At 34.9% G+C, this 142,589-nt stretch overlaps 16 protein-coding genes, 1 long non-coding RNA gene, 2 other non-coding genes and 2 pseudogenes across 24 annotated transcripts; 10 read left to right on the top strand and 11 right to left on the bottom strand.

The window, feature by feature from the left end:
* Positions 1–5,125: 5,125 nt before the first annotated feature.
* Positions 5,126–9,158, bottom strand: LOC110684148 (putative respiratory burst oxidase homolog protein H). The gene is made up of 7 exons (XM_021860559.1): positions 7,986–9,158; positions 7,389–7,551; positions 7,235–7,283; positions 7,042–7,155; positions 5,685–5,794; positions 5,418–5,574; positions 5,126–5,335 (listed from the first exon to the last, which is right to left on the bottom strand). The coding sequence occupies exons 1-7, from the start codon at positions 8,176–8,178 to the stop codon at positions 5,144–5,146; spliced, it is 978 nt and encodes a 325-aa protein (XP_021716251.1). The 5' UTR covers positions 8,179–9,158; the 3' UTR covers positions 5,126–5,143.
* Positions 9,159–9,264: 106 nt separating this feature from the next.
* On the bottom strand, positions 9,265–10,561 carry LOC110684149 (putative respiratory burst oxidase homolog protein H). Of its 2 annotated transcripts, XM_021860560.1 has the most exons (4): positions 10,456–10,561; positions 10,187–10,283; positions 10,008–10,086; positions 9,265–9,876 (listed from the first exon to the last, which is right to left on the bottom strand). In XM_021860560.1, the coding sequence occupies exons 1-4, from the start codon at positions 10,488–10,490 to the stop codon at positions 9,773–9,775; spliced, it is 315 nt and encodes a 104-aa protein (XP_021716252.1). In that variant the 5' UTR covers positions 10,491–10,561; the 3' UTR covers positions 9,265–9,772. The 2 variants fall into 2 exon arrangements, 1 of the variants encoding a protein (XP_021716252.1); XR_002503740.1 differs by having other exon boundaries at positions 9,265–10,086; positions 10,187–10,315.
* Positions 10,562–13,868: 3,307 nt separating this feature from the next.
* On the bottom strand, positions 13,869–19,446 carry LOC110684147. Its single transcript, XM_021860558.1, has 3 exons — positions 18,782–19,446; positions 14,416–18,590; positions 13,869–14,180 (listed from the first exon to the last, which is right to left on the bottom strand). Exon 2 carries the CDS (start codon positions 18,452–18,454, stop codon positions 14,474–14,476), a length of 3,981 nt encoding a protein of 1,326 aa, XP_021716250.1. The 5' UTR covers positions 18,455–18,590; positions 18,782–19,446; the 3' UTR covers positions 13,869–14,180; positions 14,416–14,473.
* Positions 19,447–20,300: 854 nt separating this feature from the next.
* LOC110684146 (kinesin-like protein KIN-5D) lies at positions 20,301–26,893 on the bottom strand. Its single transcript, XM_021860557.1, has 23 exons — positions 26,734–26,893; positions 26,151–26,398; positions 25,916–26,045; positions 25,633–25,788; positions 25,047–25,523; positions 24,796–24,893; positions 24,549–24,705; positions 24,370–24,439; positions 24,159–24,235; positions 24,012–24,065; positions 23,817–23,897; positions 23,590–23,701; positions 23,319–23,405; positions 23,054–23,229; positions 22,804–22,965; positions 22,617–22,724; positions 22,359–22,517; positions 22,196–22,279; positions 21,787–21,992; positions 21,592–21,693; positions 21,384–21,493; positions 21,150–21,301; positions 20,301–20,772 (listed from the first exon to the last, which is right to left on the bottom strand). The coding sequence occupies exons 2-23, from the start codon at positions 26,330–26,332 to the stop codon at positions 20,551–20,553; spliced, it is 3,162 nt and encodes a 1,053-aa protein (XP_021716249.1). The 5' UTR covers positions 26,333–26,398; positions 26,734–26,893; the 3' UTR covers positions 20,301–20,550.
* Positions 26,894–35,196: 8,303 nt separating this feature from the next.
* Positions 35,197–36,377, top strand: LOC110684145 (chitinase 2-like). Its single transcript, XM_021860556.1, has one exon. The coding sequence runs from the start codon at positions 35,278–35,280 to the stop codon at positions 36,169–36,171; it is 894 nt and encodes a 297-aa protein (XP_021716248.1). The 5' UTR covers positions 35,197–35,277; the 3' UTR covers positions 36,172–36,377.
* Positions 36,378–39,142: 2,765 nt separating this feature from the next.
* Positions 39,143–40,326, top strand: LOC110684144 (chitinase 2-like). Its single transcript, XM_021860555.1, has one exon. It carries the CDS (start codon positions 39,227–39,229, stop codon positions 40,118–40,120), a length of 894 nt encoding a protein of 297 aa, XP_021716247.1. The 5' UTR covers positions 39,143–39,226; the 3' UTR covers positions 40,121–40,326.
* A 21,773-nt stretch (positions 40,327–62,099) lies between these two features.
* Positions 62,100–72,868, bottom strand: LOC110684142. 5 transcript variants are annotated; one of them, XM_021860550.1, is made up of 10 exons: positions 72,177–72,868; positions 72,006–72,083; positions 71,843–71,923; positions 71,245–71,399; positions 69,886–71,081; positions 65,852–69,210; positions 65,568–65,722; positions 65,162–65,213; positions 62,620–62,773; positions 62,100–62,433 (listed from the first exon to the last, which is right to left on the bottom strand). In XM_021860550.1, the coding sequence occupies exons 1-6, from the start codon at positions 72,303–72,305 to the stop codon at positions 69,089–69,091; spliced, it is 1,761 nt and encodes a 586-aa protein (XP_021716242.1). In that variant the 5' UTR covers positions 72,306–72,868; the 3' UTR covers positions 62,100–62,433; positions 62,620–62,773; positions 65,162–65,213; positions 65,568–65,722; positions 65,852–69,088. The 5 variants fall into 5 exon arrangements, with proteins under 5 accessions (XP_021716242.1, XP_021716243.1, XP_021716244.1 ...); XM_021860551.1 differs by having other exon boundaries at positions 65,568–65,704; XM_021860552.1 differs by having other exon boundaries at positions 65,568–65,704; positions 69,099–69,210.
* On the top strand, positions 62,176–63,836 carry LOC110684465 (two-component response regulator-like PRR95). The gene is made up of 3 exons (XM_021860921.1): positions 62,176–62,484; positions 62,671–62,847; positions 63,258–63,836. Exons 1-3 carry the CDS (start codon positions 62,176–62,178, stop codon positions 63,447–63,449), a joined length of 678 nt encoding a protein of 225 aa, XP_021716613.1. The 3' UTR covers positions 63,450–63,836.
* An 879-nt stretch (positions 72,869–73,747) lies between the features above and the next one.
* On the bottom strand, positions 73,748–83,897 carry LOC110684141 (E3 UFM1-protein ligase 1 homolog). Its single transcript, XM_021860548.1, has 20 exons — positions 83,616–83,897; positions 82,635–82,946; positions 82,253–82,519; positions 82,086–82,133; positions 81,670–81,735; positions 81,480–81,583; positions 81,112–81,205; positions 80,973–81,029; positions 80,308–80,725; positions 80,074–80,228; positions 79,831–79,896; positions 79,667–79,735; positions 79,476–79,568; positions 79,293–79,358; positions 76,529–76,575; positions 76,310–76,373; positions 75,376–75,453; positions 75,218–75,280; positions 74,560–74,652; positions 73,748–74,131 (listed from the first exon to the last, which is right to left on the bottom strand). Exons 1-20 carry the CDS (start codon positions 83,787–83,789, stop codon positions 74,015–74,017), a joined length of 2,451 nt encoding a protein of 816 aa, XP_021716240.1. The 5' UTR covers positions 83,790–83,897; the 3' UTR covers positions 73,748–74,014.
* A 496-nt stretch (positions 83,898–84,393) lies between these two features.
* LOC110684140 (ankyrin repeat-containing protein At5g02620-like) lies at positions 84,394–87,956 on the bottom strand. Its single transcript, XM_021860547.1, has 4 exons — positions 87,448–87,956; positions 86,739–87,212; positions 86,217–86,626; positions 84,394–85,628 (listed from the first exon to the last, which is right to left on the bottom strand). Exons 2-4 carry the CDS (start codon positions 87,058–87,060, stop codon positions 84,753–84,755), a joined length of 1,608 nt encoding a protein of 535 aa, XP_021716239.1. The 5' UTR covers positions 87,061–87,212; positions 87,448–87,956; the 3' UTR covers positions 84,394–84,752.
* A 4,099-nt stretch (positions 87,957–92,055) lies between these two features.
* LOC110684139 (nudix hydrolase 9-like) lies at positions 92,056–96,175 on the bottom strand. The gene is made up of 9 exons (XM_021860546.1): positions 95,896–96,175; positions 95,663–95,737; positions 95,435–95,491; positions 95,174–95,262; positions 94,485–94,543; positions 93,812–93,960; positions 93,238–93,369; positions 92,705–92,863; positions 92,056–92,496 (listed from the first exon to the last, which is right to left on the bottom strand). The coding sequence occupies exons 1-9, from the start codon at positions 96,061–96,063 to the stop codon at positions 92,410–92,412; spliced, it is 975 nt and encodes a 324-aa protein (XP_021716238.1). The 5' UTR covers positions 96,064–96,175; the 3' UTR covers positions 92,056–92,409.
* An 876-nt stretch (positions 96,176–97,051) lies between these two features.
* LOC110684138 lies at positions 97,052–100,662 on the bottom strand (annotated as a pseudogene).
* A 2,357-nt stretch (positions 100,663–103,019) lies between these two features.
* On the top strand, positions 103,020–104,037 carry LOC110684464. Its single transcript, XM_021860920.1, has 2 exons — positions 103,020–103,731; positions 103,919–104,037. Exons 1-2 carry the CDS (start codon positions 103,020–103,022, stop codon positions 104,035–104,037), a joined length of 831 nt encoding a protein of 276 aa, XP_021716612.1.
* Positions 104,038–112,332: 8,295 nt separating this feature from the next.
* Positions 112,333–114,274, bottom strand: LOC110684137 (3-ketoacyl-CoA synthase 12-like). Its single transcript, XM_021860545.1, has one exon. It carries the CDS (start codon positions 113,792–113,794, stop codon positions 112,373–112,375), a length of 1,422 nt encoding a protein of 473 aa, XP_021716237.1. The 5' UTR covers positions 113,795–114,274; the 3' UTR covers positions 112,333–112,372.
* A 2,505-nt stretch (positions 114,275–116,779) lies between these two features.
* Positions 116,780–118,197, bottom strand: LOC110684462 (exocyst complex component EXO70H1-like). Its single transcript, XM_021860919.1, has one exon. It carries the CDS (start codon positions 118,195–118,197, stop codon positions 116,782–116,784), a length of 1,416 nt encoding a protein of 471 aa, XP_021716611.1. The 3' UTR covers positions 116,780–116,781.
* Positions 118,198–119,629: 1,432 nt separating this feature from the next.
* On the top strand, positions 119,630–119,702 carry TRNAA-AGC. Its single transcript has one exon. It is a non-coding gene; the product is annotated as a tRNA-Ala (tRNA).
* A 77-nt stretch (positions 119,703–119,779) lies between these two features.
* Positions 119,780–119,853, top strand: TRNAR-UCG. Its single transcript has one exon. It is a non-coding gene; the product is annotated as a tRNA-Arg (tRNA).
* Positions 119,854–119,896: 43 nt separating this feature from the next.
* LOC110684136 lies at positions 119,897–122,098 on the top strand. The gene is made up of 3 exons (XR_002503739.1): positions 119,897–120,551; positions 120,856–121,096; positions 121,715–122,098. It is a non-coding gene; the product is annotated as an uncharacterized LOC110684136 (long non-coding RNA).
* A 226-nt stretch (positions 122,099–122,324) lies between these two features.
* On the top strand, positions 122,325–124,428 carry LOC110684461 (annotated as a pseudogene).
* A 6,480-nt stretch (positions 124,429–130,908) lies between these two features.
* Positions 130,909–131,855, top strand: LOC110684135. The gene has a single exon (XM_021860544.1). The coding sequence runs from the start codon at positions 131,366–131,368 to the stop codon at positions 131,768–131,770; it is 405 nt and encodes a 134-aa protein (XP_021716236.1). The 5' UTR covers positions 130,909–131,365; the 3' UTR covers positions 131,771–131,855.
* A 3,059-nt stretch (positions 131,856–134,914) lies between these two features.
* LOC110684134 lies at positions 134,915–137,353 on the top strand. The gene is made up of 3 exons (XM_021860543.1): positions 134,915–135,245; positions 135,357–135,751; positions 135,901–137,353. Exons 2-3 carry the CDS (start codon positions 135,373–135,375, stop codon positions 136,401–136,403), a joined length of 882 nt encoding a protein of 293 aa, XP_021716235.1. The 5' UTR covers positions 134,915–135,245; positions 135,357–135,372; the 3' UTR covers positions 136,404–137,353.
* The last annotated feature ends 5,236 nt before the right edge of the window (positions 137,354–142,589 follow it).

Below are 142,589 nucleotides of genomic sequence, written 5' to 3'. Positions count from 1 at the left end.
ATTAATTACTAAAACTGAACTGGTTTACTTGGTCTAATAATACTCACATTTGAATCATATTTGTAGAGAAATGATTTTTTTATCCTTGTTGTGCTGGCACTATGTGTGTGTTGGCATTATGTAATTTATTCTTGTTGGTATGATGTAATTGGTGTATGGACACTATATAAGTAAAAGGAAAATCCCATCTAGGGTGAGGACCCTAGGTGATTATTGTGGCTGCGCCGTCAAACAAATCCCAAATTCTCTGTTTTTACAGAAAAATGAAATAAAGCTTCAAACTTTTCACATGGTATCAGAGCAATCAGGTTCTGATCTTTTTTAAACCAAAGAAAATTTTTAAATCTTGAAACCTGTTAGAGAAAACAAGAAAGTTTTAATCTTTCTAAAATTCCCTCTCAAAATCTGTAAAGATTTCATCTTTACTTGAATCTGGAAAAAAAAAAAAAAAAAATTCAAGACATTGAGTCAGATTTTGGACTCAAGAATCTGTTCAGCATGAGCAAAGATACGATAATACCATATGCAGATCCTTACTACCTCGGAAGTTCGGATCACTCCAGCACTACCTTGGGAAGCATCATCTTCAATGGCAACAACTACTTGAACTGGAGCAGAAGCGTCAAAATGGCTTTAGGGGCCAAGAACAAGCTGGGATTTATCAATGGTAAGATCTCAAAACCTTCTCCTGATTCTGATGATTATGAAAAATGGATCAGAAATGACTACATGATAAGGTGTTGGTTATCAGCCTCTGTCTCACCTAGTATAGCACAACAACTACTACTTTGTGAGTCTTCTAAAGCTTTTTGGGATGAACTGTTAGAAATATATGGGGAAATTAATGCACCACAGTTATATTTGCTTAAGAAAGAACTAAATAACTTACAGCAAAATGATCTCTCTGTTGGTGATTACTATGCAAAATTGAGAAGTTATTGGGATGAAATAAACAATCTTGAACCTCTTCCTGAATGTAGTTGTGGTGCAATGAGTAAGTGTAGTTGTAATATGTTGAAGAAATTGTTTGAGAGAGATGCAAAGAACAAAGTGATAGACTTTCTTATGGGTCTAAATAGAGGGTAATAGGGTATGATAATATGAAAGGGAACATACTGGCAATGGATCCATTGCCAACTGTAAACAAGGCATTTCATATGATTCAACAATCTGAGAAGCAGAAAGAAATTTCTGTTGCTATGGAGATGGGAGCAGATGTGAGTGCCATGGCTGCAACGAAGCAAGGTGGGGGAAGTTTCCATCAGAATAATTGCAATACAGGGAAGGTCAACAACCAGAACAACAAAGGAGGTCAGATTTTTCAGAAAGAGAGTCTAAGGAAGAAAAGATGAGGAAGTACTTCTGTGATCATTGTAAAATGAAGGGGCATACGATGGAAGGATGCTTCAAGTTACATGGTTTCCCCGACTGGTTCAAGAACCCACCTAAACCCAAGGGAAAGAATTCCCAAGGTACAGGAACTAGTCATGCTGCAAATGCAATGAACACACAAGAAACTTGTGTGCAGGACACACCTGTGGATGACCTTGGTCAATCAGATGGTATAGTAAATGTTGTTGTGCAACAGGTTCTGAAAGTAATGAATGCAAAGAAACAAGAAGCTGCTGGAAGTTCTGGAACCAAGCAACATATCAGCAATTTTGCAGGTATTATTTCATCCTATAATGCTTGCTCATATTATGAAATGTTTGGAAAACAATCATGGTTGGTCGACTCAGGTGCATCTGACCATATGGCTAGCTGTGAATCAATGTTCAGTGAGCTCAGAACTATAAAGAAACCTGTGAGTGTCGGACTTCCAGATGGAACAATAAGATATGTAAAGAAAATAGGGACTATCAATTTAAGTCCTGAAATAACAATAAGGAATGTATTGCATATTCCTGAGTTCAAACATAATCTTCTTTCAGTGAGTAGACTGATGGAGCAGAACAGAGTGAAAGTAACTTTCACTGATGGTGAATGTTTGTTTCAGGACCGTTCTGATGAGAGAATAGTTGGAAGAGGAAGAAAGGTGGGAGGTTTATACAAACTCGAGCAAGGAAATGAGAAGCAAGTGATCAACCAAGGAGTAGAGTTGAATAAGCTAGGTGGATTTGTGAAATGTAATAGTACTGTATTAAATTCCAGAACAAGTCCTTGTTTGAACTTGATGCATCAAAGACTAGGACATGGTTCCTTGTCTAAGATGAAACATTTATCAGTATGTGACTGTAAGGGTTTGAATGAGTTTTTTTGTGATACTTGTTGTGTGGCTAAGCATCATAAATTACCTTTTCCTGTTAGTAACTCAATTGCTGAAAATGTATTTGATTTATTGCATATCGACCTTTGGGGTCCATACAGAAAAGTTGCTATAACAGGTGGAAGGTACTTCCTAACTATTCTCGATGACCATTTAAGAGTCACTTGAACTCATTTGCTACACAGCAAAGAGCAAGTGAAATATATCTTAGCTGATTTCTTAGCTTATATAGAGAACCATTTCCAAACTACTGTGAAAACAGTAAGAAGTGACAATGGTACAGAAATCTTTCAAGAAGAGTGCTCGGAGATGTTCAGGATGAAAGGGATCTTACATCAAAGAAGCGTTGCAGGGAATCCTCAACAAAACGGTCGTGTTGAAAGAAAGCACAGGCATCTCATTGAGACAGAAAGAGCAATGAAGATTCATGCAGGATTACCGAGCAAATTTTGGGCAGAATGCGTATTGGCTGCCACTCATATTATTAACATGCTTCCTAGTTCAGTGATTGGATGGGAAGTTCCTTTTGAAAGGCTTATGAAAAGAAAGCCAAATTACAATCACTTGAGGGTGATTGGATGTCTTTGTTATGCTTCAAACAGTCACACAAAAGGAGACAAATTTGCTCAGAAAGGAACGAGATGCATGTTACTTGGATATCCCGTTAATCAAAAGGGATACAGAGTATATAATCTTGAAACTAACAAGATATTTGTTTGCAGGAATGTGAGATTCGAAGAGAAGATTTTTCCTTTCAAACAAACTCAAGATGAGTATGAGCAGAATCCTGTTAGTTTGCCTGTGCAGATTGCAATAGAAGAAGATATGCTTCAGATGGAAGAAGGATTACAAAGTCCTCTTGAGAATGTTGATGCTCAACATGATGATAACAACAACCAGGAGGAATATGTAGAAGGATCAAATGAGGAAGTTGGGCATAAAATTGATGATCTCACCCAACAAAAAGAACCAGTTGACAATCAAGTTGAACCGGATCCAAAAAGGCCTGAAAGAGAAAGAAGACTTCCAGCCAAGTTCCATGATTTTGTCATGGATACAAAAAGACAGAGAAGCAGTGAAGAGGAAGGAGCAACTGCTAATTTAGTAATGTGCAGTTTGGAGAACCAGGAATATTATGAAGATGATTATGTAGTGTCCTTGAACAATGTTTTGAATGTTAAAGAGCCATTTACTTTTAAAGAAGCATGCCAACACCCGGGTTGGGTTCAAGCAATGAAAGAGGAGATAGAAGCTCTTGAGAAGAACGAAACTTGGGAAATTACTCACTTGCCATAAGGAAAACAGGCTATTGATAGCAAGTGGGTGTATAAAGTGAAGTTTGATAAAGATGGGAATGTTGAAAGACTGAAAGCAAGATTAGTAGCTAGAGGAGACAAGCAAATCAAAGGAAAAGACTACAAATCGACATTCTCACCTGTGGCCAAATTCGCCACGGTAAGGTTGCTAATTGCTTTAGCGACCTTGAGGGGATGGAACCTTCATCAACTTGATATAAATAATGCCTTTTTGCACGGCTTTCTGGATGAGGAAGTATACTTAAAGATGCCTCCAGGATATAAGACACATGAAGATGGAAATGTATGCAGATTAAGAAAGAGCTTGTATGGATTAAAACAAGCATCTAGACAATGGAATGTTGAATTGACAAAGTTTCTACTAGGAAACGGTTTCAAACAATGTGTGAGGGATTGCTCTGTCTTTCTTAAGAAGCAAAATGGAAAGATTTGTATCATTTTGGTATATGTGGACGATCTTTTGGTGACAGGAGATGATGAGGAAACAATAAAAAATATCAAGCAAAGACTTAATGAAGCTTTCACCACGAAGGAGTTGGGGCATATGAGATACTTTTTAGGGATTCAAGTTGCTAGAGGTGAACATGGAACCATGATAAACCAGAGAAAATACACCATCGACATTGTTAAAGACTCTGGGATGTCTGAATGCACGGCAGCAAGCTTCCCTTTCCCAAAGGGGGTAAAGTTATCATCTGAAGAAGGGGAGATTATGGAGGATCCAGAAAGCTACAGGAGATTAATTGGCAAATTGCTCTATTTGACTCTATCAAGACCTGATATAACTTACTCAGTTCAACAACTGAGTCAGTTTTTAAGCTGTCCTAGACAACCACACATGAAGGCTGCTTTACATGTTGTAAGATATCTTAGAGGAACCGTAGACATTGGGTTGTTCTATCCTAGGGCAGGAGATGAAATGCTCACAGCATTTTCTGATGCTGATTGGGGAATGTGTACTTATAGTGGAAGGTCTTTGACAGGATATTGTGTCTTCTATGGTAAATGCTTGATATCTTGGAAAACAAAGAAGCAAAAGGTTGTCTCCAAGTCATCATGTGAAGCAGAATTACGAAGCATGTCTCAAACTACAAGTGAAGTTGCTTGGGTGACTGGAATGTTTGAAGATCTTGAACAAGAATGCTTGCTGCCTGTCACACTCTTTTGTGACAACAAATCTGCTGAATATATTGCGCATAATTCAGCCTTTCATGAGCGTACAAAACATCTTAATCTCGATGCTTATTATGTTAGAGAAAAGATTCAAGAAGGATTGATTGTCACTCAGCATGTCAGATCATCTTTACAGGTTGCTGACATTATGACGAAGTCTCTGCCAGCACAACAACATTGGTTCTTAGCCTCCAAGTTGGGTCTTGGTCATTTATCCCAAGCTCAACTTGCGGGGGGAGTGTAGAGAAATGATTTTTTTATCCTTGTTGTGCTGGCACTATGTGTGTGTTGGCATTATGTAATTTATTCTTGTTGGTATGATGTAATTGGTGTATGGACACTATATAAGTAAAAGGAAAATCCCATCTAGGGTGAGGACCCCAGGTGATTATTGTGGCTGCGCCGTCAAACAAATCCCAAATTCTCTGTTTTTACAGGAAAAATGAAATAAAGCTTCAAACTTTTCACAATATTGCGCAATATCATCCACTACATCCTTGAACAAATTAGTAAAGGAGCCTTGTTCACTTGTAATCCAATATGAGTATGCCTTCTGAGGCCTCTTTCTAATCTTAACATCCTGCATTCATTTCAGAAACACCGTAATCACTCAATGACTCGAAAAAGATCCTAGGTGGTCTCAGAATGATGCTCATCAGTACCTGTGTGCTGCTTTCCTGTAAGTCATTTAAGAGATCCTTGAGGATACTATTGAAAAAAGTTGCTCCACCGTCGATTCCAATTAGTAAGAGAGTGTCATACTTTTTGTAACGCTTCTCTGGAGCGCCCCATAGGCCTTTGATGCTTGGATTGAGATAACTGTAAAAAAAAATTAAAAAAAAATAAAAACAGGATTATAAAGATTGGGTTCATCTTGCAGTGGAATGTAAAATGCAGAAATCATATTTCGGGTTTTAGCATCCTCTGACATTGTTGGACATCTTGGTGGAGGAAGCCTTTCGCTCCATTCGTGATGCTCAAGGATTCCGTGACCAGGTGAAGTCCACATTTTCACTAAAAATGCTTCAAGTTGCCACAACTGATATAAACAACAGTACCCAGTGGCGGAGCCAGGATTTTCAACTTGGGGGGACAAAATCGTACACCGAATCTTCCTCTAAGTATTGGACTCATTTTCGTTGGACCCATTTTTATTGAGTTTCGTTCTTTTAAACAAGAATTGTCGAAGATCGGGTTGTTTAGTTGCCTTGGATTTGTTTGAATTTGGTGAATCTTTTGACATTTCCTAATTAAATTGAAAATTATATATCAATTTCCACAATCCACATCATTACATAATAACAAAACCTAAGATTCTAATTTCTAAATTTCTAATTCAACTATACATTTCAATAATTTAAATTCTCAAAAACAGGGGAAAAAAATTAAATACCAATAATTCAGAGATTAAACAATTCAATTTTCAATAAGTTCAATACTTCAAAGTTCAAAACTTCAATACCCACAAATCAACAAATGACAAATCCACAATCATTCTCAATCGAAATTAAACAAGCTGATATATACAACAATTTCATCAATTAAACAAGTAACAAGTTGAAATTCGTCTTCAATACCCACAAATGACAAAATCGTCAAATCCACAATAATTCTCAATCGAAATTAAAAAAGACTAACAAGTAATAAGTTGATATATACAACAATTTCATCAATTAAACAAGTAATAAGTTGAAATTCAGATTTACATACCTCCATTGATTTGGGTGAATTGGGTCTAGCGAAGACCGGAAGACCGAAGACAGCAAGACACCCGCCACCAACACCGACACCGCACACCGGCGACACGAACTGTCGTCTGTCGAACTCCAAGTCGCGAACTGGTGATTTGGGTGAACAGAACCGGCGACGGGAGCAGGGGTGGAGCCAATAAAGGGCGGAAGACCGAAGACAGCAAGACACCCGACACCGCCACTGGACGGGAGAAGACGCGAACGAACCAACGAAGTGCCGCCGACGAGCCTGACTGCCTGAGAACTCTAAGTCTCCAACTTTCGAACTTCGAAGAGAGAGAAATTGAGAATTGTGAAAGTTAGGGTTTAGTTTTGCAATTTCTTTTCTTCTTCTTTTTGTCTCACTTCAGTTTTTTTTTTAATTTTTTTTCTTTAATTTTTTTTTTTTTTAAATTTTTTTTTTTTGAAAATGGGGGGACAAGTGTCCCCACATGTCCCCTTCTAGCTCCGCCCATGACAGTACCTCAGTATCAGAATTCAGAAACTAAATTAACAAAAGGGTGAAAAAAGCTACTTGTACAAAAGACTTAAAGACCTCTATATATCCTCGGTGATCAAAGTCCAGCTCTTCCATGATCAAAGCAGCATAGCTTTCTGCTTGTGACTTAACTTTATCGAATTGATTAGTCGAGGCACTTAACACTATTGCCTAATAATCAAATAAAGAGAAAGTCAGCTGTGAGCACGAAAGTTCATTGAAGATTCATTCGAGTTCATTACTTCATTACCTGACAAAACTCATCTTTTGATAACTTCCCATCTCCGTTCTTGTCACACCTACAAAGAACAAAATTCATCAAGCATTATCCAATTCTAGTGAGCAAATCAGAGAAGAAAACAGTTGAATAATACACAGATATGGACGTCAAATGATCAGCTTACATGTCAGAAAAAATCTGCAAGCGGGTATTAAGATTTTTAGTAGATAAATTTTTCCAAAACATTCTCATTTCATCAAGTGTTATCCCTTTTGAAGTATCTACATTCATTCTTCTTGCCATCGTATCATACAATTCTCCAGCAAATTCTTCTGAATCACTCATTTCTAAAACAAAAAAAATAGTTGTGGTAAGAAATATCACCAGCAAATTCTTCTAAATAACTCATATCTCAAACAGCAGGTTGATGAAAAAATTATTTATATGTACTCAGTCCAAAAATAGTTGTAGTGAGAAAATATGTTCACCCGAACTCTCTTGTTCTTTAGGGGGTAGTCTTTAATATCTAAGAAAAAAAAAAGTTTGGAGATGATATATATTGTGCATTTATACGAACTTTAGGTTGCTAATTTGCTTGCCAAATACTGTGTTATTGAAGGTCACTTTATAAAAATACTCTGTTAGTTATGAGTATGCAGATGCCATATTCTTTATTATGATTAAACTTTGTATAAAAAAATGAAAGATCCATTTTTTTCGAAGCTGTGTAAAATTTATAAGCAGAAATCTGAAAGTCAAATGAAAAAAAAAATATTCATACCTATGATAAGACAAAATTTATCTTTGAAGAGCTTGCCATCCACAGCATACTCATTGAACCTCTTCTCGGTGTCTGCCCAGGAACTGCCTTCGATAAATTTTGGAGCTGGGTCATAAATGATTGCCCGAAATCCTAAGTGGCCACATACATCTCTATGGTTTGATGAATCTCCTTTGCTCTTTTCGTTGGTCATTCTAGCTATCCCGACAATTAGATCACCTAGGAATGACAGGCTCTTAGGTTTGTACGGTTTGCGAAGCAGGTGGGTTGATACTTCAGAGAAAGACTCAAACAACACATCTAAAATAGAAGTATTGACATTGATATGCTAGCATGAATCCTTCTGCAGAAAAATGAGAGCCTGGTCAAAGAGTTAGTTCTTAGTCGGAGGCAACTGATGTCATGTAATAGACTGTTAATATTCACGCTAATAATAAAGGAGAAGGTTCAGAAATTTGATTAAAGATTAAGGGTTTCTTACAAATGGTAGTAGTAGGTTTAGCCTACAAAGCTCCTATTAGTGACTTGAGGTCACAACTCTCCTAATAGTGACTTAAGGTCACAACTCTCCTAAGGAATTAGTCCAAATTCTGCCTACCTATTTCCTTCCCTTCCCTCTCTATTTATACCAAGGACAATTAACCTAGTGAGCTAATATTAGTAGAATACCTATACTACCCCTCCTTAGGTTGATCTATTACATAACTTTTTTTCTTTTTTTTTTTTCTTTTTTTTTTTGACAGGAACTGATGTCAACTTAAAGTATAGTTATTGATTAGCAACGAAAAAAATAAGTATTAGTAACAAGTCAATGGTGAGCTGTAGTCTGTAGGAGTGTAGACCCGTTCAGGGTATTAGGAGTATGTAGCAAATTCACATATTCAAGATAGTGAAGTCATTGCAGAAAATTAATCATTCAAGGGGGCTCGGCCGTGCAGCAACCACAGCTGAAGACACTCTTGTCAGTTTCCTGTGATATCAACCAGATAGCAATTCCATCACAGACGGAAAACAGATAAGAGCATTTGTAAGGGATGAGCCCCACATCTGATCTGAGTTCCATCTCATGCCCACTTATGCTAACTAGCTAAGTAATGTTCTTGATAAGAGTACTCTTTGATGGAAGAGGAGGTAGGTAAAGATGAATCTCAGAAATGAAGCTGCTGGTTCATCCCCAACTCATCATGATCCTAGCATTCCATGTCAGCTAGCATATGTTTGCAAGAATATGTTCTGTTCGTTCAGACTGACTTGTTACAAGTACAAAGGATAATTTTACTGTCTGTATAGCACAACATCAAGAAAGCATGGCAATTTGAAACACTTGACATATGCAGAAGCAAGCATTAGAAAAGGAATATATGCTAAAATCAGACTACATTACTGGAAACAATAAAAGAATCTGTGATATAGAGACACACTTTGATGAAGATCCGTGTTTTATTTGTATACAAATGAAGGTTACATAGCATTAAACCAGAATTTTAACCATGGTAGTTGTTTCTGAAAAGAAATGCAAGAAGGTTCACTTTTCACACAAATCATCAGTAAATAACAGATGATTCCCCCCATAAAAATAAAAAAAAAATAAAAAAAATATTATGAAAACATTCATAAAATTAGTCTAACAGAAATTAGTTATTTGTTTTAGTTAACAAACCGAGCAAATTGGTACAGGGCCTTGAACATCATGAGAAGCTTGAAAGGGATGAATCTTGAATAATCAATTGGACAGGTTTGCATTCATTTGTAATTTCCCCTGCAGGATTTTCTGCTGTATCCGAACCCTAAAGGTTCTCCTTGTGGAAGTGGAAGGTAATGTTAAGGCCAACATATTTGCAAAACCTCCTCAGTAATTTTATCTCACTTTGATTTCCACAACAAAATACACCTACAATATAATGAAGATACAGATTTAAACATTCATCAGTCAAGGCGCTATGTCAAGTACAACAAAATCAAACATAACTAAATTACTGCCCCTTTCAGAATTCAGATACTTTGAAAAAAAAAAAAAATTACCTATTTTTTGTGATTTGTGTGTGGCAGCTAGTTTCTCACCTACCTTGTACCATTCAGGTTTTGCAAAATATGTTTTTATCTGTTCAAATTCTATGTTAGACTTGCCAAAGTGACAGCTGATAAAAGAGACCATGTAATATGGTAATCTATCTAACCGATTGGAGGAAAGTTTATTTTACCTGGCTTTCAGAAATCACGTCAACTCTGTTCCTAGCATACTGCAATGATTGTACCATTTGTATAAGTACAGATCGAGCATCACCTTCTTCATACACACTAGTCAAGTAGTAACAGATTTCTATCACATTCTGTTAATTGAAGTTCCGAAGTAAATAAAGGGACATTGGTTAATTGATCAATACTAAAACAAACAATAGACCAAGTACTGAAGTACATGACAAGTTAATTGCTAAAAATGAAATGAATTACTTGGTCTAGCAATACCCACATCTGAATCATATTGTGCAATATCATCCACGACATCCTTAAACAAATCAAAGGAGCCTTGTTCACTTGTAACCCAATAAAAGTACGCCTTCTCAGGCCTCTTTCTGCTCTCAATATCCTGCATTCATTTCAGAAAGTCCGTACTCACTCAATGACTCAAACAAGATCCTAGAAGATCTCAGAATGATCTTTAGAATTCACACTGAGAAGCATTCAGGTGCTAAGTTAGGTACCTGTGTGCTGATTTCCCTCGAGTTGTTTAAAAGATCCTTGAGGATGCTGGTGAAAAAAGTTGCTCCAGCACCGATTCCAATGAGTAAGAGAATTTCATACTCTTTGTAACTCTTCTCTGAAGTTCCACAGGCCTTTGATGTTTATATTTTGAAAACTGTAAAACAGCAGATTTATGAAAGTTAGGCTCATTTTTTGTCTTAGATTGATTTCTTGCAATGGAGAGTAAAATGCTGAAACCATATTACTCCTTATAATATGGTTTTGTTGTCTTCTCACATTGTTGGACATGCTGGTTGACGATCCAAGTCAATCCCATGGATTCGGTGATTGGTCGAAGTCCACATTTCCTCTAAAAATGCTTCAAGTTGCCACAACTGTATATTATCATTGGAACTTCAGACCTTCAGTATCAAAAGTTAAAAAAGGAAAGACGAATAAAGCTACAAGAGACCTCTATATATCCTTGGTAATCTAAATCCAGCTTTTCCATGATCAAAGATGCATAATTTTCTGCTTGTGACTTGACTTTCTCAAGTTGGTTAGCCGAGGCACTTAAAACTATTGCCTAATGTTCAAATAAAAGGGAGCTTCATGTTAGTTGTGAGTTTCACTGTAATCGAAAAGACGTACCATTGAAGAATCATTCGAATTCATTACCTTGCAAACCTCATCTTTCAATAACACCCCATCTCCATCTTTGTCACACCTACAAAGAACAAAATCCATCAAGACTTGACCATTTCTTGGGAGCAAATCAAGGGAAGAAAATAGTGGGAGATACACAAAAGTGGCCATCAAATAATCAGCTTACATGTCAAAGAAGATCTGCAAACGGATATCAAAATCTTGACTAGTCATATCTTCCCAAAACATTCTCATCTCATCAATTGTTATCCCTTTTGAAGTATCCAACTTCATTCGCCTTGCCAACATATCATACAATTCACCCGCAAATTCTTCTGAATCACTCATTTCTAAGAAAAGATTTTGAAGAAGGCTTTTGATAAGTGTTGGTGAAAAAATTCTATACACACTCTGTCCAAAAATAGTTGTCAGACTACACCAACTTCTCATAAACAAGAATCATATCGTCCTAATCAATGATATCATATCACTTAATTAATGTGTATTCATATCATATTCTTAACTAAAAAAGATATCAAACACTCGTAATTGGGAGATTCTATAAATGCTTAACGGCATGGGCTACAGAAAATTTGGATCTGCCCGTAGCTTAGTTGCAGTGGTAACGCGAGTATTGTGGTCATGGTCATGGTGGTGGAGGTTTAAGTGAGCGTGAAGATTAGGATGTGGTGGTGGGTGAGAAAGAAATTGATATTGCAGGCCTTGCAACTTGCACAAATACTCATTTGGTAAGTAATAATAAATCGTGTGATAAAATAAAATCAACATTCCCCAACACACTACTAATTTTCCCAAAGTATCTCTTTTTCTTCGCCTGGGAATGGCATTAAAAAAATGGAGATGATCTTGCATTGCTTTAAAACAGACTTTGATTACTCTGTTAAAGATGATAACTTCATAAAACATACAGTACTCTGTTATTTATTGAACAGTATACAGAAACCGATTCCTTTATTATGTTTAGTAGATAACATCGATTAAACTAGTAATTAGAAGATGAAAAAATTCCATTTTTTCCAAGTTGTATAGAACTAAAACCAGAAAACCCGAAGTCAAAAGAAAAGGTAAACAATTTTACCAATCACTAGACGAAATTTATCTTTGAAGAGGTTGCCACCCACAGCATTCGCTTTGAACCTCTTCTTGGTGTCTTCCCAGGAACTACCTTTGATAAATGTTAGTGTCGGGAATAATAGAGACCTTGCCAGAGCCCTGATTTGATCCAATACATCTCTATTGTTAAGCAGCATCTGGTTTGATGAATCTCCTCTGCTCTTCTTGTTGGTCATCTGAACTAACCCAACTATCAATCACGAAAATAACGGGTTCTTAGGTTTTCAAGGTCTGCGATGCGGGTGGGTTGATGCTTGAGAGAGAGACTCAAAACGACACAACCAAAATTAAAATATTAAGTTTAAATATATACTAGCATGAATGTTTCTGGAGAAAAGTGAGAGCCTGGTCAAGCAGGCAGTACTTAGTAGGGGGCAACTGATGTCAAACAAAGTACAGCAAGAAAATAAAGTATTTCAAGTAAGTCAAAGGTGAGCTGTAGCCTGTAGGAGTGTAGACCCGTTCTCTATTCCTGAGCTAAATACATTGCTAATTAAAAGGGTTTTTCCTTTTGAACAACATAAAATTGTAAAAAATCAATTTTTATGTATAAAATAAATAGGTACCAAATTCTACAAGTGTACCAAACTACCAATGGAAATTCCTCAATCATGCAAAATCTCATACCAATAATCCAGTAAAACATCAGAAATTGAAATACAAACATAAACTTGTAATTAGTTAATTCAACTAAATACTGATTTAAAAACCACAAGTAACTAATTTTAATAAAACTAAGCCTATAAAATATAGAAATTAAAAAGATATAATCTTATATCAATGTCACCACTCCAGTACCTGTGATAAATAGCATGGAGCCATCAGCCGTGGCGACAGGCAAAGAAAACATCAATACAAACACCAGCTGCCTTGCACTAATACATCAGCGAATTTGGCTCAATTCAATAGAACTAGAACTCTGATGCAAGGAGAAACAGGATCCCTGTGCATAGCGTATTCACATATTCAAGCTTTTAACTTGAACCATTAATGAAATTTCAACATTCAAGGGGTCACAGCCGTGCAGCAACCACAACTAAAGACACTCGTCAGTTTTCTGTAATATTAACCAGAAAGCACACACGGAAAACAGACAACAACATCTGTAAGAAACGAGCCCACATCTGAGTTCCCACTTAAGTTCTTGATGATTGTGCTCATCAATGGAAGAGGTAGATTTAAGTGGTCAAAGATGAATCTCAGAAATGAAGCCGCTGGTTCATCCCCAACTCATGGTCCTGTCCTGGCATTCCATGCCAGCTTTTGCAAGAATTTGTCTGTTCAGACTGATGTCACACAAGTATTATGGATAGTTTTATTGTCTGTATAGCACAACATCAAGAAGACATGGCAACATAAAGGTGAAATTTTTGGATCATCGTTCTTGATCTAGTAATTACTTGACATATGCAGAAGCAAGCATTAGATAAAGGATATATGCCAAACCAGACTAAATTAACAGAAACAATAAAAGAATCTGATATGGAGAGACTTTGATTTCGAAGTTATGATACTATTCAATTCAAATACATTATTTACCAAGCTGTAGACGTTGAAAAAAGCCTAACTATACTAGCTGTATTCACAAGACAACCAATTTTTGACCATTTTCTCCTCTACCTTTTGGATTAGCTTTAATATCAGTAATACACAAAAAAGAAATGTAGCACCTCGTAATATATATCATACATCGTCAAGACTTTGACAGGAAGGCCAACATACAAGAGCTTAATCCTGCAAAAAAAACAAAAAAAAAAAATTCACATGAGTTGTCCAGGAATTTTCAATTACAATGGTACTGAAAATGAGACCATGTATAACATAAATAACAACCAGGCCATATAAAGGGGTGCTCCAATTCAGTCCAAAGAGTACTCAACATTACTAAAATTACAACATATATTCATATTTTTATCCAACACACATACAAGAGAGAGAGTGAGAAAGAGAGAGTATACATATTTAATACCTGAGAAAACACCGCTTAGGAGAATGCTCCAACAAGTCCGACCCATCTCTATTTTCTTCTATGTTTCGTCAATAGATTCTTCTTTCGCTGAGACATCTTGGCACTGCAATCTACTTTCCAGCATTTGCTGGGAAGCAGCTTCATCAGGCATGTGAGTAGCTTTTGCATGGTCTTCTGTTCTTTGTCCTGTATCATCATGAATTACATCTGATGTTTTTTCACTATTTAAGCCTGTCGGCACAACATTGAGATCAGAGCTCAAATCAAATCCATTATTTTCTATGTTTCCCTGGCAAGCAACAGTAACTTGGTCATCTTGCTCAGTTACATCTTTCTTCTGCCTCTTCCATTTCTTGGTAGATGAGGTACCATCATCCTCAAAATCCTCTTCTTCCCGTTCTCTATGCAAGTAAACCCACAATTTCCTCTCTCCATCAAACTGTACACATGGATCACGCTCATAATGTAAACGATCCAGGGCCCCACTAACAATCTGATTAACCTGAGAATCAGTGACATCCTCCACAATATACTGAGAGTCTCTTATCAAAGTGCAAACATCAGCTCTGGTACCAATGCTCCCCGGTAATCTAGAAGCTGCATCTCTGACAAGGCAAAGGATGGTAACATGAGGAGGTCTATCACGTTTCAACAGGAAATGATCTCGAGCTTTTGAAGTCGGCTTACCACCACATCTTCTCAATGGAGCAACTATAGATTTCTTACCATCAGCAGCGGTATAAGAGAATGCTCTATCAGGAACTGAATACCTCAGTTGCTCTTCCTTGCGGAAATAATCCCTAACTTCATCAGAGCTTCGGGTAATGGTAGTTAGACTCTTCTGAGCTCTCAAGTCCCTAAACCTTTCTTTTTCATCAAAATTTAGCTGCATCAACTCCTGTGGTGGTGGAGGAAGGCTGCCAATTTGCTGCAGAGTCTCTTGACCACTTTTAAGCCAATTGGCATAAGAATCAACCAACTTTACAAGCATTTTACGAGAAATGTTCCAAGCCTCTGGGGAAGTCAACTCCTCAGAGGTTTCATGGTCTGTTGAACTCTGTGAAACTGGTCCAGTCCAAGACCAGCATTTGGCGGACTTCTCATAACATATCAGAGGCTTCCAACCCTTGGCTCCTAGGGGTGCTGTTTTGGATGAGAAAATCTTCAAAACTCCTCTAACTAGATCTTGAAGTGGCTCCTGAGTCTCAAGAATACAAGGATCCCCAGGACTAGATCTTACACGATTCACAATTTCCTGAACTGTTACAGATGGAACATTTGAGTTTTCAGGACATTGAATGTTCATATCTAACTGTTCCACAGAACCATTTCCACATTCTTGCTTCACGTTCTTATCTTCAGGTTCTGTTCCAGTGTTCTCATTATGCTTCTGGCCCTCCAAAGCACCATCAGGACTGGGAGTAATCAATGCCATGCGAACAGCTGAAAGAAGGTGAACAATGGAGAAAGAGAAACCAGTATGTACAGTAGGTGTTATTGGAACAAATGGCTTCTTTTGAGGTTTAATCTCTGGCTCTGGATCTGCAATCACTGCCTCTAGAACAGGAACTTCTGATGTACTGGCACCTGGGGAACCACATTCTGTCTCCAATCTTTTTTTGGCCCAATTCTTCAAGGGGATGGAATCAGAAAGCTGCTGATGAGACGTCATGTAATCAGATCCATCTTGCCCATTAATTTCTGCAAAAACTTCCTTTCTCTTCTTCTTCCTAGTGGATGAAGTGCAACCTACTAATGTAGTAGTATCCAAGTCCCTGGAACCTCTGCCCATTGGATTGCCGTCAAATATAACCCCATTCTCTTCGAGATTGTAACCTCTCATGTTCTTGGACTGCAAGGAAAATTCATAGCCAACATTTCCTTTCTGCCTTCTCTCCACAGATGAGGGCATATTCATGGACATAGGAGAGCTTCCAGCAACCTCAGATAGAACTTGGCCATTCCTTCCAAGTCTGTAAGTTGATTTCATATCACTTTCAAAACATGAGTTTCCAAAACCACCACCATAATAATAATCCTCTGCCACTCTTGTGGCAAAGTTTTGCCTTATTTTTGAGGGATAAGATTCTATCTCTGGCCTTGGAAAATGCCTTTCAAAATTAGCCATTGTACTAGAGTCAGGTAGCATCCTTTCACGAGTCAAAACACTTCCTTTAACACCCTTCTTATTCCGTTTCACCTTCTTCTCGTCCAAAATTGACCTGGACAAGGAAGACTGAGAAATATCCATACGCCCATGTTTTGCTCGCTTGGACATGATCAGAGAACTGTTATCCTGGTCTGCCTCATGTTGATCAGATGAGTCAGACTCTGTTTCTTCACCTCCATGAAACACTCTATCACCATTTAAGGGAAACATACTAGACCCTCCATTTCGCACTGCAGCCCCTCTAAAATTCTCTGAATAAAGCTTTGCTCGCTTCTCTGGATGAAAGGTTCTATCCTCTATCTGTTGGGAAGCTTGCAGAGATGTAAATCTATGATCAGGAAATTCTCTGCCCGCCTTTAGTTTCCTGGTCTCAACATCAATACCCTCATAATCAAACGAAGGATCAGTTAAGTATGCCTCTCCCTGTTGATTCTTCATCCAATATGGTTCCGAAGCATCTCCATAGCCAGCCAGATTCCTTTTCAAAGCAAGCTGTGAAGAACGGCCTTTAGCAGGTCTCATTTGTAGGTTGTATACAGGATCAATATACTTGGCCCTTCTGGAAGAATCCTGCAAACCTCTCACATTTGACGGCTTGGCAGTTAAGACTTTAATATCAGACAGCTGATTAATGTTCGAGTTCCTACCATGAGCAGCTAAATCAGGCTTTGAAGATTGATGCCGACTTACATAATTGTCACCATCACATTCATCATCTACAAAAGCTTCATGGTTTTTTGTTGACCTGACAGGCCTGCCCCTAACCATCATATTTCCATCCATACCATTCCAACATCTCTGGGTAGCAATGCCATACATCTCTTGCTCGTCATCCCCACTAGTTGTCATAATATCATGCATAGCAGCCTTGCCCATTCTAGAGGCAACCAAGTCTGAGCCATGGGCACCAGTGCTCATGTTCTGGTGGCCATAGACACGAGAATGGACACGTGATGATACTACATTCGGAGAAGGGTTTCTCATTCCAGCCACCTTCAACAATCCTTTTGGATTTTGCTGCCCATATTTGGTAACATCACCAGATCCTCCCCTTCCCCCAGAGAAATCAAAAGCATGACTGGCACCATATAGAGGATCATATCCTGCTTTCTTCCCAGCATTCCGTCTCTTTGACCTCAACAAAGCCTCACCTGACTCCCTTTCTGAAGACTCAGACCCCATGTACTCATTCCTTTCCCCCATCAAACTCTTTTGACTTTTTGCTATATTCCAAACACGCAGTTTCTCCTCAATGCTATAACCCTTGCATTTCTGCCAAGCTTCCTTCATGAGTAAGAAATTACTTACCATTGAATCCTGATACCTCCGCAATAAATGAGTGTGCTGGTGTATCTGAAAGAAATTCAGCCCCTGGCGATACAGAGCAACTCTCGGCTCACACAGCCCTCCCTTCAACATCTGATTTAACTTGGTTATAGGACTGCCAAAATGTAAATTTCCACCTCCAAACAGCTCCTTCAAGGTCATCATGAACATCTCCTGATCCATATCAGGCAGGTACTTTGTGAGGCCAAACCTCTCTTCCTCAGTCAAGCAATCATTCCAAACATCCAACGACAAAATCCCATGTAAATCAGGAAGATTATAAAGCTCAAAAGGGATGCAACAAGTCTGGTCCCCAACTTGGCAAAATTCAGACCCAGTTTCCCCTAAATCCAACAAATCAAAATCATCCGATCCTGCCCCAGAATCAGCATCATCAAATTCATCATCATCCTCAGAATCCCCGGAATTCCTCCTACGAAACTCATCATCATCACTTGACATACTCTCCCTACTCCTACTCCCCACAGAAAACTCGGAATCCAACCGCGACACCGCCTTAACGTTGTTCTTTTCAATAGCCATCAAACATAACCATTAAGCACACACTAACCTCCTCCCCAACTCAGCTCAACACTCTCGAATTCTTATCCCCTGGCTCGCAACTCAACCCCAAAACCAGACGACCTCAATTGATCAAATCGAAATTCCAATCAAAACCCTAGAAACAACCAATTCCAACAACAAAATTTTCAAAACTTAAAACCAAAACAACAAACTAGCGGGAAAAAACAACAAAAACAAAAAACAATCACACACCCCAAACAAAGAATAATCAATCAACAATGCCTCAAAAACAAATACAACCAACAAGAAACACAATTCAAAAATCAATTAGATCAAAAAAAATACCTAATTTGACGATTCGCAGAAACAGCAAATTAACGAGGAGTGAGCAGCCATGAAAGTACGAAATCGAAGAATGCCGTGAAAACAGCGAAACCCAGAAAACCCTAGAAAAAGTAGAGTGAAAGAGAAAGAGAAAGAGAGAGAAAAGAGGAGAAGCGGTTATATAAACATCGAAGGGAGGAAGAAGACGAAGCAGACGTGGAGGAATAATGGGCGTGTGATTAGTAGAAAATGACGAAAAAGGGCATGGAATGAATTGAGAAGAAGAAACGAGGAGAGAAGAAGAGGAGGAGAGAGAAAGTGAAAGAGGAAAGGTTTTTATTTTCAGAAGAGAGAGAAAACCAAGAAACAAAGAGAAAGGAAGACGAGAGAAAAGAGTTTTTTTGTTGTTGTTGTTAAGAGAGAGAGACGGAGACTCATACCAAGCCCAGACCGTTGCAGAGCCAGAGCCTATTCTTTTCTTAATGCAACGCTGCGTTTTACCCCTTTTTTTGGATAATTATTAATTTAGTAATATTATCATTTTTTTTTTTTTTTGACACAAATCATTTTATATTTTTGTAACCTTCTAATAGGAATTTTTAAACGTGATGAAGATTGTATTGTAATCATTGTAACAATGCATTTATTGAGTGCTATTAATATAATATGGCATGTGGATAAAATGTAGAATGATGTGTACATCACACGCGTTTTACGTACATTTATACATGTATTTTTGTTCGTTGGACACGTAGTTATCTTGCTATAGAGTGTATTTTTGTCTTGACATAAAAGCCACTAAAGCCAATTAGTTAGATAGCCTAGACTCAGAGGTCATGTTCTTTATTGTAGTTGTAGTCCCGTTGGTTGCAAGTTTCGTAAGTTCAACCAATGAGTGATCAATTAGGAAAATAAACAATTATTGGACATTCCGATCAAATGGTTATTAATGTGAAAGTCTTCTCTCTCAATGAATCCATATCCCGGGCATGATTGGTACTGAACTAAACATAATTACATAAGTACTCACCTTGTCGCTGGAATTAATACCAATGTTAATTTGAATTACATACTCCTTTTTTTTACGAAATTTGAACTACATAATTAATCATTGGCGATTTAATATAATTAGTTGTAAACTAATTAAAAATGAAGTTGAATAGGCATATCATTACATTTATTATGCATTAAAATTTAATTAATTTTAAAGGAGTTTAAGGTACTCAAGTACTTAAAGGACCCAACCGAAGCTTATGGCTTTCTAATGGAGGATTAAGTTTTTAAAGATTGCTACAGATTTTATGGTATAAGTACTGAAGAACCAACCAAAGCTTATGGCTCTCATTTAATTGGAAAATTATAGTGTATACTAATGTTTTCTAGCTTCTCACATTGTATTTGATGTAATTACATCTGCACTTTATAATAATAAATTTGTTCAAAACTAGTATAATTTGATAATATTAATTGTTGGTTGGTTCACTTGGTCTGAATTTATCCTTGATGAAATTCCCAATCTGTGTGTTAATTGCTCCAAGGAAAAGTGAACAAATACGGAGATAACTTGTCAGAACTCTTATACAAAGTACATCAATAAGAAGAGAGTATTACAATGATCCTTGAAAACCTTACTCTTCGATAGAATGTTCCCGTATTACACACGTTGAGATTCATCCAACAAAACAATGAACGAATAAAGAAATTGAAGTTACACGGTTTGTATACATACTGTACATGGTTTCTGCATACTGCTATAGATGCATCTAAGAATCAAAATGCCGACTCTCACTCTAGTTAATTGCAATGAGAGGAAGCCTGGGGTCTCTTACAGAGTGAGCACCCTCTTGTCCGAAAATATGTTTCACATCACCGTTTGTCTGCTTTCCAGACTTTAGGTCCCAAAATGACTTCAACAAGTCCTCAAAAGCAGGTGTTCGAAGTTCTTCTATTGATGTCACACTTGGTAAGTTGATTGATCTCTTCCTTGGTGTCGAGCAAGTTGGCTCATCCACCTGTTCAAACAAGAAGAATTAGGGACATTCAATAGATTTCCTGGTAAAATACAGTTCAAATGATTTTATGAAATACTACGAGTTTCAGACAACCAGATGACTAGATTAAGCAGTTCTCAGAGAAAGAAGCAGTGACTTCAGAATTAAGATCCCTCATTTAAGAAAGACACCAACTTTCAAGTTGGAAATTAGACAGAGCCAGACTGTGGCCATCCTTCCCCCTAGCTTTTCTGGGTGATATTAGCTATGTATTAGAATTTTGTTATTAAAATGTCCTGGTAATTTTTCCTTGGATTGAAAACTTGGTCTAATTGAAAAGTAGGTTGATAAGATTCCATGCACCGTATAAAGTATGTGAAGACCATTCTAGATCTCACCTTGTATTCAGTCAAAAGACATTTCCCAGCATGGTCGGTAATTTCGACGATTTTATGGTGATGACCACTCTTCAGTTGCCTTACGTCTTCACAACAAGGTGTAATGATTAAATCAAGATTATCACGTGCTTCATGATCTAGTTGCAAAGCATCTGCAGGTTTCCCTCTCAACTGTTAGTATAAAGACAAAGACAAACATGATCTACATTGAATTTGATAATAGTCAAAACTCACGGTCAACTGAAGCAAGAAGACCCTTGTTGGTGACATCTACATCTTCTAAAGTAGATGACGCAGAAGAAGAAAGCTTTGTCCGAAGTCTTTGATTAGCTTCCATTCCTCCCCTGATAAATAAAACATTAAAATGTAAATATGCGCATCAAATGTCATAACTACACCCATTGAACCAGGAATACTGATCAAATAAAAGTGAGCCACTCACTTTACAATTTTGTCAATTGAAGAAATATTGCACTTTTCGAGGCTCAACAACGATTGTTGCGCATCCTTCCACTGTTGTGCTCCCATCTTTGCCTTGTCCATACTGTAGGATTTCATAAAATACATGATTAGCTTAGGAAATAAAAAAGGCAAAATAATAAAAGTCATAATACTCGTTAACCAAGTATGAAGATACCAGCTATGCAGGACTCCTTCAAGGTCTTTCTTTCCATTTTCTACAGCAGAAGTATCCTCAAGATACTGGGATTCAGATTTTTCAACATAAACTGTCCAGGTATCCTTGACAGTTGCTGTATCTTCTCGCATAGTTGACAACTCTTGCTGAAGTTGAGTAGTCCTGGAGGCCGCACTATCTCTAAGACCAGTAACTGCTGCTTGAACCTACAACAAGAAGTAACACATGTTTTTAAGATAAAAGGAGAAACATGACTGAAGTGACTGCACATTGTCATAAATAATACAAAAGTTAATAGGATTAGAAAGAGATATATTCATCGAGAATTATAGGTGAGCTTAAGTAACTTTATAAATGTACATGAAAAGTGAGTCAAATCAACAATGAATGAGAAGAAATAGAAACAAACCAGTTCCTTTTTCCTTGCATTTGAAGTGGCAAGAAGTTCTGCTACTTTCTCTAATAATTGCCTCTCTTCCTTTGCGGCACACTCCTGCAAATGCAACATAAGTATATTAGAGCCAGATATGTGAGTGATACAAAGTGCTGTCAAAAACACAAAGTAAAATTACCTCAAACTTTCTTTCCAAATCTGACAACTTTTGTTCATTTACAGTTTGTGCTTCTTCCACTATACAAGTTAATTTAGATGCATGTATGTCTAAGGTGTTGAAAAAGTTCAGAGTAACTTTAGAAATTGAACGAGCAGTCTCCACAGTTCTGGAATGAGCCTGCAACAGTTACGCAGATCAAACAGTTAGGCCAATTGGCAATTTGCCAAGAACACGATCTGACTCAATCCCAATATTTACTATAAAGGTGAAACTGACCTCACGCTGCTTCTGAGCATATGCTATAATCTTTTCTTCCTGATCATTCAGACCTCTTTGAAGCCCATTCAACAATGCATCAGCCTCAAGTGCAAATTGGTTGAAAAGCTGTCATAAAGCCTTGTATCAGTGAAACTTTTAACTTCTAAGAATTTACTAAAAATTCCCAATTTACCACTCATCTTACCTCTTCAGTGGCAGATGAATGTTTAGATATTTCTGAGTTCAAGTCTCCAAATGTCAACACTGAGTTTCCTTCAAGTTCTCCTGCTAAATTATCTAATGCTTTGACGCCAGAGCCATACATGGTTTTCAGCTTTTCTAGTCGTTGCCTTAATTCTTCAGCAGCCTACAAGCAACAAGAATTATAAGCATTTATTGAATGAAAATGATGTTTCATTTATCAGGGACAAGGTAACTGGATGTCTGGACATTACCTCTGATTTGGATGATACAAAAGATTGCATATCATCCTCCATATCTTTCAATTGCTGCTCTTGCTGGGTGACAGAAGCATCAACAGTTTTATGCAGGGCTTGAAGCTGCTGTGTCAACTGAGACTGGAATTTCTGAACAAGGGTCCTATTCCCGTCCTCAACTTTATCTTTCCGCTCTGTAACCCAAACAAGGATTAACAGCTATTATAATATGTCTTATAACAAACATATTGATTGAACCATTCTTAGTTTCCAGATAACCAACCAATTTTCGCATATAGGCAAGAGATATCTGACACAGCACTCTCCAATTCTGTCCGAAGGTCAATTGCCCGATCAACTAGGGCTTTCTCTGAAATAATTGTGTCACACTTTACGTCAATATTCATTGTACTAAATCCAATGTATAAGAGATTTATTTAGCTAAAAAAAAGGTGCAAACTTGATTATTAGAAACTACCAGTAGGCAAACATAATAACACATGTCCACCTTCTAGGGACACGATGATTGTGGAAAAATTCTCAAATTTGCTCACCTGATCTCAGGAGATTAGTTATTAAAAATTCCTTCTCTTTGATTGTTGCATTCGCTTGCCTATGCTTCTCTTCAAGATCAGAGAATGCATGCTCAGTTTCCTCAAGCCTTCTCTGGTGGCATATGTCAATATTGTGGGTTAACAGAAGAGAAAATAAAGCAACAAGGATAGGAAATGCTAATCTATTACAGTATATTCACTAGCAGCATGCTTTACAATTATTTTACCTGAGTAATATCAAGTTTATTGCTCAACTCTGCAGACAACTGTTGTTGAGAATTATAGAGCTCCTGAAGTTCCGCTAGTTGCTAAACAAAACAAAAAAGGCAACTAGTAAATATTATGCAGTTGAGTCCATAAGTGATTTGAAGGTCAAAAAGACTCACAGCACAACGCTTCTTAAATTAAGCTATTGCATATACCTTGTCCTTGGAGTCCATATCTAGTTCCATTTTCTCCACTTTTTCTGTCAATGCCTGGATAAGTTGAATCACAGAATGGTTATTAAAAAGTTTAACTGCTAGTGCCAAACTTCCAAGTGATAGATCAATCGAGAGTGGAAAATATACCTTCTTTTCTGCTTCATCTTGAAGATAACGATCTCGTGGTATATAAATTCCATTCTTCTCTCTTGCCGAATAAACCTCTGGTTCAACAATAAGCACACATAGGTTCAAATAATCACCTCCAGGTAACAATCCTCATTTTGGAACTCATAGGGTGGTGCAGGAATATGTAATAATAGAAAAATTTAACAAGAATGAGGCCAAAGAATAAGACCTTGCTTGAGCCGTTCAATCTCATAGTACAGATCTTTCATCAATGCAGACTTCATCATCTTTTGGTTGACCTGAAAAAGTATTTAAATGAATAATTTAAGATTAGCCTTTAATATTTTTACATGTAATACAGAAACTAATAAGCAAGACTCAGCAAACAGAAGTCATTAGATCACTGACCTCTGGCTTGTTCTTGATGTTCTTTGCGCGGTATGCATAGTCCAAAGTGCTAAGGGTCTCCTCCAAACAGGGAACTGATGGAGCTATTGTTGCAATTATACATGTCTTTGTTTTCCCTCCCAAGGAATCTCTCAATAATCTTGTTAATTTGCTATCTCTGATGACCAGGAGACTCTCGTAATAAGTAGAAGACATTTATACAACAAATTGCCAAAGGAGTAAATGAACATGCTACTTGAATTTATACCTAAATGGAACATGACCAGAGTGTTCAACAAGAGCATTGATGCATCGGCCAAGTGTAAGTAAACTTTTATTGATCTCTCCAGCTTCCCTTGCTCGGCCCTGTCCAACATTTTCCATACTGTTATTTTCTGAGTCTCATGCTAAAGTGACTGAACAAGAACTAATCAAAATTCTATATTTCAGCATAATGTAATTACATAGCCAGGATTGCATACAATATGAAGAAATATAAAACAAGTAGCAAAGTAATACCTCCCTAGCACCAGAACGAGATATATTCTCCGAACCAGCAAGGTCAACAAGGTTGAGCTTTCCACATTTGATCATTTCCTCACCCTCTGGGGTAAATTCTTTAATATGAATTGTGATAGAAAATATAGAGTGTGAACGACTACTTTGTTTGTTGAGTAGCGTCTCTGCAGTACGCCTCTTGGCCGAACACTTCTCCAAGATTTTGTAAATTTCATCCGCAGTAGTCACTATCTCCTCTTCCAAGCCTCGGACAAACACACCTCCTTTACCATCTTCCATAAGTGCCAATGGCTTCTTGGACTTATCATCAATGAACTTTGAGCATTCCTCAGGGGCTAGAAGATCAGTTAGGTCCTCATTGTAAAGCTCCAAAAAGGAAACTTTCATGCTGTACTCAGCTTGTTGATCTTCCAATATGTCAAAAATCCGGCGAACTGACCTGGGAATAACTCCTGCATCACTCGGGAATTCCCCATTCTGAAAAGCCCAAAAAACCATCATCAGCTATACTAACAACCATCATCACATAAATACTACATTTCAGAGTTCAACAATCCACAAAACTGTTAAAGGCAAAGCTGGCAACCTTTTTTCTAGCTCCTCCCTCCATAGTATATGTCTTCCCAGTACCTGTCTGACCATAGGCAAAGATAGTGCAATTATACCCCTCCAATACTTCATAAACAATGGGAGACACAGCATGATCAAACAAGTCAATTTGTTTCGACGTTGGACCGAAAACCTGTAATTCGATGCAGCATTACTGTCACAACTCACAAAAGGCCAAAATGCAAATGCAATAGAAACAAATAACAAAAGGGGAAACCAAATTCAGTTCAAAAATTATGAAAAATATATAAATGTATTACCTTGTCAAAAGTAAATGTCCTATCAATTTGCTTATTAGCTATTAATTGAGCAGCAGAAACCTCTCTTCTGATCTCATTGCAAGTAATCACAACAGGTATCTGAAGTCTTCTTTCATCCTCATTCAAAGGCCTAAAATCACATCAAAAACCCTAAAAATCAATTCTCCCAATACAATCTATGTTAATTTAATTAAAATTCCACAATTAGAAACTAATTCACTCAAATGTATCTCACCTGCATCTCACAATAACCTGAACATTCACACCTTTCTCTCTATCAATCTTACTCGAATTCGAGGTATCCGGTCTCAGATCTCTGGTAGATTTATCCATGGACTTCGGTGTTCGAGCCGGCGACACGGTATTAATCTCTCCTCCTCCTCCACCACCTCTCCTTCTACTATCCTGCCTCTCCATCACCAAATTTCACTCCAACAAAATCTCAAATACAATTCCTCGTAATATCAAACCAACAATTTCAAACTGAAATCAACAATACCAGAAATTGATCAATAAAGACAAAACCCTAACTAGTACAATCGATCCACATTTTCAATTTTTTCCCCTAAAATCAAAAAATCAAACTACAGATGCGTTTAACAGCTACAAACAACAATCATAAGCAGAAAACAACCAAAAAAACAGCTAATATTAAAACAAATTCTTCAAAAAAAATTCAAAATGGATTAATAACAGTGACATTGCAGCTAGATCGAAAACGACTAAATCAACTCCGATCAATACATCAAAAAAATTCAAAAAAAAAAATATTTAAAAAAATAGATAATGAGAAGAGAGAGAAATGTAGAGAGAGAAACCTCGAATGATAAAAATGGCCGGCAAAAATCCAGAAAAAGGTAGGAAAATTGCAGGAGAAGAATTCAAAAGAAGGAAGAATGTGACTGCGTCGGACTGTGTTAGATAAACAGAGAAGATGATGAGTTGGTGATTTTTATTTTTTTATTTTTTTAATATTTGATTTGTAGAGAGAGAAAGTAGGAAAGTGAAATTAAAGAGAGTTTGTTAAAAAAAGAGAGGGCGAGAAATTGACGGCGTTACTTAAGAAGGGGATTGTCGTTAACAAGTTTGGGTTAAAGAGGGAAATAACGGGCGTTAGGATTAGGTGGTCCGTTTGAATCTTTGGTTTTGTGACCGTTATAAAAATTGGTGGATGTCGTTTTTGAATTTTTTTGAAAAGTGAAAAAGGACAAAAATAAAAAGGAGTATCATGTGAATTTAAAATATATACGTATGAAAATTGTACTTGTATAGTTATATTATTATAATTAGAAAAATTTGCAAATTGCAGCCATTTAAAGTTCGTATTTTGCAAATTGTAGCCATTTAAAAATAAAATTGCAATTGCAGCCCAAAAGTTCATATAAATTGTAAATTGCAGCCCGATTCAACTTTTTCATCAGTTTACAAGTTGAAAAATCTTCAATTAAGGTTTTAGGGGCCATTTTAGCCATTAGGGGTCCGAATTGAGCTCGGAATTAGCAAAAAAATAACGCAAGTATCTCGTTTTGCGTAACAAAAATGTATCGATTTGTGGGAAACTGTAAATATGAGACACTTACGTTATTTTTTTGCTGATTCCGAGCTCAATTCGGCCCTTAAGAACTAAAATGACCCCCTAAAACCTTAACCGCAGATTTTTCAACTTGTAAACCAATGAAAAAATTGAATCGGGCTGCAATTTACAATTTATACAAACTTTTGGGCTGCAATTTGCAAAAAAAAAAAAATGGCTGCAATTTGCAAATTTTCCTTATAATTAATGGAGTATTAGTTTGTCCACAAAATTTACTTCTTGGACCAATAATATTTTGTGTTTATTTTTATATATTCATGAAAATTAAGGGGAATGGAGTGAGAGTGTAATTTTTAAAAGAGGAGAAATACGGAGTAGGTTTTACTGGGAATAATGAAAATTTGAAAACATGTTTAGGTATTTTATATGAGGATGAGTAAAAAATTTGGTATAATAAACGAGCACTTTTCCTAAATAATGTTGGGAAATTATCTAATTCCCAAATTAAAGCTACTCTTTTTTTAATTCCCATTGTACCGTCCATTAAATTACATACCGTTCATTTCAGTTCCAATCTATTCAGCTCAGTTCAGTAAATGTGAACATACCCTTAGTATGACTATTATATACTACGTATTTCATAGTGGTATAGTATTTGATGTACAATTTACATACTTATTTGTACCATTAGAAAAATATTAATATCACTATAACATTTAATGGTACTATTTACCTTTTTATGGTAGTTTATAATCATGTTAATATTTACAACTTAGTCATCCTATCTATTTCAAACCAAATAGGTGTTATATATGCACCAAAAGCTATTCATGGGAAAGGATCAAGCCATAGAGGCCAATAGGATTTATCACTTGATTGTGGTAAATATTAAATACACATGGACTTGTAGCCTCATTTACCCATGTCCTCTCTTTAAACTTAATCCTATTTTTTAATAACATACATTAAAAAGTTTATATTGAATATTGTAAGTTAGTCTCAATGAAATTAATATTAATGAATAGCTTTTCTTCCCGGTAATATGAGTTTGATTAATTAAGTCAGATGGAGTTTTTATCTTAACTTTAAGAGTGATTTATGATTATTAAAATCCATCATATATAACTTCATATGTCCATCAATCAAACAAGAGATCAAGGGTCTATATATTTTAATAAAGCAAAAAATTAAACATGATTACGTGTTTAGAACAAGTGATGTTAACAAAATTAATTGCCCCAACTTGAACTCACGTTGAAAATTCAAATGAAGGTCCGATGAGAATGTAATGAAATTTTAATATTATAAGAAAAATATAGAGATCCATGCAAAAAACAGAGTATTAAAAATATAATCTACATATGAACTGAGACTATTAATATGACACTCAGTATGAAAAAATAAAGAAATCGTAAATTGTCCCGAGGGCCACCAATTCCCAAAGTGCCAAAACATCTAAAAGGAGTGATTAGAAAAGAGTGGGATGGACCTTTGTCTATTGTCTTTAAGGGGAGCAAGAATGAAAGGGGAGTGAAGATGTAATTGACACTGCAGGGTTGCGGGCCTTGGGGCATATGATATGGCCAATTTACATGGAAAGAGTGACTTAACAGTCACATACTCACATGCTATTTGAGAGGTCACTTTACCTTGCTCCAACGACGACTTACACTACATGTTTCTTATCAACGTCTTAATTCTCAAACTACTGATGTGCATGTTTTATAGTTGTATGTTTGGAAAAGATAACAAATTTCCCCAAAGTAAAACATATTGCACCAAGTAGTATAATACTACTACAGTACTACCCATCCAGTATATAATTGATGTAAACTGACTTTTGCGTTATTTATATACTAATATAATATCTCATATTGTAGCATTCGATTAAAAAACCTCTATACAGCTAAACTATATAGTACGAGGATATTTTATTTTTATTTTTTTAACATGAAAAACAAATTTCTTGGCCTAAATAGTTTTATTATTTTCTTTATTGGTTTACAAGAGATAGCCAGATAAGGAAAATTAATAAAAAAAAAATATTCAAAATTTTACTGATGGGTTCTTCATAATTTTACAAGAGATAGATAAAATTAACAAATAGAGCTAGTAATTGGTATCCAAACAAGAACTTAATTATTTAATATTCCGTAAGTGTTTATTTAGATATCAAACTTTAACATCATTTCAATCTCCTAGTTTGGTCAATCCAATAAGTTATACTTCTTTCGTATATTAAATTAGTCAGAAGACAAATCTGAGTATTAAAAAGGTATTACACGATATATAGGCAATGAATTAAAAAAAAAATTGTGGTCTTAGGGCCTGTTCTCTTCCGCTGAAATTCAGTTCAGTTCAGTTCAGCTCAGTTCAGTTCAGTTCAGCTCAGTTCAGTTCAGTTCAGTTCAGCTCTTAATTTACGTCTAATGATATTGCTAATGATATAAAGCCAAATTTCATTCTTTTAAGCTCTTATTACAACGACGACGACAACAACAACAACAACAACAATAATAATAATAATAATCAATAATAATAATAATAATAATCAATAAATAATAATAATCTAATATATATATATATATATATATATAAAGTAGGCATTTTTGGAGAGCATTGGGAGCGCCACATAAGAAAAGGTATATTTTCGACCAATTAAAAATAAGATTTCTATTTTATTTTAGAATTAAAAAAATCACTCGCCACCTAAACAAAAGTGACGAATGACATTTTAATTTTTTGCCACATAGATAATAACGACGAATAGTAATTTATTAAGATTTTTATTATTTAAGAACACTAAATTTTATCATTTTTATTTGTTACAAAACTAAAAATTATCTTTAGATATTAGGATTTATATTAATTAAAAAACTAAAAATTATATTTTGATATTTAAAAAATATAAATTATCATTTGATGTTAATGGTTTTATGTAAATATCTGATGATATGACTTTCATACAAAATTTTAAAACTTATAATGCAAGAAAAAAATTAAGAGATCACCAAAAAAATATTATTATACAAAATGGTATATAAAAATTCTTGCATCGCACGCCACATAAGCAAAAATAATATTTTGACCAATGAAAAATTAGATTTATATATTAATTTAGAATTTTAATTTTCAGTCGCCATTTAAGAAAAAATTAACAAATGAAATTTGAGAATTGAAACAAAAAATAGTAATTTAAGATTTAAATTATGAAAAAAAAATATCTTTTATATTATCTTTTACATTAGGATTTATATTATTTTAACAAATAATAAAAAATATATTTTGATTAAATGATTTTATCTGACTATCCGATGAATGAGATAATATTTATTTCAATTTATAAATTCAAGTTCTATATATGTAAAATTTGAAAAAGAATAATTTAAAACTTAACAAAATAATTTACCTTAAATTAATTTTTAAATAATAGAATAGAAAATAAAAACAAAAAATATTAAGAAATTACAAAAAAAAATATACAAAATGAAATATTTAAAAAACCGTGCATCGCACGGGCTTACATCTAGTAATAATAATAACAATAATAATTGAAATAATAATAATAATAATAATCATCAATAAATAATAATAATAATAATAACAACAACAATAATAATAATAATAATCAATAAATAATAATAATAATAATAATAATAATAATCAATAATTATTAATAATAATAATAATAATAATAATAATAATATTATTAATAATAATAATATTATTATTATTATTAATAATATTATTATTATTAATAATAATAATAATATTATTATTATTATTATTATTATTAATATGTACATTTGTATATACACATATGTATAGTAATAGATAATCAATAAATAATCAAAGATCACTAATCCGTAGTTAAAAATCACTAATTAATAAGTTCAGTTCAGCTAAGTTCAGTCAATCGGAACAGGCCCTTAGTTATGGAACTTAAATTTCGAATATGTACTCTAACAATTAATGAATGTAATCCTAGGCTACAAACCTACAATGTAAATTGTAAAATTTAAAATTATGGAATCAAGATTTTCAAAGATTTATGACCCATTCAACCAAATCACCAACTGCCCCAAATTAAAATTCGTAAATTTCTTCTTTTTGATTAATCACAACATGCACATTAAACCAAAATCACCAACTGTCCCTAATTTAATTAAGGTTCAAAATCACTAAATTGGAACGATTTCCCTAGATATTGTTGAAATCAAAATTAATTCCTATTTTGCATTGTTTTAAAAACTTATTCCCTAAATGGTGTCCACGTAGGATCGGATATTAGCTTTGATTTTTTTTTTTTTTTTTTGTAATGTGTAGAACCGCAAATCCGCAAATAATGATAGCGGTTTTACCTTTACTGAGTTACCTGATACTATTGTGTACGAGTACACAGTACAAATCTGTACAATGGATGATAAAAATTCAAATTGGGCCCTAAAAAAAACACATTTACTCTTACCATGTTCTTCCTTTCTCTAAACTCAACTATTTAAAAACATTTTTCTCATTTTATTAGTGTATTAATTAATTTTCTCTTTACATAATTTCGAATTGTATTTAATAAAGGACATGCTGTATCATTTTCTAAATTAATTAATGGGAGCAATGAGTAGAGTATTTTGTGGAGTACAATTTAATTCAGCAGGCTTCAATGAAATCATCATATCAAATCATTAAATATTTCCACTATTTTGACCTTGTTTAGTAATTAGCTTTTAGTTGATTGATATATATTGACATTGTATTAATGAGTTTAACTAGCTGGTTATACTAGCCTTTTTGACTAGCTAATTTTAATTAGTTGTTTATGTAAAAGTGTTTGGTAAATAGGTGTTTATTATTAGCTGTTTCAGTGTATTTAATACCCAACAAGTTGGTCTAAAAAAAATGATGTTAATTCTTCAATAAGCTAATTGCAAAAATAAAACTCTTATATTGAGTTTTCTTAAAAGAGCTTTTAATACCCAATAAGTGTATTTAATACCCAAAAAGTTAATTCTTCAAAGCCTGTTCACATTAACTGAGCTGAACTGAAATGATTCGATCTGAACTGAACTGAAATGAATATTATGAGAGAGGGGAATTGGGAGGTGAAGTGAATTAAACTTATTAGAGTTCAACTGAACTGAACTGCATTAATTGAATTGAAGTTGAACTGAACTTAAATGAAATTAAGCTGAAGTGAACAGACTCTCAATACCCAATAGCTTTTTAAAATGGTCAAACATCTAATAGTACTCAGTAAGTTAAAAGCAAAAGCTCTTTATCAAACAAGGCCAAATATTTTATTTTTATCCATTTTGGTATTTGTACACTGTACTATTCAATTTTCACACATACCCTATCATTTAACTTTTTTTAAAAAAAAAAATTATACATTAAAAAAAATACACTTTTGACGTTATGCAGGATCTTATTAGCTTTATCTCACTAAATACGATTCTAGCTAGACCCTATAATACGTTGAAAGATTCACTTTGTCTATACATTTATCATCCCCTCTCTCATGAATGTGGATAATAATAATAATTAATTATATGTGTTATCACCTTTTAAAAAAAAAAAAAAATAGTTGTTTTTAGTGACGCACAAGTAGTATTCTTATAGACTTAATTACAAAAAATTGTTTCAATATCTTTGTGTTACTATTTTATGAGTAGTCGATCTTTAATTGCTACATATATACTACAAGTATATTTTATCACACGAGTACTATATTATATGTATGGGGGTAATATAAGATTGGGGGAAAAATAGAAAACCATAAACTTCGTATTTTATACGATGATTTGCATGCATGTGAGATAAAGTAGGTGGAATAATATTCGTTGGTGAGTTGCTATCATAAAATTAAAAGAAATAAATTAAAACAGGCGAAACATTCATATGGAAATATGGAATTAAACTAACATAAGTAAATAACTCTCAAATTCACAATCTCACATGTCACATAGCTTTAGATAAAAAAAAAAAAAAAAAAAAAAAAAAAAAAAAAAAAAAAAAAGGCATATATATTGACATATTGTTGCATACAAGCATACAGCATACTTGCATGCAGCAGCAGGTGAGGGGAATACGTGCGATGACATTCTTATAATAACTTGATTACTACTCAATCGTATACATAATACATACAGTACATAATTACATTCCACAACGTACTCTTTACTCCATGTAAATAATGAGGTGTTAAAATTTATCTGGTCCAAAAGAAAACCCGACATGATTAAGATTTTGACATGTACGGACAGGCGGACACAATACTTTAGCATGACTCGGTTTTAAAATATACCTGATCTGGCTTGATCTATCCAAACCCAACCTATGTACCTAAATTTGATTGAGGTAATATTATAAATTGTCATTAACATTTGATTTAAAGTGGGGAATTAATTTCAGGATTATGAAGTATTTTTTAAATTATAAAATTAATCTCTAAATTGGTATTCAATCATCACGTCATGTGATTTCTGCACCAATCTAGTTTGCCCTCATTGTCATGTATCGATAGGCTTTCAATTTATTTAACGAAAATTTTGTCATCTTTTTCAATTAGTTAAAAATTTTCTAACTGGTATGTTATTGATGTATAATTCCAAAAAAAAAAAAAAAAAAATGTATGTTATTGATGTATTACTACTGTATTAGTAATTTACTAGTGGCATATAAGGTGGCTTATTGAGAGGACTAAGGAGTAGAGCTAGCAAAAATTATGTAAAATGTAAGATAATTGTACAATTTAACTACTTATTTTAAATGGGTTGTGTTTTGGCTGATTTTGTGTCTTGTTGTGTCGATTTCGGTCATGTTATCGTATCGTGCTAGTGATTATCAGCTCTACTGAGAAAGATACAATTCATACAAGTTGAAAAACTATTCTCTAAATAAAAGTGACGAAAATTCCACCAAATGAAATATAATGAATGATCTAGTGGAAGGAGCAATATATTAATTTTTTCTTGTGTGGTAACAATTGGGCCATAAGGTCCATAACCATGTATGAAACAATCATTTTCAATATTATTTGAAAGGCGGTTTGATTTAGTGATTCATAATTTCTGGTGTCACAAATTCGATCATCTTAGTTTAATCTATCATCGTATAGACTACAAACTATTGATTTATAGATTGCACTATAACATGATATGCAATTACAATGGTTACTGGAATGAAAGAATTACAAGTATAAAATTCTTTGTATTTATCCATGTGTGATGTGTACCCATTGTTTTAAATAGGGAAAGCAACATAAAGAGTATATCCACAATAAAGAAAAAAAAAATACATTGGTAGCGATAATTAATGGAGAAAAGAAGGGGTTGGTAAAGATAATGGAATAACAGTTTTCTTTTCCATGCCTTTTATGTTTCATAAGATTTTTTTTTAACATTTCATAAGATAAGATTTCGAAAATGAAATAAAAAATTAGTAATATATGAAGTACATGTAATTCTTAACAACCTTGATGTAACAATCCTAAATCTACTCCTTCACTTAATTTATCAAAATTAACTTTGATCAATACTATTATGATATTATCACAAATTCACAATGAGTGTGTAAAAATTAATTTTAAATTCCGTAATAAATCACTGGTAGGCCAAATATCTTTCCCATCAATCCCATGATTCAACATTCGGCTGTCGGTTGACAATTCTACACTTTTTTAAGTCCAATTTTGACCTTTAATATTTTATTTTATTTTATTTTTTTTTTTTTTTTTTTTTTTAAAAAAAAACTCTACATTTCTTTAATATTTTGAATGGAGTATAAAGGTTAGTTCCACCATTTCCAGATTAAACATTCATAAACCTAAACCATGGCATTAACATTAATCTTCATCATCTTCACCATCTTTCTTTCACCAACCAAAGCAGAAAACATCAAACTATTTAGAGAATACATAGGAGCAGAATTCACTAACGTCAAATTTTCAGATTTACCCATCAACCCAAATCTTCAATTTGATTTCATTCTTTCTTTCGCAATCGATTACACAAATTCAACATCATCCCCAACTCCCACAAATGGCAAATTCAACGTCTTTTGGGACACTATAAATCTCTCTCCTACCCAAGTTTCCTCCATTAAAAACAAACACCCAAATGTTAGAGTTGGGTTAAGCTTAGGAGGTGATAGTGTCTCCAACAACCCAGCTTATTTCCAGCCAAAATCAATCAATTCCTGGGTTTCCAACGCTGTTTCTTCATTGACGCATATCATCGAACACTTTAAGCTCGATGGTATCGACATCGATTATGAGCATTTCAAAGGCGATCCTGATACTTTTGCTGAATGTATTGGACAATTGATATCGATACTTAAGCGAAAAGGGTTGGTGAAATATGCATCAATTGCTCCATTTGATGATCAAGATGTACAAATTCATTACCAAACTTTGTGGAAGAAATATGGGCATGTTATAGACTATGTTAATTTCCAGTTTTATGCATATGATAATAGTACAACAATTCCTCAGTTTATTGATTATTTTGAGCAACAAAGAAAGAATTATAAAGGGGGTAAGATTTTAACAAGTTTTATTAGTGATGGTAGTAAAGGATTAGCTCCTGGAAAAGGGTTTTTCTCAGCTTGTGAAATGCTCAAGAAAAGGCAACAACTTTTTGGGATTTTTGTTTGGTGTGCTGATGAATCTAAGAATCTGGGTTTTCGATATGAGAAACAGAGTCAAAATTTGCTAGCTTCTCTTTGATTTCATTATAGTTTTCATTTGATTAGCTTTTGAGTTATGGTAATTTAATATAGTGTACTTCTTATGTAGTAAGTCATTAGTTGTATGTGTTACTTATGTAAGTGTGTTTATGTTACATAACGTAGTCGCTTATTACTCAATGTACTCCATATTACTTTAAATCTTTAATCCTCTCTATTTATTGAAATATATATTAGTCAATGAAATCTGAATGTTTCTATTAATTTGTGTATTTTAGAGAGTATTGATTGTTCTAAGTAAAGTCTAAATTCCTACTTTTAATGTGCAAGTATATTTGAAAAATTAATTAAAATTATAAGGAGAGAGTAGATCATATTAACGAATGAATGAACATAATAATAATAAGAAGAAAAAAAAAAAACAAGTTTATTATTAAAGGGTATTGTCTTTATAGTGATACAATAATTGGCACTATAAAGACAATACCACTATATATAGATGAATGTTGGCAACAATCTAGTATTCCTCTAACAAACTATAATAACTAGAGAAGGTACTTATTTAGATACAGCTTGTGGGCTTTGTTCATTTGTGGGCTGGACTCTCATTGGGCCTTATTTATGGATCTTTAAATTGCAAGACTTTCAATTAATCTGGCCCACCTCCTTCTACCATCAAGTTATCATTATCATACTACCTCTACTTCGCATTACTCGCACGAATAGTTTATATCTCACAAATAATACCCCTTTGTTGCGAGTAATGCGAAGCGGAGTTAGTATATTTTATGTGGCCATTGAACAATGCTAAACTAAAGAAACACTCCCTGATTTTTAATAAGGCTCCATTTGGTTTCATATAGAATATTAAGGGCCTGTTCACTTCAGGTTAATTTCAGTTCAGTTTAGTTTAGCTCCAATCAGTTCATTTCAGTTCTGCTCTTAATTTCCTTCTCTCATAAAATATTCAGTTCAGTTCAATTCAGTTTAGCTCTAATCAGTTCAGTTCTGTTCAGCTCCAACCAATTCAGTTTAGTAAATGTGAACAGGCTCTATGCCTCCATTTGTTTTCGTATAAAACATTTTCAAATGTAATTTACTTTTTATGGATAACACTCTTGCAAAATTAGTTTCCTTTCATTGGTTCTGTGTAAGATAAGTTATGCATGGAGAGAGGATAATGAAAGGGACGAGATTAAGAAAGAGGATAGATGAGAGGAAATTAAAGGGGGGAGGGAGGAAATGTGGTGTCCCTTCCCCTTAAAAGAAAAAGGTTTTATACCCCTTTACAAACCAAACAAAGAAAAAGAAAAAGAAAATTAAAGAGCAATGATAAAAATCATTTTCATGGAATAAGACATTTTTCAACCAAACACACCCTAATTCTTAAAATAATAAGGTTATTTTGGTTAATGTTTCTTAAGTGAGGATAAACAAGAATATTGACGGGGATGAGGGAGGATATGAAAGAGTGTAAAATTATTAGCCAATACGACCGGCTAATTAATTATCGTACTATGACGACTATGTATAAGAAAATTTAAGGATAGAAAAACAAAATTTCAATTACTGTAACAATTTGGCATAATCTAGTTTCTTTTATGAGCATACTTCCTTGTTCTCTCCCCCTGATTATCTACTGACCTTAAATTATTAATATTGAAATTGAATTATTTTTACTAAATATAAATTATATTTATAAATTATAAAATTAATCTCTAAATTGGTATTCAATCATCACGTCATGTGATTTCTGCACCAATCTAGTTTGCCCTCATTGTCATGTATCGATAGGCTTTCAATTTATTTAACGAAAATTTTGTCATCTTTTTCAATTAGTTAAAAATTTTCTAACTGGTATGTTATTGATGTATAATTCCAAAAAAAAAAAAAAAAATGTATGTTATTGATGTATTACTACTGTATTAGTAATTTACTAGTGGCATATAAGGTGGCTTATTGAGAGGACTAAGGAGTAGAGCTAGCAAAAATTATGTAAAATGTAAGATAATTGTACAATTTAACTACTTATTTTAAATGGGTTGTGTTTTGGCTGATTTTGTGTCTTGTTGTGTCGATTTCGGTCATGTTATCGTATCGTGCTAGTGATTATCAGCTCTACTGAGAAAGATACAATTCATACAAGTTGAAAAACTATTCTCTAAATAAAAGTGACGAAAATTCCACCAAATGAAATATAATGAATGATCTAGTGGAAGGAGCAATATATTAATTTTTTCTTGTGTGGTAACAATTGGGCCATAAGGTCCATAACCATGTATGAAACAATCATTTTCAATATTATTTGAAAGGCGGTTTGATTTAGTGATTCATAATTTCTGGTGTCACAAATTCGATCATCTTAGTTTAATCTATCATCGTATAGACTACAAACTATTGATTTATAGATTGCACTATAACATGATATGCAATTACAATGGTTACTGGAATGAAAGAATTACAAGTATAAAATTCTTTGTATTTATCCATGTGTGATGTGTACCCATTGTTTTAAATAGGGAAAGCAACATAAAGAGTATATCCACAATAAAGAAAAAAAAAAATACATTGGTAGCGATAATTAATGGAGAAAAGAAGGGGTTGGTAAAGATAATGGAATAACAGTTTTCTTTTCCATGCCTTTTATGTTTCATAAGATTTTTTTTTAACATTTCATAAGATAAGATTTCGAAAATGAAATAAAAAATTAGTAATATATGAAGTACATGTAATTCTTAACAACCTTGATGTAACAATCCTAAATCTACTCCTTCACTTAATTTATCAAAATTAACTTTGATCAATACTATTATGATATTATCACAAATTCACAATGAGTGTGTAAAAATTAATTTTAAATTCCGTAATAAATCACTGGTAGGCCAAATATCTTTCCCATCAATCCCATGATTCAACATTCGGCTGTCGGTTGACAATTCTACACTTTTTTAAGTCCAATTTTGACCTTTAATATTTTTTTTTTTTTTTTTTTTTTTTTTTTTTAAAAAAAAAAACTCTACATTTCTTTAATATTTTGAATGGAGTATAAAGGTTAGTTCCACCATTTCCAGATTAAACATTCATAAACCTAAACCATGGCATTAACATTAATCTTCATCATCTTCACCATCTTTCTTTCACCAACCAAAGCAGAAAACATCAAACTATTTAGAGAATACATAGGAGCAGAATTCACTAACGTCAAATTTTCAGATTTACCCATCAACCCAAATCTTCAATTTGATTTCATTCTTTCTTTCGCAATCGATTACACAAATTCAACATCATCCCCAACTCCCACAAATGGCAAATTCAACGTCTTTTGGGACACTATAAATCTCTCTCCTACCCAAGTTTCCTCCATTAAAAACAAACACCCAAATGTTAGAGTTGGGTTAAGCTTAGGAGGTGATAGTGTCTCCAACAACCCAGCTTATTTCCAGCCAAAATCAATCAATTCCTGGGTTTCCAACGCTGTTTCTTCATTGACGCATATCATCGAACACTTTAAGCTCGATGGTATCGACATCGATTATGAGCATTTCAAAGGCGATCCTGATACTTTTGCTGAATGTATTGGACAATTGATATCGATACTTAAGCGAAAAGGGTTGGTGAAATATGCATCAATTGCTCCATTTGATGATCAAGATGTACAAATTCATTACCAAACTTTGTGGAAGAAATATGGGCATGTTATAGACTATGTTAATTTCCAGTTTTATGCATATGATAATAGTACAACAATTCCTCAGTTTATTGATTATTTTGAGCAACAAAGAAAGAATTATAAAGGGGGTAAGATTTTAACAAGTTTTATTAGTGATGGTAGTAAAGGATTAGCTCCTGGAAAAGGGTTTTTCTCAGCTTGTGAAATGCTCAAGAAAAGGCAACAACTTTTTGGGATTTTTGTTTGGTGTGCTGATGAATCTAAGAATCTGGGTTTTCGATATGAGAAACAGAGTCAAAATTTGCTAGCTTCTCTTTGATTTCATTATAGTTTTCATTTGATTAGCTTTTGAGTTATGGTAATTTAATATAGTGTACTTCTTATGTAGTAAGTCATTAGTTGTATGTGTTACTTATGTAAGTGTGTTTATGTTACATAACGTAGTCGCTTATTACTCAATGTACTCCATATTACTTTAAATCTTTAATCCTCTCTATTTATTGAAATATATATTAGTCAATGAAATCTGAATGTTTCTATTAATTTGTGTATTTTAGAGAGTATTGATTGTTCTAAGTAAAGTCTAAATTCCTACTTTTAATGTGCAAGTATATTTGAAAAATTAATTAAAATTATAAGGAGAGAGTAGATCATATTAACGAATGAATGAACATAATAATAATAAGAAGAAAAAAAAAAAACAAGTTTATTATTAAAGGGTATTGTCTTTATAGTGATACAATAATTGGCACTATAAAGACAATACCACTATATATAGATGAATGTTGGCAACAATCTAGTATTCCTCTAACAAACTATAATAACTAGAGAAGGTACTTATTTAGATACAGCTTGTGGGCTTTGTTCATTTGTGGGCTGGACTCTCATTGGGCCTTATTTATGGATCTTTAAATTGCAAGACTTTCAATTAATCTGGCCCACCTCCTTCTACCATCAAGTTATCATTATCATACTACCTCTACTTCGCATTACTCGCACGAATAGTTTATATCTCACAAATAATACCCCTTTGTTGCGAGTAATGCGAAGCGGAGTTAGTATATTTTATGTGGCCATTGAACAATGCTAAACTAAAGAAACACTCCCTGATTTTTAATAAGGCTCCATTTGGTTTCATATAGAATATTAAGGGCCTGTTCACTTCAGGTTAATTTCAGTTCAGTTTAGTTTAGCTCCAATCAGTTCATTTCAGTTCTGCTCTTAATTTCCTTCTCTCATAAAATATTCAGTTCAGTTCAATTCAGTTTAGCTCTAATCAGTTCAGTTCTGTTCAGCTCCAACCAATTCAGTTTAGTAAATGTGAACAGGCTCTATGCCTCCATTTGTTTTCGTATAAAACATTTTCAAATGTAATTTACTTTTTATGGATAACACTCTTGCAAAATTAGTTTCCTTTCATTGGTTCTGTGTAAGATAAGTTATGCATGGAGAGAGGATAATGAAAGGGACGAGATTAAGAAAGAGGATAGATGAGAGGAAATTAAAGGGGGGAGGGAGGAAATGTGGTGTCCCTTCCCCTTAAAAGAAAAAGGTTTTATACCCCTTTACAAACCAAACAAAGAAAAAGAAAAAGAAAATTAAAGAGCAATGATAAAAATCATTTTCATGGAATAAGACATTTTTCAACCAAACACACCCTAATTCTTAAAATAATAAGGTTATTTTGGTTAATGTTTCTTAAGTGAGGATAAACAAGAATATTGACGGGGATGAGGGAGGATATGAAAGAGTGTAAAATTATTAGCCAATACGACCGGCTAATTAATTATCGTACTATGACGATTATGTATAAGAAAATTTAAGGATAGAAAAACAAAATTTCAATTACTGTAACAATTTGGCATAATCTAGTTTCTTTTATGAGCATACTTCCTTGTTCTCTCCCCCTGATTATCTACTGACCTTAAATTATTAATATTGAAATTGAATTATTTTTACTAAATATAAATTATATTTATAAATGTATATATTAAAAATTAATCTATTTATAAAGTAGAATTTATTGATAAAATTAAATACTTTGTTCTATCTTTATAAGATGAAAATAACATGGTCATAATCTAATTGTGTATTGAATATATATATATATATATATATATATATATATATATATATATATATATATATATATATATATATATATATATATACATACAAGAGTAAAGGTGATAAATCATTCGGTGTAAGGTGCCTAATTTAGATTTTACTAGATATAAGCCCGTGCGATGCACGGTTTTTAAATATTTCATTTTGTATTTTTTTTTTGGTAATTTCTTAATATTTTTTTGTTTTTATTTTCTATTCTATTATTTTAACATTAATTTAAGGTAAAATATTTTGTTAAGTTTTAAATTATTCTTATTCAAATTTAACGTATATAGAACTTGAATTTATAAATTGAAATAAATATTATCTCATTCATCAGATAGTTAGATAAAATCATTAAATCAAAATATATTTTTTTAATTTCTAATTATTTATTAAAATAATATAAATCCTAATGTAAAAGATAATATAAAAGATAATTTTTGGTTTTTTTTTTTCATAATTTAAATCTTAAATTACTATTTTTTGTTTAATTTATTTGTAATTTATTAATGCACGGTTTTAAATATACATAATTTTTTCTTAAATGGCAACTGAAAATTAAAATTCTAAATTAATACTTCCTCCGTTATTTTATTATTGCACCACTTGCCTTTTTAGGAAGTTTCACAAATATTGCACCATTTCTTCTTCAGGAAAAAAATTATTTGTGTTCACACTACAAATACCCAACATATCCTTGCTTTTTCACACTTACTTTTTAATTTATCAATATGTCACATGGGCAATTTTGTATTTTTACCTTTCTCTCTCTTACTTTTTTCCACTATCAAAATATTTGTACCCAACCCCTATGGTGCAATAATAAAAAAAAGGAGGAAGTATATAAATCTAATTTTTCATTGGTCGAAATATTACTTTTGCTTATGTGGCGTACTGGCGTGCGATTCACGAATTTTTATATACATTTTGTATATAAATATTTTTTTGGTGATCTCTTAATTTTTTTCTTGCATTATAAGTTTTAAAATTTTATATGAAAGTATCATATCATCAGATATTTACATAGAACCATTAACATCAAATGATAATTTATATTTTTTAAATATAAAAATATAATTTTTAGTTTTTTAAATAATATAAATCCTAATATCTAAAGATAATTTTTAGTTTTGTAACAAATAAAAATGATAAAATTTAGTGTTCTTAAATAATCAAAATCCTAATAAATTACTATTCGTCGTTTTTACCTACGTGCCAAAAATTTAAAATTTCATTCGTCGCTTTTGTTTAGGTGGCGAGTGATTTTTTTAATTCTAAAATAAAATAGAAATCTAAATTTTAATTGGTCAAAAATATACCTTTTCTTATGTGGCGCTCTCAATGATCTCCGAAAATGCCTACTTTATTTATATATATTAGATTTAGTTAAACTTTTCAATAGAATCTTAACTTGGAAGGAGAAAGTGGAATTTGACACCCTTTTGCCAAGAAATCACACGAATTAGGATGAATGACTTTTTGTGTTTTATCTTTGTTTAAATTTCTAAGGTAATAAATGACTGTCCTTTTCTTATCATGGTAGTCTTTTGTTGCTATGATTTGAGGGCATGAAGTATATATTAAAGATAGAGATCAATATGTTGAAAGCAAAAAGGTTGCGTCGAATAATTCAATAGTAAGTCACACACTCACATACATATCTTTGCTCCATGATTTGATAGTTCATCTTCATCTATCTTAACCAAAACGTACATCTTCAATGCACATTTTATGTCATATGAAATGAAATGTTTCGTCATCCAAACAAAGTTGATGAGATTAGAACCTTCTATCATTGAAAGATTCACTAGCTAGTGTTTTATCGCCAAATAATCCTAAATTTAATTATGATATTCTTATCTTTATATTAAGTGTGCGTGGGTAGTAGGACTGTATTATAGAGCACGTTGAACCTATTTAACTAATTATTTTGCATGTATTTACATGAATAAATATAGATATTAAAAAAAAAAGTCGTTTTCTTAGCTTATTTACTCTCATCTACATTTTTTTAAAAAAAAATAGAAATAAATAATACTAGTAGAATTTAGTTGTAGCAACTTTATTTTGATTGAGGTGACACTTGTTTTTTTTTTGTTGATTTCACCATTGTATTGAAATATGTCAAAGTCAGAAACTAACCAAAGTCTTTCTTTTTATACATTGTTATAATGTTGTCACATTATGAAAAAATATAAAGGCAATTAGGCAAGAAAAAGGTCAAAGCAATCAATCTGTGAAACGGAGTAAAAAGAAATTAGGTCAAAGCAATTAGAATTCTTCAAAAAGAATCATAAAATCACAAATTTACTCAATTTTAAAGTTTATTGTCTTTTCATTTTGGGGCGTTGACTTGGATGCTTAAATCCACCGGCCTATGGTGTTTGACTCTTTTTTTTTCCCATCTTTCTAATAAGATTGTTACTACTTATTATTTGGCCTTTGGAAGTTGTTAATTGTTATACTTCAATGCTATCGCAATTTTTAATCTAAAACCTACCGGACTAATCAACTATTTACTTCCTATATTTGTTCCGTAAATTTGCAACAATTTAATTTTTGTCGCAATTTATATATGAGCTATGTATTTAAAGTTATATGTGTATGACTATATCATTAATCCTTGTGACTCTCATTTTCTTTCTTTGTAATAATATAGCTTAAAGATTCGTTATATAACCAACCGATGGAAAATGAAGATACGAGTAAAAGATAGGATCATTACTTTGGGCCTTCCTATATTATTACAGACCTAAAAATGAATTGGGACATATTTGACAAGATTTTGCAAATCCAGAGTACTGCTATTGGTGTTACAAAGCCATAATGCACAACAGTGTATATGTTTGGGATTTTTTCACATTGCCTAATTGCTGAATTTTCAAGGCTTGAAGCTCAGATGACCATTTATACAAAATTATGCATTGACTTATCCTAAAAGATCCGTATTTCTATGCATTATTATTGTGGCTTCAATTTCTTATTGTTATTACTCTTACTATTTGTCTTTTCTACTCCAGTTATTACTTGAAAACACTATGTAATACAAATTATTCCATAGTACATAGTGGATTTTGTTTTGTGTTGGACATTAAAAGAATACACAATTTAGAAGAAAGAGCGTTCATTCTCACTAGAATATACTTTGTATGTCTATATAACATATAATGATTTATTCTGATAGGCCGGGTATAATTGTATAGTACTCCGTATTCTCTAAATGATCTTAGTTTCTTTCAACACATTAAGCTAAAGAATCTTAATACTATTGCTACACATCATTTTCTTCGAACATAAAATAAAACATATATGAGATATATACGACTAATTACAAAATGAACTCATACGAGAACTATGATTTAATTAATCTTTCATGTAAACGCACATTTGACATTGATATTGGCCAAGCATTGAATTTTCCCATAGTTCATTTAAGCTTTCTTAATGTTACATGTGTCTCCTACACATTAAATACGATGTACAATACTAGATTATTCTTGATTTATATATAGGCTATATTTAACTTAAATCTTATGCATTTCCTTTCAAAAGCTTTACTACAAGTATTCAACTAATAACATCCACTATATTGTATCCACTATATTGTGTTGAACTCATGAAAACAGCATTGCCTAGTGTTTGGAATTTGCCGTTACTAAATACCAACACATGGTGACTTTAAAATAAAAATAAAAAAAATAATAAAAAAATAAAAATTAAAAAAAAAATCCAATGATTACAATGCTGTCAATGTTAACTTGTTGACCCCATTAATTTTGACAAAATAAACACAAACATACTGGACGGAATATTGGGCCAGTGGGCCAGACCAAGCCCACATTAACTATCAATCTATCATATTTGATTGCAATAGAATCAAATCGTCTCAAAAAAAATAATCCTCTAGAAAGTCTGGAAAGTAGGCCCACAAACCACCTTCTCTTTGCGCCTGCTAAGAGTCTCAATAGAATAGGGTATGCATTTATTCAACTTAGGTTTATATTTTAGGATTATAGGGGTAGGAACATGTTCCTATTTAAATTTTTTTTTTTTTTTTTCCTTTTTTACATAGATTTACTCTTGTCATTGTGCTCTAAAGTTTCCATTTCACTTGAAATTTATGGTAGTGACTATCACATATTCTTAATTATTTTCGGATACACCTGTTTCGGTTGAAAACAATGGGACCTTGCCGAAGGTCCGTTGAAATGGAGAAGACTGGATTCGATCCAAGTTGTGTTGGGCCGAAGGTTTCCTGCACAGTGAACACACGTAAACTAGCCTCGGGGGTGTTTCCGAGGAAGGCCCCTCCGATGCTAAAGTCAGTATAATGTGTAAAAGGAAGACACTATGCAAGAGAGTTTGTAGCTTGAGGCTTTTGTGGAATATTTCTGAATGCAAGAATGAGCATACGAATTGGAATATGACCCTCCCCCTGAATGTGTCAATATGATGGCTTTTATACCTCATCATACATGGAGAGGTTGGGCTTTAGCCCAATTGGCTTACTTTGTGGGCTGACCTTTGACTTTTGAGCAATTGGAGAGTTGAACCTTGACCTTGGGCTTTTAATTGGATCATTTAGTGCTTAGGCCCAATTTTGACTAAATTGGACCCAAACAACTTGCCCCCCAGACCCGATTTGGAAGGATGACGGGTCGGGTTTGATTTAATTCAGAAAAGGAGGGAGGTAAATGATTTAATTGATCCAAAAATTTGAATTTAAACCGTAATTAATGAGATAACAACGGTTAATGATTTGCGGAAGTTGGACGGATAATGGGCAGTTTAATCACAAGACATGTGTTTAATGGCTACTTAGTGGGTATTTAAGAGAAATTAAAGCACAGACTCTTCGTATCCCGTACCTGGAGATATAAACAGAGGCGCGTCATTCTCCTCACTTATTCACCAACACAAACCCAGAATTCTTCGAGAGAGAAACCAAGAACCCGCATCAAAACTTCGCAAATTCCCCGAGCATTGAGCTTAGAAACTGAGACTTGCCACTACGAACTCGTAAATCGGCAACTTTCGCTTCAGATTAAGGTAAATTCCTTTGATTTCAGTTTATTTTTTCTTCGAATTCGAACTCCTTCCCCTTTTCTTTCGACTTTTCTCTTCGAAATAATCCATGGCAAGAGGAGTTAGAGGTAGAGCCCGTGCTCCAAGAAGAGCAAGGCCGATTCCCGATCCTAGGAACAGGATTGGGACCTGGAATGGTCAAAGGCCGGAGTCTGACCCTGCTGAAGGGATTAGGGCGACTCCCCTTTCCTCGGCTCCTCCTCAAAGAACAGATGAGCCGAGCGCTTCTGGACGGGATGATGAAGTTCCCGCTGTCCTTTGGGATATCCTCCCTGGGTTTTCAGAGTGGGAGAATGCCGAAGTCGTTTCGGCCATGATAAAGAACCGCCCCTACTCATGGTGGGTAGAGAACGCCGATCAATATCGATTTGCCGAGCAAATTGAGTTGCATTACGGCATTTTTGAAGCTGATGGATATTGGTGCCGAATGCCCTCAGCATCCGATAGAATCCATCGTCCACCCCCGGGGTATGTGGGGGTGTACACGAGACAGCTTCAGTATGGGCTGAGGTTCCCTTTGGACGTTTTCGTCCGAGACTTGCTGATCCATTACAACATTTCCCTATGTCAGCTAACCCCCACCAGCATCCGAAGGGTGATGACATACTTATGGGTCTGCAAGTTCTTCAAGTACGTGCCGAACCTGCACTGCTTCAGAAAGCTCCATCGGCTAGTGCCAAATATTCAAAGTGGGCACGGAAGCCATGGTTCTGGGTGGTATCGGATTGAGTCCCGGCCCCAATACTTGACCATGTGGCCAAATGACTCTTCAGACAAGGACTGGAGAGGTCAATGGATTTGGGTTAGGGCACCCACAGATCCGGGCCACCCTTGCGTCTTCAGCGCTCCCCGGTACTTAGCTGAGCCTGATCCCGAAATGGGAAGTCTAGGTCCCCCCGCAGATAACGGGGCGGATCCGAACCTGGATCAGCAACATATCTTCGGCAAGCTGCCGAACCCGGGGGGAAGTGGTCGAATGCAGCATATCCCGGAGACTTGGCTCCCCGATACGCATTACGTTTTCCAAGAGAACATGCTAGCAGCTGTTGGCCTCAGCCGAAAGTTTAAGGATGGTAAGCTTCTTCGGCTGGGGCCGAGGCTTTTTAACTACCTCTTTTTCTTCTCTCGCTTTGCTTTTTTTATGCTGTGCCGACATATCTGAGCTAAACTTTTTCCCTTTCCTTTTTTCAGAGCGGGACGAGACCAACGTTGGTATTAACTACGCTCGTCTTGGTGTTAACCGAGAGCGAGTTGTAACTGAACGGGCCCCGTCTATCACTGAGCCGAGGCATAGGGAAGTTCATCTGGATTCTTCCCACTTCCAGATTGAGGCTGTTGCTCTGTATCAGAGGCAGAAGCCTTGGTGGAAGAAGAGAGACCCTTGGTTTCAGCTGCTGAACGAAGAAGCTGAAGCTGCCCGCACAGCCGAAGAGGTTGCACGGGTACTTGAGGCTTGCGAAGGAGGAGAAGGGTCCTCCAGAGCTGCTGAAGCCGAAGCTGCAGCTAGAGCAGCTGAAGAAGACGAGGCTTTGCTGAAAACCTCGGTGAGCTTTCAGACAACTTTTTTCTTTTCTTTTTTTTTTTTTTTTTTTTTTTTTTTTTTTTTTTTTACTCACATTCTTCTTCCCCCCTGTCTGTTACAGTCTGAAGAGAGTAACAGACACAGAGAAGGCAAAGCTCCTGTTCGTCCCGAAGACCAAATACAAGAGTCTTCAGACTCAGATATGGACGAGCAGCCCCTTCTGAAAAGGCGCCGAAGGATGGCCATCATCGGCCCTCATGACTTTCAGCAGAGGCCGATGACCATCGGCGTCGCAATAAGGGAACCTGAGGAAGGCAATGGATCGCCGAGGGTTCCCCAGCCAACACCCCAATCTCCTCAAAAGACCCCTCCGCCACCTCCTGAGATGGAGGTGGATCAGAGAACTCCCGAACCTAAGGGAGGGGTCCAAGAAGAAATGAAGAAGAGTGCTGATGAGCACGAAAATAAGGATGCCGTGATGTCCAGCGCTGAGGGCTTCACGGCAGACATCGCAAGAGAGGTTGAGGCTTTCGTCCTCACCCCTGAAGAAGAGGAGGTCATAGTAATTGACTCCTCTGAGAAGGATGATGCTGAGACAACCAAAGCTAATCAAGCTCCATCGTCATCCTTCCCTTCTTTCCAGACTCTGCATTCTGGAGAAATGGGTTTTTCGGCCCCCCGAATTCCGATCCCAGATCACATCTGGGACCTCATATGGGGTCAAAACCGAGAAGGAGCTGCAGCCTACTTCGACAATTTTGCTGGCATGTCCGAAGTAGACAGGGCAAGGATCTGGTCGCTGAAGGCCACTGCTGGGATGGGCGAATCCAGCAGATCAGTTCCTGACCCAGCCAGGTCTAACCAACTGCTGATGATGCAGGTAATTTTCCTTCATTTCCTCCGAAATTCAGCTCTTTATATATATATATATATATATATATATATTTTTTTTTTTTTTTTTTTATTTATATTTTTTTTTTGTCTTCCTGTTTTCAGTTCGTGCACAATCAGACTCTCACTGTAGAGCTGATAGATACCCTACAAGATAGGGTAGACGCTGCTGTGCACGAAAAGAAGGTGGCTGAAGAGGAAGTTAAGCTTGCTAAGCTGAAGCAAGCAGCAGCTGAAGAGAAGCAGCAGGAGGTTGAGGAGTACGGGAAAAAAGCTGCCGAAGCCCTGAAAACCTTCTGCGATGCTATGGAGAAGGAAGTTTTTCCCCCACTGATGGAAGGGGAAAAATTCCTCCAGGAGCATATGGGAGTGGACGTCTCCAAATTCAAGGCTGCCGTTGAGAGCCGAATTCAAGAAGGAACTGCTGCACAAGCTGAAGTGCAGCAGCGTCTAGAGGCTCTTGAAGCCAGCCGAATGGCTGCTGAAGAGTTGCTCCTGGCCAAAGACGTCCAACTCTCAGAGGCTGCTGCTGCTGCTGAAGCCCAAAGAGCTAAATTCCAAAAGGCTGAGGATCAATTGCTGATCCAGAAAGTTGAAGTGGCCCAGGCCCAGACAAAGGCTTTCCAAATTCAGCAAGAGCTGAATGAGCTGAGAGGTTCCTCCTCCCAAGTCGCTGATGAGCTGAAGAAATCCAAGGAAGACTTGGAGGAGACCCAGAAGAAGCTGGCTGATGCTGAGGCTTTACTCAATGTCCGTGTATATACCCAAGAGGAATATGAGATGGGTTTCAGAAACGGATTCCGAGTATGCCGAAGAGTCTGCCTTCATGCTGAGCCGAAGCTGGACTGGTCTAAATGTGCTGAGTGGGTCCAGAATCCCGAAGACCCTCACATGAAGTTTGCAACTCCAGCTGAAGCTGAAATTCTTAAGGCTGAGGAAGCCGAAGAGGAAGCTGAAAGACTGGAGTTGGAAGCTGAGCAGAGGGAAAGGGAGGCTCGGCAAAGTGCAAAGCCCGCCTCTTCTGCTGCTGGGGCTGAGGCCACCATGGGACTCAACGCTGATCAGTCTGATCCGCCGGCTGAAGCATAGGAACTCGGGCAGTCGTCTTCAGAATCTTGCGGTTCATCATGTGCTTAACTTTAGACTTGCCGCTTTCTGAGTTTTTTGCCTTGTTTTTTGCTTCAGCTTGCCTTGTCGTACAGCAGTTTTATTTTTTTGCTTATGTACGTATTTCGGCAGCTGTTATTTTCCGCTTGTGGGCGGCTGCCGATACTGAATTATTGAACTTGTAGCTCAATTTTTTTCTTCAGTTGCTTTATTTTTGAATGCTTTACTGTTTCTTTTCTTCAACTCTGCCGAACATAGCTGCACTGCGTGCTGAATGAGCTGAGAGGTTCCTCCTCCCAAGTCGCTGATGAGCTGAAGAAATCCAAGGAAGACTTGGAGGAGACCCAGAAGAAGCTGGCTGATGCTGAGGCTTTACTCAATGTCCGTGTATATACCCAAGAGGAATATGAGATGGGTTTCAGAAACGGATTCCGAGTATGCCGAAGAGTCTGCCTTCATGCTGAGCCGAAGCTGGACTGGTCTAAATGTGCTGAGTGGGTCCAGAATCCCGAAGACCCTCACATGAAGTTTGCAACTCCAGCTGAAGCTGAAATTCTTAAGGCTGAGGAAGCCGAAGAGGAAGCTGAAAGACTGGAGTTGGAAGCTGAGCAGAGGGAAAGGGAGGCTCGGCAAAGTGCAAAGCCCGCCTCTTCTGCTGCTGGGGCTGAGGCCACCATGGGACTCAACGCTGATCAGTCTGATCCGCCGGCTGAAGCATAGGAACTCGGGCAGTCGTCTTCAGAATCTTGCGGTTCATCATGTGCTTAACTTTAGACTTGCCGCTTTCTGAGTTTTTTGCCTTGTTTTTTGCTTCAGCTTGCCTTGTCGTACAGCAGTTTTATTTTTTTGCTTATGTACGTATTTCGGCAGCTGTTATTTTCCGCTTGTGGGCGGCTGCCGATACTGAATTATTGAACTTGTAGCTCAATTTTTTTCTTCAGTTGCTTTATTTTTGAATGCTTTACTGTTTCTTTTCTTCAACTCTGCCGAACATAGCTGCACTGCGTGCTTCTTGCCCCCACAGAAATTGAAGTATGACTTTAGTTGAATAAGCAATTTCTGAACTTCTTCAAAATGGATATCCGAAACACAGGGCCAACTGAAGGCAATGCTTCTGGGATACAAGTCTTACTGAAGATTGACTGTCTGAAAGTTGGATATCCGAAACACAGGGCCAACTGAAGGCAATGCTTGGGATATTAGCTTTCTGGGACTAACCTCTTTAGAACAAGTCTTACTGAAATTTGACTTCAGCTGAAAGACCAGCGTTCTTAAAGAAGACGCATATCCGAAACACAGGGCCAACTTAAGGCAATGTTTCGGATAATGGCTCTCTGGGATACAAGGCTCAGTTAAGGCAATATCCCAGAATTGTCCATGGACTCATGTCTTTGGAGAACAGGTCTTACTGATGTTTGATTTCAGCTGAAAGACCAGTGTTCTTTAAAAAGACTGAGTTTTGTAAGCCATCTGAAACCCAGTTACCCGAAGGCGAAGGTTTCAGACGAGGCTGATTTAAAAAGGCTGTTATCCTTGATTTTCTGTCTATCTTTGAAAAATGGATACCCGAAACACAGGGCCAACTTAAGGCAATGTTTCGGATAATGGCTCTCTGGGATACAAGGCTCAGTTAAGGCAATATCCCAGAATTGTCCATGGACTCATGTCTTTGGAGAACAAGTCTTACTGAAGTTTGACTTCAGCTGAAAGACCGGTGTTCTTTAAAAAGACAGGTTTTGTCAGCAATCTGAAACCCAGTTACCCGAAGGCGAAGGCTTCAGACGAGGCTGAATAAAAAACCCTCAAAGAGTAGATAGAACAAAGAAAATTTTGAAAGGATAAAAAGTTGTAAATTTTATATAAATGGCGGCTCCAAGGCCTGTCATTAGTTCAAAATGTACTTACAAAGATTGTTCTGCCCCGAAGGGTTTACACATGGTATTTTTTCAGTACATCAGCATTCCAGTGATTCTTCAACTCAGTTCCATCCAACTGCCGAAGTCGGTATGTCCCTGGCTGAAGCTCATCATAAATTTCATAAGGTCCCTCCCATGTAGCTGAGAGCTTCCCATGGATTCGGCCTTTCTGAACTGCAGCAGCATTCCGAAGGACAAGATCCCCAATTTTGAGAGGCCTTGCATGGACCCTTCGGTTATGGGAGATGAGGTCTGAACTTATCCCGGGCATATCAGCTGCCGAGAAAGCAAACACATCTCTGTTATCCCGCAGGAGCTGAATAAGTTCACAACGGGTGTTAGGATCAAGGTCCATCCCGATTGTTACACATTTCTCAGCATCTCCTTCGGCCAACTCTGCTGTTTCAGTCTGTTGGTCCATGTCCATTGCCGATGGACTGGACTCTTCAGAATCTGGTCTGCTGCCAATGTCAGCAGGTGTCCCAGTCTTTGTGTTCTTCGGCTGGCTCTCTGAGTCTTTCGGCTCAGATGAAGAGTCAACCTTTTCCCTTTCGGGACCTTTTTCTCTGGGCACTGATCCTTGGGCCGAAGCACTTAGGCCTTTCGGCTTTTTTGTGCTTGGCTCTCTTTCTTTTTCTTTCTCCTCCTCATCCTTGTCGTTATCTGGGCGACTACTGGATGGCTTGAGGTAGTTGCACCTTCGTGCGTCCTTCTGGTTGCCCTGTATCCTTTCGGGGAAGCCGGCGTCTGAGACATAAATCATCAGCTGATGATAAGTTGAGACGACCCCTTGGATCTCGTGAATTATGGGTCTCCCCAAAATCACGTTGTACACTGAAGGAGCGTCGATGACCAAAAACTCAATCATGACGTTCCGGGCTGCCTCATCGCAACCGATGGTGACAGGAAGTGTCACCTTCCCATCTGGATAAGTTGAAGCCCCATTGAACCCGGATACCGGATAGGGTACCGGCGTAAGGTGCTTGGGCTTCAGCTTAATTTGGTTGTAGGCCTTTCGGAACAGAATGTTTGCTCCGCTGCCACCGTCAACAAGGACCTTACTGACGTCGTGGTTGGCCACCGTGGCGATGATCACCAACGGATCCTCGTGAGGAAACGTAATCCCCCGGCAGTCGGCGGCTGTGAACGTCATGTTCGGCACCGGCGACTGGGGAGATTGAATGTCAGCGTTGTTCACCTGGTGAGTCAAAGCTCTAAGGTGACGCTTGTGCTCCCTCCGAGAGTATATTCCTCCCGAGATAACATTGATCGGAGGGAATTTCCCCTCCGGTTTTTTACTGTTTTTCCGAGGGAAATCAAGGTCCTGCCGAGGGTCCTTTGCTAACCTTTCGGATTCTTTTTTCTCGCGGTGATCCGCGATGTATTTTTTCAAGTATCCCTTCCGGACCATGTCTTCTATCTGGTCCTTCAGCTGGATACACTCCTCAGTGTTGTGGCCCGAAGAATCGTGGAACTCACACCACTGATTTTTATTTTTTCGCTGATACCACTCTGGGAGTGGTCTCGGCTTTCGGTAACTCTGCTCCTCCTTCGTCACACTGTAAATTTTGGCGCGTGGAAGAGAGAGCGGAGTGTAGGACTCATATCTGCCTGTGTATGAGGCAAACCTGTCCTTCTTTAGGATGTTGGCCGGAGATGGCTCCGGAACCTTTGATTTTCCCTTTGCCTTATGGCCTTGGCCTTCAGACAAGGGTATTTGCCTCTGTTTCCCTCCCCCGGATTGAGGTTGGGTTTTTGCTTTATGCCATTCTTCGGCTCGGATGAACTTATCCGAAGCACTAAGAGCTTCCTCCAAGGTCTGCGGGGTATGCATGACCATGAAGTCTAGGAATTTTCCTGGCTGAAGGCCATTCTGCATTGCAAAAACAGCTAGCCCCTGGTCCAGCTGGGAGACGCTTGATGACTCGTTACTGAAACGGGTCAGGTAGTCTCGGAGGCTTTCGGTTTCCCCCTGTTGCAGACTCATGAGCTCTGCGGTAGTCTTCTCTCGGCGGTTTGCCGTGGAAAACTTGCTCCTGAACTTGGAGGACAGATCATCCCAACCTGTTATGGAGCCTTGCCTTACTCCCTTGGAGATCCACGCTTGCGCGACCCCCTTGAGAGTGGTTGGGAAATATTTGCACCAAGTCGCCTCGGATCTGGGGCAAAGATGCATATGAGTCTCATACGAGGCCACGTGGTCCTTCGGATCCGTGGTCCCGTCATATGTGATATGCGACGGTATTTTAACCGTGGGTACGCGCTCTTCCAGTATCCATTGCTCGAATGGTGAACTAGCGGGTAGCATAATGGCCTTGCCCTTGTTCCTGGCCGAAGGGACCGCGCTCCGCCCTCTTAGAGAGGTAGGAGTGGTTTTCGTCCCTGGCTGGGAAGTCTGGGCCTCGGCTACAGGGAACGAGAGGCGACTACGCACGCTCGGTTCCTGGCCGCCGAGTCGGTCAAGGACGCTTCTGCGAGCAGTCTCAGGTTCCCGGCGAGTAGATTCTGGCCGAGAAGCTGAGCTGCTGCTCTTATGCGCTGCTGGTCTTGAGGATGAGGATCCTTTAAATAATTGAGAGTTCTTTTTCCTCTGTTTTTCATTTTTCCAAGAATCCTCCTCCCACTCTTCCAGTTCCCGGAAGGAAGGAAGCTTCCCACCGTCATGGTCTAACTTCCTCCGCTGATGCCGGGTATGCGGAGGAGTTCGATCACGAGGCGGTGGCATATTCTGTGCCCTCATTGCCTCCATGAGTACTGCCAGCGCTCTTGCCACCTCTTCCGAACTGGGCCCCGTCAAAGGGGTCCCCGGCCGAGTGTGGTAATGAGGCCGCGCAGCCGATGGTTGGCTTTGGGACACTGAATATGTCCTATGATCAGACTGACCCCTGCTAGACCGAGAGTGGTCCGGCCTATATTGAGAGTCATGCATTATAGGAGATAGGGAATCCTCCTTGTGTGATCCTCCCCCCGAGCCGGCACCCTTGGGAGAGTTCCGGTCCGGCGAGGGCGATGGTGTAGGGGTTTTAGGCTTTTCGCCCGCTCCTTGACGGAGGCTTTTGCTCTTGCGGTTCTTAGCCATGGCTGCTAAGATAATTGCAAGATGATCTTGGTTAGGAATTTGGCTTAAAGATTTTTGAAAGTCTTCCCCACAGACGGCGCCAAATTGTTTCGGTTGAAAACAATGGGACCTTGCCGAAGGTCCGTTGAAATGGAGAAGACTGGATTCGATCCAAGTTGTGTTGGGCCGAAGGTTTCCTGCACAGTGAACACACGTAAACTAGCCTCGGGGGTGTTTCCGAGGAAGGCCCCTCCGATGCTAAAGTCAGTATAATGTGTAAAAGGAAGACACTATGCAAGAGAGTTTGTAGCTTGAGGCTTTTGTGGAATATTTCTGAATGCAAGAATGAGCATACGAATTGGAATATGACCCTCCCCCTGAATGTGTCAATATGATGGCTTTTATACCTCATCATACATGGAGAGGTTGGGCTTTAGCCCAATTGGCTTACTTTGTGGGCTGACCTTTGACTTTTGAGCAATTGGAGAGTTGAACCTTGACCTTGGGCTTTTAATTGGATCATTTAGTGCTTAGGCCCAATTTTGACTAAATTGGACCCAAACAACACCTATAGATAGACGTATTTTAAATTTACGAGTGTTTTTCTTTTGATTGAGAAATGTATTAACAAAGACATGGTGAATAGGTAGCAAGTTAACAGTAGATACTATCGTTACATAATTTAGCTCATGCATGCGAGACCTTTTATACAAGTAGTGATTAGGTTTGTAGGAAAAAGAAAGGAAGTAAATAAAATCAAACTCATAGATGTCAACAAATTATCCAATTTTAGTGATGAAATAAATGGTGTAATGGAGATTATGGCGTAGGTTAAATTTAGATCGGTGGCGGATATAGCGTAAGTTTAATAGATTTGCCCGAACTCACTAAAAGTCAATAGAAAAGATTGGGAAAAAGTGTTTTGTTTTTTTTTTTTTTTTAAATTTTTTTTTTTTTTTTTTTTTTTTTTGTAAATGCTAATATTGAAAACAATACCCCTATTAGCTATAAGTAGGTTAGCCTTGTGTGCTTTATGAAAATGGTTTTGTTACACATTATTTGGAAAACATGTAGTAATCATATTTCATTATATTTTTATTTAAAGAAGCAAATGTTAGAACCTACAAGGGGAAAGTGTAGAAAATGATGGTATATATAGTTTAGGCGGGAAAATTTTTCTAATGAAATTGAGAAGTATCCATCAATAATGTCAGTAATGACTTATTTTTTGTTTACCAAATGACTTACTCAATTCCTACATCCTTCTACTCCACTATTGATTTACGAAATCTATTTTAACTTTGTCTAATAATTAAGCTTTGGATGGGTAAGTCCACATTTAGGATTTATTATGGTGCCTCATGTTCGCAACTTGCAAGTGTGGAAGAACCTAATAATCAATATGAAGAAATTAAGCTAATAAAAACCTTAGAAATATAATCTCAAACTTCACCAAAAAAAAAAAAAAAAAAAAAAAAAAAAAAAAACAGATTGATTAAAACATTTGGAGCAATAATATGTATAGTCATAATCTCAAACCTACTCACTATGATGCCCAAGAAACATTCATAATGAACACTCTACCAAACTATACTAGTCAATTGGTCATATTGCCTTTCAACTCTTCTCTACTTCCACTTCAACTCTTTAATTAGGCCAACGTTAGGCATACACTACTACATATTGGTCTCTTATTTTTAGAGTGTCCCACGAGATACTAACTAGAACATTACATGCAAGCTATCTAATATTCTAACATCTCAATAAACACATAATCTACTACTCAATTACGTAAGTACGTAATGGAAACAATTAACAATTACAGGCTATTCTCAGTTTAAACATAATATCATACTACCCGATAACTTTCAAAAGTAAATAATGTGAATTATATGCTATTCTAAGTTTACACATAATATACTAAGTTGATAACTTTTGAAAGTAATTAGTGCACAAAACACGGCCATACAACTTTGTCACAAGTCATACTTCATGCTAACATAGTAACATACATGAGCAACGTACACATACTGACATACATAATGAGTATACAAATATAAAAATATAACCCCTTTAAATTTGTTCACCTTCAATAATATTGTGTGCATGATTACTGTCAATATAATTAAATTACAAGATGCAAAAGTTATGCAAAATACAAGTACATACATTATTTTTCCTCTTTCCTTTTTTTTCCCCTCTTCTAGCACAGTAGTAATAATAAAGGGATTTACTAACATGTGGTGAATAATTATTTTCAATTTGTAGTCATTATTAACAATACCCTAATAGTGTTGAGAATTTCTCATATTCTAGTCATGATTAAACGACTATCTATGATAAGAAATCTTAAGAAAAAATTGGCAAAAATGAACAAGATCTACAGAAAAAAAATTCCATCATTTAATGTCAGAAAAACCTTCCAATGATAGGGCGACAAATAAAATGACCAAGTTTTTTTTTTGAGGGCAAATGATCAAGTTGTTATAATGACAAAAATATATTGGGAGGGAATGAAATTATATGAAAGTGACAAGACAAACCATGAAAAAAAAATTAAAGATAAATAAATAAATAAAACATGGGTTAAAAGGAAACAAATTAAAACTTCTTACGTACATTTGTGTACAAGGGGTGTACAATACGGAGTAATAATCAAACAATTTTAGAGTAGCTTTAAACCTAATTTGATTTTAAGGTAATTAGGCCATGAGATAAATTTTATAATATGATAACCTAGCTTCACACAACACTGGAATTGAACTTTTTTTATAAAATGAATTAACATTATTAATAATTAAAAGAGTGAGGGATAGCTCAAAGAGCTCCCCTCCCAATTTTAAGTGATCCTGAGATCGATTCCTATCACCTGTCCTTGTGGCTCTTTAAACACCAAAAAAAAAAAATAAAAAAAAATAGTAAAATAGTTTAATTTTTATTTATTCGAGCATAACTTTTGATGGAGTACCTTTACTAGTTTTATTAAAAGTTTTGGAGGAAAAAAAAAAAAAAGGTTGTACTCTACTCCATGTGTAATGTAATGTAAGTATTCATGCAAAAAGGAATGATGGAAGCCCATTGATTCTGAATTGGTCGTTGCCCAACCATGTAATGAAACGTCAAGGTACTTTCAATCTAGTTAGTTGCTCTCTATCACATTCATATAGTAATGTAATGTACCTGCCTATATATCTATATTGCTTCAAAGTCCATATTCTACATCATTTCACTGTACATTATGTAGTGTATGTTTTCCAGCTTTATTTTGATCTTATATGGGTACCCGGCCCGTTTTGAAACTGTGCTGAATCTGATGCCACTGACTGAGCTGAGGTCCCCTACACAAACAATATTATGGGAAATTTTTCATCTAAATTTTTATACTCTGTATGTGGCTGGTCACCGTGTGGTCGGGGTTATTTAAGGGGTTAAGTAACTCCTAACCGACTGAGTAGTTTTTATAAGTAACTTATGACCGATTAAATACCTCTGAATAATTAACCCTTAACCGACTAAGTAACTCCTAAATAAATAACCCTTGAGCCCTGACAGACTAAGTAGCTCCTGACAAGTAACCCTTGAATAATTAACTTCGGTCACACGGTGTTTCAAGTTACGCTGATATGCTGTATTTGGGATATTGAAGTCATAAATGGTTGAATCACCACTTTAATTATTTTCATTTATGTAAAACTTTGCACAAAGGAGACTTTGATTTAGGGTCTGTTCAGTTCAACTTAATTTTAGTTCGGTTCAATTTCAATCAGTCCAGTTCTGTTCAGTTCAGCTTAATTTTAGTTCGGTTCAATTTCAATCAGTCCAGTTTTGTTCAGTTGCTAATTTCCTTATCTCATAAACAATTCATTGCAACTCTATTCAGTTCAGTTCAGCCCCAACCAGTTCACTTTAGTTATTTTCAATAAATCAGAACAAGTCCTAATAGGTCATGTAATTTCACATAGATTACTTTTTAAGAGTATAAATTATCGAATTAGTTTGCTGATGACAAGTGCTCCTTCTATTTCTTTTCGTCATATTCACATACGTACTTATTCAGATTATGTTTGTTAGAGTCTATTCTCATAGATTGAACTGAGCTGAACTGAAATGAATATTTTATAAGAGAAGGAAATTAGGAGCTGAACTGAACTAAACCGAGCTAAACTGAACTGAAAATAAACGTATGAGAACAGGCCTTTAGTGTAATTTTCTTTTTATCATTATTAATAACTGTAGTTTTGTGTTAAGAAAAAAAATTATAAAATGTTATTTCGAAAATGTGTATTTGAAACAAATTTAAGAAAAGAGGTTATCAAAATGTTTGTAGGATTAAAAATTAAAAGTTGTAGCAAGCATGCATCAAGAAAGCAACAAGAGTCATGTTTTGATTAAGAAGCATGCTTGGAAAGATAACTATGTCTTTGAGATAATAATGATAGCAAGTTTTGATCAATTAAAAAGTTGTACAAACATTTTATTTATTTATATATATATATATTTGGTAGGTAAGATTTTACAATCCTAGATAAAGTTTATGTATCCAAATCAGGAAATAATTTAGGAAAAAAAAAAATCCTTAATTTTGATCAGCTTCAATCTGATGACACTGATGAGGCAAAACCTGTTCGATCTTCATTCTCATCTACAATGTTAAAATACCTCAATGGCATGATTGAATCATTGAATGGCTGCAATCATGTAAGTTTTTCTTAATCCTAAATTTTAAATGGTTTATTACTAAAAATGTAACTACATTTTTTGAGATTAATTAACTTATTACATATGAGTAAATGAAAACACCATAGATTTTTAAGCTTTAACAAAGCTAGTAACACAGATTGAAAAAAAAAAAAAAAAAAGTCATTCTCTTTTGTCTCAAATTAAGTGTTACATATACTTGTATTACATTTGAGAATTACATATCAATACGAATTCAAATTATACACTTTTAAGATGCTAAAATTTCACATCAAAAAATCAACATATCTACATTTATAAGAATATTAGGTCATAATGGATGTCACTAAGTTAATTAAAGTCTTGAAGAATACAACTTAGGGCCTATTCTGATTTACTGAACTGAGCTTACCCGAACTGAATTTATTGGAGTTGAATTTAATTGAATATTTTATGAGAAAATTAAGAACTAAACTGAACTTAATTTATCGGAGCTGAATTAAAATGAACTGAAAATAAGCTAAAGAAAACAAATCCTTAATATGTTAAATATCGTGTACTCATAAATCATTAAATCTTATAACTTTACACCAAAAAAAAAAAAAAAGGCTATCGAATACTCAAATTACACTTATTAGTTATTACAAGACCGATGAATTACATGTCTTATTATATACTTTCTCCGTTTATTTTAAAATGCATTGCTTTCCTTAAAAAGGGTGTTTTACTTTTTTTATAATTAAATTCATCACTTATATTTGGTAATTTTATTCTATATTTTATCAAATCTACATGCTCTCTCTGTTTTTAAATATTTGCTCCACTTTTCATTGTCGGTCAGTTTTTAAGTTTTTGCTCCGATTCTTTATTTTGAAAAACTTTTTTAATATTTTATAAATTTGTATTTTAAATGTAGCAAGTATTTAAAAACGAAAGTAGTAATAAAAATACAACTTAAAAATAAAAAAATGAAAAAAATATAGTGTGTTATATTATGTGGAATATGGTATTCACATGGGGGCTGAATATAAAAAGGATAAAATGCTGCAAATTGAGTCTCTTTCTCAACGAGTCTATGTTCCGTAGACCCCCGCCGGAAAGAGAATCAAAATAAAATTGGGTTTGGGTGGGGTTTTCGTTTTCTATCTTTTTACTGTTGCTTATCTTCACTTTGGGCCCTTTTTCTTTTTCCATCCTTTCTTTTTAGTTTTTACTGTATTTAGCCTGTTATTAGTATTACTACCTATAGAACACATGGGAAAAAAAATTTACTTTTGATTTTAGATGATAAAAATATACAATTTTATTAACATACCAACCAACAAATAATTAACAAATTCTATTTTCGCAAATATTTGAAGGTTTTAGATAAAAATAAAGGACATCTAACTCTCTTTTGAGCTAATTGAACATAATAGAATTTCACTTAGAATTTATAGTTATCGATAATTAGATCATGAAACATAGCCTAAGTTAATTCCTAGATGAAACCTTTAAGTGTCCCCTGAGGCAAAAATTAGTACTATATAAAATATAATCATAAAGTTAAAAGACAGCAGTGTAAAATAAGAGGATTGATTAGACTTTACATGAGATTAAAAACTCTTTATTAAGGTATGATTAACATAGATTAAGGAAAAGGATACTGTAATTACTTTTTTGGGTGGGGAACTCAGGAAGTGGTGGTACACTGGTACTGCTAGAGAGACAAGAATGTAGGTAATGAGTCAACGCTTTTGCATTAGAGAAAAGCTCCTAACAATAATCTCATATATATATATATATATATATATATATATATATATATATATATATATATATATATATATATATATATAAGTTGGCAAGAGCACAAAGAATCTTCATTTATATTCAATTGAATTTTCAAGATCTTGTATTTCATTTCTGAAAAAAAAAAAACACTAACCATGTATTGTCATAATAACGGCTCTTTTGTTGATCATTCCACTGATTTCATTAACCAAAATTACCCCTCTAATTTATCGCCAATGTTAGTCCAGTCTCTTGCTGGCGATTTTGATTCTATTAATGAAGCTTTCATGCTAGCAAACGCCAATGGGAATACAAGTACAGGGAGCGGGTGTACCAGCAGTAGTTATATAGGCTCACCAAATTCACCTCTAAGTTGTACCAGTAGTCACCCACCAAATACTTCTGCTTCTTTGATGCAGCGAAGCCTTAGTAGCCACTCACTCCATAAAAACGGGTTTTACCAGCATGTTTCATCTCCCGTTGGACTTCATGACCTGGATATTGGGTCAGTTAGAAGGGTTTTTAGCACAGGTGATTTGGATCAGGTAATTCTTCAAATCATTTTAAACTATGTTGAAAAGACCCAAAAATTAATGATATGATCTAATTAGTTACAACTTAGGAAATCTATTAAAACGACAATATATACAATTATACATAGATCAGGAAACGCCACTTACTTTTAAAACCAGATTCCTTCTAGTTAACATGGTTGTTCATTCTTGTGACAGGGACTCCAAACCTTACGCCACCACCACCCGGTTGGAAGTCCATTAGCAAATGAAAGTACGAGCATTATCATTGAAGGTATGACTAAGGCATGTCGCTACAGTCCTGAAGAGAAAAAAGAAAGAATTGAGAGGTACCGCAGCAAGAGAAACCAGAGAAATTTCAACAAGAAAATTCAGGTAAGACTTGAAACTGTACATTCTTCAAGATTCCAATATTCTAGCCAGCATAACCACAATATTAACCTGGTAAATTGAAACATGTCCAACTCAAGACAAAATCATACTAAGTTATGTTAAATGAATAGCCCCTTGAAATTAAAGGATTTGGTGACATGAGAAAGCCAAAACATATTCAGCGTAAAGATAGTCAGTCATCTAAATAGCACTGTAGATTAAAATGAGTAGAACAACCAGGTATTAATCGTGTATGAAGCAAATCAAACACTGAATTTCAATTATCATTAGCAAAACCTACAAACCCTAGTCCAGATGATTAATTTGTATTTGATAGCATTTTATATCTTTGTCATATAGCACAGAAAGACCACCTAACTAACTCTTCAATGGTTGCAATGCTTGGCCATCAGTACGCATGCAGGAAGACATTAGCAGACAGCAGGCCAAGAATACGGGGTCGATTTGCAAGGAACGATGAAATCGAACAGCCTACCACTTTCCAAGACCTACAATGGAATCAGATGGCAGGCGATGAAGATGATGAGGATGAAGGGCAGTGGATTCATCTCCTGAACTCCCTTTCAACAAATTTAGTTCCTTGAAGAATGTCCATTATCAGTTAGAATGCTTGTTAGACTTTTAAGTGTCAAACATTGTTTTCAAATTGCAGCATACAGCAAGCAGCAATCCTAGGAATTCATCATGTATATAATTCTGGTGGGTGAAGTATCCTAAGTAACATGGTACTAGAATTGATAAGCATTCAAAGTAGTTTGCATAGTATTTTGCATGACGGGGTCATGCATGTAAAAGTAAATGTACACCATTTTGAATGCCCCAATCAATTAAGAACTAGTTCAAGTTCTATGCCATTATTTGGCCCCATAGAACATTAAATAAAAGTTGGACAGGCTTTTAGTAAGAATGCTGTAATATCTCTACATATTTTAATCCGTAACACTAATAATATGATTACACTTAATTATGCATACTCAGCATATTATATTGATGAAACTCATAATGATAATCAGCAAAAACTATGACAAAAAAATCTCTATTTTGGCGGCCAACTTCCCTTTTGTCGGCCGCTCGTGGAACTAACATATTATAATATTAGTAAAACTACCTGCCCGTCTTTGACGGAATTGCTAGCCAATTTTCTAGATGATTAGATTAATATAAAATAATTCATACTCTATGTAAGCCCAATGCCTTCATCGTGTCATCAAATGGTTATAACCCGCGGTGTATTCAGAATATGGTTTACAGTATCATCAAATGGTTACCAACCCACGGTGTAATCTAAAATTTGTACTGTAAATGATTATTTTTTTTAACTAATAATGTGGACACCTATCATGTCATTGGTAGTTTTTTAGCTTTCAGTTTTTACTTCATATTAGTCAAATGCCTAGCATATTTCTTTTTAGTAACTATTTCAAGTATTATAGTCTTCAATTAATATTTAGAAACTTCAGACTCCGGTTTGTTGTATATACATCCACCCCTATTATTAACCATACAAACGTGTCCAAAACACAATACTTCCTCCTTTCTAAATAGCAACATATTCCTTTTTAGGATATAATTTGCAATGTTGTTTTATTAGGCCAATGATTCTGTCAATCTATCGATCTCTTTATCACATAGGTCTCCAAAAATACCGTGCAAGTGTGCAACCCCCTTTTATGTTGTGACTGACTGAGATAAGGGGGGAGAACAGGGGGAATACATTCAAAGATGTTAACTGTCTTAAATATCAAAGTTGGACTCTAGAAAATTTGGCATGTAAATAAATATCACACAAATTTTTATATATATATGTTTAATGTACACCATATAATAATGGTTACCTTCCTCGAGATTAATTCACACAATTTTAAGCTGGTAGTTTTACATAGTTTTGCATTTTTAAATCACAAAAGCAACTTAGTATTTTGTCTCCTTCCTATTAACAAAGGAAAGTTGCAAATACCAACATTTTTCAGAATATACCAAAATTGCACTAAATTCTAGACAGTTTGAATTCGAATATAAGTGAAATTATAATAATTTAACTATTTAAGCTCTTGAAAATATTGTCAAGCGGTATATATCAGGAGAAAAGAAGATAAAACCTATCGGAATGAACTAGAGAATAATAAAACATCTGTAGTCTGATAGCTAGAAAATCCCCCAAAAGATAGTGGCCTGGACTCTGGAGGATAGGACCATCACAATCTTATAATTTAGAAATCACATAGAACAGAAAATGGCTATGCACATGACAAAATAAAAAAAGATGATAAAAGAGGAAAAGAATTAAGTTACTGACCGACATAATGCTTACTTCTTAGATCGACATGGAGCCGCAACCTACCTGACCCCTATTAAATGGGAAAAGGCATTAGTTGTTAAAAATTATCATTATCTTTCATTATAGAATAAGATGCACACAAATTATTCAGATGATAAATCATACAAGCAGCAGCCGCCAATTGTTATAATTATTTTGTTAACCATTATACTTCCAGGTGCCGGTAAGGCTATGTGCCTATGTCCCACTAGAAATATAACATAAGATACGCAGCTAGCACATGAGTAGCACTTCTATCAGTTAGCAAAAGAGTTGGGAAACTTGCAGTAGAATCCAGGAAGTATTAAAAGAAAAAAAGGAATCACACGTTTAATCATGAAAATAAATTAAAACCTCATGGGGACACCTAGGGATTTACACGCACCAATTTCAGCAAAGATTTACTCAGTACCAGCTTCCTTTAAGCTTGTTTATTTATAAGCTAGTGCAAGGCAGGAACTTTGTAAGGTTTCTCTAGCTCAGGTAGCAAGACCTGATGCCGTATCCCTATGCATTTATTCCCTGCAAGAAAATCCACTTCTGGTTGGAAAGAAGGTATACAAAGGCAATTATATTGTTAGCTTCTCATCTCCAACACCAAACAGTGAAAAACAAAAGAAAATATTTTTATTAAAATAATACGAAGTAGCAAAAACAAGAATGATCCACCTTCACAATTGAATTGAGCAGCAACACATACAATCTGACAGTGAGGTCTAAATGCTAAAGACAAGGAAGCAGCTGGGTAAAAAAGGAATGTTCCTCAAGTATATTCTAGGAATCCTTTAATCTAGAGAACACAATCATTAAGATTAAAGGCATAGGAAGGCATGGTACTTTTGTATATACAAGTGGATTAAGTAATGACAAAAAAAGGCTATAAACCTTAAATAATCAGGTTTATGGGTCTATTTACTGAAAGACGAGTCTCCATCATAAGATGCCTTCCAAGCAAAATGCAAAGTATCAGACTAGATGAATTTTTGTAATAGCCGCTATAACATAACATTATAAATAGAATTGACTAATCCACTACCCCATCTCCTCCAGTGAAACAAGTAATAGTCCCCAATTGCTTAGCCATGAAGAATTCAGAGTCTTACACAGCAGAAACAAAATATTTCAGCAATAATTTCATTGGATGGACCAGTGTATTGGAATACGGTATGTTCTATTGTGCAAGCACATGAATGGGTATGGGAACATAATTGGCTATATAATATAATTTCAAATATTCAACAAGTACACCAGCATACTATAACCCGATTCACAAATTCCTAAAGAGCTTTTCTGGGGGGTGGATGAGCATGTAATACTATGGTGGATGCACTGAGGTCATTTAGAAGAATAGAGCATACCTGACAGTGAATCTTGACCTGCAAATATTATCAATGGAATCCACAATAAGCATATATAAATTTTCATCCCATCTTCTTGTTTATTTTGGTCATACAACAAATAACCAAACACCTAATTACGGAATTTCCACTTGAATCATAAAAATCAAGAAAGGCTGTTTTATAATGTAAAGACCACTGTGCAGCGGATTATAACTCCATTCGACAATATTATTTTCTGTGACAAGTGTTTTGAAATCACAATGAGACATCCATTAAAGAACAATACTGCAAGAGCAATAAAGCAGACAATACAATCAAAATCACCAGTACAGAGGGTTCTCGTTAAATTTCATATACTAAATAAGGTGACACATCACTTGTGAGATTTTCTCTGGTGTCTACAAAAATAAAAATGAATAATTAATTAAAATCATGAGATATTGTACATGTGACTACATGACCATGCTTATTTTCTATGACCTAGTCCACCTAGAAGAGTCGATACATAAAATGATTCAACAAAAGTATGTTAATCACAGGTCATGGACAAATCAGTAGCAGGCAAAATAAAATGATCATGCTAGAGTAAGCCAAATAGTGTCACAGCAAATGGTTTATACGCCTCCTCATCAAGCAATACCTTGTTACTTCTCCAAAGAAATATTTTTCTTCCATCTCTTTTTATAGGTCCACCCTCCATAAACCACTCCCTCCCATATCACTTACCCTATCTCTTACACTCAATCATCTCATTCGGAGGGGTAAACACAGGAGATCAAATAAGAATTATGTGTGCAAAAATTCAAGGAACTTGACATGTGGTTTTCCTATTCACCACTCCAAATTGAGGTAAGAAATAAGCAAGAGTTAGGAACACCCTCCCAAGATATCTTATTCAAGAGCCACCATTAAATAAATAAAGAGTATGTCGGTGGAAATTTTCAAACTCAATTTAAAGTAGCTATCCTCTCACACGTTACCAGACTCTAGTATTGGAATTAACAAAGCCACTTACCCATTCAAGTCCACTCAAATTTTTTCCTCTAGAAGAAATGGGTCAAGATAATTTGTTAAGGAGAGAAAAAACTAAAGGTCAAGATTGTTAGTCTAAGCAGGAGATTTTTCTTGAGTACATGCTTCTTTTACAGGTCCCTGTTATTTAATTCTTTTCTTAATGTAAAATTAAAAATCCCAATGATCTTTTATCGGATAAAAATGAAGATTTTTAAATAGCCTTTTTTACATATAATGTTATAAAATAATAATAATAATAATAATTGGTGTGGATGATGATTTCAAGAAGCAAATTTAGGCCAGTGCACCTTACTGAAGTGAGGGCCGTGAGGCACACTAAACAAAAAAATGAAAAAAATTTAGAAATAAATAAATAAAGTTGCGCTTATTTCACACATAGCTTCAGCTTCATAGTGAGAACCTGTAACATTGTAAGGTATTCTCTCTCCAAAATATTTATTTGATACTAATATGCCTACTCCAGCAGCCTTAGAATGCATCTTAAAGACTATATCTAATAAGCAAGATCCAAACTATGGTGTCTTGGCACAGTTACAATACAAAAGATGATTGCTTGGATGTAGTTATATATGAAGTACTCTAATAAAATGGAAGCTACGCTCAAGAGTTCTAGAAAATTAAACATTTATATGTAAATATTGTAAGTAACAGTGGCAATTTCCATAAATTTTTGGAAAATGTAGAAGGGTTAACTTCAATAAACTTCCCAGGATTAATTTTCCTGTGGTTTCCTAAATAGTAAATATCCTTCATTTTTCCCGAACTTACAAAAAACAAAGAAAATAAAAAAAGCCCTTAATCATTTGCATTAGTCAGTTAATACCCAATTTCTAATGATAGAGTAGGAAATTACAGTAATGTTATAGGATATTAAAAAAATAAACGTACCAAAAAAGCAAGTAAGACCATCATTTCAGCTAAGGAAATGCAAGGATATATAGTCAGCTGTCCCTCAACTCAAAAAAGTAGGGATCAAAGGAAGGACTTCATAGTCTTAATTTAAGTAAAGAACTTTTTTACTTCCCAATCCTGCAGTTTTCTGTTTTATTATCAAGTTTTCTCACATTGGACTAATTTCTAATCCTTTAGTCTTATTCAGACAAGTAATCGTGAACAAAGGTTTAAGTTAACTCTTATTGGGGCCCCCCCAAACTCCCAAACAAATCAAGCTGAACTTTCATTATGGCTCATGGACTCACAACCATATGGCTACATGGACCTGTGAAGGACCAAAAGATAATACAGGTTTGAGAAGGTTTGAACATCTTATTTAAGAAAATAGGTGAAGTTATTTGTACAACCTTAAGTCTCAAATATAACGTAGGTCAGATAATGAGAAGTAATGCAATTGTCCAACTATGAAAATATGAGCTCATGATAAGAAAATCTCTTCTACAGAATTTATGTTGCACAAGTACATGAATACATGATGTAGACAAAAGGCCGGTAATAACAAAGCTCATAAATTTGTATATACTGCCTGACATGTACAACAGCCAACACAGCCCCAGAAAAACTTCAAAATTTCTCCCTATACTGACCTCTTCCTGGTCTTGAGGAAAGAATTTCTTTTCTTAAATTGAACTTGAAATAACCGCTTAAAAGGAAACCTAATAGCTTTGCCTGTATCCCGTCGCTTCACCTTATGATTACCTGCATTTTATAGCGTATAGACAGTTAGCAAAAGCATCATTTCAGGAATGAATACACCACTTGTCTTAATCGTCCGTTCCAAAATAAATGATTACTTCTATTCCTGGTAAGTTTCTACCATATTTTATCATTTCACTCTTTTCCCATTATTCCACTAAAAAAATATAATCATCACTCTCATGGTCCCCACTTTAGTAAATATAAAAAAAAAATATATATATAATAAAAATTTTAAAAAAATAAAAATAAAAACAATCTCTTTCACATCCCCTCTTTCATAGTTTCACGATCCCCATTATCTTTTCATTAAAATAATTAAATTACCCACTTGCACAATATAACACTGCTACAAACAAACACTCAAAAAACTCCGCACAATCCCAAGGGATGCATTTATTCAACAGGAAGTAAAACAACTTTAGAGAATCTATTTCCAAGAAACACAAATATGTAGATTTTAATTCCTCTGTTTTCCGGCAGCTTTTCTAACCTCCCTTAACAACATCAACATCAAAGAAAAACTACTTAGGGAGGATTACATAATAATGATATACTGCATGATGGTTGGTGTATTGGTTGAACTTCAGTCAAGAATTTAACGAAGCAATAGAAAGAATATGCAACGAGAACATAAACAAATTACACTATAATAACAAGATAGGATTAGTACATCACCTAATTTATTTTTGCCCAAATATTGATGATCAGCTTCACCAACCTCTTGAACGTGTTTTCTACATTTCATCATGTCATCTGAAAACATAGATTTTGCAACTAAAAGATCATTTCCATTTTTTTCATGTTGGTGAGGATCCAATGGTAGCATGGTATCGGCAACTATAAACTCTTTAGAATCAGTTTTGACTTCAGTGTGATCTCCCTTATGCTCCTCAATTTCTTCCACCTCATCCAGTGGTTGCTGATCACAATGTAGTAAATAATCACTACTGTTTCTCTCACTAAATGAGTCCAAATCCATGACATTTCTAGCAGGTAAAGTCGAGTTTTTATCAGCTACTGAATCTTCTTGTGGTTCCAGAGGTTTTCCATCTAAAGATGAATTAGAAATGTATGATATATATGACTGATCAAAGGATAACATCTCAGTTGAGATCTCAGCATCTGTACTGTTCAACACATCAGAAGCTAACTTCAATTTATCAGTCTGTAAACCATTGCAATTAAGACCCTCAGATTTCACCAAGGCCTCCTTCCTTGAACCAGCAATACAGCCCACATCCAAACCATCATCTTTTGAAGTTATTTCCTTCAAACTATCACTCAATACATTTTCTGCATTATTAACATGATCCTGCGGCGCTAATTTATGTAGAAATGGAGAGGTGGTGGTTTCAAGTGCATCAGAGCTCTTCAACTCTTGTAGAGCTATTGCAGAATAAATACTGTCATCCTCATCATTATTGCAAGCCAGCAGAGATTCAAGCAGAACTGCTTGATTATTGTTTTCAGCAGCATTGCCCTGTTGATCCATGCTGCACATAGAAGTAGGCTCACTTTGCAATTTCTCAATCTTTTTTAACACCTCGAGATCCTTGGAAGTTGACTTAAATTCTGTAAAGTTACTGGACATACATTGTTTACCCTCTTCTCTAAAACTTGTATCGTTTAATTTTAAATCATGTGATGACATATGAACATCAATAGAAGAAGAATCAATGCCTTTAATGGTTTTGGAAGTTTTTCCAGACTCGGCAATTGCCTTTTCCATATCATCTAAAAACAAATCACCTTCGCCACTAGAAATAGGATCCCAATCAATATGATCAACAATCCAAGGCTCTTTAGGACCAGTTTGCACTCCAGGTTGCATCAAATCAACTCTCATTGCCTCTTTGTAAAACTGCTTTGTCCTTATACCATCGGTTAGTAACAGTTAGCAGGGTAAAAAATACAGGTAGTTGTAAGGAAAAGGGTAACAGCAAGTGACATATATCAAGCACTAATCATGCCCCCCAAGCTTGCCTGAAGAGGAAAATAGATGCAGGAATAGAGGTTTCAAAAATGAAAGCAAACCTGCAATTCTTAGATATAGTCGCTTTCGCACACTCATTTGAAAGCCCAAGCAACGATAATAGATTAGTCACATCATTTGGACCTCTAAGCTCAAGAACTGAAGGAGCAGCACTGGATACAATTAAGTTCTTGCCTTGAGTCCACTCCACCAATAACTGATGTCAATAAATTGCTCGAGTTATTTATGAATATGGTATAAGAAAAGTTCAACAACTAGTCAACTACACATATTAACCCCTCTCCAACCGCAAACGAGTTTTCCCTAATAACAAAAGCAGTAGTTCTAATCACAATAGCAACATTCAAATACCCTTATTTTTGTAGTCATACACTGGATCAATTTTTTCAACAAAAATAGCAAAACCTTCCTTGACACTGACAAATAACACTACTGCTAATACTCACATATAAGAGATACTTAATATTCGAGGTACTTCCAAAATACATGTCATGCAACATTTTCGCAACTCGTTTTCAAGGCAAAACAATTACAATCCAACAATTAGTGTTTATCACAATTCCATAATATCACTAAATTAGCAGTAAATATCAATGTTAAATAAATATTAGCTATATTATAAATCAACAATCATCACACCTTGGCATTGGAAATCAATTGCCTCCTCAGTTGAACATCTTGCATAAGACTTGAGTACATAATCTCAAAGTAAACCCCTCGCTGCGCATTCGAATTCAATTTCCATTTCAATCAAACAAATACACAGAAAACAATACAAACACACAAAGAGAGAGATTCAAACCGCGATAGCAGCTATAACCATAGGTAGTTTCAGTCGAAACGGCAATTTCTCAGCAAAATCAATCGTAATCAAATCAACCTATCAACAGAAAATTCAACAAAATTAAAATTCCAAAGTTATCCATTAAAGCGATAAATGCAATTGAAAAAGAAAAAATATGATGAAAAAAACCTGAGATGATTGACAAGCAATATCAAAAGAATTCTGATTCAAAGGTCTAACAGCGATCAAATCATAAGTCTTGAGAATCGGATTACCCGAATTCAAAGCAGAAGCTTGAGCAGATGTTTCAACCGACATTGTCAAACGAGTGTACTGACGAAACGCAGACTTTTCGGGAACTCCGAGGAGACGACGATGAAAGGAAACAGTTGAGGAGAGAAAAGAGGAAATGGAGAAATTGTACAACGATCGGATTCCGACATTACACCTTTAATTGTACGATTGAAAGCGATTCCAGAATAACCTAACTCCATTGCTTTGACAACTAATTTCAAGCGAGTTTGTTTATTTGATTCTGAATATGGAATGTTTAGGTCGAAGAGCTGCATTTTTTGGCCCTGGTTTTAGCTGAGGTTGAGAGTTTATCAATGGCGGAATTTGGTGTAATTTGCAGAGTGCAGAGGTTTTTAGGGTTTAAAGATGAAGAAGACGAAGACGATGATTAGGAGGATATTGGGCCAGACCTATTTTTATTTGGGTAAAACTCTAGCAAAATTTAAGTTCATCAGCCTGCTTGTACGAGTTATGTTTAGGTGGGGTGAAGTTGTCTTTTCTGGGTTAAATAGGAGAAGTAAAGTAAATTTACATGATTAAGGGACCGTTCTTTTTAGCTTATTTTCAAATCAGCTCCAATTATTTCAGTTCATTTGAGTTCTCAATTTCCTTCTCTTTAGCTCAGTAAATCAGAACAGGCCCTAACAGCATGAAAACAACGAGGCTAAGGACCTAAGGTCGACGAATAATGAGAAACCACCTTCTTTCTCTACCTTATTTGCTTATATACACTCAGGTGTACTGTATGCCTGAGCAAATGACCCAAGGTGTACATAATAGGCTCTCTTCCTCTACTAGCCACACCAACGCCACCACCACAAACGCCAATTGCGGTTGAGAATGTCGGCGCAGAAGAGATGTTGATCCTAAATCAGTAGTATGATCCTACTTTACACTCTTTGCCAGTGTCTTTTTAGGGATTGAGGCTATTATTGTTGAGAAAGGAAGAAGAAGAGGACAACACGAAATGAGTAGATCGGCAGGATAACAAAGAAATGTGGTAGTTCTGATAGGTTTAGGGTGGCTGTGATGCTGGTGGCATGGTGGTGGAAGAAGGTTTAATTTTTAAAAAATAAATAATGAAAGAAGTTGTAACAAAGTAGACTGATTTGTTAATTGATGAATTGAGTAGCCTCATAAACTCTTACTCCGTATCATGTTTTGTATATGATCTGCTGTAAAGCCAATTTTAAAGGGGTATTGGACTGAATCAGAACAAAGTTTAAAAATTAAAACTTTCAATTTGGAAACCTAATTGATTGATTAAATTTGAACTGAATACTGTCCATTTTTCAATTTAAACCGGTTCCCAATGTATTAGTAGTTTAGTACTGCTGAAACATGATAAGATCAACACTAAGTTCATGTCTCAGAACAAACGCCTAAGTTCTAATTTTCAATTTAACTAGAGGGTAAAGTTACAAAGGCAACGTTGATGCTAGTTATTTAAAAATAAAAGTAAAAAATAAAAATAAAAAAAATCCACTTTATTAGCAAGGATATTAATCTAAAAGCTTCAAAGTCAACAGTTTATAACTAAAGAGTAGATACTAATGTACAATATTTGCTAAATACCCTAAAAGCTGCATGATTGATACAATGCTAAAGAATATTTGCAATGTGCTGTGGTAATTAGGTAGTAATTTTTCTTTGGCTTTTGCTACTGGGCAAGTATTTGTAATAAACCCGTCTTTCCAATCTGATTCTTAAAATGACCATGTAAGTCAGAGTGATCAGCTAGCAGCAACCTGAGGTTGGGTACTTCCCAAAACTAAACTTTTCAGCATTGGCATCAGGCTCTCCAGAAGCTCCTTCTTGGTTGCAATCCTGTCTGATGCACAGTCGTCTTCCTGATATATTAAGTGAGTAAGTGAGTTGGCTAAATGTAAGAGAAATTACATCAATGGAAAGAAAAGAAAAAAAAACAAAAAACTCAGGCATCTATTTAAAAAGATTGGCAAATTTGTATCAACCCATTAACATTGGTATGAGGGGAGCACTATTTCATGACAAGATCAACACCAAATTCATGTCTCAGAACACAACCCACCCCTAAGTTCCAATTTCATGGGGCAATGTTCTCAGGAAAAAAGAAAAAAAATTTAGGCCACTACAATAAATATGCATGTTGTTGTTGATGAAAATCCTGGTGGGGCCATTAGTTCCTCAATAATAGAAAAGATAACAAGATGATTATCCCTGAGAATCTAGATGACAAGCAAGGCAAAATTTAATAACAGAATCAGCAATCAAACTTGAACATATTATAGTCACTCACATCATTTGTAGATGCTGACAACAATGCTAAAAGTGTCACCGTTGCAGAATGATAGTCCATTAAGGTTTTGAAAGCCGAATCATCCAACTTATCCTGAGAGAAGACAAAACACACTGTTCAGATGCCCTAGCAGTCACCATAATGTGTTCTGGATAAAGTGTCTCAACCCAAAGGTAAATAAAAGTAGAGTAAATGACCATATTTTTGTGGTTTCTTCACAGGTATGTTGTACAAACAAAAGTCTTTGAAAGGCCATTAAAGAAGGAAAAAATCTTTACGAAGAAGAATTCAGAGAGCACACACTGCTTCTTGACATAGAAACATGCAGAATAACAGACATATGACCATAACAGAACCACAAAAGTGTCATAATTCCACCCCCTTCAACACCATAACACCATATTGTAAACGAAATTCTGTGAACTGTTCATTTACAAGCAGCAAGATGACAGATATTTTACATCAAGACATTTCTAAATAATGCAATTATACATAACAAGATGCAATTAAGATTTTCACAGTTTGGACAAGGATGATTTATCTGATGTTTGAATCTCATGCCGAGTATGGCACAAGTCCTTAATGAAAATCCAGAATAAAAGCCTAGCATTTAAGATCTCACATAATAGAAGCAACAATGCAACCACGTACGCATTACCTTCAACCGAGAAACAGCAGTAGACATGGCTCTTCCTGGAGCCTGAAGAGCTTTATTATGAATCTATGACAAAATGAAAACAAACTCATCAGGGAAAAACAAACAGAATTTTCATGTGGCAAGGAATATAAGATGTTAACTGCACAGTGTCAACAGACCTTCAAATAAAGCAAAGAGACGACTTTTGGTAGAAGTAAAACTGGGTCATTTTCCATGGATACTTGAGATGTGAGATCCTGGATAACATTACACAAAATCAAATTCCAGGGGATATATCAGTAATTGAACCATTGTCAAACATGTTCTCTAATATACCATAGGGTTAACTCAAAATTAAAGTAATTTGATTACCTAGGTTCTATAATAACTTTATTTTAAGAAAAATTAGGTTTAACCATTGCAATGCCACGGGGTAGCCCCAGTGCCATGGACACTTGATTTGAACTCAGCACACCCACATTGTCCCTACCCACAGTAAAAGGTGTATATTGAGCTAATCTTACCAAGCCAATATAGGTCGATACAGACCATCAATTATGTGCTGCGCAAGAGTAGACATCACAACTAATGATACAAAATGCATTTTCCAAAACATCTCCATAGAGCCATGATGAACACATACATCCCATATTCTTACCACATAAATATGAAGGATAGTATTCCAAGATATATAATATATAATATATAATATAAGATGAGTTAAATGTTCTGCATTGCCTTTTACTAACTTGACCTTTTCAAAACATATAGGCATATCCAGTAGTGCAATTGTTTATCCTGTGTAAATTACCACCTATGAAACATAATCCACAGTAAGAAAAAACACATTCCCACTGCTGAGCACTAAAAAGCACTTATATTGCATGTCAAAACTATATATACTAGGTCAGCAAGATTCGACAAAAAGTTATTGTCTATCTAATCATCTTCCTTCATTCATAAACGCAAAACTTGACCCAAACAATAACAAGTACACCATAAAATTATTCTCTCATCAGATACGTTGTGATATGAATGCAATAACAGAAGTAATATGAGGGATAGGCACCCCAGGTCAGAACAGAAGAAATAACAAAAACAGGAGAGACATACCTTGCGATACGAATGCAATAGTGCCTTTTCCAATTTCTTATCAAGCTTCTTCAAAAATAATCCACTAAAGAAACAAAATCCATCTAAATTGTTAGTTATCAAAACCAATATCAAAGGACCAAAATATTGCTATGCAAAATTTATCCCAGCATTTGACACACGACTAAAAACCTTCAATGCCCGGAAGCATCAGCTAGGGGTAGTAGAGATCATAATTACCTTTCTTCCACCAATGTTGCCAATGCAGTCATGAATATATCCACTTGCTGTCACATGCAGAAATTTAAAGTATTACTCATTAAGAAAAGAACTGAACAAAAATACATCTGAACTATTATTCTGCCCAATAAAATTACGTTCCACAAGCAGACATCAATCGCTATTAAATAGCACACAGGTCAACCAAGGCAAAAGTAAGCTTAACAACATAGCATCCTGAATAAGGCTGGACTTGGGGTCAGGCTTGAGAACCATATCAGAAGCTGGTAAAAGAAAGTGGTAGTAATTTGAAATTTTGAACATATATACCATGGCTTTCAGTAAATTTTCAAGTCCTTGGGGACTACATGACACCAAGAAAAGCTTATTTTGAAGGCTGTGACAAGATACGCATCTGCAATACCTGTTGGGGGATAAAATGAGAAGGAAATCTCCTAGGATCACCCAATGTCCTTGGGGACCAATAATCTATCAAGACCCCTACACTTATTGAACCTAGTGAACACCATAAAACAAAGAAAAAAGACTCCATCAAGACACCATTGGAAGATGAAGAAAAGAATTGGAGGAAAGTCACCTATATCCTAAGCTTCCAAGTAGGCATCGCGAGGTCACTTCAATATTTGCCATCTTGAGCCCAAATAAATACAGGACCAAAATGGCAATTTTGGGCCCTGAAGCACCATCAAGAAGGTTATACTTAAGGAAAATTCCCTGGGTTCCGAGTCCCAATGATCTTACTCCACAAGTCTTAAGTGTAATCCCTGCACCTCCATATATAAATTTAATTTACAACTGATTATACTTCTGATATTGCAGTTGCTATCCTTCTCCTAGATACCAAAGAAAAACACTTCAATCTTACACTTAAAAGTAAGGACGCATTTGACTCAAAAGTGTTAGGGAATCAACGAGTATTCTCTCTAGCTCCTATTGAGATACTCAAATCTTCTAGGAGGAGGCAAGGAGATCAACGTTATGATTTGATATGAAGGGCATATAAGGTAGTGCAATATAATTTAGCATAGTCTTGAGGAGGAATGTAAGTGAGTTAGTTAGAGAAGTAATACCATAAATAAGAGAAGATTAGGAAGGGAATATCATCAGGAACATTGATTGAGTAATTTGGCTTAGCTTAGTAAGCTAAATTGGGAGAGATTCCACTCTCAAATGTGGAATTATTGTTCACATTTGATGTAATTCCCATCTTATTAACAAAAATCATCTTCCTCTTCCTATGTTCTGCTTAAATGATGCTTAAGCTATTTAATTCTCAGTGTTATTTGTTCCTTAAAATCAATGAATAATTGCGATGAACTGAATTCAAAAGCACATATTTCTCAATGTACAAATGATTATAAAGTGGATGAAGTTGGAGGTGAAAGTTAATCTCGTAGCTTTCCTACGATTGATCATATGCCCATTTTAGATAAGAAATGAGAAAGTTAATGGCGTTTTACGAAGAACTATCAAAGGTGAAAGTTCTTGTCGAAAAGTTTGCTTGAACTGTCAAAGGGTATTGTTAGGGTTTCCTTATGTCATAAAAGGAACCTTTGAGTTGTCATTTAGGTTGAGCCAGATCAGAAAGAACCCCTGTAATCCTCTTGTTCTCCATTGAAGATTAGAATAACTCTAAATCACCCACCCATTGACCAGGTCTTATTTACCGAACCAAGTAATCCTTTTGTATTTTGTTTATCTTCATCTTTTATAGTTTCATTAGCTATTGTTCTGCACAAATCAAACACAAAACCACCTATTTCATAACACTTAGCACTTGTGTGAATAAAAACCTTCAAGGCATTGTGGTCCAAAGTACAAACAACTTCAGCCAACCTTGAAAGTCAACTCAGTGATCTTGGAAGACTAACCTACAATTTTTATCTACATATTTTGACTATACTCCAAAAATATCTCTTGGTATGACAAATGGCTTTTTCCCTGGTAAGCCGTAGTTAGTTTTTAGGTGTTAAAAATGTTAGCTTTTATCCTATAGTCCATTGGCTGACCCATGGAAACATTCCTCTATCACAAACATTCCAAATGGTCTTTCATAGGGTGGCTTGGGTTCAGTGACAATGTGGCATACAAAGCCTACTCAACTAATGTGGTCCTTGGGCAACCTTAAGAACCTTATAATCTTCAAATCTATCACTGATGTACTAAACAAGTCTTCAAGGCATGGCTTAGATTTTTTTATTTTTTTTTTTTGTCTGATATGCCTTGTTTGAACTTATTGGCTTTCATGAGCTACATGAATTCATATTTCCAGCAACTCAAAACTTTAAGGCGCACACGCGCGCGCGCACATTCATTCAAGATGCTACCCAGCTACTGGTTGTCACCAAGGAGTATTAGCCTTGCAATGTGGTCATTGTTGACTCATTTGGGATCCTATTTGCTTCAGGTTATAATTTAAAGTTTTAAACTAGATATTCTAGTAGTACTAGTTTCTAAACACCTAGGGTGCAGCAATATAGAAGTCCAGGAGAGGTCTTCAAGATTGCATGCGGTAAGCAAAAATAAGCAAATGAAAACTATACAGGGTGACAGACTAACTTCAACTTCAACAGAATAATGAATAATGAATTTAACACAAGATTTAGGACACACATATTGTTCATCAAAAAGAGAAGAAGAGCACAATGCATAAAGCACATAGAGTAGTCAAGTGCAGACGGGAAGAAAGTATCTTCACAGGAAATGTTTCAGAAAGAAAGAAAAAGAAGCAAGAAATCAGTTTGTAAATGATGGGTATATCAACCTTTCCTTCCAAAGACTCCACCAAAGCGACAGCCTTGACTGAAAGTGAACCATGCAAACTCTTTGCCTAAAATAAAACAAGAACTTGATCACATACTAAATCCCAAACTCCTTTGGTCTAAATCAATATGTGCCAAAAGTTAGTCCTACATAAACAGAAAACAGAAGCCACTTAAATACATACAATGGAAGTCCTTTCCCCAGAACTGAGAGACACAGACTCTGAATTTTGCGATTCTTCTACTGGAATTCCATTCTTCAATTTGTTGTAGACATCCTGAGTTTCAAAAGGCCATTACTTCACATGAAAATATTAATTATTAAAAAAAATTAATTACCACAGCATTAAAGATGACAGCCTTGCGACAACAGTACCAAGTTACATAAAAGCATGTCAGCAATTGAGGCTCCAGTAGTTCTAAGCAAATGTCTGTGTAATACAACCTGCAACAAAGTAAAAGGGGAAAAGATAAATCACCAACACCAATGAAAAAGTGATAATTTACCAAGTAACGTGTAACAGAAAAGAAGTTTCTCACAAATGTTGCTTGGTCATCTTCAAACAAGTCCAACGCTTTTTCATAAATCTGCATATTCATATAAGACTGGACAAGAAACAAAGAGATAAGATAGGAAGAAAGAGGAAATGCAAGACATACTAAAAGCCATAGTAGCTCCTAGATTCAACAGATTGGCCACCATTCACTAGCCTAGTTATAGATAAGAGAATTGATATGCTATTACAGCAAGATAGCAAGACACAGTCACACAAGAAGACAAACCTCATCAAGCTTCTTTTGCAAGTTATCAAGCACACGTTTCATTCTATCTGAATTTTCAGCTAACATTGCCCTTCTTCTTTCATTCCATGAAGTGACCAGCATAGGCCTCAATTGATTTGCCAGGGGTTTAAGAATTGTCTCACGATCATCCACATCTATATCACAAGAAGACAATGTAACAACTCTAGACAATAGATGATAACAGTAAGTAGAACAAATAATTATTTCACCAACCTTGCTCTTCAAACTCAGGAACCAATGCCAATACTTTATTGATTATCCACTCCTCTGAAGGAACACCAACACTATCCTCTTTTGATCTTTTTGACTCTGAAACATGTAAAACAGAAGTATCCTTGCCTTTTCTCTGGTTTCTCTTAGATTTCGAAGGAATAGGTTCTTGTTTATTTAGATCACTTTCAGCGGCAGAACTCCTAGGATTCCCTGAAGATTTTCCTTTCTTCTTCTTTGAACCTCTATCCATGGCTGGTCTATTTCCGCCCTCAGTACTGACATCATTGAACTCGGATAATCTACCTGAGTCATTCCCACCCTTGCTTTCCTTGGTTGGTTGTTTCTCATCATCTATTTTGGAAGCAGTAGATATAGGAATGGTGGTTTGCATCTCTTTATCTAGTCGAGTGAAGACATCCTTTACAATAAAACATACAATTTGCAAGCATTCAATTTCATTAGTAAATTATAAGTTAATCTTGTAAGAGAGGTAGTAAATGATAAAAAAAAAAAAAAAAAAAAAAAAAAAAAAAAAAAAAAACATAGGAGAATATCCGTGATCCAAACATTTAACCAAGTCCTTAAACATGCTCATCGTATATTAAGGTCTTGGTCAGGCTAAGAGTTGAAAAGCCGATCGACTTTCGAGGATCCATATCCCGTACCTTTATAAAGCCATCGCTAAGGACATACGACTCTCCCACAATGAGTGCTCTGTTGGACTGAGACCAGGAATGACTTATATTAGGACAAGCAAACATACCATAAAATGAATGTATTTTTTTATGGACTCGGAGATGTCACCTTAAGTGCAGACTGTACAGATGGGCACAAGGACAAAATCTTATGTGCATCTTGTGAGTCACATAAAGAGGGCAGCACTGTAAGAGAATCAATCCTGAAATCCATCACGGATCAGATCTACGGAAAAAGAAAGGTTCAATAGCATACAAGTGAACTAACACAGTAGCCATACATGTTCTCTACTACAAAGGTAAAATTAACATGTCATGTAATTTTAGTAAATTATACGGGAGCCAAGAAAAATTACAATGAGAGTTGAGGGCTGAAACAAGCAAGCAATCTAGTTGTCATGCAATAGAGTTTCTAACTGACACAAACATGACTGACATTCTAATCAAAACAGAGCCACCTAATCTAAAAACACTCACCAGCTATTACGTTCAACAGCATCCTCTATAGCTGCATCTAACATCTCAATCATTGAGGGGTGAATAAACATAGTTACCAAAGGAATGCCTTCAGGATACCTGGACTATATTGAGGGCATTAAATTTCAGTTAGAAAAGGGGAAAATACAATTAGGATAATTAACAGATGAAAAAAAGGGCAGCAGTTTACCTGTAAGTACTGCATGGGCTGGGGTATTCCTAATTTTTGAAGAGAGTCATAGCTTATGAAGGAATTCTGCCATAAAATATAAAGGAAACATGAGAACTCACCACATGGAAAAAACTAACATTCCTTCATTATGTCTTTGAGAGAAAGCCCTTTACATAAAATCTACCTAGCCTGTTCCTATTAAGATCTGGACACCGCAATGAATATATGTAGCAAATTACTATATATGGCACATGGAAACATGGTAAACCAGTAGTCCAGTACACTTGATGAGCAAGTAATTCACATTTGTATGGAAAATTTCTACAGGGTAAAATAATTTCAGGTACAGCTTGCACACTTAATGTCACAATATAAATATACAGAGAGGAGGTGGATATAGGCTTGTAGCACAATATTTCAGGTAAGCTTCAAACCTGTGAAAGGAAAGAATCCACAAATTCCTTCTGAGCTGAAGCAAAGACCTGGTAAAATCGCAAGTCAATCCACGTGTAACTTTTATTCATCTACCTAAAAGAGTGGTAAGAAACAAAAACAACAACAACAACAACAAAAAAAAAAAAAAAAAAAAAGGGGACCCTACAGCAGGTGTCCAATGAACTCCAGCACGAAGAGAACCAAGGATTTCCACTTCCTTCAGCAACCCATTGAACAATGTCTGGAAAAATGAGTTGTCCACAGCCACACCAGTAGCACCATCCATTCCCTGCAGTAACTGCTGCAAAGAGCTCCACAAGGCTGACAAATTCATTGGAACTGTTATACCCCTTGCAGCACCGCGAACCATTGCATTTACACGTGCAACATAAGCAGGGGTATACAGTTGCCCACCTTCAAGTCTACCTTTAATCTACATACCACACATGGATGTGAAGCAACAGAAATCCACATTAATATTTTAACTCAGCAAAATTCAAAAGAGGGGAATTGTTTGTTGATCATCATCTTTCAAGAAAGCATCATACCAAAGTCCCAAGCCGTGACTCCAACATTGATGATATCAGCTCAGAACCCACTTGTAGTTGTGCAGCAAGCTCAGCCACGGCAATCTGACTGCATTCCTGAAGTCTTTCATTAATTTCTTCAGCCATAGTATCCCAATAAGATTTTGAAATAATTTCTCCTTGAATTAACATAAGCTCAGGATCATCAGACACTACAACTTGAGCCTGTCTCTCAACATGATATAAATCAACACCAATACTATCGGTAAGATCAATCAAAGAAACACGCCCTAGCCTCTTTACTTCAGAACATATTTCCAAGCGTAATTGTTCCTGTTGCATAAGAGTTATATAATAACTTCGTAAATTCAAGTCCACTGTCAAAACATAAATCATACCAAGAACATACTATATAAAAACCACTCAAAAGTTGCAAAACTATTGTATGCCCAGCCCAATGCTGTCAAATTTTCAAGTTTATATCCAAAAGTACACTATTTTTAAGATTTTTAATCGTAATGATTAGAATTTAATTGACTTATTCAAGTATTCAACAACGAGGTCTACGACGCTTTATATTCATTCTAAAGTAGGAGATGATCATTGCATACTTAACTAAAGGATCAACTAGAAAATCCTATCATTTACGCCGCCTAAAGTAGAATTATGCGGCACAACAATCAAGATGAATCGGCATAGTGTTGATGTTGAATTAAATTCACAAAACTTATAAGCATGCAAAAACATTCAACAATCATAACTTAAGAATTCAATAGCAGCTATGCAGTATTTCTATTCAATTGCCACAACAAAAACTCATCAAATTGAATTAATAAACTAAATCAACAATCGAATTCAAATTTAATTGCAAAAACCCTAAACCTCTGAAATCGATCACATAAACAAAAATTGAGTCCAAATTGAGATAATTAAATAAACATAAAATTCAATGAATCGATCAAATGTGAAATTGTAAAAGATAAATTGAAAGAGAGAGATTACAGGAGTGATGTATTCTTTGCCGGAAACAGTGTGGAGGAGATCAAAATCGATGATTTGAAGGTCGTGAAGTTTCTGAACCAATTCGACGACATTTCTATCTGATAATCGAATACTTGATTTAGCTTGTTGTGCGAATTCGAACTGTTTCTGCAATTCCAACAATTCTTCATCCATAGTTTGTAGGAGAGAGAAAGAAGTTTCTTCAGTTCTTCAATTTAGCTCTAATGAAAGTTATTATGGAGTACCTGTTTAAGGATTTGATTAAAAACAAAAACAAAGTTTATGAATTTTATTACGGAGTACTATATTTGAAAATGGGATGGATTGTTTTATGGGTAATGCTATATCTTTCCTTTTTTAGTATTAAGTTGAGAATTTATCGACTATTCATGAATAAATTGGTCTAATAAACGTCTATTTATTGTTAATTCTTTCCACTTTTAGCTTCTTATATGTAACCCTTAGACATGTAACATAATACAGGACGGTATTTCAATAATTTACAAAATATGGCCACTTCTTGTAAGGAGTATTAGTCTATGTTCCTTAGACATGTCTTTAGCATTACTCGTGTTTGACATGGGTATGTGTAAAGGCTTTGTTAATATGTAAAGTATATACATAGAATCCATATATCGAATTTGAAATGAATTATAATGTGTAAAACGTTTATGAACTCGTCTTGGTTGTTGTAATGTTCTTGTTTAGTACTGCTACCTTGTTTTCGTCATTGTTTCTTGTCCTATAATAACACTAAATTACAAGAGAAAGAAGGGTATAAAAAGTGATAAAAGTACAGTATTGATTATATATCCACACTCAAAGTGGAGATTAGCAAAATTACAGAAGGCCTCAGGATTTTGTACGTAAGTTAGGTACACTTGGACAAAAAAAGCTCTTATTATTTTTCCCTCCCTATAATCTGTCACCACTTAGTACTTACCACCGTGGTGATTTTGATTAATAATAGATATAAACAGCTGAAAAACTGATGCAGAAAAATGTGATAAATTTACAAATGATCGACGAGCTCGGAAGAATTTACATAGGATAGTGATGCTGCATCAGTAACTGTGAGGCTTTGGAGCTGCTGTGAGTCTGTGACTTGAGAGAATACAACATACAGCTTTAGAGACTTCAAATTGCATACATTTTTTTGAACTTTTCTGCATTTAAAATCTCTGTATCAGACATTGCTGAGACAGACCAAGACCTTGACCGGCTTTCTAGGGAGGATTTCCGAAGGCTCTTTGCCTCCATTCGATGTTGAATCACCCAATAACACATGGTACCCAAAGTAGTCACCATGATTGTTGTTCCTATGATTGTCACCCCAATGGCAAGCCACCTCTCTTTAGTTCCTACTACAATAAAAGACAGCGCCAAGAATGACACGGAGATGAGAACGCATGCCAACCACATGAGTTTGTTAATGATTGCCATCATTTGCTTCTTCGCCTTGCTCTCTATAACTACTACAGAGGTTTGAACCACGACAACAGCAAGGGAGATGAAAAGGGCAATCGAGTCAAAAACAAAGAAGATTATAAATGCTGCATTTGGTGCAATGTTTGCTTCTCCAAGGGAACTTCCCGGAGGTATATTGTTCGGGTCATCAACATATTGGCCTGGAACAGTAAATATGGCTGCAAAAGCAACAGTTGCTATGAGCACAGCAACCACGGTGGTGGAGTTGATGGCATTATTGAGGCCCTCAGTGTGCATCTTGTTGATCCGTTTTGCAATTCCTTGGACACGACGTCTTGTTTGGCGAGTGTGCTCTAACTGATGATGGACTTCGTGTTTTATGTCGCTCACGGTTTGCTTAAGTTCACGGGCATTTTTACTGGTTGCTTGAGGCTTGATAACTTTGGCACTCTGAACCCCATGCACCCGGAGGGTTTCTGAAATCTGTGGATGCGACATTTTCTCGGCGGTGTCAAGGGCAGTTTCACCAGCCCTGTTAACAACTGTGGTGTCTGTTCCGTCTTCAGCTAATAATCTAGTTACAATCTGTGACATAGAAAGAACTAATCAGCTTCACTTCACAGTATATGGAACCAAAGCAGTTCCTTTCAGCACATCCACAATCCACTCAATGGATTACATATATAAAAACTTGTTTCTAAAGAAGTATCATCAGATGCTGTCATAAGAGAGCACTGGATCTATATCAACAGGCTATAATTCATACAATACAAGGGAAGCAATGAAGTAAGATCAAAACAACTAAATTTCCCAAGATCAATTCCTAGACCTCCCATGATTGCTGTTCTATTTTCCATACCAGACGACGCAATTCAGCACACAAACAAAAATGGTAGTAATCTACATATAACGTGACTCGTGATATTTAGTAAAGCCGTAAAGGCTCCAAAGGCCAAGGGGCTATGAGCTATCATCATCTAGTTCTTGAAATCTTTATCAAAGTTCAAAAGTCATGCACATTGCCACCTTGGTGACTATCCTAACAGTAAGTTTCATTTACCAAAACGATCATCATATTCTATAAACAACTCCAACCGCAATGTCCACCATGAATCATTTCAGCAATAGACATATATATAACTAAGTAGGGGAAAAAAATTGATGTAAACCCACCTGACACCTGCCTTTTCTTGTAGCTATATGCAATGCTGTATTGTCCTTACTGTCAGTCATATTGATCAAAGCAGGACCAGCCTTAATCAGCTCTTCCACAATCTCAAGATTCTGACCCTTCACCGCCATGTGAAGTGCTGTCTGTCCCTTCTTATCGGTCCTTGTTGTAATCGCAGGCTCCTTCTCCAAGAGAGCCTTCACTACAGCCACATGCCCATTCCTCGCAGCAGCGTGCAAAGCCGTCTTACCATTACTCCGAGCAATGGTTGCCAGGCCACTCCCTGACTCCAACAGGAAATTCACCACCTCGATATGCCCTTGTGTTGCAGCAGTCTGCAAAGCAGTAGTGTTGGATGTATCATAGGTCATGGACAGATCAGGGTGTGTCTCCATTAGCAATTTGAGTGTCACTGCCACAATTTAATCACAGACAATGTCAAAAACTGATGTTTTCCAACTACTAAACTAAACCTGCAATTTCTACACTGATACTGATCTTGCAAAATGATGTAAAAAACATACCCAAATCCCCTTGTTTCGCCGCGACATGAAATGCATCATATCCATTCTTAGCCTTGATGCTAGCAGCAACAGGATCATAATACTTGATCAACTCTTTAATAACTTCAATCTGCCCATATTCTGCAGCTGAATATAGTGCTGTTTCACCTGCCTGATTCTGTTTTATCAGCAATTCCTTCAGTTCATCCTCTCCAATTCCACTCAATATATCCAATACTTCATCTAAATTACCAGCTCTTGCTGCAGAATGAAGTTTTGTATCATCCCTTTTCCCAGTCAACTGTTTTGTCATCTTTTTCTGGGGTGGGCTTCCTGCCTCCATTTTTCAATCACTTTTTTCACAGAAAATACCAATTTTTATTTTTTTTTTTCACAAATTCATGCTGAAAAAACCCCAGATCAATAAACCCTTCAAAATTTATTCAATCATACTCCCAATATCAAATTCTGGGTATTGTATTATTTAGTATTTACCTGTAAAATAATTTTACAAAAAAAAATAAATCAAACATGAGAATTAGTGTATTGCATTTTAGCATTTATGATGAAGGCAAATTCCTTAATAACCACGGATGCATTAAAAAGCCCATGAAAAACCAGTATATATTAAATTCAATTATTGGTTCATTAAAGTTTGAAAGTGGGTTATAATTAAATCAAATTAAATTATGCAAAAAAAGCAGGAAAAAAAAAAGAGAGAGAGAATCACCTGAACACGAAGAAAAACAGCTACTTTGGCTCTCCTCCATTAAAACAACATACCCTTTTATACTTTATATTTAAATTTTAATATATAGTTTTAAGGGGATGAATTTACAGGGCTAAGAAAAGGAAGAAGACAATCAATCAAAAATGTTGTGGCACATGTTAAGCAACTTTTATTAACTTTTGGGTATAAAAAATCTGGAAATTTAGAAGAGAAACTTAAATAAAAAATTAATAAAGATGAATTCTTTATGTAAAGCTTAGATTGCAAATAAAAATTGGAGAGAGAAAAGAGGAGAGAGAATAGGAGCAAAATGCTAAAAGAAGCAGTGTGGGTGTCTGGAGTGGTGGTGGGCAATTTGTTGGGTCTCAACTCTCAACCACGCGCTGTAATTTGACATTCCCATGATCAACATATTCGTTTAGTTTTCACCACCCACATAATAAAACAAAAGTATCTTATGGGCTTATGTAAAACTTGTAATAAAATCACGCGTTAATCTGTGTATTATGAACATGTGTAATGTGTTATACTCTAATGGAAATGATGAATGAAAGGCAATTGAACAGGGTTGATTTTACAGAGTTGAATACAATTAGACAAGTACAAGTTGGTTCTTTATGTGGGTTTTGCATGGAAAATTTTAGGTTTTAATTTTGATGTATTTGCATTATCTTTTAGATAAATTAAAATTGATGATGTAAAATTATTATTTAAAGAAACTAACACTAAGAATTATGGTCATTTTATTACTAATTTGGAGTACAAAATTTCATTAATAATATAGCTAGATTTATAATAGGCATGTTAATTCAATTATTTCTTCTTCCCTTAAAAAAAATGTTAATTCAATTATAAAGCACAAATAGAAGTATAGAACACAGCATAAAACAACTTTGAAGGCAAGTGACAATTCATTTGTCTAGCATAAAACAACTTTGAAGGCAAGAGTGACTATTCAATTTGTGTCAAATAGAACATTCCACTATTCATTGTTTACCTTCAAACATCTCTTTCACAACTTGTTAATGTACCTCTATTCTCCCCACTAGTCCCCTTTTCCCTTGATCTCCAATACGTTATGTGTTGATACTGCTTTTATAAATTAGATAAAACACTACGTTTTACTTATCTTATTGGATGTGTAAGACGATAAAGTAACAAGCTCTTTTGAAAAAAGATATAAAGTAGATTCAACTCAATTTATACATATGATTAGAGATATTGATTATTTGTGGGTGAATTAGTTGCACCCAATAGGCGAAAAAGGCTGAGCTCCAAATTTCTTATTGGTAGAGTATTTAAAGAAAAATAGCATTTGTCTTTATTGATGACTTCTTTTTTAATTCATAAATATATTTCACAATCTCTTTTTAAAAAGAGTATGCGTCAAATGTTTTTCAACAAATAATGAATGTACATCAATTAAATGTGAATAATGTATGTTTGAAAACAAAAAAAAAAAAAAAAAAAAAAAAAAAAAAAAAAAAAAAAAAAACAGGTATGTAGTAAGTTGAAAATGTTTGACATCTTATTTATTTGCACTAGGATTTAATTCATGCAAATAAATGAATTCAAGGATTTTTTTCTTAATCCTAAAATTATATCAAGTGGAATTGAAAAATAATTGATAGCATGTCTTTCTCAATTTAATAATGTGTATTAAATGGTTAGATTTTACCCCCAAAAAATTTCAACCAAATTTCAATATTTTCTACAATAATAACCAACTATATCAGTTTACAACTTTACACAAATTGAAAGAGGAAATAATAATTATGGTTCAATTCAATATCCTATTATTTGTAGACTGCTTACTATTGGCCATCTAAAATAACAGCAAAGATCATCCATGAAATATAAATTATTATAAGGGGAAGTGAAGAAGGTATAACTCAATATTAAATCACAAGAAAATGTGGATATATTGTATATACTATTATTATTGCATATTTTTTTTATTAAGGCCTCATTTTATTTTAAAATTAGAACCAGACTGCTAAAATACTTAAGGCGAATTTATGTAGATTAATTGAAATAAATCAGCAGACAAATTATGAGAAACCACATGCATATACATATGAATAAATGGTACGAGAACTAATTAATCTAATACATATTGATATTATCAAAAGGAATCCAAACTATAAAAACTAACCTGATGACTACCTACCTTCACCATTATCTAAGCTTTATAATTTTTAAATTACTTTTTTTTTTCTTTTTTTTACAAATATCAATAAAACCATTTTGTGTTAATTTTTTTATTAAAAAACAGAGTAGATTAATAATTTAATTTGTTTGTAATGGGTGAATAATGTCATGTGAAATGATGCAGCATGATTGAGAGTATGGATCATAATTTATAATAGTTTCCTCAATCTGATCCACATCATAATTGATTCTGAATTTTGATAGACAATTTTATCATCAATTATTATGTTCCTTGTATTATAATTTGACATAGTCATTTAGAAGTATATAAAATTATACACTATGATTACGGAGTATATATTAATGTAATGCAATTTGCATCTTTGTGATTTATTGAGAGTGGGTTGCTCGTGCACTTTTAATTAAAGGAATTAACATCCTTGATGGCTTGATCCTTCCTTTGATTGCGGTGATATGGCATCTAATCATCTACATACTAACTAATGTATACTCCATAATAATTGTCTTTACGTTAGTACTCCACTAATGCGTATATTAATTCTCTGTTTAATTATAATATTAAGCACAACTGTGAAGTTGGTGAGAAACTCAATTTTTTAACTTTCAAGGTTACAAATTTAAACCCCACGAACTATCAAGATTCTACTACCTACATAATTTGTACGCGTTTTGCTTTTATTTGTCATTGAACCACATGAAAATATGCATTTACAACAATATAAAAAAGATGCAGCAACTTCAATAGATACAACAAAATAAAAATTGCAATTTCGTATTTCCACCACACGTGCATTATTACAAATTATTCCCAGACAGGGCAGACACACAAAAAAAAAAAAAAAAAAAAAAAAAGATGAGTCAGCATAGCACTCCCCAAGAAGGATTCAGCGTTACAGCCACAGGCAAACCTTATCATAAAATAGTGGGCTGTCTATTTTCATTCTGGTAAAAATAGACAAATTCATAATTGATTAACATAAAAAAAGGACACACAATTATAAAGTGGACCATTTTTATTGTTTTGCTTTTGGAGTATTTTAAAACAATAATGTTGCATCATTTAGTTGTTGTTGACTATTGACTTTGAACCATAGAAAATGACCTTACTACTGTAATTTGGATGCCTAGCCTTTTTTTGTGTGAGGACAAGTAAGGGTTTATCTAGTTAATTAACTTTTTTTTTTTGAATAGATCTAGTTAATTAACTTAAATGATGATTGATAATATAATTATCAAACAATTAGGTAATTTAGGGGCCATCCTTATGAAAGCGATGAAGTTAAAATTGCTAATTTAATTAAAAGATTTGTGTTTGTGATGCATACCTTTTATTAAAAAAATCATTATTAAAAGGTTTGTCTTTGTGTTACATATCTTTTATTAAAAAAAATTATTACGTAAAATCTTGTTTTTGATTGGCTTGAATTTTGTCAAAGTGAAGAGATTATATGTCAATTAAAATGTTATGAGTAATTGAGTAGTAGTTTGACAAAAAGTTCATGTTTATTCACTAGTTGTGCTACAAAAATAAGAGTTTTTTTTTTTTTTTTTTTAATAGAGGATAGTGAAAGGTATTGTTACAATTTTTAAATACCGTATTATTGATTATATGTACAAGATCAAGGCACCCAAAGAGGGTAGCCGTATTATTATATCACAATAGGAATCATATTCGTAATCATGTAGGTATTTTTACTTCGTACTTTGTATAATTTTATAGATTAAAAACAATGAGCAATTGGAGACATTTTTGCTAACTATGGTTGCAAGCAAGAGAGACGTGACATTGAATGTGAAGCAAATTTGAGATTTGACATTGAAGGAAGAGCCGCAAAAAATATCTAATCTCATGTAAGAAAAGAAAAAAAGTCAAGGGTGCTGAACTATTAAGGTGTGCTTACAAAAGTCTTCATGCTTTGTCAATTAGTGTTTGAAATCTTTGAATCCCGTTATGTCACTATGTACTGCCATGCTCAATTAGTCGATTGCTCACAAGTAAAACTTCTTTGATCATTTCGCATAAACAGTTCTTCAATCTTAATGTGAGGTACGAAGTGTGTTGTAAATTTGTTTCCCTAATGTTTAGATTAAACTAATATTCAATTCAGCAAGTTTTTGGAGAAAACACATCAATTTAATAATTAATATACGAAGTATTATTCATACATACGTAGTATATACATACTAGTCTATTAGGGATAACTTGACCTTCTCACGCTATTACGCATATGAAAACATTTTTTAAAAATTTTTTATTATAGGTAAGAAAAATAAAGATTAGAAAACAAATGAATGCATATTTATTACGGAGTATGAGTATATCATTCATGTAGTTAGCTTATGCGGTGGAAACATAATTTATTTTCAAAAAAAGCCTATGACTATTTTACTGAATAACGAGTGCAAAGTATAACAAATATCGGCAGTTTACCAAAGTTAACAAACCTTATCCTGTTCTCTCTTACTAGTATATGAATATGATGGCTCCATGTAGAATTCAACAACATTTCCAAGGTCTAGGACAGAAAACCAACTGCAACGTTTGACAATTAGGAAATGAGAGATTTGGTTGCTCTTCTATACATAATCACTTATTTGGAAACGTCATCAAATCTAAAACACTACCATGCTAGTAATACAAACAATTAGTTAGGTCGAAGATAATACCGTCACCACATAAAATATAGTCTTCAAATCAATGCCTAGAATAAAGCTCCCATAAGCTTTACAAAAACTACATGAATTTGAGGGTATCACTGGTGTTTTATAGGGAACGATTTACTCTCGGTTTTAGTTTGCATCCTCCATCAACTTGTAGAGAGCTAATCCGCCATGATGACAACCAGGCATCTTCCACGCCACGCTTTCCAATTCATCCTGTCAATTCACTATAAAATTTAGTACTCCATACTTGCATTGAGCAAGACAGTCAGATGCTTGAGTTAGGTGTTATGGCTGTTTGTCCATATGAAGTTATGAACAATCAAAACTCAGAAATAATAACAGTTCAGAGCCACAAAAATAACCACTAGAGTTAAAATCAAATGGACAATGATCACGATCCAAGTAAATATGAATGAATAACCTTTGAAATTGTACAAAGTTGAGTGGACTCGAAGCCATCTTGAGCTGAACTGTATAACTTCTCAATTTCTTTTGACTGAAGTGAGCATTTCATAAAAAAGAAAGCAGTAGGTCGCACATTCAGTTCCCTCCTTGATATACCAATGAAAACTGGGTTGGACTGCATTAGAAAAGATGGATTTACCATCAACAATAGCACTAAAGAGGAGCTCTTAACCATAAATGAAACCCATACACGTATTATGCTTAGTTATAGAGCACAGGACCACGGAAAAAAAAAAGTCTGCAAGGTTAAACCAATGTGCAAACAGAGCTAAGACGGGGCAAATACCTGACAAAGCTCTCATAAATGTATATAACCATTGCCTTAGGCTTATTGCGAGGTTCATGCTCAAGGCAAGCAGTTTGTGAGTGGGGATCAGATGTATATAAGCTTCACAAGTTAACAGCAGAGAAGCTTCCCAAGACACCAAAATAATCACAAGAGACTCCAGCAATGTACAACCGAAACAGCAGAGAAGAACTTCAACTCACCAAAGATATGGCTGGCACTCCAGTTTCTTCTACTACTTCACGAACAATACTATCAAACATCTCCATAGAAACTCTTCTACACAAGGATTCAGGATCCAAATTGTCATGAGATATAATTCCAACCTCTTCGGGCTGTAAAAGATGAATGAGAAAAAATATATAAAATAAATAAATATTTACAAGATGATAAGATGACTACTTTGGTGATTAATGCAAATTGGTAGCAGGATCATTATCCAAATTCCAAAACATCAACAACTCTACAAGATAACAAGACTAGGCCACGGAGCACCTTTATATATATGAAGTACTCCTTAAAAGCCATATTACATTCTGGTCAGAGAAGATGAGGGCAACAACCATTTCATACAAATTGCAGGAATTCAACAGTCAACCAGTAGCTGCACATGCTCAAGTGCGCATTCGTGTTAAAGCGCGTGAGCAAAAGTATCTTTTTATATGTGGGTGGGGGACTGGGGGGAGGGAAGTGAGAAGCAACTCAATGGAAAATAAAAGCATATGCTGCAGTAATCATAAGATTTAAATCTGGAGAATCTCTGATCACTGCAATTACCTCTGGATGACCACCAGGGAAAACAAAATGACCGGGAAATTCCCCCACATTATTACTTCGTTTCAGCACAAGAATCTTTCCATCAGAAGTCTCTACAATTCCACCATTACCAAGTGGATTTGAAGTGTGTTGACATCGTACAGTTTCATCTATAAAAAGCATATGCCAACAGTAATTTAGTATTCACCCAAAAGGATACAGCAAACTGAGTACATTTACAGTAATCAATCAATACAGCAATTAGGATAAAGAAAAGGTTGATATATTGGAAGAAGGCATTTATTATAATTGGAAGTCACAAGTTCAACTCAATCATCACCAGGACAAGCTTCAACTAGGATAACCAGCAGTAAGCACACTTCAAACACACAGAGTTGTTATTGCTGGTAGAAATGACAAACATAAGAGCATCTTTTTTAATCAATTATTTCAACTACCTAAAACAACAAGCATCAGCTCTATCAAACATACAGTATGTCGGCTATTGATTGTAGAAATATGTCCGATATTCCCAGTGACATTTGAAAACATCTATGGAAGCATAATACCTGCACAGGATATGGTGTTTAACAAGTCTTGTTCCAATTTAATATTACATAGATCTTTAGCAGTAAAATTGCATTCACGTATGAAACAAAATGCAGCATTAAGGAATTTAAGATTGATAAGCTACCTTCTGATTGAACTAGAAACTTTTCCCATAATGGATTTAGGTTTGTTCCCACGAAAGTCCTAAATAAATGTAAGCAACCATTCTCATCAGTCAAACAATAAACTGTCAGAGGAAAACTTTCACATACAAAACTGCAGATGGCCACACCACAACAAACTCATCGAGGGAGGGGGGCACTAACAGTAGGGCAGGGTTTGGAGACAACATTGCCAACAATTATGCAAATTCAAAGAGCCAGATATAAGGAGAACTACACAGTAAATTGCTCGAGTTAAAATTTATAATGAACTAGTAACACATACGAAGTAGGAGAAGGCCAACAGACTTGTAAACTCTCGAATAGAACTTAAGAGCCACCATTAGATGATACTTCAGTTCTGCTTAACAATTGACTACATAACTATTGTCCAATGATATATAGAGTAGACTAATATGTAGGTAAAAGATCGTTCGCACTGCAATCTTATAAAAACCTCTCATGAATACCATGATGAAATCTTATACCCCATCAGAGGGAGAATCCTTTATGAGGACCACTAGAGTGACAAACAAATTTAAAGATGAGATATGGAATGACGAGCATGTCTAATCCTATTTGCAAGTGTATGCAGTGACAAGTTCAACACATAATTGACATTCATGATATCCAAACTTCTTAAGTAAAAGTCATGAGAAAGAAAGATATTGACCTGTAATCTGTCAAACCAAGGTGCAAGTTCAAGTAACAATCGCTCTTACAATCAACACCACCCGCACTATGAAAGGCATGTCCACCATACTGTAAAATCAGTTCCGTAAAGTTACTAGAAAATTCACTCATTTGACAACCATTCATGCACCAAAAAGAACCCAAGAAGACAAAAGGAAAGGAAATTCTAACATCACAGCTACGAACGAATAATTTTTCCTACTATAAAAGAAAATATATGGCATTCCAAAGGCGAACATACTCTGAACTTCTTTCCATTATACAATGATGTATTTTGTTGAGCTCTTTGATCCCATATCTACCAAAATACAACAAAAACAGAATAATATCTCAGATCACACAATATAAAAATACAATTATATACAAAGTGATTAATATTGTTTACTTCCATTTTCAGCGTAAATTGTACGAGCTTAAATCGAATCCAAAATAACGATAAATCAAGCGAAAAATTATGAGTACTAATAACCTGATCAACCGATTTTTCAAGGTCGAAATCTGGATGCGGGATACGATCATACAATTTGTCAAAAATCACTGACACCTTCATACATTCATCCAACCAAAACAAAATCAATTAAATTGGTTTAATAATTGCACAATGCTACATAGCTAGTAATCTGTAATTGAGAAAAAATTCGAGATTAATTAGGGTTTGTTCCTTAAAATTGAGTAAAGAGGAGAGAGAAAAGGGGAATATACCTGAGAAGGAAGGAGACCAGATGGGCAGGAAAGCATGAGCTTGTATGGAAGACTAGAGGTGACGTCATAGTTGCCAATTTCCGCCATTGCTGTAAATTGGGAGAGGAGAGAGAAAGAGGGAAAATCCGAGGAGGGAAAGGGTGGGAAAAAGTGTGGGAAATGGCTCATTTAACGCCACCACGTGATAAGCACGTGCTTGTGTCAATGTCGGAGTAAAAAAAAATATTTCGGGGGTGTATAGCTTCTTACAACATTTAGTGTATTAAGGTCTGTTCTCATTGACTTAACTCAGCTAAACTGAACTAAATTGAACTGAATTGAAATGAACATTTTATAAGAGAAGGAAATTAGGAGCTGAACTAAACTGAATTGAGCTGAAATGAACTGAATTGAATTTCAACGTATGAGAACAGGCCCTTATACTGATACTCTGTAAGATCTAAGATAGTTTGTATTAACATTTTGGTGGAGCTAGTTAAAAGAATGTTTCTTTACCACTCAGCTCGCTGCTCGAAATGTTTTAGAGAGAAGGAAGTTGGAACGGGAGTAGTAAATCGCGATCACCATGGAGCTGTGGTTTATCAGTTTATGCTGCCTACCAGCAACTTGAACAAGCGTGGAAGGTAAGTATTGTGGAGACGAAAGCTGTTGGTTGTGCTTGGGCTGAAGTTAGCAGCTCAATGTTATGCAAATGCGATCAAAGTGGAATGTAGTCCAGGTGCTTTGATGCTCCAAACTTATTCGAGAAGCTTGAGCAGTCGCAAAGCCATTTGATAACTTTAGCGGGGCAAAATCTATAGTTTTGGCTTGCAAATGGCCTTGCAAATTGCAATGTAATGCTTCCTCTATCATCTTGGAGAAGTGATTGCTCGGAGATTACCAAGAAAATCTGAGAGGCCCTCAGAGGGCTGGTATGTTGGTACGCTCACATCTACAGGGAGACAATGAAGCGGCTCACTCAATGGACCAACTTCGTCCTTTAGAAAGTTCCTCCATAGTATGGCTCGGCATATGCCGTCATTAACTCATTATAAAGAAAGTTGTAGCTTCATGTTTGATAATTAACCATTGAGCTTTCCCTCTTAAAAAACAAGTATGGCACTATCAAAATCACTGTGCAACGATAAAGGAGCTGAAAATAATCAACACTCGGGAAGAAAAAAAAAGAATCCAACTCTCTAGTATTACTGAATAGAATACTGTAGTGTACTCCATACAATGAAAAACATATGCTCTAGATCATCTCAAACAGATATAGATATCACCTCTTCTGAAGAGAAATTCAGATGGCCACAATCTTACAAAAACATGAAGAAAAAAGAACGTTCCGCATTAGTTGCGAATACATACTCTAAAAACACTAAATAATTAGTCACAAAATTTTCCATGAATTGACCACAATAGAGTAACATTACCGTTCTTTTTCAGGTCATGATTCAAGAGCTAAGGGACATCTAACATTACTGTAATACAAAGTCACAAGTTCAGGGAGCAAAAGAGCAGGATACAGCGCAAGTAAACAAAAACCTTTTTCCTGGTATACAGCTAAAAGCCAAGTGCAAAAGAAAAGATGAAAGGAGGCTATTGTATGCGGAAAGGAGGCTTACTCCAAGAAGACAAAACTATGAAGGTAAACAAAAGTGGAGAGAAAAAGGACCTTTCAAAAGCAGAATTGCATTCAAAATAGAAACTTTACAGAGTTCTAAAAGAGCTCATCACTCCCTCATGTTACTACCTCCTGCTTCATCTTCATCGTCACTTATATCAAGATCAGCGAGCAGCTCATCTAGGGGCACAGAGGGCAACTCATCACCGTCTGTCATAGAAGCTGTTTCCGATGGTTGGTATTCCTTATTGCGGTACAGTGATACATTAAACCTCAAATCAGGGTTCTCTTCCAAGTCTCTTAAGAACTCTTCATATTCATTAGCAGCCTTATCATGGTCAACTTTAGCATTGCCAGCATCATCAACGTCCATATTAAGGTTCTTGAGCTTCCAAGCACGGGGCTTCCCACGCTTTCTTTGACGCTTCTCTTCATAGCTCTTCTTAACCAATATCACTTCAGGAAGAACAAGTCCTTTGTATTTGTCCAATTCAGAGTCATTAGGATTAGCCCCATAGAGATCATAACCAAGGGCATGATCCCCAGGGTTTAGAAGATGACCTAAGTGCGTCCTGATGTGAAATATTGTATCATTCCTTCCAAAGTCTGATACACGCGCCACTTGGGCATCTGCCAAAGCATACCTTGAGCCAGAAACAACAACTTCAGGTGAAACATTGTCGATATCCAGCACAATGTATTCCACCAGCCGCCTACTAGAGAGCAGGCATTTGAAAGGTGCCCTCCAATACTGATCAGCATCCAGGAAGCAATACCTCAAGGTGTTTGGATCCAATAACATTAAACTGTTGGTCAGTTTTGTACAAATCACAATGGGACCCAGATTCCCCACACTTACTGCAACTTTAGGAGGAAGACATACAAGGTCCTCACGACAGATGGGGGAAATCTCAACTGAGAAAGTATGCTTATAATTGTAAGTGTTGCTCTTTGAATCCTGAGACACAAGCTCTTTATCACTGCGACTCTTGATGGGAGCAACTTTACCAACAAATTCCAAAAATTTCACAGCATGACTTCTGTTGGAGAAGAAGAAATCGATTCCATTATTCATCTGCTTGATTCTGATAGCCTGGGCCACAGCATCATGCTTAAGAATAAGTTGTTCCAGGTAGAAGAAAGTCCTTCTGTGAGGTACATGTTGTCTGAGTTGAACTGATGCCACCCACTGATCTGGATTCGCCTGGAGCCTATTACAATAATCACACATATTATGGTGCACAACATACTCAACAATATAAGCCTGCTCTAGAACTGCCCCGTGAAGTACTTCCTTTTGAATTCTCAGTTTAACCTTGATCCTCTTAGAATGCGGTTCAGTCCACACAAACTCAGCATGCACCAATGTGACTTTGGCTTTATCCAAATTCAACCTCTTTAGACAAAATGTTAGGAGTTCCCTTGATTCTAGTTGAGCCCTGATCCGAGTCTTCGGAGGCTGCAAATAAGTCTCACATTCAGGGCAAAATAAGATTGTCACTTGCTTCAGCAAACCTTCAGTGATGTCAATTTCAGAACGCAAACACCTCACACACATGTTGGCAGCATTGGGTTGCATAGGGATACCACATTTGCAGCACAGAACACTGCCAATTGTTTGTTGTACAATAAACATGCCATTTTCCTGAGTCATTGCTACAGAAAAACCAGGAAAAAAAGTCAATAATGTAAATAAGTGCACATAAGCATCAATAATTCAATAAATTATGCAAAAACAATTCTTCCTTAACCTAAACTAATCTAGGATGATCAAGCAGGTCTCACATTAGTTCTTAATACTTAATAGGACTTCAGCGAAAGTGAAATTAACCGGGAGAAATCTACCAGGAAATCAATTCTCAAATAAATCCAAACCTAACCTTTATAAAAGAAAGGTTTAAGACTTCGATCATAATAGAGCATTGCTAAAGAAAAACAATGAAAAGGTGACAAGCAGTAATATTTACAACTAACAATACACAACAGTGTGTTAATTTTTACAAGACTAGTATTTTATATGACCAATGAAACATGTGATATACTCCGTATTTCATAAAGTCAAAAACATAAAACCCATAGAAACAAAACTATTAACACAGAAACATAGAAACAGGCAAACAGTCCATAGTTAAAGAAACAAAGTCACTGAGAAAACATAATCTAAACCAACATCATCATCTTCAAGAAGAAAGTGAGGCTTATATACACACCTAAGATGTGCGAGCTTTCATACAGAAATAGGTACATGTACCAAACAGGCACGGAAAAATGTCAATCCTAAAAAAGGTAACACAGATACGGGCAAATTACAATGCATACCATACATCAAAAAAGATAAATTGATAACTTATTCAACGAAACACTAAATAATTGACATCAAATCTTACCATTAATCTAAAACAAGTAAATAAAGTGCCACGAACATCATCGCATACACAAAAAATAAAAGGATTTAGTTTAAGTCCTAAAAATCGAATTTGCCACCGCGCAAAAAATAATTAGATAAATTTTACGATACAACTGCAATATATTACATTCCATCCAGTTCTGTTCATTAATAAGCAACTCGCGATAGTTCATCAAGCTAATAAATAGTTCATTAGAAGCAATTCGTCTTAGTAGACTATATTACGCTAATATTAAGGTTAGGGAAGATCAAATATACAGAAAAAAAAAAAAAAAAAAAAAAAAAACGACGAAAGGGTCTACTACTGCAATTGCAATTCATAATCAAAAGCATAAATTATCAACAACCAATGAAATTGCAATTCTCCAATAAATGACTAACCAATAAGCAGAATTCATCATACACAAATGAAATTTATCAGCTAATCAAACAACTTCCACAAGAGTCAGCATAATTCAACGGCAATAAACAACAAATTATATCAATATTCGGAGAAAATTACCCAAATGAACCAAAAATTATATATAAAAAATAATAATCACAATTCATTTGATTATTGCAAATTAATTAATGAAAATTAACAAAAAAATTTAAAAAAAAAAGGTACCTGAAAATTGAAGATAGCTGCTAGAAAACGACGACAAAGAGCAGAAATTAGGGTTTAAGATGGATCGTAGTTAGAAATGGAGAAGTTTGGGGTTTTAGACTTTTAGTGTTTAACAGCCGTTTTATTCATAAAGGTTTTACAACTTATTGCTGATGAAAGTCGGTACCCGGTTCTATAATCAAGTGGCAAAATTGGGCTTTAGATTTTTATTTACATTGGACTTTTATTTTGTGTTTGGCCCTAATGCAGCCCACTAATGCCCAAAAATGAAGGCATCCTCAAACTGTTCAGCCATCTAAGTATGCACAATTGCACATAGATAGCATCAGCTAATAGCCTTATAACATGTTATTTTCAGTTTAAGTTAAGTTAAATTCCAGTGCCGTCTCGGACATTTTTGTGGCCCGGAGCGAAAACTAAATAGGGGCCCCTAAGGCCTAAACAATGAAGTCGTATTATATAAAAATACATCAATCAATTATTTCGTGAATTTTCTAATAAAAAGTTTATCAAAATTACTTGCAAATACATGATAGTCATTTAGAGAGGTTGTTATATACACCCGGGTGTTCCGTACAGTCTTACACCCATGAGTATTTGTTCTCATTTTGATGATCGTTTTTCATTTTATCATAAAATAAAGAAAAAAAATTAACCTTAGGTTAGTTGGGTGTACAGTACACTCGCATGTATATTACAAATTCTAAGTCATTTGAAATTGGCTTAACTCACTCTTTTTGCTCAATTTTTTTTAAAGCTTTTCACAATTGGACTCATCTTTTCTCTTATGCTTCATATATATATATATATATATATATATATATATATATATATATATATAATTTCATCAAAAAACTTTAAGAGACATAGTTATAAAAATTGGGAGGTGAGAGGCTTAGAGGGAAAAAAACCCTTGAAGGACACCTAAATTAGTATTTTATTTTCATTTTTTAAGAAAGATTGAATTGGAACACGCCTAAAATATATTGAAGTGTTAGAAGATAAATATGAATGCCTATAATTATTTGATTTGATTTCACAATGTTCACACAAGTCCAAAGACTTGTGAACTTGTGTGGTATTATATGTAAAACTCTTGGCTATATAAGCCATGTTACCGGAGCAATATACATAAACAATTTCTCCATCTTCTCTTACTCCTTTATAAAACTTTCTATCGGTAAAACTTTAACACGTTATCAGTACCAGTTTTCAGTCAGGTATATTTATACCTACTTCTAAAAATTTATAACAAATAATACTATCTACTTCTAAATGTTTCGAGGAGTATGCTCTATAGTTGCCCATATTTGGGATCCTCTGTAACAGAAACTCAAACATTTACTATATATACCTCAAAAAAAAAAACAACGGTGAAAGTTCTCTTACTTGTGAATTTACTACTATCATCTTTTGTTTATTCATGTTGATGTTTCTTTGTTTGATCCATGTTGATATTACATACTCATTTTACGTAAATTTTTATCTTAGTTATTATAATTGCTAAGTAGTAGCTTTGCATGCATATTATTATTAACTAGATTAACAAAAAGATGCAGCCTTTTATACTTATTATTTTTCTTACTTTTACATACTTTTTGTGTTTCTTTCCGTTTTCGAACCCATGATCTTTTATAGATATTAGGGCTCTCGGACCACTATGGCTTGCATTCCCAGTGTGATAACCTTTTACAATTATAAATATATATATATGGACCATAATTTTATGCCAGTACGTTAGACTATTATATGATATTTTTACAGTTGTACAGAACAGTAACGGATAAACCTACCTCTATAAAAAGACGGATTTTTCCCCCAATTTCACCACAAATCCTTTATCTCTTCCCACTTTTTATCCAAAAATCACCTAAAAAAAATAAAATTCACCCCCTTCTTCTCCGATATGTTCCCCGACGACGGCAACCAAAACACCCAAAACACCCACAACTTCACTTTTGAAGAAGATTTAAGGAAGATAAAACAATATTTCCTTCTAATTACGGCACTTGTAGTTCTATTAGTAGCAATATTAATTTTTGTCATTATGTATAAGTAAAACTCACTTATTTTGTCGTTTTAGCATATTAAAAGCTTGTTTTTGTTTTATTATGTTGTTTGTTGTTATTAATCATCATTGTATAATATTACCGTTATCATTATAATTATTGTTACTACTGTCATTGTTGTCGTTTTGCTGTTTTTTTTGCAACTAACATGATTAATTTTTGTCTAATCATATAATTACTCACAATAATAAACCAAGGGGGAGAAAAGACTATATTATTTATGGTTTATTATTATTAAATTTAATTATCACGTGTCTTATTAACTTAATTATAAATATGGAAGAACTAAACATGTGAGTTGTACATATAATTTGTTATTATAAACTAATTATCACGAAATTTGTTGTAGCTAAAATGGGAGACCTTATGAAAAGACAGTTCAGCATCTTAGATTTATCTGGAAAGAAATTTCTGGAATGAAAAGTGGATGCAATGATGAATTTGAAAGCTCAAGGTTTGGAGCACACTGTTAAAGAAAATAAAAGTCCCTCTGGTCAAACAACTGATACTACCACTTCTGCAATGACTGTTGCAAAACCTGTTACTGAACAAGATAAGGCAAAAGCCTTAGTGTTGTTAAGGCATCATTTACATGAAGGCCTTAAAACTGAGTACATGATGGTTGAAGATCCCAAAGAATTATGGGATTGCCTTAATGAAAGATTTGGACACCACAAAAGGGTGCTCCTTCCTAAGGCATTATTTGATTGGACAAATGTACGGTTCCAGAATTTCAAATCTGTAATTGATTATAATTCAACCATACATGAGATAGTGTCTATATTGAGATACTATGATCATCCAGTTTCGGATGAACAGATGATTGAAAAAACACTCACTACCTTTCATGCAAGTAACATACTGTTGCAAGAACAGTATCGTGAAAGAGGTTTTAAAATGTTCAATGAATTAATGAGTGTATTGCTTGTTGCGGAACAAAATAGTGAACTTTTGTTGAAAAATCATAACCTGAGACCAACTGGGTCTTTGGCCACTCATCATGAGGCAAATGCAACAAATTCCTATCCACCCGAGTCAAATGCTACAAGAAGAGGTGGACGTGGAAATTACAATGGCCGTGGAAGAGGCCGTGGAAATTATCGCGGACGCGGCCGTGGTCGTGGTAGAAATAATTTTCAAAGAAACAGTAATTTCAAAAATTTTGAAAAACAGAAGGGATAGTCTTCTGGAAGCCACATACAAACTCCTTCGAAAGGAAAAGACACATGTTACAGATGTGGCATGACAGGACATTGGGGACGTACTTGTCGAACGGCCAAACATTTGGTAGACCTTTACCAGGCTTCTGTAAAAGGCCAAAGAGAAAAATGCAGAAGCAAATTATGTTAATGACGAAAATGCTCCTTGTCCCAGCCTTGATGTGTCTGATTATTTCATGGATAATGCTGAAATTGGAAATGATTTCATTCTTGGAGAAAACAACAATACTTAGGTTTCTCATCTACTAATGTAACATATGCTATGTTTTAATGTATTTTCTTAGTTCCCTGTATTTTAAATTTCTAGTCATGTACTTTAAATCTCTATCATCAATAAAAGTTTGTATGATATTATTCTAAACTAATCTCAAATTTATTTTATGAAGATATGGATCTACCTGAAGTTAGTTCCGAATATCAATGTCTTTTGGACAGTGGAACAACACATACTATCTTAAAAGATAGAAAATATTTTTCACAACTAAAGTTGTTTCAAGCAAATGTAAACACCATTTCCGGGTCAGCTAAATTAATTGAAAGATCTGGAAATGCTTGTATAATGCTTCCAAATGGAACAAAATTAATAATCAATAATGCTTTATATTCGAGTAAATCTCGAAGAAATCTCATAAGCTTTAAAGATGTACGCCAAAATGGCTATCATCTAGAAACACTGACGACAGATCAAAAAGAGTATATATGCCTCACGGCAGAAAAACATGGCAAGAAACATATATATGAGAAATTGCCAGCATACTCTTCGGGGTTATATCGTATAAACATACGACCCGTGGAAATCAATATGGTATCTAACCAGAAGTTAGATGACAAACATTTGATTATTTTATGGCATGATCGTTTGGGACACCCAGCAACTGGGATGATGCAAAGAATAATAGCACATTCAGTTGGACATTCAATAAGAAATGTCAAAATTCCCCGATCAGATGAATTAACATGCTCTGCATGTTCACTTGGCAAATTAATAATAAGGCCATCTATGAACAAAATTGCTACTGAATCTCCAAAATTCTTGGAAAGAATTCAGGGAGACATATGTGGGCCAATTAATCCAGCATGTGGACCATTTTGATATTTCATGGTTTTAATTGATGCCTCTACACGATGGTCACATGTTAGTCTACTTTCAAGTAGAAATGTTTCCTTAGCAAAATTACTTGCCCAAATCATCAAATTAAGAGCACAATTCCCAGATCATACAATAAAGAAAATAAGACTTGACAATGCTGGGGAATTTACATCCCAAACATTTAATGATTATTGTATGTCAATTGGAATTGATGTTGAACACCCAGTAGCTCATGTTCATACACAAAATGGTCTAGCTGAATCACTAATTAAGAGATTACAATTGATTGCAAGACCATTATTAATGAGGTCAAGATTGCCATCATCTGCTTGGGGACATGCTATAATACATGCAGCAGCGCTAATTAGATTGAGACCTACAGCTTATCATAAATTCTCACCACTACAACTTGTTTGTGGTCGAGAACCAAGTATCTCACATCTAAAAATCTTTGGTTGTGCTGTATATGTTCCCATTGCTCTACCCCAACGAACAAAAATGGGTCCACAAAGAAGGCTGGGAATTTATGTCGGGTTTGAATCCCCCTCTATAATTAAATACCTTGAACCATTGACTGGTGACTTATTTACTGCTAGATTTGCGGACTGTCACTTTAATGAAACAGTATTCCCAGCCTTAGGGGGAGAGAAAGTGGACCCACATAAGAAATAAATTGAACTCATTTGGAATGCAACACAACTGTTGATGTTAGACCCACGAACAAATATGTGTGAACAAGAAGTTAAGAAAATTGTTCATTTACAAAGTGTTGCAAATCAATTGCCTGATGCATTTGTAGACACAAAGAAGGTGACAAAATCACATATACCAGCAGAAAATGCCCCTGCACGTATTGAAATCCCAACTGGTAATAAGGCCATAGAAAATGAATCTCAGGCACGCAGAAAGCGTGGAAGACCACTTGGTTCAAAAGATTCTAAGCCAAGAAAATTGAAAAGATTGGATGGAATAGAAAATGAGACTAATGATGTTCCCCCGTCAGAAGGTCAAGAAAAACCAAATGTGGATGAAAGTAAAGAAAATGATGATAATCCAAAAGGGGACGAACAAGAAGACAACCCTACGGGGAATGAACAAGATGTTCAAAACATCGATAACAATGAAATTTCAATGAATTACGTCTCTACAAAGACTCAGTGGAATAGGAAAGATGTTATCGTTAATGAAACATTTGCAAATTCCATCGCAATCGACATCATGTCTGATGAAAATGATGTTGAACCAAGAACTGTAGAAGAATGTCGACGTAGGAGTGATTGGCCAAAGTGGAAGGAGGCAATGCTGGTTGAGTTAAAGTCACTTGAAAAACGAGAAGTTTTTGGGAAAATAACCCTTACACCAGCAGGTGTAAAACCCGTTGGATACAAATGGGTATTTGTAAGAAAACGTAACGAGAAAAATGAAATAGTTAGATACAAGGCAAGACTTGTAGCCTAAGGATTTTCTCAAATTCCAGGGATTGATTATGAAGAAACATATTCTCCAGTGGTTGATGCAACTACATTAAGATTTCTGGTAAGTTTGACACTCACAAAAGGACTGCAAATGCGATTAATGGATGTAGTGACTGCGTATTTGTATGGGTCACTCGATACGGACATTTACATGAAAGTACCCGAAGGACTAAAACTACCAGAAAACCACAAGCCTAGACAACTGCTTTCCATAAAACTAAAAAGGTCACTTTATGGATTGAAACAATCTGGAAGGATGTGGTACAACCGTCTGAGTGAATATCTTATGAGAGAAGGATTCAAAAACAACCAAGTTAGTCCCTGTGTTTTCATAAAGCGATCACAATCAGGATTCGCTATCATTGCAGTTTATGTTGATGATTTAAATATCATCGGAACCCCAAATGAACTCGAGAAAACTGCAAAATACTTGATGAAAGAATTTGAGATGAAAGACCTTGGGAAAACTAAATTTTGCCTTGGACTACAAATTGAGCACTTGAGTCATGGCATTTTTGTCCATCAATCAAACTATACAGAAAGAGTTTTGAAACGTTTCTTCATGGACAAAGCAACCCCAACCAACTTCCCAATGGTTGTTCGTTCTTTGAATATGAAAAATGATCCATTCAGACCCAGAGAAGAAAATGAAGAGATTCTGGGTCCAGAAGTACCATACTTAAGTGCAATTGGAGCCTTAATGTACTTAGCTAACAATACTAGACCCGACATAGCTTTCTCTGTGAATTTGTTAGCCAGGCACAACAATGCACCAACATATAGGCATTGGAAGGGAGTTCGACACTTACTCCGGTACCTACGAGGGACACAAGACCTTGGTTTATATTACCAACCAAAACAAGATGCTGCTCTCATTGGGTATGCAGACGCTGGATACTTATCAGATCCTCAAAATGCCAAGTCACAAAATGGATATGTATTCACTTATGGCGACACTGCAATATCATGGAAATCAACAAAGCAGACATTGACCGCGACATCATCAAATCATGCAGAGTTGATAGCCCTATATGAAGCAGGACGGGAATGTGTGTGGCTGAGGTCGATGATCAGTAATATCCAAAAAGAGTGTGGAATGAACGCAATAACAGAAGACCCAACCATCATCTTTGAAGACAATACAACATGTATCGCTCAAGTAACTGAAGGATATATTAAGGGAGATAAAACGAAACATATTGCCCCAAAACTGTTCTTCACACATGATCTGCAAAAGGACGAGGAAATAAATATCCAGCAAATTCAGTCTTGTGAAAATCTTGCCGACCTTTTCACCAAATCACTTCCTTCGAAGAAATTTGAACAGTTAGTTCACAAAATCGGAATGCGACATCTTCGTGAACTATGCTGAGATCAGGGGGAGTATTATATGTACTGCACTCTTTTTCCCTTCGATCAGGTTTTTATCCCACCGGGTTTTTCCTGACAAGGTTTTTAACGAGGCAGTATACCAAAGCATATAATACTATATCGTTGTACTCTTTTTCCCTAGCTATGATATTTACCCCATAAGGGTTTTACCTAGCAAGGTTTTTAATGAGGCAACAAATACCTTTCTGTATAATAAGTATGGGCATTCAAGGGGGAGTGTTAGAAGATAAATATGAATGCCTATAATTATTTGATTTGATTTCACAATGTTCACACAAGTCCAAAGACTTGTGAACTTGTGTGGCATTATATGTAAAACTCTTGGCTATATAAGCCATGTTACCGGAGCAATATACATAATCAATTTCTCCATCTTCTCTTACTCCTTTATAAAACTTTCTATCGGTAAAACTTTAACATGAAGCATATTTTTTCTGTTTTTGCTTTGTTTTTATTATATATATATTTAAGTACTAGATTAAATTTTTTTTATTAAAAAAAAACGACATGGGGCCCTCAAAGTGGGGCCCTGAGCGATCGCTCATTGTGCTCATGCTATGAGCCGACCCTTTAAATTCAATTCAGTTCAGTTCAATTTCTAATTTTCATCTCTCATAAACAATTTAGTCCAGCTCATGTCAATTTAGTTCAGTTCAATAAATTAGCCATAACTTTTTTTTTCCCAATAAAAAAAAGACTAAAATAACAATCTAACATGAAATTATCTAAGTTTAAATAAGTAAAATCAGGTGAATTGATGGTACATTAATAAGAGATATCATTACGTCAAAGTTTAATTTACCGTTAAATAAGTTTTTTATAAGTTTATACTACGTATAGAAATTAGATAAGTTAATATTAGTTTAGCCCATTTCATGTTAATATTTTCACTTATTCAAAGAAAAAAAAAATTCACATAGATTCGGATATGTAAGTTCACCAAATAAACTCAAAAAATATAGTTAGAATCAATAAAAGTTATCCAAGTTCAATTTACAACTAAAATGAGTTCACATAAGTGAAATTCATGAATAGTAATATAGTATGCATCCTTAGATAAAATTTAGGTTAATGAAACTTAGGTAAAGAACAAAAACGCACCATAAGTTTAATCCTACTCGTATTTTAGTAAAGTTTTTTTAATTTTTTTTTTTTAATTTAAAGATGAACAATATTACTTCCTTAATTCTTTTTTACTTGACCTGTTTCTTTTATCACGCTTGTCAATGCAAAACTTTAACAATCAATAACTTTAATTCTTCATAAGTAAATAATATAAAAGTTGTATATTACGATAGTACTTATTGAGACGAATTAAAAAAGATATCATATGAATATATCTTTCCTTACATATTATTCACAAAAGACGCAGTTGGTGAATAGTGTAAAAGTCAAAGCGGGTAAAGTAAAAAAAACGGAGAAAGTATAATCTTGTTGACTTTCTTTTCTTTTATCTATTTTTTTTTCAACAAAAAGAGAAAGGCAAAGAAGACGTTAATATTTTGGGTACAGTTGGTAGTGATTCTTTGTGCCTCATGTTGATGGGAGGCTATTCATTGGAAAAAGCCTAGCACAAGCCCATAATTTCTGATATAGTGACGTGTACCCACTCTGCTTTGTTGCAAAGTGGGGTGAGATGTCCATGAAATTCTACTCCCTCCGTCCTAAAATGAACGATCCATTTCGTCAAAACTTTATCCCAAAAAGAATGACCCATTTGCATTAAAACACTCACCAATTTGCTACAATATTTGCGCAAAATTAGCTTCTCCATATAAAAATTTGATTTTCCATGTTATTTTATTACTTTCTCTCTCTATTTTTTTACAAACCCCATGTAAATTTATCTTTCCAATATACTTTTACTTCTTTTTACTTAACTTCCTTAATACCCGCGTAATCAACCCAAATGGGTCGTTCTTTTTGGGACGGAGGGAGTAATAGTTACCGCAACGTCCATAGAGGTAAGTAATTCTTTACCTACCTCATGTTATCTATGTCAAATCGCATTTAAATCATGTATTCTTATGCACTATATTAATAGCTTATTATTTAGGATTAAACAATTATGTCTAAATTATCAAGGATTAAACGATTATGTTTAATAATTTATGTCATTGTCTAAAAAGTCAAATCCGAATTTTTAATCTCATGGTCAGATAACACAAGAATAATAAGCCCAACTTTTGCTAAAATTAACAATTACTGCATTAATTGAACCAAGAATTTAATTTATAAGAATTCCTAAAGATTGTTGGATCTAATTGAATAAACATTCTGACCTAGCTTAATCACCAGCTAGCAAGGGCAGCCAACCATTTCAATTTATCCTTATAGGTATAATTATTTTTGCTGCTTTGCATTACCATGGATAGACCATAGCACATTCTAACAGTTGTATTATAAAGCGACCTATACCAAACTAATAATACTATCACCAATAAATTTGCTGCTATTAATTAAAATTATTTACTCTTTTGAATGAGATGGTAGTAAAAGTTAAGCAATGAAGACAATGGACTTAAACTAGTTTAATAGTTAATGTTAAATCGTTTTTTTTACCAAATTACATATGTATTTATGGTTTGTCGAGGTATAATATATTTACTTTATCTATTATTCCACCCCTTTGAAAATTTTCTGATTACGCCACTGGTACCATTATTAGTCTTAATTTAAAATAGAGAGTAGATTGAAGTAAAACCTAGAAGTTTGAAATTTCAACCATTAAGTAGACGTTTATGCCTTCTAATAGATCCATATATACAGACTAGTTGTTTATGTCCTACGAGTACATTGCTACTCTATCTGTATTTCACACTTATTAGTTATTACTTAGAAGTTAAATCACATTAAGCTCCCAATCTATAAGATCTATGGCACAATAATACTCATGAATATTTATTTATCCTTTTTTTTTTCTTTTTGGAAATTTGGAAACCTACCATCTAATCGACAAGAGTTTGGAAATGGACATTTATTGAGCTACATGCATGCAAATAGTACACTATTTTGACTAGAGATGATAGGAGACTATAGCAATATACTACCCATATAGTTGGTTCTAGGCTTCTAGCTAGACTGTTTGACGATAATAAAGATATAAGCCATTTTAATATGGATAGTAATTCAAACACGCTGAATCAAATCGAAACTTTTCCAATGAATTGTATTATCAAGTTAATTTAATACTTCGTATGTACATGAAGTGATCGACTTATTCAAAGGACCGGGACACGACATGGAACTGATGAAACTAACATGGGGTGACTTTAACAAGCACGAAGTAATTAATTACCTATGTACATGACTTGATCATCGTGTTATTGTATCTAGTTATTTATTTTTTAAGCCTCTCTCTAGCTAGCCCAATAACATAGTTTTCTTCGTGTCAGTTATAGCTAGAAGCAGTCAAAATTATAAAATTTACCATCCACCTAATTTGAACTCAATCAATCGATCAATGCATATAGAAGACTATACAGGATACTGTAATTAATAATTTGTACGTACTCCTGAATGGCTTCTGCTAAATAATTTATTGTGAACTCAGACAATATTTTAATGAAGTAATTTTTGTATGATAACTACATTATACCCGTATGCAAAGATACATGGGAAGAATTAAACTCGGTTTTATCGATTTTAGAATGAAATAAAGTTATTGAGGTCAAAGTTGATGTCTCTTATTCTCTCTTTATTATCGATTTCACTTGTTTGAGTTTATAATTTGTACGTGCATTTACATGTGATTGTAACATTTTGACATATGTTATATATATCTAATATGTGTGCGTGTTAAGTTTTTTTTTTTTTTTTTTTTTTTTTTTTTTTAAAAAAAATTTTTGGTGCAATGTGTAATGTGTTAATTGAGATAATTGTACATGAAAATTTTCAACTTTTTGTAAAGATGACAATGGTGTACAGCCTGTTGTACTGTGATTTAAACCACAGTAAATGATCCGTTTCCATATAGCGTAGGACATTTTGTGTAGTACTTAAAAGGTGTATGCCTTTATTAAGCAACACAATTTATTGTATTGGCATTCAGTAATAAATAACTAATAATGTAATAAATATAAATGTACAATGACAAATTTCCATGTAATTATATAAAGTACCATATAATAAAAGAATTACGGAATACACTATATGTTCCATTCATTCTCTAGCTAAAAAGTTACTAGTACAAAGTATACATCATGAAAGATTATATATATATATATAAAAAAAAAACTATAAAGGCTTCAGAATTTATGAAGCATTATTATATTCAATAAATAAGAGAAAAATACATCAACTAACCAAAAAAAAATAACGATAATTTAACACCTATTACCTTTCATAAAAGAAAAGAGGGCTATTAAATTGCCAAATGAGTAGCTGAGTGCCCTTATATAATTAGTGTCACCCGCCCCCATTTCTAATTTTTTGAAGTATATACCTTAATTAGGCAATAATTCTTGATAGGTATTGAATAATGAATAAAAATGTAAAAATTACCCCAAAAAAATTAAGAATAAATAATAATTTCATTTCCTTGAACATAAAAAAAATATATAGGGCCTAGGTGGTATAAATAAATAAATATATATATCTATATATTATAGTTCAATTCATTTTTTCTTGGTAATAATTCATTTTTGCTTCATGATCCTCAGGAAAAGTACTAGCGTCTTCATTTTGGATCCAACCAAACATCTCCAAGTAAGGATTAGCCAAATTCTTAGGAGGATAGTCTTCAATAAACTCCTTCCAAACATTGTCACACCCATCTAAGTCTCTTACCACTTCCCACAAACAACTATTACACTTAAACCCTGCCCCAAAGCTAACCATCAACACCCTATCCCCTTTTTTGAGCCTCTTTTTGGACTCCATGTACCCTAAAACATACCATAAGCTACCCGCCGACGTGTTCCCAAACCGGTGGAGGGTCATCCTCGCTGGCTCGAGGTCATACTCACTTAACTTAAGGTTCTCCCCTAAACCGTCTATAACAGCTTTACCACCCGTGTGAATACAAAAATGTTCTACCCCAGTCTTAAAATTAATACTCGGTTTATTACCTGCTTGCTTGTTAGGTCCGGAGAAAAATCTCCGGGCCATAACAGCAAGCACAAATCGAACCACTTCTTTAGTTGGCAAGATCTTCGGGGCCAACTCCTTTAGGTTATCAACCAAACATCGGGCCGCGGATATAGGAAGGTTTTTGCTAAGATGAAACCCTAGCCTCCCCACGGAATCCTCCATTTGCATGCAACATCCGTACGAATCATCTCTACCACCATGATGCGTCCGTACAAGACACTTGAGCTTTAACATAGCCTTCTTCCTTAAACCCCATTTATTGGTCAAGAGAATCGCGCTCCCACCCGACCTAAACAAACAATTTGACAATATCATGGATCGGTCATTACCCGTGTACCAATTCGAGCTTAATGATTCCGATGTAACAACCAAAGCGTAACGCTCTTTTTCGTGTTTAAACACGCTTTGTACAATACTTATTGAAATTAAGCTAGCACTACACCCCATCCCACTAAGGTTGTACACCTTAACATCATCCCTCATTTTGTAATGGTTCACTACTCTTGAGGCCAAGCATGGTTCGGACGCAAACATCGACACATTTATCACTAAAATGTCGATTTCTTGAGGAGAAATTTTGGATTTTGAGAGGAGTTTTTCGATACTATCTTTAAAAAACTCGTCCATTTCTTCTAAGCTATCTTTACTTGATGGACTTTCTTCTTTGCCCTTAAGGATGTTTCTTGGGGCGTACGTTTCCTCCCCAATGCCGGAGCTAACCACCGCCTTTAGAAGAAACTTGTACTCATTGATGCCCAAATTTTTGTTCCGGGCAAGGATTTCACCGGAGAATTTTGAACTAACTTTCCGATCATCGGTCGGTTTATAGCATTCATAGCTTAAAATGTAACAATCTTGGTGTCTTTTAATAAGAGCCCATTTTAGAAAATTGAAGAGGAGAAAAAGAGAAGGGAAAAGAAGTAGTAAGATGAAGAATCCCATTTTTTGTTTTTACAAAAAAATTATTTTTGGTTTGAGAGGAAGCTAAAGAATAATTTTTTTATTTATTTTTTGTGGGATGTAAAAGCTAAGAAGAAATGGAGGCATTTAAATTAAAGATATGTAAACTTAGAAATCTAATAAATATAATTGGCCAAACCAACTTCTACCAACTAATTATGTGCATGAATTAGGTCACAAAAGAAGGTTCGGACATGTGACTGAAGAAGAAGCTAGTTATAACTTATAAGACTCTTCAAAAGGTAGGGACCTTCTTTATTTCTTCTTCTTCTTTATTAATTAATTAATTAATTATTTTTTTTTTTATTTTTTATTGAGGTATCAAACAAAAGTACCATCTTTAAACCCTCATTTTCTTGTTCATGGCCATTGTCTTTGCCTCATTGCTTTTAAAGATTTGCAAAATCGGATACGCTTTTTAATAACCACAAATATTATTAGCGGGATTATTTAATTTTTGAAATAGAAATGTATCTACTTGTATTGAAATTCATCATATCGACAATTACAATATATTTATTATGTAAAGTAATAAAATTGTCCTTTTATATATATATATATATATAATTGACAATTATAAGTTATAACATGTGTTTTTATCCATCCATCATTCATCTGTCACCGATTTAATTTCGGTTTTTTTTTATCCATATAATTGGTTCTGGTGGATGGTGATCCATCAAATTTGGATGATATTGTACCCCTAATATTTCATACTATTTTTATCAGGGATTATATCTTTAAATTACAATTATAAAATAAATATTTTTTAAAAGAAATTTGGACGTTGTATGATAGAGAAGGAGATGAAATGACTTGTACTATGTTAACTCCTATTAGTGGATATGCTTTGTAATAGAAATTTGTTATCAATTCTATCCAATTATTTGAAGTTTCTTGTAAATTAATGTTTTAATTATTTGCGACAGTTGGGAGTACATTCCATTCTTTCATGAGGAAAAGGATCAATTTAATGATAAACTATTTTTAAAATTTGGTCTACCTATAATATTCCAAAAATAGCTTTTGCGTAAAGAAGTAATATAAAAAGGAAAGGAAAAAGAAATACAAAAGTGACCAAGAGTTTTGGAGTATATTATATTATACGGACTATGGAGTAATATAATATTGAAGATAATGTAGTGCAATTTAGTAATGAAAAATAAATTATGAATTTGACTTTATTTGTATCCTCGGCAGAGAAATAATGTGACAAATGAACGAATAATATGCAAGAATTTATTTTGAGCATTTTATATACACGTACACAAAAAAAAAAAAAAAAAAAAAAAAGAATTTATTTTGAACAACTCGATCCATTTGGACAGTGATCGATAACCTCTTTTTCAATCAACAAAAATTCATTATTGGTAATTCAATATACTCCGTGTATTTCAAATATAATAAATTAGATGAATACATACAACATGCTTCTTACATTCAATTTGTAAATGATGGAGAAATATTTACAAAACTTTGCCTAAACATCCAACTCAAAGCTGACAAACTAGGGTCCAAATCAATCACAAATCTAAAGTGGAATATTAATACTACAATGGCTATTGTTTCATATGTTGTCAATAATGAAGAAATTAATCGTAATGAATGTGAGAGTAAACTGATAGGCTGATAGGCATGATAGCAATTCTTAAAATTAAGTTATACTCCGTAGTGTAATATACAGTATAAATAAAGTACACGAAAAAGAAAAGTCGGAAACACAAGGAGGGAGTACCGGCCTTTTTACACGTATATAATATAATGAAACCATAATAAAGTCATAGTTTGCCATAGTTCGTGATGAAGCAAACATCTATTTCAATTTAAATTTACGAAGTTAGTGATCGAGCTGGTGATAGGAAAGTTCTAGTAGTAGAGTGTTACATAAAGTTAAAAGTTTACAGAAAAGTGGTTAATAAATTCAAAGAAAAGGCAATAATTATTAACAGAGCTATTTCATTGGTATGGTAGGTTTTCCCTGATTCGTGTTTTACTAGTACACTTAAAATTGTTCATTTAATGTTATCTATGGTAGTAGAAGGAGGTGTGCAATTAATGATTTAATTATTAGTACAGCAAAGTATTTTTTTTTTTTAATTTTTTTTTTCTTTTACCTTTGACAGTATTCAAATTTTGGTCAGGTGAATTTTAATTAGAACAGTGAATTCTTCATTGCATGGAGCTAGTAAGGAACTCTGAACACTTTATTTTTGCAGGTGAACTTTAATTGAAGCTGGTTTCTAATTTAATACGGAATTGGAGTACTTCCTCTATATCTTAATACAACATTTTTATATTTACTGTTATATCATTAATGAAGTACTCCGTATATTGTAATTTTTACTACTCGTAGCTACTTTGCCATATTAATTTCCTTAATTCTCAATAAGAGAAAACTAATAAAAATAAGAAGTTGATATTTTAGAATTTATTAATTTGAGACAAATAACAAGATTTCACACAATTATGTTTTGCGTTGAACTTTATAAAAACAAAGTGAGGAATGTAAAATTGGCAAAATATTGAGGTAAGGAAGAATCATCTTTTATATATTATTAACTGGCAGATACTTCATACAACATACAAGTTATATACTCCATAATTCAAAGCTAATAGCATGTACCTAAATGTTTACGTGCACATCATCAAATATGTATGATTACATGCACAAACCATCTATCTTCCATGCATAAATTGCCAAGTGCCTACTTCAATTTATAAAGATGGTATGCATGATTAATTACTAACAATATAATTAATTAGCATTCAATAATTTTGGTTAGAAATATGCTTGGCCTATTAATTACTTGTACAAAACATGTGCAATTGGTCTCAAACTCCGATTTCAATATATATATACATATATCACTAAAAAAAAATCGTATTTTCAAAACAATAGTTATTACACTACTTCGTATAATTTAAAATCTCACCTAAACAAAGACTTGATAAACTCCATTAAATAAGTACTAATGGTGATGCTGACGAACCAAAAGCAGAAGACGTCGACTACGTCGTTGAAGAACTGGATTTTCTTTTCTGTCATGCAATGTCGTTTCAACTTTTTCAATAGAAGGTGAAACGACGTCGTCCTCTTCATGACCATCCAGTAAGTCAGATAAGTAATTTTTCAAATCTTCAGGGGTAAATTTGACTACATAATCGATTTTTCCTTTCTCTCTAGTCTTTGCTAAAACCACTTTATATTTATCATACATCTTTCGATATCTCGCATCAACTTTCCTAATAATTGAATTTTTCATCTTGTCTCTTAGTTTTGAATCTTGTACAACCCAATCCACCTCCTTACGATACTCCTCTTCAAAGTCTACGTTAAATCTCTTAAAACATTCTTTGACTTTATCAAGAGAAATCTCCACCGTTAGATCTTTTGGTAATGAAGATATTACTCTACCCCACCCCATCCTTTCATAGTTTGCAGCATATTGCACCACTTTAGAGGAATGTTTGTTTACCCATTTTTCTCCTAACACATTATATAGTTTGGTGGACTTTACTTTTGTTACAACATATTGAAGATTATTTGCTAAGAAGAGGTACGAAAGAGATGCATCTTTGCAAAGCTCCGACTTACTATCTAGCTTACCAAGTAATATCAATATTAACCATGCAAAATGTAACGCCACAGGAGACCACATTGTTTCACCTTCAAAATAACTCTCTGGTAACGGCGACTGTAGGCTTACTGGATAATCTGCGAGAATTTTGTCCAATGCAGAGGCGTGATAAGAAAGGTTGACCATGTAGTTCATTTCATATTTGGTCAAAGGGTGGATCCCTCCTCCAGAGACTACGCCCTTTGAGGAGTCTTTATACACATGTGCCTCGAAATCTGCTTCCATTGTTTTCACGCCTTCAGTCACTCGTCCTATAGAGGACCTCAGTTGTGATCGAATAACTGAGGTGAACTCTGACGAGAAGATCTTTTCAATTTCCGAGGTATCTTGGGACATCCCCTCGTAAAGGGTTAGGAACTTGAAGATTTTATCCGGGGATTTCTTTGCGTGTTTTGCAAGTTTCCCAGGGATTCGAAATAAAATTAGGGCAGACTCTTTACAAACATCCGAAAAACATGATTCCGTAACGGATGGCAAGGTACACGCAGAAAAAAGATGTTCACAAAGATTCTTCTCATGGGAAAATATTTTCACACAAATCTTTATAGAATTCAACCATTTAGTCATTTTAGCATCAATAGTCTCCCAATCTAATTTTTGAACCTGTGATTTCTTCAACTTACGTGCACCTAGCTTAAGTAGGGCATCCTCAACAAAAGACCGCCTCGTAAGCTTATATATCTTAAGACATTTCTTCCCAAACCCGGCACTCATCATGCAATCCGCGATCAACTTAAGGTCGGCCATAGTAGATGCCTCCTCCGTGGTCGAGTCTTCGTGATAATTATTATTTGACACGGTGAAAACGGCTAAGTCATTATTGTTGTTATTGTTATTGTTACACCCTGATGAGGGGTCACTCAACGAGAATATAGAGTGACCCCCCTGAACAACGGAATAATAATCAATGTGGTGCTTATTATTAGCCTTAAGGAGAGAAAAAAACTCGGTGCTCAAGCGTTTTTTTGCGACACGAAGCAAGTTTTGACACGAGACTTATCTTCTTGTGCGAAGGATAATGGTAGGAGAAGTTTGAGGTGCTAGAGAAGTATTGGAGGGCTGCGTGAAGGTCTTTCACGGCTCGCATGAATTCGAGTACTTCTTCACGGCTATGATGGTTAAAGAGTGATGTGTTGGGGCTTATATCGGAGGTTTCGTAATCCCATGACATTATCACTCTCATTGATGCTTCCATGGTGTCCTCCATGATTGTTGATGATTATATTATTATTGCATGCATTGTATAGTTGTTGTTGATGGTTTGTTTGTGGGAGAAGTTCTTTTATTAAGGCAATTAATAAGTTTATGATATGAATAATAATGAGAAACTATGAATTTAATTTGAGTGTTATGAGGTTTCACGATGTTAAATGAAGTTTGTTCTTTGGAAGATGGATTAAGGGAGAAAGGACGTAGAATTAGGAATAAATGATGGAGATGAGAATTTTAAGGATGAAAATGAAGAGTTAATATGAATTTGACTATTTTGTAATGAAACTTTAAATTACAAAAAAAATAATGGCCGATAATAATATACTTTTACATCAACATATCAAGCCATTCATATATTATTGTATTTATATAAAATAATTAATCATATAATAAAAATCACACACACATATATATATAAGCAAGGTGTATTATTACTTATCCAAGTTTAGATATAAGTGCAAGCATGAGAGTTATTTTTTGAGCTATCAATATATTGTATAAAAAAACATATAAATAATTTAAGAATATAATTTTAACTAGAACTTGAAAGTTAATTTTTGGCTATCTATCTTAGTCTTAGACTCTTAGCTCTATTAACTGAGTTAAGGGTTTTTACCGAGTGTATGTGTTTTGTGAAATAGATATGATATTAGTATAATTCAGAGAGATTTTTTTTATATATAATTCATTTTCTATGTAGGCAACGTAGGTGTGTGGTAGACAAAAAATTTCAATTTAAATTCGGCCATAGATGATAATGCATGCTCTAATTAATTGACTATAAACTATAGAACGAACCATGCATCATATATACAGTATCAAATGTACAAAATATGAATTATGTGCTTTAATTAGCTTTTCTAATACGGAGTACTAGTAGTTTGTAACTTCTTTATGCTCATGACCAAAAAAAAGGGTTAAGTTCATTTTAATTAATTAAGTTTAACAGAACTAAATTGAACAGTAAGGGGATGTAGCTCAGATGGTAGAGCGCTCGCTTAGCATGCGAGAGGTACGGGGATCGATACCCCGCATCTCCATTTTTTCCATTGAATGTTCTTAATTTAATATTATTTCAATAAAATCTTATATTAAAATTGAATTAAGTTATCAATAAGACCGCATAGCGCAGTGGATTAGCGCGTTTGACTTCGGATCAAAAGGTCGTGGGTTCGACTCCCACTGTGGTCGCATTTTTTTTTTATTGTATTCTTACCATAATGTAATTAAATAAATCATTTCGGGCTAAGTAATGAAAAGTTGAACATTTTTTTTTTAACTAGCCTTCTTCAAATCCATTCTAGGAAAATGAACTGTCATACCAAGTTTTTGATATTCAATCTATTATTTCTACGCGGTTTAAGATATAATTTTTGAAAAAAAAAAAAAACATATCTCCATCTTTTAAGTGGGTTTAAGAGTCTATTTTCACGTTATCTCTCCAGCATACTTTGCTACATTACATACAATATGGAATACAATTCGTTTCTAATGAATTCCAGTTGTGTTTCATATGGAGCAAGTACAATATATTTCTAATGAACTCCTAAGTCCTAACTAACAACTAATGTATAGGTTTGAAAGAAGCGCACCCTTAAATTACACGACTTAAGCCGACCTCTCTACTCTTCTAGTGCTTTGACCAGTGGCGGGCCTGGGCTTGTGCCTGGTGGGTCAAGTGACTCACCAGGGCCCAAAAAAAATTTTAAGTTTTTTTTTTAAAAAAAAAAAATAAATAAATAAAAAATTCTAACGTCTGAGTTAGCCCTAGCCCACTTCGCCAGTTCGCCTCTTCCTCTTCGCAAGTTCGCATCTTCCTCTTCGCCTCTTCCTCAGACCTCAGTTCCTCTTCGCTAGTTCGCTTCATCTTCCTCTTCGCATAATTTCAGGTTAGTCATCTACTCATCTACTCATCTTTCGGCTTTTTATTTATTTATTTATTTATTTATTTATTTAATTGTTGATATTACTTGTTAGTTATGAATTATGATTTAGTAATACTAAATTTGAACCCTAAATCCCTAATTGTTCAATAATCAACTCAATTTCAGAGAATTTTGCATTATATGAATTGTGAATTTGTGAAATGTTTGAACCCTAAATCCCTAATTGTGAATTTGTGAAATGTAAAATGTTAGTTATAAACTCAATCCCTAATTGACTAATTGTTCATAATCTACTGCTCTTCGCTAGTTTGCTCACGCCTCCAGTGCTGGCTGTGCTGCTGGCCTGTTGGCTGCTGCTCGCCTAGTCGCCTGCTCCAGCCTCCAGTGCTCTGTGCAGCTGTGCTCTGTCCTCTGCTGCTCGCCTAGTCGCCTGCTCTAGTGCCTAGTCGCTGACTTGCTGTTTTGCTGAGTGTTGGGCATGGCCCTGCTGCAGTGCTGCTCCGCTGCTCGCCTCAATCATTCAGCGCCTGCCGCCTCCGCCTAGCAAGGTAGGTAATCATCAATTGATTCTTTTTTTTTTTGTGAATTTTTGATCAAATTTGCATTACTTGTCTCTTAAAATTAGTATATACGGTGAATGTCCATTGAATTTGCATTATTTGTGTAAATTGTGTTTTGACTGTTAAATTGAACTTATTAGTTTATCTGTTCATGTCATTATGTGAAATTGTGAATACGTGATGCCGGACATTGTATAAGACAGCAATTAAACTATTAGTGTAAGGAGGATTATAAATTTATAATTAGATTACAGTTTGGACTGGTTAGTGCTTAGTGGTGCTAGTCGCATATTCGGCTAGAAGTTCCGTATAGACTAGTGGAGATATTAGTTTGTTGATTTTAGTCTTGTCAATTTTAAGCTTTTTAATTATTAGTTAGTATTGTAATCTTGTCAATTTTCTATTTGGATGATCTTTGTAAATAATTTTTCTGGGGAATATTGCTTGATTTAGTTGAATATTGCTTGATTTAGTTGAATATGAATCGTCCAACCAATTATGAATAGGGGTAATTCGCTGTTGGGGTTATTTGCATATGATTCATACTTGTGATTTCATTTGTTTTGTTAACTTTGTGTTTGATTAGGTTGTTGAATTTATATGCAGGGAAGACTCAGCTTATCAATCATTTTCTAATCAACAAGAGTTGGTATATTGTTAATTTGCCTGGATATGGGTGAGTCTCTGTAATTTTGGTTTTAATTTGGGCAATTTCTGTAATTCTTGAGTCTATTTCATGCTGGGAATATTGTATACTTGTATTGTGAATCAATTGTTATTCGTGTTTATTCCTGATCATATGCTTGAATCATATTGAAGTGCCAAAAAAGGATTGCTTTTACGCCTTGAGGCATTGCTTCAAAATTATTGATCATCCTGTAAAACATGTTGCGGACTGATATGTATTTAGGCTACATCCGTTGTAGTTAATTTGGTCTCCAATCGTGTTGTTTATTTTCAAGTTTAGGAAGTAAATGTCTCCTTACATGTCATTGTGAAATATTTTTTTACATATTTGATTATCGATTGTGACTCACCAGTCGGAAATTCCTGGGTCCGCCACTGGCTTTGACTAGTATGACTATCGAAGTGCCAATCATTTTAAGATTTTTAACCAAAGAATATGCCATATATTAAAAATGAATACCGTTAGACCTTAATCACAAATATATTAGAATAGGCCATTAGGCTGAAGTACCAGATCCTTAAACTACAAGTCATTATTGAAATAAAATGACATTCTTAAGAATATTGCTCCAAAGAGCTTCATCTCCTCTCTCAATCTCAACTCTTAATCTCTCTCTTAAACTCCAATCTTACCTCCCTAATCACTCTCTGGGCGGGGCCACTCTGAATCGTGGGGCCCACACCCACTTCTCCACCACAGTCGAAAATGCCACGGCCACTAAAGTTGGAGGAGATATTGAGATCTCACCGGGAAATTCGCCGGAGACGGATCTCCCGGCGAGAGTTGATGCCAGGACACGTGGCGCTGATATTGGATGGGAATAGAAGATGGGCTGAAGTTAGAGGACTTGGATCTGATGCAGGGCATGATGCTGGGCTTAAGACTTTGCTTCAAGTAATGGGCCTTTGTGCTAAATGGGGTATCAATGTTGCCACTTTTTTCTTGTTTTCGTCCGAAAACTGGCGTCGCCCCAAAGTTAGTGCTCTTCTCTTTTCTCGTTCATTTTGTTGATGATGGTCATTCTCATTCAATAGTTTCATTGCTACATTATAATAATCAGATACAATTTTAAAAAGATGTGTGTTAATTTGTCATTAAATTTTGAACTTAATATGAAGTGTAAAGTACTCCGTACCATATAAGATTTAACATTAAAGTTAGTAAAGTAACTATTATCATAGGAATACTTGAGCAATCATTCATCGTTACAAAGTTACAAGAAGAATTTGTACGAGTATAAATGAGGTGTACAAAAGTACTGAATTGAATCAATATCTTGTTTTAGAAATCAATGTTTCTAGTTTAGACCTTTATTTTAGATCTCAAAAGGGTACAAGGTTGAATGAGGGATTCAATATTTCCTCGCATTTTCATCTGAAAGGATTTGCTAGTCTAATAAGGTACTACTTTACTTTCTTTGTACTATGTAGATTAGTGTTGAAAACGTACCTAGTAACTCTTTCAACAATTTTCTAATAATAGTCGACATTGTACATCTTTTAAGTTACTCCTGTCGTAACTTTTGTCCTTAAAACTTGATGAAGAGAAATCAAATGAATCTTTATGTTAGCTGACAAAAATCCTAGAAATAATTAGAAAGAAACTCTGTTGTGGCTTTAAATGATCTGATATGTTGCATAAAATTAAACATAATGTTGCAGTGTTTAAAACTCCCAACACAAGCATTTTAAGTCTAATTATGTACTGAGCATCAAAAACCATGTGTAAATCCAGACAGTTCATTTTATTAGGTTAGTACCTTTTGTAATATGAATACATAGCCCTATAATATAGTATTTCTTTCAGTTGATTAATAAATCCAGACAGTTCATTTTATTGCATATTAGCTTATCACATGAGATTTTGATGTTTAAAGATCAACAGGCAAGGAATAAGAATCTCCACAATCGGAGACACGTCTTTGCTCCCTGACTCCTTACAGGAGGTTATAGAACACACAAAATAAGCGACAAAAGACAACACCAAAATACATGTAATCTTTGCTGTTAGTTACAGTGGGAAGAACGACATCGTGCAAGCATGCCAAAACATCAGTAAAAAAGTTAGAGATGGCCTGATCGAGCCCAACGATGTGTGTGAAACACTTATCGAGCAGGAGCTAGAGACTAAGATAACGAGGACTCCTTGCCCTGATTTACTCATTCGAACAAGTGGTGAGCTTCGGATCAGTAACTTCTTGCTCTGGCAATTGGCCTACTCTGAACTCTACTTTACTAAAACATTGTGGCCTGAATTCGGAGAATCAGAGTTTGTAGCAGCATTAGAGTCTTATCAGACGAGAGGGAGACGGTTTGGAGGGCGATTATGAAACATTGATGTATGTTGTAGTGTTGTACCTTTAACCTTCACTTTAGTTAGCCAACATGTTTGATGAGGATATGTTATTTTTTATGTATCTGTTAAGTTTTGAACTTTTTGTCATGTCATTCAGAATGTAAGTTTAGTGTGCATGAAGCTTTGAACTGTTGTCTGATTGAGAGCTGAAACCATTTTAAATTATAGCAGAGAATATGTGAGTTTATTAGATCTAGTGATATAGCTTTTTTTTTTTTTTTTTAAAAAAAAAACTTATACATCAAGGAAAGTGGATTGTCATATAGAGTTTATGTTATAAACCGAACTGCTGTAAACAATAAAACAGAACAAAGTTACCGGGAAATAGACTGAGTCGCGGACTATGTCGCTCTGTTTAGAACATTCACGGTACTGCCCTTTAATTTGTGCAAGCAGCTCGTACAACAACCGGATGTTCCCCAGGATAAAACAGCCTTCCTCTATTGTAATTATACCGGTGGAACTGCACAAAACCACCGGGCAACTAAGCACCAAAAAAGAAAAGAAACTGCTCGAGGGTTTTTGTTTTTGTGAGGAAAAATAGAGAGGAGAAGAAGATTGCTTTCTGTATGTTGTTGTATCTCAAAAACAGGAAATCAACACGCCTTTTATAGGAAAAATTGCAACGTAACTGCTGCTGTTTAATTAGGCACTAATCACGCAATTAAAACGGTCATAAGTTGAACGTTCAAAACGGTTACATAAGATTAATGCGTGGCAAAACGTTTAGCAAAAAATCAGTGAAAACGTTTGCATGATTAACGCTCCATTAATCAGTTTTGAAAAAAAACGGTCAAATGTAATCAGTCAAAAAACGTTTAGCAAAAATCAAGGAACTAATCACGCAATTAGCCTTGTCCAAAAAATAAGTTTATTTAATAAACCCGACCCGACCCAACCCAACCCGGCCCGGCCCGGCTCGGCTCGGTTCGGTTCGGCGCGCGTGTGTGTGATAGATGGTTTACCATATAGGTCCTCCCTCTCCACAAAATGTGGGTAGCCCAAGGGCCACACCCCTTTAGCCCACTCTCTATATTATAAAGAGAGTAAAACTCTCATTTCCCACCAATGTGGGACTTTGAGTTTTTTCACAAAATTCACACACTACACACTTAACACTTGTTGTTCCAACAATCCCCCACTTGAATTTTTTTGAAAACATTTTCGAGCAGAATCCATACATATATAGGTTGCGCATAAACAGAAGTGTTTTTCAACTTGAACTTCGACGTAGTGAGTACGATTCAGATTCAACAAGGGTGACTCGAAGTTTTGAACCCTATCTCTGACAACGTACCACACACAACCTACTCTTGGTGTTGTTCTAGACCCGTGCTATTTCGGCCATGCACGTCTATCCCAGTGTAGTGAATGCTCTAGAAATGCTGCCACACATTTCATAGGAAGCGGCCTAACTTCCACATTCACATAGGTGAATCTATCAAGAGTACTCCTGTAGCTTGGTACTCCACTCCAAATTGGAGTATAGATTTCATTAAGAGTTCCTATTAACTCATCCTTGATCGCTTCAGGAAATTATGTCTTTTGAACATATTCAACTCATAACACACCATAACTTGTTATTACCCTTTGAACCTATTTCTTGGGATCTCCAGTTCATAGGTTGGGTTACCATTATGTGTGGTTCATTTCAATGGCAATAGTCCCATTTTCTTAGAGGAAAAATGGACTTTCTCCCTAGCTAATCCTTTCGTCAAAGGATCAGCCAAGTTATTCTCAGTGCGTACGTGATCCACTCTAACAGCTCCGATAGAGAGATATTCTCTCACAGTGCTGTGCTTACGACGTATTTGTCGTCTCTTACCGTTGTAATAACGGTTCTGAACTTTTGCAATAGCCGCGGTACTATCGCAATGGATCAAGACAGCCGGTAATGGTTTTTCCCATAGGGGAATTTCACCTAGCAGGCCTCTTAACCAACCTGCTTCTTCACTAGCCGTAGCTAGTGCTATCATTTCTGACTCCATGGTGGACTGAGCCAAAATAGTCTGTTTCTTAGACTTCCAAGATACAGCTCCACCGGCTATAGAAAAAATATATCCACTAGTAGCCTTAGAGTCATCTGATAAGGTGTTCCAATCAGCATCACTATAGCCTTCTAGTACAGCTGGAAACCTTTCATAATGCAATCCTAGGTTCATGGTCCTCTTAAGGTATCTCATGACCCTTTCAATAGCATGCCAATGCTCATTACCAGGACAACTAGTAAACCTGCCTAACAATCCCACGACATAGGCAATGTCGGGTCTAGTACAATCAGTGGCATACCGAAGGCTGCCAATGATGCTCGCATAATCAGATTGCCTTACGGCATCACCAGTGTTCTTAAATAATTTAACACTGGGATCATAAGGTGTACTAGCAGGTTTACAGTCAAAGTAACTATATTTCTTTAGGATCTTCTCAATGTAATGAGATTGATCCAAAGAAACTCCATTTTCTGTCCTAGTAATCTTAATTCCAAGGATTACATTAGCCTCTCCTAGGTCTTTCATATCAAACTCAGCATTCAACAATAGCTTTACATCATTCACAGCATGAATGTTTGAGCCAAAAATTAACAAGTCATCCACATATAAACAAATTATAGTGCATATGTCCTTCTCAAATTTTACATATATGCATTTGTCACTACCATTTATCTTAAAACCATGTGAGATGACTAAGTTATCAAATTTTTCATGCCATTGTTTAGGTGCTTGTTTGAGACCATAAAGAGATTTATCTAGCTTACATACCAGATGCTCTTTTCCTTGAACAATGAATCCTTCCGGTTGATCCATGTAGATTTCTTCTTCCAATTCACCGTTCAAGAATGCAGTCTTCACATCCATTTGATGTACTACAAGATTAAAAACAGAAGCAAGAGATATTAATACTCTAATAGATGTTACTCTAGTTACAGGTGAATAGGTATCAAAGAAATCAACATTCTCCCTTTGTCTGTAGCCTTTAGCTACCAAACGGGCTTTGAACTTATCAATGGTCCCATCAACTTTCAGCTTTCTTTTTAGGACCCATTTGCAACCAATTGACTTGCAGCCTGGTGGCAACTCAGTTAGGTGCCAAGTTCGGTTAGACTCAAGTGAGTCCATTTCGTCGTTCACGGCTTCTTGCCATAAATCTGCATCCACTGAGGTTAGAGCTTCTTGGAGGGTAGAAGGATCCTCCTCTACATTCAGAACTACAAAGTCTGGTCCGAAGTCTTTAGCTACTCTAGCCCGCTTGCTCTTTCTTAGTTCGGGTTCAGCATCCAAGTCTTGTGAGTTATACCTGTCTTTAGGAATAATAGAGGAGGACGAGCCCCCACTATTTCTAGATTTAAAAGGAAACCTGTCCTCATAAAAATCAACATCATTAGATTCAATAATTACTCGTGCACTTAAATCAAAGAATCTATATGCTTTACTATTAACAGCATAGCCAATGAATACACATTCATAAGCTCTACTAGCTAACTTAACTCTTTTAGGATCAGGAATCCTAACATATGCCAGACAACCCCAAGTTCTGAAATAAGAAATGTTAGGTTGTTTGTTACGAAGTAATTCATAAGGAGAAATCTTACTCTTAGTCTTTGGAATACGGTTCAAGACATAACAAACAGTGAGAAGAATTTCTCCCCACCAATGATCAGCAGCACCAGAATTTAAGGAAATAGCAACTACTAACTCAGTAAAGGTTCTATTTTTCCTTTCAGCCTTACCATTCATTTCTGGAGAATAAGGAGCTGATCTTTCATGTATGATACCATGTGAGTTATAAAACTCTACAAAAGTATCAGTATCATACTCAGTTCCACGATCACTACGCAACCTTTTTATTTGCTTGTTGAACTGATTCTCAAACTCTGTCACAAACAACTTAAACATATCAAAAGCATCACTCTTATTTTTCATCAAATAAACACGAGTATAATCAGAACAATCATCAATAAAGGTGATGAAATATCGTTGTCCATTTCTGGTCAGCGTTCCATTATATTCACAAATATCAGAATGAATTAAATCTAACGGTTCTGAGTTTCTAACAACAGACTTATGAGGTGTTTTTGTAATCTTAGCCTGACTACAAAAATCACATTTATCAAAGTCATTGAGGGAAACATTAGGGATAAGGCCTAAATTGCTCATATTTTTTATGAGTCTTTTGTTCACATGACAGAGTCTAGCATGCCAAATATTAACAGAAGAAGACAACATATAAGCAGAATCAGAAATTTTATTAATCTCAACATTCAGTTTAAACATGCCATCAGTAGCATAACCTTTTCCTACAAACATTCCATTCTTAGTTAAAGTAAATAAATCGGAACCTATGGTTTGTGTAAAACCAGCCTTATTAAGAAGAAAACCAGAAACTAAGTTCTTTCTCATTTCCGGAGTGTGCAGTACATCCTTCAGAATGAGAGTCCTGCCAGAAGTAAACTTCAACTCAACATTACCAATACCAGCAACATTAGTGGAATGGGAATCACCCAACAGCACTTTCTTATCATCGGTGTTTTCAGAATAAGTTTTAAACATCCGACGATCATAGCAGACATGGCGTGTAGCGCCAGTGTCTACCCACCACCCTTCTGATCCACCAATAAGGTTGATCTCAGTAATCATAGCCACAAGTGGCTCTTCTATCATGCTAGCCTGTGGTACAGGGTTAGGCATGTTCCTGCACTTTCGTGCCATATGGCCTGGTTTTCCACACCTATAGCATAGGAATTGACCAGTACCATTCTTAGGGGGTTGAATTTGTTGTTTTCCATCGTTCTTTTGAACATTCTGTTTATTTTTGTTGAAGTTATTCTTCCGGTTCTGAGGCTTGAAGTTCTTACCAGCGGGCTTGAGAACTGCAGCAGAACGCTTAGGAGCATTGTTTGCAGAGAGGTGTAAGACTTCTTCTTTCTGGTCCTGTTTTCTGGATTCTTCCTCTATACGGAGCCGAGTAATCAAACTCTCTAGGGAAAATTCCTTAGTCTTGTGCCTGAGACTGTTTTTGAAATCTTTCCAAGAAGGAGGCAACTTGTCAATTATAACAGCAATCTGAAATTGTTGATCAAGAGCCATACCTTCGGAAATTATCTCATGGGCAATTTTCTGAAGTTCGTGGGACTGCACTTCCACGGACTTATCATCAGTCATCTGGAATTTAAGGTACCTGCTAACAGCATACTTTTTGGCACCGGCTTCTTCGGTGTCATATTTCTTTTGCAGGGCATCCCACAAATCCTTAGCAGTGTTTTCCAGATTATAATAGTCATACAGGTTATCAGACAGACCATTAAGAATATAGTTTTTGCACATGAAATCGGTTTCATTCCAAGTTTCAATTTCAGAATTCCAATACACAAGATCATCTTGTTCAGCATTATCAGGAATAACAGGCCTAGGGACAGTCAATACAGAATGAACTTTTTTAACAGTTAAGAAAAACTGCATTTTCTGTTTCCATCTTTTAAAATGAGCGCCTTCAAAACGGAAGGGCTTGTTAAGGTCATTGGACATAGTTATTTCCTCGGTAGACATGATGATTATAAAGGCAGAAAAGACTGTTCTAAAATTGTTATAAACCGAACTGCTGTAAACAATAAAACAGAACAAAGTTACCGGGAAATAGACTGAGTCGCGGACTATGTCGCTCTGTTTAGAACATTCACGGTACTGCCCTTTAATTTGTGCAAGCAGCTCGTACAACAACCGGATGTTCCCCAGGATAAAACAGCCTTCCTCTATTGTAATTATACCGGTGGAACTGCACAAAACCACCGGGCAACTAAGCACCAAAAAAGAAAAGAAACTGCTCGAGGGTTTTTGTTTTTGTGAGGAAAAATAGAGAGGAGAAGAAGATTGCTTTCTGTATGTTGTTGTATCTCAAAAACAGGAAATCAACACGCCTTTTATAGGAAAAATTGCAACGTAACTGCTGCTGTTTAATTAGGCACTAATCACGCAATTAAAACGGTCATAAGTTGAACGTTCAAAACGGTTACATAAGATTAATGCGTGGCAAAACGTTTAGCAAAAAATCAGTGAAAACGTTTGCATGATTAACGCTCCATTAATCAGTTTTGAAAAAAAACGGTCAAATGTAATCAGTCAAAAAACGTTTAGCAAAAATCAAGGAACTAATCACGCAATTAGCCTTGTCCAAAAAATAAGTTTATTTAATAAACCCGACCCAACCCAACCCGGCCCGGCTCGGTTCGGTTCGGCGCGCGTGTGTGTGATAGATGGTCCTCCCTCTCCACAAAATGTGGGTAGCCCAAGGGCCACACCCCTTTAGCCCACTCTCTATATTATAAAGAGAGTAAAACTCTCATTTCCCACCAATGTGGGACTTTGAGTTTTTTCACAAAATTCACACACTACACACTTAACACTTGTTGTTCCAACAGTTTACAATATTCAATCTCTCCTCTCTACTCGAGTTTGATAAATATATTTGAAAAGGAAATATACCTTCATCTTAAAGAGTGGATTCAAGAGTTTACTCTCACATTTTCTCTCCAATAAAGTACCATTTTTTTAAATAAAATATCTATTAAAGTCGATCTTACTACGTATATAAAGTATGCATTCACACTTACAGACAATAATCAATGCCACCTTTGTTACCTTTCCTAAATTTTACAACTTGGCTTACTAGAAAACCAATTAAAATAGCTTCCTCCTCTCTTTTACAAAGATAATTCAACTTGTCAACTTCCTCATATATAATATGTAGTTTATAGTAACAAATTAACAATAATCTAAGGAATTTCGTGAGTCCGTGTCCAAGATAATAATAAATAAGATGGAGGGTCAATTTGTTCTGTTAAACAACTAACAAAGTAACAAGTAGCCCATTATATAAGTTACACCTTAACCTAAGATTGAAATTAAAAAAATTCAACTCTTGAGTCCCTTCAAAGAGCAAAAAAAAAGTTAGAAATAAAAGCTTTTTATCCACCTTACAATTTAGGTTCCACACCTTACTACCTTCCAAAGCAATACGTCCATTATTCTCCTAAATATACCAATACCATAATAATCATAAAAAGCTTAAAATGAAAAATAAAAATAAAGCAAAGTCACATTACATGTTTCATATAAATACTCATAACATACCATAACATAAATTTCCATTCAACCAAGATCTATTGTATAGTGCTACTTTCTTTTTATTCCTACCAAGAGAAGAAAATCAATTTATACACTATGTCCTCCTCGACCTGCATATCAAGCAATCCTATATACAAACCGAAAGCCAATTCCCGGTTTTCGAAACCGATGGAATCTGGTGGTGTAACGGTGGTTGATAGCAAGTCATGCAGGCAGTTGTACTTGAGAACCGCCTACACGTTTTCGAGGCCAGATGAGAACAAAGAGAGTTATGGGAACATTGAGAAGGCTAAGAAGTGCTTAAGCAGGGTAAAAGACAGAGTTACTCTGGTTTGTAAAAGAGATTATGATGATAAAAGTTATAAGGTTATGATTAGGAATAATAAGGGTAGTAGTTTGGTGATATTTAGAAAGGTAAAGGAATTTTCTTATGCTTCTTTTTTGTCTATGATCCGTAGGATGCTTTCTTGTACTGCAAAAGTTGATGTTTCTGAGCATTAATAGCTTTCTTTTTCTAATCATACATAGTTGTATACCTTAATATAAATCATCTTTGATGAATATGAATATATATAATCTTGTTATATTTTTGTTTGTTATAATAGATGATATATACTTGTATGTTTTTATCACACTTATTGTGATTTTATTTTTCATCTTGTTTGTAAATACAATCTCCTAGTATAAATGAGAAGATTGTTTTTGATTAGCCAGAATTGATTATTAGTTCTGTAATACTCCAAATAAAGTCTTGTTATAGGTGATCTTTGGACGGTTGTAAATACGTTAACAAATAATAAATTGGAACGAAATAAGTATGTGACACACTGACACGTGAAACTCTTAAATTTCTCCTTGTTTTGGCCTCGTGAGTTCAATCTATCGTACAAAATTGTTGCAAAACTCTGATGTTGAATGTTAATACAAGATATCTCAAGCTAAAATCTAAAAATGTTTGCATGGAAAGCTGGAAAGGTGGTGTTGGATATAAATTAATGTAGGTTACTTTAATTTGTAATAAGGAATTACGGTTGCTAACTTCATCCCTCAGCTCGTTTATACAGCTCATAGTAAAATTGTACACTACTTTGTGACTCACTCAAAGTGATGAAATTGCAAATGCGAGTATGTAAAGAGTTTCTAAATGTTTCATTGTTAAAAAATTACTCCAGATTTTGAATATCACGTTATCACGTATCTTGTCTAATTGTCTATAGGATAAATGACTTTATGAGTAACAAAAATAAATAATTATATAATTTAATAATAAATTCATAGAAAAAAAGAATTATTGTAGCACGTACACAATCTAAAAGTGCTTTAGTTAGCATAACATGGGTTAATAATCCTTCAAAATTCTAATATACTAGTCGTAGTAACTTTAGAGTAAACACAATGATTGACAACAACAATTGTGGTTATCACTTATTTAATTAATTTATCTATCTTTCATCTCATTTATAACCACTCATATACCCACTTAATAACCAATGTAGCCCAATGGTTGACCATTGTTACACATCTTATCTCTCTTATTTTTACCCAACCCCACTACACAATCTCCCTCTTTCACTCAATGACCAAGCAAATTGGCCCTACTATTTCACTCAATAACCAAGCTTTATAACCTGGTTATTTCCACAACCAGGTTATTGCTTTTTATTCCCAAAAAATTCTCTCTCTTCATTTTTTAATTATTTTTCCACATTCTCTCTCACATAACCATCCTAAATGGTTAACGGTTGGCTATGCTCTTAAGGTTAACCATACTTGATTTATTGATACGATAACATAAAAAAAAGGTTGGACATAAAATTTTATTTTATAAAATAAATTAAATAAGTTAAATGAATCAATACCATAGCAATTTACTAAATAAATCAAGTTAATGTCGACACAGTGAATTAAATATGCCAGATATTAAGAGATAATAGACACGTTTAAGTGGTACAAACACAATTTTTTTACGACATGGTCCACTAAGTGTAGATTGTGATGTAGTTTTAAAATGACATTCTTAAATTCTTTTGTCATATGTGCCCAATACATGTTAAAAAATAATAAATCAAAAATTCTGATTCCACAAAAAAGATGAACAATTGGTGTTATATGGGAAACTAAAATGAACCATTGAATTAGAAAGGCTAAATCAAATGTATGGTTGTGACTTTGTGAGTGGGAACGCGAGTGTGCGTTTGTTTGCTGACTCATTCCACTACATAACATAAGGAGAATGAATGAATACGAATATACGATTACTGTTGCTACGTTAGACTTCCACTCGTTTTAAGCCCCCACTCAAAATCTACGATGTATATTATAGGTCCCTTAATAGTTTGGTCCTTTAAAAGTGCTGATTTCAAAGCGTTGATTACAAAAAAATTAGCATGCTTTATGCCTTTTTCACAACCTATTCCTAATCTTCCAATCGATTTGGACAGGAAATATAGATTAGGGGTGAAAATTCAGGTCAATAAGTCAAATTCGAGTTAAATTTTAGGTTATGCACTAATGCTTGATAACTATCATAAACATATAGAACTTAATATTATAACAAAATAATGTGTTATATGGGTCCAATTGAATTGACTTTAGGTTGTTCGAGTTCACATTTCTCTCAATAACTTCACTTCGGATTTAAGTTAGATTATCTGGTAGGATAAGGGATTATCAACACAAATATAGGTAATCGATTAATTGTGTGCTCGCACTCTCCCAAAATGGTGCATACCCTTAAGACCAAAAATTATGCAATTATGTATCATCATGTAGAGGCAACAGAGGAGCAATCATTGGTGTTCATTTGGTTATGTGAATTTGTGATGGCTTGTAGTTTATGATATCTTGATTGAGACTATTTGAAGGTACTACGCACTCTTTCAATCACCACAAATTATTCTAGCTAACAATGTGTGGAAAACTGGAAACTGACGAATTTGGTGAATCTAAAGATGACATAAAGTTATTTGGCAAAAGTTTGAAAGAAGAGAGGAAATAGTATAGCCACTTAAGTACTTCTCATTTCGGTTTCAAAAAAAAGAAAAAAAGAAAAAAAAGAAAAAGTACTTCTCATTTCTATTTTACTCAATTGAGCCACCAGCGTAAATAGGAGGAAAACCCATTGTTGTAGATAAGGCTCTAATTGAAAAGTCTTATTTGCCTTTCTCACACATTATTGGAAAGTATGTAAAAAGTAAGGAGTATGATTTTGTTGATAAAAGTATGAAAATAAAAAAAATGAGCTCGTATTTGTAAAATGAATGGATGGTTTATATAGTTATAGCGATATGTAGGATAGTAAAGCATAACACATCTTTAGTCTTTAAGAATATTGACGAAACTTAATAAGAATTATTCTGTATTATATTTAACCAATTTTCCTCGTATACATTGGTCAATACTATAGCAAAAGGTCAAAATAACAACTATCTTGTGTAATTGATGTGTTAGACAACACCGGCTTATTATAATTTATAATATATAATATATTAATCTCCGGCGTCCATGTCAAATTTGAATCTTGATTACTTTGTTAATATTTATCCTAGCAGGCCGTAGAAGCCGGCTGCTGGCCTAGTTCCTGTCCTGCCAAATTGAATTCTACAATATGCATATAAACCAAGAGAAGCCAATAACCAATGAAGTTACATACTTACACGTACGGTAGTCGGTAGGTGAGTCAATGTGTGCAACAAAAACAACGTGAGGCCTTCACCAGAATTCCATTCCTCTTAAATTAGCTGATCTCCTTCAATGTTGAATGTCTCTCTTGTATATATACGCGTTAATGTTGTTACACTTGTTCGATAATAATGTCATTTATTTAGTTTGTACGTACATTCTTTTGCCTTGATTGATCTCTTTAGAAATATTTCCATCTACACTATAGCCCAAATTGAAGACATACAGAAGATCTAAAAGGCGGTTAATATCAAACATAACTTAATTCATTAGCCTCGGCTAGCAGAATTTGCAGGTAAAAGTTGTAATTAAATTTCTGATTGCACTACATATATATTTCATTGTTTTGAAAAATAACAACGTTCATTGATCAAAATCTCAAATGTCTTGCAATCTTCTTGATCAGATTTAACAAGTTTTAGATGAGGAACAGCAGCAAGTTAGATGAAGCTAGCAAGTGTAAGGATGATCAACAACAGGTTTCTTTAATAACATCAGTGAAAGAGATTCGTCGTGTGGCAGACATCAACCAAATGAGGTTACAACAGTTAGAACTGGCAGTTGCAAATTTAACCACCATTTGCAGTGCAATTAGACATGATATGTATACCTTGAATTCGGCATCCAATCAAGGCTCGTTAAATAAGGTCCAAGCAGAGGTTGTAGAGATGAAAAGGCCCTCCTATACGCGATCAAGTTCATCCGACAAGGATGATGTTTTGGGACTTCAGATGCAGCAGCTAGTTAAACAAGCTGCTGCACTAGGCATTCTTAAGGATTCTGACGCTAGTCCTATTCCAGGTAATAAACACCTCTATAATCAATCATGTAGATTGTCATGTTGCTTATTAACGAGTATGATAGCTTATAATTATATTGCGCGACAATACAAAATCATTCTTATTACGAGTAGCATTTTTCTAAGGTCAAACTAAAATAAGTTTTAACAGGAAATGAGAAGGCAAATTCAAAGATACAAACAAGACTATCACCAAAGAAAATGCAAACAACACCAAACAAGAAAAGTTCAACAAAACAACCAATTCGAAGGTTGGAATCAACAACAAAGAGGAAAACGTCTATGAAACTCGCAACAGTCAACAAAAACATGGGAGCAAGTAGTGCAGGCAGCAACAAGGCAAGTGCAAGCGCAAAAGTTTCACTGAAATCGACTGTCAAAAGGACTAAAACAACCATTTCCAAAGTCTATGTTGATCAACCAACTCAGAAGCAGGGCAAGGATACTGTGGTCAAGAATGTACAACAAAAAGAAGATAAAAGTTCGATAAAACTAACAGTCAAGGCTCATCAAGGTAACAATAAGTCTCAGTCGTCGTCTTCATCAAAATCTCATTCTCCAACTAAGACAAACTCATCACCTGGTGCTGTTAAATCAGACATTAAACCTCGAAGGAAATGGAACACTCCAGAAGACATTATGCTTAAGAGGTAGGACAGATTTTGACAAGATAGGTCAATTTTCGATCATATAGATTCATGTAACATAAAAAACAAAACAAAAACATAAAAAGGCTTTGAAGTTTGATAATTTGTATGAACCAAGTTTCGTTCATGTCAATGTGATTCTTCTTAGTCCATCTTGTTACCTTCTTATAAACATTGTACCCATTGACATGAATGAAACTTGGTTCACACATTTTTTTTTTTCGGGTTAAGTGGATTCATAAATAACATGTTTTTTTTTTTTTTTTTTTTGGTTTTGGAAAAATAACAACATGGTTCAATACAAGCAAATTCTAGATAGTCGTACCAAAAAAAACAGTGAAGGGCCAAAATTAATTTGAACTTGACAGAGGCAAAGAGAAAGAAAGAAAAAAAACCCCAAATTACTGAAACCCTAACACAATTTGAACTCTCTCTGTCTCTTTTTTTTTTTGGTGCAAAAAGGGGCAAAGCCCGAAAAATACAAACTACTTAGCAATAAAACGAAGGGTAGTAACCCCTAAAATGTCCTTCCTAATAAGTCCCTTTATTTCGATAGGAGGGTCCTTGAAATAAAGACACTTATCAGTTTGAACAACACCTAAATTAGCTAGTTTATCAGCTACTTTATGAAAATTACAATCAAAAGAACGAATGATGTTACGACAGTTACGAAGCATGTGTACGCCTTCACCCCCAAGGAGATGATAGTTCTAAAGTGCTTCAATGCAAGCCTTGTTGTCCATCTGGATCTCAATTTTGCTTACACCGACCAAAAGTGGTTGCCATCTGCAGCCCAAGTTCAACTGCCATAAGCTCAGCCCTATAGGCACTGCACACACCAAAGTTTGCTGTGAACCCTCTAATAAACCTACCATGGCAATCTCGTAGCACCCCTCCACCACGAGCAGCGCCATCAGTGTTCAAGGCTATCCACCCAGCAGGGGGTGCTTGCTAACGAATCAGGACCTGATGCTTCCTAGCAGAACGGGAAAAAACAGCATTTACACTCTCACCAATCATAATCTTCCAGGTTTCTTCTGCCTTACCTCAAATGAAAGCGCCTTTGTTCAATGGAATATCAGAATCTCGACCAAGGATCTCACAATTTTGCCACTTCCATGCCCACCATAAAGCTAGTAAGCGCAAAATAAACAGGCCATTTGTCTGAGTGTATAAGACCTTCAGCTTTGAGATTTTTAGTCATCCATGTTTGCAAGTCACCAGTGTAAAAGGAGGGATAGAAAGCAGCCCCACCTACTGATGTCCACAATTCCCTTGCAATAGGATAGTCCGAAGCATGTGAAGCAGAGTTTCCTCTGCATTTGTGTTATATCGATGGCCGGCTCTTCAGATAAGTGGTGCTTGACCCTATTAGCATTGCATAGGACCCTGTCATGTAGGACTAACCACAAAAAGACTCTAATCCTTTGCTAAACTTGGGCAGTCCAGGCTAAGTCCCATTTGGGATCCTTCATAACATGGTCTTCATCCTTGATTATTTTCATTGCTTGCTTGACTGAAAAAGCACCAGACCTGGCCCCCTTCCAGTATCAAGTATATTGCAAGTAGGAAAAGAAGTGAGTCAATGCCTGAAAGTGTTAGCCAATGCCGGAAAAGAGGGCTCAGGTTTCATTCAACAAAAAAAGTGATCGTGGTGGTTTTTTTTTTAACAAAGAATGCTTTAAAAGGTTTTTTCTGACAAATTTTCATATATATATATAGTCAAATGAAAAGTTTCTTAAAATGAGAAGGATTTTTTATGTATAATTTTTGTACTAAATGTGCATATTTTTTTTAACTAAATATGCAAAAAAAAAAAAAAAAAAAAAAAAAAGACTCAAATTTGATGTGCATATTTTTTTTTAACAAATGTGTATATTTTTCGTTTTCCAGAAAATTAAAAAATTTTATCAGTTTGAAACACAATTATGCACATTCAATATTAAAAAAAATGCACATTTAGTATAAGATATATGCACATTTGTTCCTTCTCATTTTAAGATCCTCATTGGATCTGATCTCAACCCTATATATATATATATATATATAAATTAAAAATTATTATTTACTAAAATATACTTAAAATTTTGGGGTATTACACATACAATTTTTTCAACTGGCTAGATGTCTATTATTTGAAACCCTATATACGTATTAACGCAAATAAATACACAGTAATGTAAATTGCTCACGTAAATCTTAAAAGAGATGAATAAATAATTACAATAAATAAGTTTAGTATTGTAATATAAGGATCTGTTCTAATTTACTTAACTGAGATGAAATGAATTGAACTGAACTTATTAGAGCTGAATTGTACTTAACTGAAATGAACTGAACTGAATTAAGTTGTATATTTTATGAGAGAAGAAAATTAAAAAATGAACTGAACTTATTAAAGTTGAACTGGACTGAAAATAATCAGAATATAACAGGCCTAAGTACCAAATTAATTAATTTTTTCCAATTTTTTTATTTATTACACTAGCAACTACTGGAGTAGCAAGTAGCAAGCTAGCAACAACGAACCATGCGTCCATGCCGCTTACCCATTAGAATTTGCTTTCCGAGTAAATTAAACTCTAATTTTTGTTTACATGGATTATTGGAACCATATTTGTCTAAATCATTACATGGGAGTAAAGCACAAATACGGTCCCTGAACTTTCGTATTTGTGCACTTTTAATCCCTCAACTTTCAATTGTGCATTTTTGGTCCCTCAACCACCACTCTTGATGTTTCTGACATAAAAGTTGAGGGACCTTGCCTAGTCAGCAAAAGTTTATGGACCATGAATTATTATTATTATTTTTTTCAGCTATTGATATTAATATTTATTACTTACTTTGACTAAAATGAGAAAGAAAACTTTAATTAGTAACCTATTAAACACCACCAGCACCCACCTTGTACCACCACTCTTTCACCACCATTTAGATCCAAAACTCCTCCACAACCACCAAAAACCCACCTGACCAACTCGCACCACACCCAATAACCACGCACCCTCCCACAGTCTAACCACCACCGAGATCTAAAACCCCACATCACTACCCCTAAGATCGAAACCCAAACTCATCACCACCACTTGAAACCCCACGTCACCACCCACCAGGCCACCAACGAACCGAAACTTCCATATCACTAACCACCATTAACAAACAAAAACCCCACATCACCTGTCACCAGCACCACCAACGAACCAAATCCCAAACTCATCACCACCACTTAGATCTGAAACCCACCATATCATCGCAAAGATCAGAAACGCACAAACACCAATGCCTCACCCATATTGGTAAAAAAAATATCAAACCCTACCCAAATAGCGAATCTAAAACCTTGAAAAGGGAAAATGAGGCAGCAACTTTTAAAAGGGGAAAAGGAGGCGGCGACGAACAGACAAGGTGGAAGGGGGCGACAATGATGAGAATGGACGCGAATCGATCGAGTAGTGGTGGTGGTGCGGTGGTTGTGATAGAAGAGGGAGCCATTGTCATAGCTTGGCTAATTTGTTTTATGGGTGGCCAGGTGGGAGCCATTGTCGAAGGAGATGAGAGAGTTGTAAGCCATGAGACTAGGGGAGAAGGGAGGAGAGAGAAAATTGGAAGGGAGGTTAGGGTTAGGGAAGAGGGGGGAGAGAGAGAGGAAGCCATGAAAAGATAGATAAAGATTAAATTTTTTTCAATCAAAAGAACAAAAGATTTTTAATTGGTTTTAATATTGAAAAACAACATTGTTTTTAATTTAATTACTTTAGATTTCTAATTAATGATTGAGTTTTGGTTATATTGATTCAATGTGGCTAATTTCAGTCCTTAACTTTTTTTCATCATCACATTAGCCACCTCACATATAAAGATTCTTATAAAATAGATAAAATCTGACAAAAAAAATAAAATAAAAAATATTATTGCTGACTCAAGGTCCCTAAATTTTCGCTGACTAGGCAAGGTCCCTCAACTTTTTTGTCAGAAACACCAAATATGGTGGTTGAGGGACCAAAATTGCACTATTGAAAGTTGAGGGGCTAAAAGTGCACAAATACGAAAGTTTAGGAATCGTATTTGTGCTTTACTTCATTCATGGTGTATAAAATTTCTTTTTCAGGATAACCAAAATTGAGTTTGAGATACCACCTATCAAAACAAATTACTAATCATTACTTTGGCCTTATATGACTATGGGCTGACTTTTTTATTTTATTTTATTTTTTGAACACGACTATGGCTGACGTTTAGCGGTTTAGAGAGTACTTTTTAGTAAGTTTAAGTAACAACATTTTATAAGATAAAGCCTTTGCAGTATAAATTAGCTTCAGTCGTTTTAGCCCTTTCTAGCTTTCGAGGTCAAATTATGGGCTTCTATATTACACACCTACTAGTTTTTAAATCATTAGTAAAGCTAAGGAATCGACAATATTCTTTGTCTATAATCCTTGCATTAATAATTAGATTATATCTTATGGAGTACTAAACTAGCTCACATTTGAAGTGAGAGTTCAGCTCAGATCAGAAATTGCTTAACTCGTATCTTGATTCACATTCTTTTTGAAATTATTAGTCATGTCATTTGCTTTAATATGTAACATTAGCAGTTATATTGCGTCATTTTCTTTTGCATTTTTTGATGTTTACTTTTTTATACTACAGTATTAATCATGTCATTTGGCTTTGTACGCCATTAGGTTAGGTTCTACACAGCCTTGAACTGCTTTACATGATTTGATGATCATGTCATATATCTACATCATTTCAATGTACAACAATTTAAGTAACAACATTTTATCTCACTTAGCTTCAGTCGCTTTGCAGTATAAAGTCTTCATTCCTTTTTTTTTTTTTCTTCGTAAGAAGCATTGTTATAGACAGCTCTAAGTTGTACTCCGTAATAGTGTTCAATAGCTTGTATATAAATACTGCCTCCAATGATTTCATTTTCTAATGCAATGAAACAAACATTCTCTTTCTCTCTCTAAATTCTCTCATCTATCATCCTCTTCTTTTATTTTTTACTGTATTTTTACACAATTTTTATAATTCAAGCATTACGAAACAAAAATGGCAGAATACCAAGAATATCAAGAAAAAAAAGTATTTTTAAGTTTTGTTGCGAAGCTATTAAACCCACGTAAAAAACATTTGCATCCCATTTTGTTTAAAAAAAAAGTTTATTGACTCAAACACGATAAAAAGCTTATGTAATCCACCGTTATTATTGTTGGACTAACTTTAATTAAAACAAATAATATTAAAATTATTTATGTATTAATAAATTACGTGAGATTATTTATAAAATAACAAATTATGTGTAAGTATGTAAATATTATATTACACAGAGTTAACTTGAATTACAACCGCTCCGGTATCAAGATTAAAATGGCAACCGTTTATGTGATATATTTTCGAAGGAGTGAGGTAATCCTTTTGCCAATAATCATAATAACTTTTTATCGTGTAAAAAGTTAATAGGTCATGATTCACTAATCACATGATCCGATAACAATAATTTATCATTTAACGATAAATATATGACATGAGAGGGTTGGAAAACAACTAACGAATTGGATCTAATGTTTTTAGTCAAGCAATTGTCGGTTTGGGTAACAATGTTGTAGATGAAAAAAAAAACACATGAAATGTGAGTTATATCAGGTTATAAATTGTCAAAAGTTATTCGAGAGCACTATAAATATGAGACTAAATTGTTTGTAAATACGAAATTGAGAAAATGGATTGCGATAACGGACAAAGTATTACAAAAGGTGGATTTGTTGAATCATTGAGAAGTTAAAGTAAGTACGTAATCAATATTTTATAGTAAAATGATATAATATATGGGGTATTTATATTTTATTGCAAGCACTATTTAATTATTTAGTCATTTAGATGGTTTTTTTCTATATATATATATATATATATATATATAATAGGGTTTACAGGAGCTGGGTTTTGATGCATCATTTATATATTGTTTTTTAATATAAAAAGGTGTCTGTTGTAAAACTGGGCTTGCCTATTAATATAATTCTCCTCTTTTATATTAATTTTTTATTTTATGAAAAGTAATCCATTGTTAGGTTGGTTTTATATATATATATATATATATATAATATATATATATATATATATATATATATATATATATATATATATATATATATATATATATATATATATATATATATATATA

This window comes from Chenopodium quinoa, unplaced genomic scaffold (assembly GCF_001683475.1).
Source record: "Chenopodium quinoa cultivar QQ74 unplaced genomic scaffold, ASM168347v1, whole genome shotgun sequence".
NCBI classification, from domain to species: Eukaryota; Viridiplantae; Streptophyta; class Magnoliopsida; order Caryophyllales; family Amaranthaceae; genus Chenopodium; species Chenopodium quinoa.
The sequence above is the reverse complement of the archived record's forward strand: the minus strand, read 5'-3'. Positions and strand labels throughout refer to the sequence as shown.

Excerpts from the sequence above, each read along its gene's own strand:
- LOC110684147 (XM_021860558.1), bottom strand. The coding sequence starts at position 18,454 with ATGGCTATTGAAAAGAACAACGTTAAGGCGGTGTCGCGGTTGGATTCC.
- LOC110684141 (XM_021860548.1), bottom strand. The coding sequence starts at position 83,789 with ATGGATGAAGAATTGTTGGAATTGCAGAAACAGTTCGAATTCGCACAA. Across the intron at positions 76,576-79,292 it reads TGGAGTCTTTGGAAGGAAAG|CAAGTGGATATATTCATGAC; the intron begins GTTGATATACCC and ends TGCATGTGACAG. Across the intron at positions 75,281-75,375 it reads TCTCTTTGCTTTATTTGAAG|ATTCATAATAAAGCTCTTCA; the intron begins GTCTGTTGACAC and ends ATTTTGTCATAG.
- LOC110684135 (XM_021860544.1), top strand. The coding sequence starts at position 131,366 with ATGTCCTCCTCGACCTGCATATCAAGCAATCCTATATACAAACCGAAA.
- LOC110684462 (XM_021860919.1), bottom strand. The coding sequence starts at position 118,197 with ATGGCCGACCTTAAGTTGATCGCGGATTGCATGATGAGTGCCGGGTTT.
- LOC110684465 (XM_021860921.1), top strand. The coding sequence starts at position 62,176 with ATGTTAGTCCAGTCTCTTGCTGGCGATTTTGATTCTATTAATGAAGCT. Across the intron at positions 62,485-62,670 it reads GCACAGGTGATTTGGATCAG|GGACTCCAAACCTTACGCCA; the intron begins GTAATTCTTCAA and ends TTCTTGTGACAG. Across the intron at positions 62,848-63,257 it reads ATTTCAACAAGAAAATTCAG|TACGCATGCAGGAAGACATT; the intron begins GTAAGACTTGAA and ends CTTGGCCATCAG.
- LOC110684144 (XM_021860555.1), top strand. The coding sequence starts at position 39,227 with ATGGCATTAACATTAATCTTCATCATCTTCACCATCTTTCTTTCACCA.
- LOC110684148 (XM_021860559.1), bottom strand. The coding sequence starts at position 8,178 with ATGACCAACGAAAAGAGCAAAGGAGATTCATCAAACCATAGAGATGTA. Across the intron at positions 5,795-7,041 it reads ATCACCGAGGATATATAGAG|TTGTGGCAACTTGAAGCATT; the intron begins GTCTTTAAGTCT and ends TGTTTATATCAG. Across the intron at positions 5,336-5,417 it reads TACAGGAAAGCAGCACACAG|GATGTTAAGATTAGAAAGAG; the intron begins GTACTGATGAGC and ends AAATGAATGCAG.
- LOC110684134 (XM_021860543.1), top strand. The coding sequence starts at position 135,373 with ATGAGGAACAGCAGCAAGTTAGATGAAGCTAGCAAGTGTAAGGATGAT. Across the intron at positions 135,752-135,900 it reads TGACGCTAGTCCTATTCCAG|GAAATGAGAAGGCAAATTCA; the intron begins GTAATAAACACC and ends AAGTTTTAACAG.
- LOC110684145 (XM_021860556.1), top strand. The coding sequence starts at position 35,278 with ATGGCATTAACATTAATCTTCATCATCTTCACCATCTTTCTTTCACCA.
- LOC110684139 (XM_021860546.1), bottom strand. The coding sequence starts at position 96,063 with ATGAGCCATTTCCCACACTTTTTCCCACCCTTTCCCTCCTCGGATTTT. Across the intron at positions 93,370-93,811 it reads TCCCTGGTGGTCATCCAGAG|CCCGAAGAGGTTGGAATTAT; the intron begins GTAATTGCAGTG and ends CATCTTTTACAG. Across the intron at positions 92,864-93,237 it reads GAGTGCCAGCCATATCTTTG|TCCAACCCAGTTTTCATTGG; the intron begins GTGAGTTGAAGT and ends TTTCTAATGCAG.
- LOC110684149 (XM_021860560.1), bottom strand. The coding sequence starts at position 10,490 with ATGTCGTGGATGATATTGCACAATATGATTCAGAT. Across the intron at positions 10,284-10,455 it reads TTGCACAATATGATTCAGAT|TGTGTATGAAGAAGGTGATG; the intron begins GTGGGTATTGCT and ends CTACTTGACTAG. Across the intron at positions 9,877-10,007 it reads ACACAAATCACAAAAAATAG|GTGTATTTTGTTGTGGAAAT; the intron begins GTAATTTTTTTT and ends ATTATATTGTAG.
- LOC110684140 (XM_021860547.1), bottom strand. The coding sequence starts at position 87,060 with ATGGAGGCAGGAAGCCCACCCCAGAAAAAGATGACAAAACAGTTGACT. Across the intron at positions 86,627-86,738 it reads GGCGAAACAAGGGGATTTGG|TGACACTCAAATTGCTAATG; the intron begins GTATGTTTTTTA and ends AAATTGTGGCAG. Across the intron at positions 85,629-86,216 it reads CAAGAAAAGGCAGGTGTCAG|ATTGTAACTAGATTATTAGC; the intron begins GTGGGTTTACAT and ends TCTATGTCACAG.
- LOC110684146 (XM_021860557.1), bottom strand. The coding sequence starts at position 26,332 with ATGGAGAGGCAGGATAGTAGAAGGAGAGGTGGTGGAGGAGGAGGAGAG. Across the intron at positions 23,898-24,011 it reads ATATGGACTCCAAGGACAAG|CAACTAGCGGAACTTCAGGA; the intron begins GTATATGCAATA and ends TGTTTTGTTTAG. Across the intron at positions 23,406-23,589 it reads AACTAATCTCCTGAGATCAG|AGAAAGCCCTAGTTGATCGG; the intron begins GTGAGCAAATTT and ends CAATTATTTCAG.
- LOC110684142 (XM_021860549.1), bottom strand. The coding sequence starts at position 72,305 with ATGTCGGTTGAAACATCTGCTCAAGCTTCTGCTTTGAATTCGGGTAAT. Across the intron at positions 71,082-71,244 it reads ACTATATCTAAGAATTGCAG|GACAAAGCAGTTTTACAAAG; the intron begins GTTTGCTTTCAT and ends CGATGGTATAAG. Across the intron at positions 69,211-69,885 it reads TTTGGGCAAAAATAAATTAG|GTAATCATAAGGTGAAGCGA; the intron begins GTGATGTACTAA and ends TATAAAATGCAG.
- LOC110684464 (XM_021860920.1), top strand. The coding sequence starts at position 103,020 with ATGAATTTGAAAGCTCAAGGTTTGGAGCACACTGTTAAAGAAAATAAA. Across the intron at positions 103,732-103,918 it reads AAATAATTTTCAAAGAAACA|AAGCAAATTATGTTAATGAC; the intron begins GTAATTTCAAAA and ends AGAAAAATGCAG.
- LOC110684137 (XM_021860545.1), bottom strand. The coding sequence starts at position 113,794 with ATGGGATTCTTCATCTTACTACTTCTTTTCCCTTCTCTTTTTCTCCTC.